Here is a 130,707-nt window from a genome sequence, read left to right as displayed (position 1 = left end):
CATACAAGTTACGTCACCAGACTGCCCTCATAATTATGGCCATGAAAAAACAGAGGCAAGGCAGTAAGCTTTTCCTCTTGGGTTCTAAAATAACATCAAATGCCTATAAAGGCCAGAATTTCCAAAGACCTGAGCTCACTGAAAGCCTCTCTCACTGAAAAGTTAGTAGAATAGGTAAGCCAGCCTTATTATGGAAAAATTATCTTTGTGGATTGTATTAATCTAAAGGAGCCCATTTATAATAAAGGAAAACCAGAAAAACACACTCACTCCTATCAGACAGTGTGCAAGGAGCGCCTAGGAATAGATGTCATGGGAGCCTGGATCAGACAATTTCCCCAGGAAGCATAGCCCTGACTTATGCAGAACCTGAGCCCTGCTGCTCAGTGGCTCTCCAGGATTGATTACATGTCTGTCTTAAGAAGCTTTCAACAAAGGAAACTGCACTGATGTTGAAGTGTAAGGTCAAGCTCTCCTCTTGTGTAGGATGTTGTAAATCAGGAGCTATTCCACTGCCTGCCACAGGGTAACCCCTGATTTACACCTCTCTGGGAGCAGAGCAAGCACCTGGCAAGAAGCTGGTACTTGTCTCATGGTCCTGCCTGGATGTCCCTGCATGGTGGGAGAGGCGCCACAGATGTGCAGGGTGGCCCCAGGGGAGGACTCGCTCCGTGCTGGTACTGCAGGGCAGCAAGGACATGGGGAGGCAGGAGGGCAAGCAGCTCTGCCTCTCCCCTGCTGCCGTCTGCACTGACAGGCAGGTGGCACACCCTCCTGGTGGGGACACTTGGCCCTGGCACATCTGCCCAGACAGTTATTCAGGCTGAGCTCAGATTTTGGTGCTTAACTCCAAATTAATGCCTGTTTCCTTCTATTCTCTGCTATATACATATATATATATAGCGAATTAAAAAAAAAAAAATAATAAAAGAGTCTGGGAAAGAGTGAGGTGCTTTAAATACCACAAAGGGTCTCTCCTGGGCAAGCTAAAACAGAGGTAATGGTCAGCAGCTGCAGGAGTTACTGAGAACTTAAGACTCTGGCTGGTCAAGAGGCCTCCTGTGTACAACCCTGCATGAAACCAGGGACAGGCGCCTTATTAAAGCAGTCAGGCTGAAACCACTGGAGCTGTAGTTAATCACAGCCACAGTTGCTCCCTCCCCACTCACTCAATGGCTTTGTAGCACTGCACAAATACAGAACAAATACACTGTTTTATACACGTCTTGATCCCTTTCCCATTGCATGGCAGGTCTGGGGCTTGGCTTTCATCCTTGCTCTGCCTGAGGCAGAGCCTGGCAAGAGCTTGTGCTGTGTCGGGCTCTGTGTGTTGGTCCTGGGCTGAGTGTTGGTGTTGTGCTGTGTGTGATGGTCCTGGGCTGTGTGTTGGTGCTGGGCTGTGTGTTGGTGCTGAGCTGTGTGTGCTGGCAGTGGGCTGGTGTTGGTGCTGGGCTGTGTGTTGAGCTGTGTGTGATGCTGTTGGGCTCTGTGTGTTGAGCTGTGTGTCATGATGTGCTGTGTGTGTTGGTGCTGGGGCTGAGTGTTGGGCTGTGTGTGATGGTGCTGGGGCTGAGTGTTGGGCTGTGTGTGATGTTGCTGGGCTCTGTGTGTTGGTCCTGGGCTGTGTGTGCTGGTGCTGAGCTGAGTGTTGGGCTGTGTGTGTTGGTGCTGGGCTGCATGGTGGTGCAGGGCTGCGTGCCCCTGTGTAGCGAAGTGCTCATGACTGTGCACGTGGTATGGCCATGGAGCCTGATTTCTTCGCTTTTTTGGAGCTAAGGTTGGATTTTTGTTCATTTTCTCAGGGTTGGCATGACAGTGGTCTGGGTTGCATCATGGCTCCGTGCCGATTAAAACAACCCACAGTTACAGCAGTGATTTGTCCCCAATGCCCAAAGGGCCCTTTGCTGCCTGGCTGAACCCTGCTGCCAGTCTCAACTGTGTCAAAGCCAAAAACCACTGAGAAGCTCCTGAGGTTTGTGCATCACACTGTTTTTGTCCTTATCAAGGTTTTTGATGCTGCAATTTAATGTCTTTAAACAACTTGGCTGGAGAAGAAAAAAGAAATGTCATTTTAAGCTTAAAGTTGGATTTGTATTAAAAAAGGACATTTTAATTGTTCTGATGTTGCCTTAATCCCTTTTCAAGGAGTGAAAAGACATGTGTGGTGACCCTGCTGGGTTCCCTGTCCTGGAGCTGTGCTGTATTTGATGGATGACTGGGACAGACAAGACCTGGGGCAGTGGCAGGGGTGGTGAGACTGGCCTATTTTCACTCGCTGAGGGGAAACCAGCCCAAAGCTATAAAGTTGTGAAATCTCTTTTTTGTTTTGCTAATATAAAGCTGTGCTTGACTCTGTCCAGCTGCAGAAACATGCTTTGTTTCAAGTTTACAGACTGCTCCTTGTCAACCCTGCTGGCTTTGTATGGCAGCCAGGGAAACAGAATTACCTGGCAGCCCCTTGTTCCTTTCCTCAGCCCATAAATTACTATTCTCTCTCACCTATTAGCTGGCTGCACTATTTGCCTAAGCGGTTCCCATTAACCCCCTGTTTGAGCCTTACAATCCTTAATAAATATATATGTTTTGCTGTGCTCTTTCAGGATAGTTGATGATGTCCATTAGCAGTGGGGGACCATGAGGCACAAAAGGCTCAGGACTCGAATCCCAAAGATATTTAGGTGCCTAATGAGGCAGGCAGACACCAGTAGGATTTTTCAAGTGTAGTTAAGCCACGTCTGGGCAGTGGGTTGTGTATTACCAGCAGTAGCTGTGCAGATCTGGGAGGATAAGCTGGTTGTTTCTGTACGGCTTGTTGTGGCCAAAAAGAGACTGTGAGTCAGGACCTTTGGTGTCTTAATTTTCCAACCTTAAGAGCCAGTTGGCTCATTCGGGCAGGGATAGCATGCAGCCCGGCAGGTAGGCAGTGGAGGATGAGCCACCGATTCCACCTCTCCTCTGTGCAAGTTCTTTGCTTCATTCAATACCTTGTTCCCACCTCTGGGATGTGGCACACCTGGCCTTGCCATAGGGCTTGGGGTCACACAGAAAACGTGAGCAGGTTACTCTTCTTGGCCAATATTCCTACCAACAATATCTTCAAAAGTGCCACCTGTCCATCTTAAAGAGCAGGTGGAGTCCTACTCCTGCTTCAAACCTCCAGTTATTTACTCGGCTAAGGTTTTTGGCCTGTGACCTGTGGTACACTATTAATATTAATGCAGCAAGTACCCAGACAGATAGCAGGGGAAAGAAGACCTGTGGAGGGACAGCAGCAGAAAGGGACAAATTTGAGTTTTGATCCACCTACAGAGGAAGCAGGAGGTTGCTGTTCGCAGTGGGAAGGATATGAAACTGCTTCACCATTCTACCCCCTGCTTCATCTTGCAGACATGTCCATGACCGGCTGGTTTAGAAACTCAAACCTGACACCTCTTGAGCTTCTAATGGATGGTTAATGTACCCAAGATGTAGTGAGACACCGTCTGCAACCGTGCTTGTCCTGGCATGAAATCAGGCAGAGAGACTCTTTTCATCTTCTTGCACCTTGAGGTCTGATCCCAGAATAATGTTTCCATTTTAATTGTCTGTCAGTTGGTAATTTTATTCCTGTTGTCAGCATCCATAATAAGCATGAGAAGTTTTGCCTCTGGCTGTAGCAGTATTTATAGGTGTAGTACCTCTTGTCCACATCCTCAAATCATCCTCAAACTTAAACTCTGAGCTAGAGAGCAAATATATTCTTTGTGTATTTTATGCAGTGCCCAAACAATGAGGCCCTGGTCTCTAGATGCTACCATAATACTACTAATAAATAATAGCTCAACACTGAGATTAACACTGCCACACAGAGACCTTCTGATTTGGTACATTAACTTTTTATTCTTTTCATGCTGTGAATGTAAGCTGTAGCTGGAGATAAAAAGTGCTGCGAAGATTACTGTAAGTACTCTGATCTTCTGAACCCTGAATGAGGGTCGCTGTTGTATAATAAATTGCATTAAAATATAAATGAAAAGAAATCATGTACAATTTTTCCAGCAAGAATTATTCACAAGAAGCCTCATGGAAGAAATGACTGCATTAGCTCCAATAAAAGCCATTATTTCTTTCAGGTGGCTGCTTGAATCTTTGCTAATTGTCTGAAGAACCTATATCAGCACCTGATGTGATATTCAGGGCTGCTGAGACCCCACTTTGTCTCAGTGATTTTGCAGAGCTGAGAGAGGGTTTGTTTCCCTCATTAGAGCAACTAAAGCCATTCTGCTTCATAATAAAATTATTTTCTCCTATTCACCAAAGTGTAAAGATCTGCCAGGCCAGATGATCCACAGCAGTATGGCTCTTTCAGTTCCACAGGAATGATCCTTGGTCCCATAGGACTTAAGAGAAAGATCCTCATTGATTGCTGCAGTGGAGGTTCCTGCTAACACCACGAGTGTCAGTTGGTTTTAATCCTGGCCACAAATGGCAATTTTCTCTAACAATGGGAAAGAAAACTGCATTTGTAACCCAGTTTCTCTTCTTCCCACCATGACATATTTAGGCAAACTGACTATGGTGGTGTGTTTTCTTTTCTATTATAAAGATTAACACCTCAGAATAACAAGATTAGATCATTTTTTCCCTACAAAATGGTTAAGGGAAATTTGAATTAAACCAGAATCAATAAAGCATGAACTTTGGCGAACTCAAAGCTCCTCTCAGTTCCTTGAGCTGTGCATTGGCAGCCTCTGCTGACAGAGGCTTGACTCCAACAAGAAGGTCATCACTAACACCTGGTAGTGCAGAATTTCTTCCAAATTATTGGATCAACTGGCCTTTAGAGAAACAGAAATCAGTAAAGCTCTGGTGAGCAGTGGTGCTTGGAACAGCTTGCCAACTCATTGGTTGCCGATTGTGCACAAGCAGTCACTGCTGTAGACAATATGACAGCAATACTAACATGGAAATCAAGCAAAAATATGTTCTGATCTAAATAAATGCACTATTCTAAAGAGGAAAGGCTTTCAAAATGCTGATCTTTCTGCAGGATCTCTAGCTGGTCCTGTGACCTCGAGACTCTTTGCCATTCAGCAACTGCAGTCTGCTGTCTGGAGCTTGTCCAAATTTTGAAGCTACCTCTCCTTTGTTGTGGGATGACAACTGAGAGGGGCTGTGCTGTGTTTTCAAAATTCGCAGTTATTCCACTGTGAGTAGGAAATGCTGGCTTCCTGTCCTGCCCTATCAACTGCTGTGACTCTTGAACTATGGAACAAAGAGTATTTCTGAATGGAGCATGTATTAACTCTGCTGTGACAGCCTGTCTCTGCTGCGCTCATTCGCATACTTAAAATGATGCTTAAAATAATTCTTACATGCTGAATTGTGATTCAGACACTACTGTAGTTAAAGCTCCACATGTGTGGACCTTGACCGTAGAAGCAGGGTGTTTGGGAGTCCACCTTGCACAGCTTTCTTTTTGCTGGTAAAACTGTTTGACGCCAAGATGCTTTTGCCTTTACAAGGTATTTTAACTTTAACCACTTCACTCCTGCAGTCTCAGCTGCCTGAGTTGTGTCACTGGAGCTCTTCCAGGATTTATATGAAACCTCAGCCCTTCACAGAACTTCAAAGCACAGAGCAAAAGCAAAGCACTTAACAGGTATTAGTCTAAAGGGTCCTTCTCTTTTACAAGCTGTATTTATGCATTTAACAGATAATTTTCTATTGCAGTTTGAAATAGGAAGTGTACTGGAAGCTTATGCTTTTGTGTGCTATTTACTTTAAGAGGATTTTCTTCTATTTCTCCTAATTTGTGGCATTGTTCTACTAAAATTAATTCCACTAACAGTTCGGGTAATTCAGTGGATATTACTAATTTCCATTTGTTTGGTTCTTCTAATCCAAATACTCCAGTTCTCTTAAAACCTTTATGTTCTATGCAAATTAAGTATGATACACATGAGAATGAGTTTGCCTTTCTGTGAAATGCAGCTATTTCTCAAATAAAACATACTAACTGCTTCTAATATTTGCACAGAGAAGATAAGGGGGTTTTTTTCCTACCTAAATATAGAATTAGCAAATACCTGATACTGATTTTCTCTGTCTTTGAAGACAAGGAATCAGTATGTGTTTAGTGGTGACAGCAGATGTGTGTATTTATGTACATACACATATACAGGTATATATATGTATGCATCAGTTGCCAAGTGCCAGGTTTTGGTGACAGCAGTGCTGTGTATGCAAACCCAGGTATCCGAAAGGGAGCTATCATCTGCCTGAAATCACAATAACAAGTATTCAGTCAGTGTTTCTGAAAATGCTTCCCAAAATACAATTGCTATTTCCAGCCCTTGGGAGTCGCAGGATCCAGAAATACAAGAAGCCTCTTATATAACTCACCTTATTGCTATTGTGAGCCAAGCAGCAAGGGGCAGATTTTGGGTTTGGGTGCTATATGTGTTTTATTTGGTGACATGTTACTTGATAAAGAAACGATTAGGCTAATTGAGGGAAAAGCTAGACAGAAATAGGTTAAAGAGGTCTTAAAGTACAGCTTAAAAGAATTAAATCTAGCGGTCTTTATTTAGCAGAGACAAAAATAAACATCAGGTTAGCAAACAAAGGACAATGACAGGAAACAAAGGGTGTAAGTGGCACTGTGCTAGAAAAACAAAAGAATCACTGATATACCATATCTTTTCTAATATCTAACTCATAAAAGGAAAATAAATGTACATATGTAAACATACAGACATACCTGTGGATTTTGATGTTTAACACTGCATTGTCCTTTCCATTTTATCTGTCACGATAGCAACTGAAAACAGGAAGAGAAAATTATTGTGTGGTAAATGGGCATAAATCATCTTTGACTTGACCTATGAGCTCGATTTAAAGATGCAGATTCCTCACCTCCACTTATTTTTTTCTCCAGAATAGTAGGAAAACAAGTTAATATTATTATCAGGTGTTGCTATGATCCCAAATTGCACTTTGATATCATCAATCTCATAATACCTTCATTCCCCCCGGCATCTCAGTTCACATATGTATTTATTATTTGTATTACCATAGTGCAGCAAAACCCTGGTGTGTAATCAGGGTCAACAATTGTATACTTTACAAAATATGAAATGAGAGAACTGAGGAATATAGGCAGGACAGGCAGCATAAAGACTGGTGACCCTCTATTGTAGACATTACAGGAAGGAAAAGTTTTAAGGAGAGGTTTCAAGGAAAACTACCAGTAACTTTTGGGCTGTTTATAGGATCCTTGGAAATAAAAGGCAGCCAAAAGAATGCACAAAAGAACCTGTTTAAACGTATTACAAGTGGACTGTGAAAACTGGCACTGTGAGCTGACTGGAGCTGCAGTTAAATGTCAGCAGGGAATGGAAATGGCAAGTACACACGCTGCCAAGGCCTTCCAAAGTAAAGACAGGTAGGTAAGGATCCACATGATAGAGTAGGTTGAGCCAGCACACGGATGAAAAGAGTGGAATAACACAGTGAGAATGCCAGACTAAGAAAAATGGCCACTGTAGCAGTGTTCTCAATAAGTATGAGTAAGACAAGGTTATATTTTTCAAGGCCAAGAGAAAGGATGTTGCAGTAATTGAGATTTGAGAAGATGGGAGTTTTAGCTATATGGACAGATTTAGACATAGTCTGACCATAAAGGGCTAGGGAAAGGTCTGAGTCAAAGATGATTACATACAGGCAGATAATAGCGTCATAGATAAAGTAGAGAGTACTTGTGGGAGAAGATTTGACACTATTTTAACTGTACTGAGCTGAACTGTACTTAGCATTGTCAATTAACCAGTTTTTATCCAGATGGTCCAGGGATTGGAGGCTGGAGTATCTGTGTGCTGTCTGGGCTGATTATAACAAAGGCACCATATCCTGCAATACAACAGGACAAGGACCAGGTTCAGAAATACAGAGAGAGCCTAAACATCCCTGAACCCCACTCATGTCCCACATTATTAGCAAAATATTAATAATTTATGCTCTTGTAGATCCAAAGAGCTATTGGCTGAATCATCAGTCAGGGGACAAAGCACATTTCTTCCACTTCACATCACCTTTGGGCGCCTGACCACACAGGTGTGGGACTCACAGGACATTTGTGACTGCATGCAGCGGAAAGTGAAGTCCCACAGAAGAGTCATAAGAAGGTACTAGAGGCACAAGCTAAAGTTTTTTAGGAAAGCAAGTCAATCTGCAGGAGGAGGAGGAGGCATAGCTGGGAAAAAAAAACTGAGTGGAAAAGGTCATTTGAGCTGTGGTCAAATGTACACATTAGCTGGGGATAAAGCGTGGAGTGGCTAGCGCAGCGACCCAGGGAGAAAGGTCTGGTTAATATTGACTGGAAGCTAGAAGGCATGTAAGAAACAGTCCCTGAAAAATGTGCCAGTAGGTGTCTTAGAAATGTAGGAGGAAAAAAAAAGGACAGGTCAGTCACTGAGCAGAGGTGGAGAGTATTTCACTTGACAGATTCAGGTGGAATAATAGTTGTGATCATTAAAGGTCATATGAGCAAGAGGCTGTTTGAGATTTTGTCTTTTGAAAGAAATGCAAAGGGCATAAGCCAGGTTGGAAAAAATCTAGGACAAAATTGATGGAAATAAATTTATGAGAACATTTGTGGAGAGCACTTTTAGTGATCTGAGTCATGAGGTGTCAGAAATGAGTAAGGAAAAAAATCCTTCTAGTTCTCATGATGACAGAGAAAAACCTTTAAAATGTGATTTGAATGAAACCTTGACAGAATGATCAAATACGAAGGATTCTCTGTGTGTATACAGACATGTATATGTAGACCTGTACATAAATATATATATATATACACATATGAAGCAATACATTATTTATGATTGGAAATACCACACTGGAATACATCAAAGCAAGACTTCAAAACTGCATCAGTGGATGTTTTAGCTAATCTTTGGTGAGAGAATGATGTCAGAGGCAAAGGTGTATCATACCAGAAGACAACAGACAAGACTGCTTGTGTGAGGGGAGGTGAATATTTCATCTCCTTTTGCTCACTGCTTACATCTGCTGCTTATTAATGTAAAACACACAGTTCCATGCTTATTGTAGAAAAATATTTTTCACTCCAAAAACATTTTTTTTCTGTCATAAGAGGCACCAGCCCAGTTCCCCTGTGTTTTTCTGGTTTTGATTTTCTTAAGTTTTTGGAATTCCAGATGTAAATTGTTGATAGTAAAGATGACACCTAAAAATGATGCATAAAATTATTGTCAAAATTACTGTCTTGTGGCTTCCTCTGAAAGTACTTCTTGCCTGGTACAAATGCATGGTTCACCTCAAAGAGCCTTTAGCTCAGAGTCAGCTCTTCAGATGGCATAACTCTTTGTTCATAGAGGACAAATAACTGCCAAAATTAAACTGGAGGAAGACTTTTTTCAAGAAGACATGGAAAAGCAGAGGTGATATGGTATGTTTGATATAGTTGTTGGTATGATGCAGGGGATGATCTTTCCCCAAAGGAGCCGATGCTGGCGCCGCACAGGTGCAAGGGGAGCACTGCTAGGTCTGTGAGATCTGCTTAAATTGAGTACGGAGCTCCTAATTGCTCACAAAGGAACTGAACCCAAGGTTACTTCTTGTGTTATTTTTTTTCTTTGATCAGCTCTCCTGTGGTATCCGGTCATACAAGCAGGGAGGAATTGTCCTTCCACTGATGGGAGATCAAGTTAGTGTTAGCCACATCACTGGAGAAGCTGCACACTGCTGTATTTTAACTCAAAAATATGTTTCATGATATCAAAAAGGCTTGACAATATCACAAATCCTCTTTCCCTGAGAGCAGAGAGCATCAGACCACAAGAAGGTGCCCCGGTCCCCACTTGCCCTCCAGACACGCACAGCTGCTCCCTGTACAGGGCCAATGGGCCATTTTATGGACAATTTAAATTTCATTTTAATTTTACATTAATGATACCCCTGCCATTTACATCACCAATTCTTTTACTTCTTTTAGCATTCTGATCGTTTACTCCTTTTATTATAGTGTTCAGGGGTGTCCAGTGGGCATCCAGAAGGCTTGGGGTGTCTCTCACCACTCCATCAGCGTGATCCGCTTCACACTGGCCGCACGCCCCTTTCTTCCCCTCCCTTTTCCCCGGGTGTTTCCTTCGGGACCGCTCTGCGGGGCGGGGACGGCGGCGGCCCCGGCCCCGAGCGCCTCAGGGCCCCCATGGAGGCTCCACCCGCCCTCACGGCCTGAGGGCGCCGCTCCCGCCCCGCCCCTCGGGGCAGCCCCGCCCACCGCGCTTGGCCCCGCCCCGCCCCAGCCCCGCCCCGCCCCTCGGCCGCAGCTCCCGGCAGCCCCCGCGGCGTGGGGCGGGCGCGGGCTCGTCACGTGAGCGCGGCGCTGGGGCCCGTGGCGGCGGCGGCGCGGTGAGTGTGGGTGAGGGACGGCGCGGAGCCGGGACTGTCGGGGAGAGTCCGTGCGGGGCCCGGGAGAGTCCGTGCCCGGCCGCTGTGCGTCGTTGGGGCCCGGCGGTGTCGGTGCGGCGCCCAGGCGTTGTCGGGTGCGGGGCCCGGTAGTGTCGGTGCGGGGCCCGGGCAGTGTCCGTGGGTCTGGGAGTGTCGGTGAGGCCCAGCGGCTGGCGGGGCTCGGTTGCCCGGGCTGTTCGTGGCCGCTGGGCTCCGGCTTCTCCTGGCTCACGCCCCGGTGTGCAGCATCCATCCGGGAGCGAGGCGTTGCTGAAGTGTCGGGGCTCAGCGAAGACACCTCTGAAGTGTAATTTTTACCTTTCCTGTTAAGTCGTCTCCTGTGATGTGAGAATATCCCGAGTGCTCTTGATTCGCCTTCAGACCTTTAAGCCGCTGTCGCGTTCATTTCTGACTGGCTTGAATTTTGTTCTGAGGCATGTTACTTCTTTCAGTGTTCACGGCTGAAAAGCTGAAACCTTCCATTTCAGAGCAAACTTTTTAGTTGACTTAAAGCATGAAATGATTCTTGAAGATGACGGACTTTTTGCTTGCTGATTTTTGTGTTGCGGCAATCAAAAGGCATGTTTTCTGCTTTGTGTAGTTGGTGGGTTTTGGTCTGTTGGTGTGGGTTTTTTTCAGGTGTACGTGTTTTAAGAGCATAAGAAGACTATTACCTTTTTTCACAGAAAGCCCTATTTTTCCTAGTGCTATAGAAAGCAGCATAGGCAAACTGGGTGTTAGGTGTTCTGTCGTGGGTCAGTAGATTGGCTGCCAGAATAGGCACTGACAAAAACTGAATGTTTAAAAAGTACCTTGGCTCTGTGGCACAGCTCCTTTTCTGGGGCAGGAATTGTGCCCGTTGCTTGCTAGTGGCCATACCTTTGTTCATCATTAGCCAGATTTGAAGGACCAGGTATCTCATGTTACAGGAATAGTATGACGTAAAACCAGAACCTCTTCCCTGCTATAGGTTTCTTTTTAAAGTTAATTTGTGGTTTAGGTGGTTAAAAAAGTTAGGCTGCACAGTTATTAACAGAGTCTTAATACACGGAACTTCTGGCCCTGCAAGTGTCCCAGGAGATGAGCTATAGAGCTGTTTTCAATAAAAAGTAGAATTTTCCCTTTTTGCACTGTTTATCATTCTATGCTTGGTCAGAAGTAAACTCACAGAAAACACACTTGCAAAAGAGATGGGCATGTAGCACCATCAGGGTTGATCAAACCCTAGTGCTATTGTATTCCTGTATGTAGAGTTACAGGGTTAATTACCGATAGTTAATTTAGAGTGCACAACTGATTTAATGAGAAGTGACTAAAACTGTAAATATTGTGTGTGTTGTTTTAAAGGACACAACATACTAATTTTAATTTCTCTAAGAACTTGAATCGGGTAGAAATAAGTTTTTTGTTTCATGGTCTATTCCTTCTGACTTTGCCAAGTTACATGGCAACTTTCATATGAAAGTCATTCCTAAGTGTATTTGGGAAAAGAAACTGACTTAGCAATATTTTAAAACCAGTTCTTAGAATTTTAGAAGAGAAAGTTCTCAATTCCACGTGTTTGATGCCAAACCTCCTGACATAAGGTAAACCATAAAAAGAACTAGTACTGTTTGTTTCCTTTCTCCAGAATGTTTTTAACAGCAACTATTCTGGGATTTTGCTTCCTTTCTGAAGTTTTTAAAAGTAATGGCAATTGATGTTTTCTGGCAGTGCTAATGTCTTCCTACCTGTTCCATTCCTGTTAGGGGCCAACTACAGCACAAAAGTCAAATGTTGTTGGAAAGTTGAAGGAATGAACACAGTTTTCCTGCCATCTGACACTGAAGTGGGCATCTGTATTTTATACAGCTGAAATGACTTGTTAAATCTGGAGACTCCTGAGCAAGCAAGAACAAAAGTAAGTGCCTTTAAGTAGACTGTAGTACACTTTTGTGTAAGATGGGATCTGGTTTTTTCCCAACGATATTGAAGTAACTGGTGCACAACGTTTTTGCTGTGTTGTTGCATGTAGTGTGTGGAAAGGCTGTACAGCAGAGACTGGGATGTGACTGGACCCATCAGTGTGGAAAGGATCCAAGTTTCTGTGCCCAGCGAAGTCCCTGCCTGTTGCTTGAAAGAGAGCACCCCCAGAAGTGTGGTGCTGCCCCGTGAATGACTTAGGCAGGGTAGTGCCAATCTCCCCTTTCTCAGGGATGGAAGCAAACATCAGTTTGTAAATGACTTCATCATAGTCTTTGACGTCATAGTGTACTTAGTCTACTTTTTTAAGCACAGACCAGCTCAGAATGGTACTTTCTCCTTGGCATTATGTAGTGGAAGAGGGAACTAAACAGCAGATGGCAGAGGAGGAGTCTGATGGGTTGTACATGTTCTTAAAGGAAAGTTGGGAGGAAAGTCTGAGTAGGGGATGTAGTTTTAACTGTTACAGTGTCATTTTTAAATATAGTATATCATTGTGTAACAGATACAATTTCCATTTTCCTTGTGGAATCATCAGTTAAATCTTTAGCGATAGAACTACAGTGGCCTAAGGGGATATCTTTCAAGAAGAATGAGCAGGGAGCAACCGAAGGCTTTCTTAATAGAAAACTTGGAAGCTGTGTTTGCTATCCCATAGGCTTTCCTGTCAAGTGCATCAGCTTTTGACAATGTGGGAGGTATGCATTCCCTGCAGGGGATGCAAAGTAGTGAAAATAGACTGGGTGGGTTTAGAAAGCCACAGATCAGCCTTCAGGCACAGGTTTCCTACAGATGTAATGTTGATTCTAGAGGTAATCTGACAAATGGTTCCTTAAGAAACCCACTCACTTCTGTCATGCCACCTAATCTAGCTAGATTTAACTGGTAGAGGGAAAACCACTGCTTCCTTTGATCCACTCACAGGACTGAACTTCCACTTTAGAACTCGGCTACCAGATTGAATATTAAGAAGCAGTCTAGGAAAAAAGATAATCGTGGCAAGGGAAAGGTGATACACATAGAACAAATACAAGATTAGCAATAAGTGGGTAAAACTGGACAGAAATGATTGTTAGCATAAATTGCAAGGAATAGGACTCTTGGCAATTGCTGGTAAACAGGCCTTAGCTAATAATTACACTTCTTGCTACTAAAGAAGGTACTTTTTCCTTTGTAATGGTGATATAAAATACCACCTATCAGGAAAAATACCTAACTATCAGATCCATGATGGCATGTGTTCTACTGTCACCTCTCTTTGTGAGAGGACTTGTAATTTTCTTAAAAGAAAGCTTGCCAGGATAAAAGCTAGGATATCACTCTAAGCTATATTTTCAATGTAATTTGAAAGGAGGAAGCAATTGGGTTAATAATTAGAAAAAGTAATGTTAAAGACCTTTATGTTAGGTCTTGTTGGAAATTGTGATTTATTTTGAATAAAGGGTGGGAGTAAAATTCCTTGAAACATTAAGACACTAAAACAAAAAAGTTCAAATGCTGACAGGAGAAATATCAGTCAAGACAGATCTGAGGATTTTTTTGCTTCCTCCAGCTATTCTTTATTCAATACCTGGCTTCCATGTACAAGCTACAAGAGGCTTTTCTTTTTAGGAACGTTATACATAGAAGTGTTTAGCATCTGGTGGCACTGAGAAATTTTCTGCCAAGCTGTTTCTTTTGCTGCCATTTGTAGATTTCCACTGTCAGGATACCAGTTTTTGTTAGTGCAAGATCTTCCTTCTAATATCCTGAAAATGCCCTTCTACAGTGAGCCTGTAAAATCTGAGTGGGGAGGCAAGTGATGCACTTGTAATTAGTTTGGTGAATTAGCCGTCACTTGACTGTTGTGAATTTTGTTTGTGTTGAATCCTTTGGGGACAATGACTTGTCCTGTCAAATGCAGGGCACGTTAGAGAACAAGACAATGCTTTTTCTGGGAGAGGGAGCGTTTCTGGCTCTTCACAAACAAATTCAGCAGTCCGTGTTGAGTTGTGCAGCTGCTGTACAGTCTAGCAGAGAGTTGGCAACAATTCCGGAGTGCATCTTTCTTAGGGATGGAAAGCCTGGTGGAGAATTGGTGCTGAGCAAACAGCTTCAGATTGAGAGGGGTTTTGTGCTACTTTTTTTATAGGATACAGTTTTTTGATTTAACTGACTTGGAAACTTTGGTGCAGAAGGGCAGATAGATTCTACATGGACAGTATTCCATGGAAGTTTGCACTGCTGGCATGCTTTGTGTATTCTGGTTACAACTTGAATTGGGAAGGCTTTCAAAGAGACTTGAAAACTCATATGATTTCCCTGGAAAAAGTAGATTTAGTAAGTACATGTGAATAGGGAATGTAATTTAGACACAAGGGGAGAAGACCAACTGGTGGCACAGTCCAGTCTCAGATCAGTAGAATCATGAGGATCCACTCAAGCAAAGGTGAGGGCTGTGGCCTCCATTACTAAGAGGTTATGCTTGGAAGAATTTTAGACCCTGTAACTGTGATGGTAAAGAAGAAATAGGAGATTCTGTGGTCTGCCAATTGCGGTAAGAGAGCACGAACAACATTATGGTTAATGATCATGATCTGGAATATCTCTCCTGTGAAGACAGGCTGAGAGTCAGGGATGTTCAGCCTGGAGAAGAGAAGGCTCCAGGGAGACCTTATAGCATTTTCCAGAACCTGAAGAGGGTCTAGAAGAAAGAAGGGCGCAAGCTTTTTATCAGGGCCTGTTTGGATAGGACAAGGGTGATGGTTTAATGTGAAAGAGGGTCAATTTAGACTAGTTAAAGGAAAAAGCTTTCCCCAGTGAGGATGGTGAAACATTGCCACAGGTTGCCCAGACAGGATGCCTCATCCCTGGAAACATTGGAGGTCAGGGCGGACAGGGCTCTGAGCAACCTGATCTACTTAAAGATGCCCCTGCTCATTGCAGGGGGATTGGACCAGATGACTAGAGGTCCCTTCCATCCCCAGGAGTTTTGCTTCTAAATTCCCCCTGCATCGGTATCTTTCACTGTTGCAGGAAATTGTTGTTGGGTTTATATCCTTTGGAAATATGTATCAGCAAGTATTTCTCTGGTGTGGATTATCTGTGGGGTTTTAGTTGTTTGCATATTGTACCTTTTTTGAAACTGGAATGCTCTGCTTTGTGCTAATTTTTTGTAGCATTGTAACTTTGGAGACTTCTGCTACCTTATTTTTGTTTCTGAGTGTAGTTCCTTGTTGTAAAATATAACTGGTTAAATGAGTTTGAAAGAGATGTATTTATTTCTGTGGACTTGATTAGTTGGTTGTTGCTCTGTTGTCTCACTATGTTTCATTTTGTTTGATTGGTGCTGTTTTGTTAGGGACAGCTGATGTCTGGAAAACTGCCTTCATTGCCTTAGATTTTTCTTGTGACTTGTTTTGTACCCCTGTATGTCTTTATATCTTGTCCTAAAATTTTATTAACCTTTAGTAAAATGAATGACTACTCTTGACTTCATTAGATTAAATACCTATTTACTAGTGTTAAAAATGCTGATGCTTATTTTGGTGACCCTGATAACTTAGATGCTGTTGTTGGCTTGACACTTCAGGACTGCTGCTTTTCCATATATATTTTGTGAAGGATTTATGTTGTTTTCTGCTTAATACTTAGGGTGCACTACTTTTTTTTTTCCTTTTTCCTTCATGGTTGTCCTAGCTTAACTTTGATACTGTCTTAGAAATTCCTAGAGTTCTGCTCTAGTCTGAATGTTATTTCTGAAATCCTACATATTTTGTATTATCTCTTCTGTGCAGTGTGGTTCTGACAGACATGCCTTTGGTTTTAGGACTTTGTATTTTATACTTTTAATTTTATTATGGGAAACACAAGGCAGTATATTCATACTGGCTCTGTATGTTGTTACTATAGCAAAGAAAACTCTACCAGCATGCCTTTCAAACACTGCTCTGTGTCTCTCCGTTCCCATGAATCCTAGGAAGCAGAAGTATAAATATCATGTTTAATGAAAATACAGATTCCAAGTAGTTTAATTGTTATTGTAAGATCACTGGAGCCTCCATTTCTTGATAGTGTTACTATATTAAGTTCTGATAACTTTAACAAAGCTTTGTTTATTAGCTCAAGTTAAATCCAGTAAAATTGCTTTGTCTCCTTGCTATTCTCGATTGAGGAATGAATGTTCAGCTATTTGTAACTGCAGAATAACACAAATCACAAATCTGATTTGTTTTAAATTTGCAGAGTAACTCTCTTTTCAGCTGCTGTCACGTGTGAGCTTTGACAGGTTATCAATTTTTGTGCAAGTGTAGAAATACACAAGTGATACTGGGGAATAAAATGTGCTTGCAGTGGAAAACTACTTGAAAGATTTCTCCCTGTGTGGAAGGACTACTGCTGCTCTGCGATAATGAGAAAGTTGTAGCTATTTTAAGACTGTGGTGGAGTAAGTTCTTTGAATTGTTCATGGCAGTATTACTTTGGGAGGCTGCCAGAAGCTGCTTCTACAGTTAGACAGAAAAAGAAATAATATTAAAAAAGGAAATATTTCATGTTTGTTTTAAATGGTTTTGGAAACTTGTTTTCTCTTGATACAGTGAAGTTCACTTCCTTAAGGGTGTGCCCTTGTTTGATGGGTACTTTTAATGAGAACTTAATCTTGTCTGTTGTCTGAAGATCACAGAATCATAGCATAATCCAAGTTGGTAGGGTCTTCAGGAGGCCTCCAGTTCAACCCCTTGCACAAAGCAGGATCAGACCTAGTTGCTCAAAGCTCTATTCAGCTGGGTGTAAGAAACCTCTGAAGAGGAAGACTGCAACCTCCTTGGTCCCTGTTTTCACAGCCTGACTGCCTTACAGTGCAAAAGAAGGGGGTTGTTGTTCTTTTTCCCTGAAATCAAGCTGGAATCTAGTTTGTTTTGATTTCTGTTGTATCTTGTCACTCGCCACTACCCTGGCTCTGCCTTCTCAGCAACTACCTCAGAGATAGCAGTGGGCAGCTGTGAGGTCCCCACCGAAGCTGTCTCTTCTTCAGGCTGAACAGTTCCCAGCTCCTTCAGCCTCTCACTGTAGGGCAGGTGCTCCATGTTCTGTTCCTCTTGGGAAACCTCAGCTGAACTTGTTGCAATTTATCAGTGCCTGCCTTGTACTGGTGTCCAACAGTGGACACTGTTCTAAATGCTGTCTAATGAGTGCTCTATAATTAATTACTAGGACATAGTTTACTTACAGAAATGTGGGTGGTTATAAATACGCTTATCAGTACTTGGGATTTTTAATTATGACTGGATTTCAAAACAAAATTTTTGTAGCATTAGAAGAATTCTTCCACTTGCATATTGATGAAATTAACTGACACTAATTTTAGTGAAAATGTTTGATGGATTTAAAAAATACCATGACAGATAACACCTTATCTTCATTACATATTTATTCAACTTGATTAGCTCTGAATAAGTCTAATTTGCATCATTAAAGTGTTGGAAATGAAACAGAGTAGTTGGTTGTAATTCTAGAGTGTAGTTTTCTATAGAAATTGAAGTCAGATAATGAATTTATTCTCACTGTAAAGTATGTTTAAAGAAGTGGGTCTCATGGAGAGTTGGGGGAATCTTAGGCAAAGTAAATTTGCATGCACAGAGATATAAACAGCTGCTGCAAGACCACACACATCTTGTTTACTTGAAGTGGCCTGGGCAGGTGGCAGCGTGGAGGGGAGGGAAGGGAAGCTGTGTCCTGCTGTATTGTCAGGTTCCTCAAGGAAAATTTTTTCTGAGAACCTGAAAGGATCTCTGCCTGTTTCTTTTAACTTTTCCACATCTCAGTGTGAGTTATATTCAGTGTTCTGGATTATTTCAGAATCTTAACTCACCTCATGTAATGCTCCTATTCAGCCCAAACTTAGTGAATGTGCGGGAAGGGGAGGAAATAATACAGAAGGCACAGGAGCACACGGAAGGCTTTTGAAGCACTTGGTGCTGTTCCCTGTGTGAGCAGCAGGAGCACGCTGCGATTGGAAGGCATAAGGAGTGTCCAAACAAGCTTCTGTTTTTCTGAGCTTTGGCCGTGGGCTGGCTCTGAGGTGAGTGTCCAGGGTCCTGGGTGGGCTCCTGTGGCCTCTGCTGAGCTCTTCCTGTGGCTTTGCTGCTGAAGTAGCTGTGGTTGCAGGATCAACAGCCAGCTTGGGTGTGCTGGTACCTGCTGCAGTCAGAATTTCCATTTTGCAGTGCAGATCTATTCAGGGTTGTCACATCCTTTAAAAGTCATTTTTGTAGGGCTTGTTTGTGCTCTCTTGTCTCTTGTGGTTGGTGCAGCCTTAATTTAAATTTACGTGAGTTCCAGTTAAAATCTCCAGTTACTTAGTCTCTTCTGACATAGGAAAACTGGAGCTGCTGTGCCTTTGTGTCACCTGGCATTTCTCATTTAAAATATGAAAAAAAGCCACTTCATAAAGGAAATTTTTTTAAAACAACATTCTGAGTAAATATGCCTTTTATCTTTATAAAACCTTAAACTTCTATAAATTAAGGAAAGTAATCTGAGCAAATACTGGGTGTTGACAAGTTGGCATAGCAATACAGCAAAAATTGAATCTACCTTAAGTTGATAGTATGTAAGATATTGCAAGGAAGGAAAAGCTGTGCAAATATCTTCTCTTAATACTCTATGGTCAAAATATTAGACTCCAGTATTGCAACAGTATTTTTGTGGAGGGTAGTTGAAAGGACAATGATTTAATTTTGATTGCTAATAGATTTTCATTTAAATTGTTGCTGTTGCGCTAAAATGATTTCAGGGCCCTTGTTTCAGTGTTTGGAGAAAGTTGAGATAGCTGGAGACCTAGAAGGGAAGAAATAACTTCTGTGTGACAGGGTAACACAGGCTCTGTGGCATTCAAAAGCTTTTTTCTTCATTTTTTCAACTGAATGTGTGTTCCTTTTTAATTTTTTAAATTTTTTTTTGTGGAGGGATGTGATTTTTTACTGATAAACTGTATCACTGAATATTACCGTTTTAAACACAATGTCATGTTTCCTGTGTTCTTAATGAGATACAAAAGAGTTGGGTAACAAGCCCATAGAACTTCAGGGTGTGGTTTTCCACTTTATTCCTGCACAGACACACTCCTGTACTGCTAAAGTGGTGTCAGAGCATTTTGCCTCTTGCAGTTTAGTGTGTCACGGTCAGCCCACTGTTACACAGGAGCGTGGGCTGCTTTGTCATGGTGCAGAGATCTGGCCAAACTTCCCAGTGTTGAGAGGGGAGAGGAAGTGCCTTCCAAAGACTACAAATCTGTGCAATAGAAATGACAACTGTTTAGTCTGTAATCGTCCTCCCCCCCCCCCCACTCTCCCAAACAAGCAAACAAACAGAATCTCTTCAAGACTGCTGTGATGTCAGATCAGTTGATGAAGGGAGTGTGAGTAGTGAAAGGGAAGTGTTTTCCCAGTGTTATTTCTAGAATTCACTTGTGCAATGTTGGGAAATTAAGATGATGAATCATCTTGTGATGACACGCGAGATTTTGTCTTTAATTAATACCATTTAAAAAATAAATAAAATCCTTTTCCTTTAAATACATGAATGTTGTTCAGACCAGCAGGCTGGACACTCACTCTTTTGGTGTAGTAACTGAAGCTCCAGTTAGGAAATGGGGGATTGTTTTTAACTGGAGAAGTACTGTGGAAGTCCTGCTTTTTCTTGTTTTGTTTTTTAAACTTGAAACACTTGAGTGTATTGACATGCTTGTGACTTTGAGAGCTGTGCAATAATACTCCCAAGTAGGTTGCATTTCATAATATGTGTATACAGTGACTTAAAATAAGCACTCTAATGTCTGTTTACTGAACTAATACTCGTATTCCAACATCTGAATTCCAATAGAGAGCTTGAGTCAGAATATTCCTTATAATAAGGCCTGATTGCAAAGCTAGTAATGAATTTCTTGTTAGATTTGGATGTTTTTGAATAGTAACCTTCAATTACAAGGCATTGTGTAATTTTTTGAATTACTAGTACCTTGCAAAACATTCTTGTAAGTTCTTGATGTCTACCTGTGGACCTCAAAAGTCTAAAATCTCTCCTGGAAATAGTCTGTAGTTCAGGAGGAAGTTTAAGTCTCCAATTTGTGTTTACTTGTCAGATACCTGGCATGGCCTCATCATCTGCACCTAAATATAATTCAAACTCCTTGGAGAACTCCTCAAGCAAACGGGTGAGTGTAACTTTTTTCATGTTTTTATTTTTTTACATCAGAGTTCCCAGAGATCATTGTCTTGTATATTTGGTTAGAAAAATAAGTATTTAAATGGCTTATTGAATGTCTATACTTATTTTTATTGCTAAAATTCTTATGCCGTTAACTGAGATGATTTAAATATCTTTTGGAGTGGATAGGCAAAGTGTTCTCTATCATAGCTAACGAGACCCTCCTTAAAATCAATTCTAATATACTTAGTCTTATCCTTGCTTTCTACCTTGAAATATTCTGTGGCATGCTTGAAAATTTTTGGCACTTCTTTGCCTTAGAAAGATTCTATATTGCAATTGCTAAGTTATACCTTGTTACATTTGTCTGGCTCAGTTTTAAGATGTTCATCTGCAGTGAAAAATACATGAAACAATCTAAATACCATCCCCCTCTGCTTTCTAATGCTGTGCAGCTGAAGAAAATGTAACCTGGGTGCAAGAAAACAGAAACTACTGAACGTGGGAAAGTCACAAATGAGTAGATTGTGTGTGATAGTTGTGAGTACATTGCTTAAGTAATTTCAGTTGATTTGTTCTTCCAAGCCCAGTGTACTTGGAAAATTAAATGCACAAAACTTCCAGAGTGTTTAGAGTATAGAGGCTTAATTCCAATTTAATACAAATATAACTGACTATTCTTTTAGGAGAAGACTAAAACCTGCTTATGTTTCAGATCTGTTCAACCTTTAAATGTTTCATAGTTGTATTTTAAGATAGTGGTGTGTATTCCTGTTTTGGTTCAGTGTGTGAATTCCTACTTGGGCAAGACCTGTTCTTTCCCATGCAGGAATTACCTTTAAGCTTGGGCTTTTTTATTTTTAATCTGGAACTTGAAATTGTAAATAAACCGTTGTGTGCTCTTGTGCTTCTCTTTAGACTCTAAAAGATGGGACTAACTGGGAACAAAATGAAGAAATACCTCGTCTGCCAGGAGAGACCAGGGTTACAGGTATGAAGCTCCATGGCTGCCTGATGCAGTGATGTTCAGCAGTCTGGCAGACACTTATATCTCACTGAACTGTTTTGTAATTTGGACTGGTTTGGGTGGGGGGCAAAGGTAAGTCATGCTTGAATGTAATGAATTTTTCAAAGAAATTGTGAAAGGGACTTTTTATCATTTATCACAAATAACTTTCTAAGTCTTTAAAATCTTGGTTTTTAATCATGCTCACATGGCAGATCTTCCAATAGAAAGAAATTGCAAGTCATGTCCTAATTGTATCTACAGATTAAGTAGCACATGTTGAGTGATGAGAGATCCTCCAAGCTTTTGGAAGTCAAGAGAATTCTATGTGCCACCCAGTATGCATTGATACGTTGTAGAGCAGCGTGGAATCCAAGTCTAAATGTGAATTCCCAAAGTACCATCTTATGCTTCCTTGACGCAACAGAGCATGAACAGGGCGCCTCTGCTCTTGTTGGCCTTTACATACAAAAGTGTGGTAGCATAAGGGAGATGAATGTATTATTAGTTTTCTTTTCTTGATGGAAGCTCTTCCTGAAATGGAAGTCTTTGCTGGGGTCTGTCTTTTACTTGTGCTGCTTCTCCTCCCCTATGCCCGGCTTTGTTGGGTGGATTTGTAAACAAGATTGGCTCAGTTGAGAGCAAAGTGGTAATTCAGAGGAAGTAGTTTTGTTTTTAATGAAGAAAGTGTAAGGGAGAGGGTGTGGGACTAAGATGGATGTGTGATGTGATCCTTATGAAAACTGGCTGTGCTTTGGGGCACTGCAGTGAAATAGGCACTTTTTGTGCAAGGCTGGTAAATAGATTGGGCTTAAAGAAATGAGTGGACAAGGAAAAATAAATGGAAGTCTTCAATGTCATGGTTGGACTCAATGATCTGAGAGGTCTTTTCCAGCTTGAAGGATTCTGATTCTGATTGCATTGCTTCACTTAAATCTTTTTGAGTGGTATGTGTTAGTATTTGTTCTGTTACTGTCCTTGCTGAAACACTGCTGATGGCCCTACTCTGTTTGATTGCCTCAAATTGAAATGTAATGTTTCTCTGCAGCATGGTGAATTTCCTAAACACTCTACAACTTGAACTCTACTTCAGTAGAGAATTGTTTACAGAATGGTGTAATAGTATCAGCAATGTATTTGTTATGGGATGGTGAATAGGCTACGTTACAGTAATCACAGTACTCCCTGTTCTATGTCCTGCCCTCTCCTGTGTAGTGCTGAGAAAGAAAACACAAATATAACTAGGGAAGGCTACTGAAATCTGTGCACTTAATTTGGACAAGTTTAGTATATGAGTCTTCCGAATTTTTTTAATAATTCAAGGAGATAAAACTCAGATGTATTACTTTCTAAATTCATTCACCTCTGAGTGGCTCTTATGAGTACAGCTCTCATTTTATTTTACTGCTACTTGAGTGATACTGTCCTTAGTTCCCATTTTGTCTTTTCATAATCTTTTACGAAATATGTTTCTTACAGACAAGGATGTTATTTATATGTGTCCATTTAATGGCCCTGTTAAAGGAAGAGTGTACATCACAAACTACAGGCTGTACCTAAGAAGTGTGGAAAATGTGAGTAATATGCCACAATTACTTCATGGGATGAGTTGGCTTTAAACTCTCTTCCGTTCACCCCCACCGCCTTTGATTTATTTTGTGGCCAGTTCATTTATTTCAGTTTTGGCACACATGTGCTTGTAGAATTGCATGGGAGGCTTTTTGCTTGAAATGGTCTATAATGTTTGTAATAACCATATCTTAATTCTGTAATGACTAAATAGTAATTGCCTTTGTGCCACTGAGAAATCTGTATTAAAACAGAAGTCCTTTAAAGTTAAATGTGTTGTAAAAGTGTGATTTTTGCCTGGTAAAATTACAGTTTGATCACTTACAGTGAACAGATACCTTTATCTTTTGTCTGTCAGAGCTTTTTTGATAGCTGTTCCCTTTACACTTAATCTGTGATAGATCAAGAGCAGCAACTAATGATGTGCAACAGTTCTTAAAATAGCTGTCAGTAAACCGAGACTTTGATTGTCCTTACTGTTAGAAAAGAAAAATACTTTGATCAATAGAACCTTTTGTGGGTGCAGGGAGTGGTAATGTGTTTGATAAGCAGTGACATGGAAGAGCATAAAATGTGCTTGTAATCTGTTTCGTAATATGGGTTTTTTTAAAAAATAAGGATTTGGGACTATTGAGCTAAGGTCTTTCTGGTTTTGGCTAACTGTACTAGTAAGGTCTTTTTTTTGTTTAGTTCTACTTTATGCTGTATATCAATAAAGCAATATTAGCAGGCAGGGGCAATCAGTATGTAGCAGAAGGCATCTCTGAGGGTGTTGCCACCTCTTTTCCTGCATATTGAACAAGGCATGAAGTATTTTTGTAGCGTGTTAAACTGGATGATGCTCAAGGCTGTAGAGTGACTGTACAGACTTCCTAACATGTTGGGAGAGGAGACTCCAAGGCAGAAACATGCTTTTGTTTCCTGTATGTATTTCATGTCTGCTTTCTATTCTGGAATGCATAAGAACATTTTGCTTGAGTCTTCTTTTCACATTAATCTTTTCCTTACTCAAAACTTTTCTTGCAGGATCCAGTTGTGATATTGAATGTTCCATTGGGAGTAATTTCAAGGATTGAAAAAATGGGAGGAGCTTCAAGCAGAGGAGAGAACTCTTATGGATTAGATATAACCTGTAAAGTAAGACTTTCCAATAATTCAGTAGGAAATGAAATCTAGAGGTTTTTTTCTCACTGATTACCTATTTGTAGGAAGGAAAAAGTACATGCTTACGTTGAATTTAAAAAGAGCTTCTTGAAACTGGACAGAAAAATACCTTTTGTATAAAGGGCTGTTTAACTGTCCTCTTTGCATTCAAGCACAGGTATTGGTCTTGCTTTCCAGATCACTAATTGACAAGGTTTTGCACAGTAGTTGTATTTTAGGGCCTTATTCCTGCACTGCTTTATTTCATTTGTTCTAAAAGGAATATTTTTAATAATTCTGGTATCTTTCAAGAACACCTCAGATGGGGTCTTTGTAAACTATAAAGCCAGTGAAAAGTTTATGTAAAAAAATCTATAGTCTTACAAAAAATGGGCACCATGACAGTCACGGGGGGAGTTCCCAGTGGATAATTCAGGGTCCTTTGCTGGATTCATTAATCAAGCATGTGCTCATTTGAGTCTTAGCAGTCAATGTGCAGATTGCTTATTTTTGACCCCAGTGATGAGAACATAGGAACAATGTGTTCTACACAGATTATTGGCAAGTGTTTCTTTCGAAAACACGGTAATTCCCATCCTGCAAACTTTCAATAGCTGGTGAGACTTTTAGTGAATCAAATAGAGCCATTTCTGATGGCTTCATGTCGAAGTGGCGTTTGTAGCACAGAGTGTGGTGCTGCTTTATTTTTACAATTCTTACACTCTATTCTATTTTATGGGATAAGAAGTAAAACTGAACAGGACTTGAGCTGTGTTACAAGCAGATTCTAAATCATGTTTAGTGTATAATACAGCACTTGTACAGAGAGAAGCATCTTACAGCTTTGGTTCACCTAACAGATAATGGCTTTGTTTTAGGATATGAGGAATTTACGGTTTGCATTAAAACAAGAAGGGCACAGTAGAAGAGATATATTTGAAGTCCTCACAAAATATGCTTTTCCCCAGTCACATAACTTGGTAAGTTACATCATTTCTACTGCTGAGTTGTATTAATGCAGAGTTCTTGCCAATTAACTTTACCTATTTGACCTAGTAATGGCTACATCATGGCTGCTTAAAAAGTATAGCCACAGAATTTGGTGTTAGCATAAACTACCCAGCAGCTTTTATTTTGTGTATTTACAACACTTAAATCTATGTATTTTGTAAAATCATGGATGTACTCCAGATAAACTGCTGAGTACCTCTGCTCCATACAGGTTTCATTGCTTAGAAACTGCAAGTTATCCTCCCTAATTTGGGAGTATAGGGAATACATGCCTTACTTGATTTCTTGAAAACATTGATCAATCAGGCAGTCTCCAAGGCAATGATAAATATGAATTACCAAGGGTTTTACTTCAGGAGAAGAAGATACGGTAAGACAATACTTGTTTTATTGATGAAACTAATGAAAAGTATAACAGGAATACATTTATGAATTTGCACAGATTTATTTCAGGTTAAAAAAGTGTCGTATGGAAGGAATTGAGCAACAATGATACAAGCTAATCATTATCTTCCGTTTCTTTGAAATCTGTGCACTGTCCTTGGTGTGAATCATTTGACACCTCTTTAGTAAATGCTTTATTTTGTCCATTGTAATATTCAATTTACACTTTATTGGTGTGCTTTAATTTAGGATAATTGTATAAGAGTACTGTTCACAAAGTATTGGGAGGTTCTGCTCTGAATTCAAAGAATTGTTGCGTTTACAAGGCTGTAGGAAGAATCTTATTTCTTTCTATGAATATATGTGTCAGTCAATGGGCTGGACTCTATAAACACTTAATTCTTTAAAACTTTTTTGCAGAAATTTTCATTCTGTATGCAAACTGTGGAGCGAAAGCAGAAGGGAAAATGCTTTTGCTTAGAATATTTCATATTGTTGACAAATAGGCTTTAGAATTTAAATATTCTAAGCTTTTGCTTAGAATATTTCATATTGTTGACAAATAGGCTTTAGAAATTAAACAGATTTCTACCTTTGGGTAGGTGTGAAGAGTTGTAATCACGAAGAAGATGGTTGTTAAAGAAGTGAATATATCTAATTCTACTGTTGACATTTTATCAATTTTGAAATAGAGAATGATTGGAAGTATGACAGGATATGTGGACTTTGAAAGTATGATGGAAAAGAAGAAGCTGTATGTGGAAATATCAAGTTAGGTAGCGGTTCAGGTCAAAAGCAGCTTCTAGACATCATGGGGTCCTGGCTTCTGTTGCAAGAGGGTTGTAGATTGGGTTGTCCCGGGCACAGTCAAGTGTATTGTTGAATATTTCCTGCACTGTAGATTCCATCATGCCCATGCAATCTCATCCACATTCTCATGCTGAAGAATTTTTTTTTTTGAGGATCGTATGTAGTGAATATGGGCAAATCAAGTTGTAACTGACTCAGGAGAATGCCAGGGCGTGAATAACTTGGTGATGAGATGTGGACTTGTATTAGGTTTTGTCCTCCAAAAAGACGCAGAGATCCTGTCTAGTGATGGCAGTGAGTAATGTGTGGAGTTGTCCACTTCCTGCTTTATTTGCTGGACCTGTTGAACATAGTAAAGCTCATAATTATATGGTCTATGTGAAGGCCACTTGCTGACAGAAGTTAAGCTTAATGACAAAAGTCTTGGTTGAGGCAGTAGTAATTTGGCCCTCGGATTCAGTAAAGCACAGAAGTTGGGAAGATAGTGACAATGTGGAGAGAGAGTGGCTGTTCTTTGTGTCATAGCGATGTCTGAAGCAGGGTATACCCATTAGAAATCAGGATTACTTTGGAGGGAAATAAAGTGAGCCTGTGTTACATCTGAAGTTGCAGCTGTTCTTATTTTCTAATGTCACAGTGTGGATGAGCCCTTAACTTTAACGTGAGCTAAGCAAGTGTGTGATTTTTTGGTGTGCTTTCATTGTATTTTCGCAAGCCCTTTAAACTGATCCTGCTAAAGGTGAGTGCTTCTGCCTGGTTTTCCATTCCTGCCTTGCTTTTTCCTGCATGAGTTTGAGGCTGCATGATCAACCATATAGGGAACTGAAAGGAACTGAAGTTAAACAAGGAGATAAAAAAAAAGCTTTACTCTGAATTATTTCCTGTCTTGTTAGTCCAAAGTGAGAGTGGGGTCAAGGTGTCTCTGGGTGGATGTGAATGAGGAGGGGTGATGGCACTGCTCCTTTCAGTGGCTGGTTTAGAACAAAGTTGCACAGTGTGTCTGGACTGTGCATGCCTGCTTTCCCCTTGGAGTGCTCTCTGATGCTCTGGCCATGTACCCAGCTCATTCAGGGAGATGTTCTACAAAGAATGTGCTGTAGTTCCCCATGACAGCTGGGTGGAGATGGAAGCCCTCTGCTACTCAAATCCTGGTCTCCTCTCTGCCTTCCCATCGTGTGGTTCATCATTCTTCTAATGCCAAACGGATAGTTGTATAATCACTAAGTAAGCCAGTGTAACTCACTTACCCAGCACAAAATATTTTGGTTAGTCTTGTGCTGCTTTTAATAATTTGGGGAGACCTGGTTTGAAATCAGTATGCATCAGAACCAGTGCAAGAGTGGACATGTGAGTGGAGCAGGGAGGAGAGAAAAGAGGGAGATGTCCTGATTTTAGCAATATGAAAATTTAGCTCAGACCATCTTGTGGAACTACATCCTTGATGGTTAGCTGGTTCAGCAACACTGATGCTTGTACAGCTCTGCAGTGGAAAGAAGGTATCATCAAGACAATAAAGTTCTAAAGCTTTATTGTCCTGATTTTTATCTGTATTTTTGTATTTTAGATCAGATTTTTATGATTGGTTTTCAGCTGTAGTGGAACTATATACTAAGAACCAATCCTGAACAGGAACTGGTAGAGATGCCTTGCTTCTGTTTTCTTCATGCTGTACCATTCTTGTACAAACAGATGGTAAATAAAACCCAAAAGATGATTTCTGGTGGAGTGTACTTAATGTTTTCAAGATTTGTCTCCATCATCATCCCAACAGAAGTGTTGGAGAGCTTAAAATAAATCAGAGACCTGTTCACAACTGTTCCTCTGTGCCTCAGCATAGTCCTTTGTGCTCATGTGCAGAAGCTAATTCTTGTTTGTCTCCAGTTTGAGCATAGGTTGGGTTCAGATATCCTTGAATCAGTAACATAAAGCAAAATCTGGTAGCTCGCTTGACTGACAGCATAGCTGAGGGGAGCAAACAGCTGCTGTTGGTAATCCTCTGTTGCATTTGTAAACTTGTGCTAATTGAAAGAAAATTGTTGCTGAACGTGGGTTTTTTTGAAGTTTGAAAAAATAAAACCGAAATAGCCAAACCCCCCCAAGTGAGATGTTTTAGTACACCACAAAAGATGAGATATATTTGGTCTCTGTAGTTCAGTTTCTACATAGCAGCTGCTTCACTTCCTGATCTTATCATGAAACTACACATCATCATTTTTATAAGATTGTTCAGCACTGTGATATCTGCACAATCTGTGTTTATTCCTAACCCTGGTAGGTCTGTGGGAATGCCCATTCTGATGAGACCGGTGGCTGTGCTGGCTGACTTGGACTGCCCCTGATGCCACTGCTTATCCTGGTAATTTAAAATGTCTGAGTGTCAGCTCATGCCACTGTTGCTGTTGGATCTACAAAGATGACTTTAGATGGAGTGAGGCTGGTGAAGGAATCTGACAGAGCACCTGAGTTTGCAGAGAACCCCTTGACTTGAGGCTTCATTCTCCATGACAGTCAGAGCCAGGGCAGTAGTGGTGTGAGGTGACAGCATTCACAAATGATCAGAGGGCAGTTTCACCAGCGCTGCAGTGTCTTACCTTAGTTCTTAGATGAACGGGTGAGATGTAACTGGCTAGGTTGTAGTAATGGCATACTAAATGCCATTAATAGTGGCAAGGATAATAATATATTTATTTTTTAATACACTGAGAAACTGTCAGCCTTCACAGTGAGTAAAAACTTAGTGATTTATAATATATAAAAAGCATACACCAGTGAGAAATAGGAAAAGCAGTTGATTTTCTTCACAGTTGTGTGGCATCTTGTTCTAGTTTTGCTGCTTTCTTCTTTTGCAATGCATAAAGATTGGTCAAATATTTAATAAATTGTGTCTACGTTATATATTCGTGTACAAGTATAACATGTATTTATGTGCTGTGATTCCATAAAGAGTAAATATGTAACTATTGTATTTATACTGATATTTATAAATTTACATTATATTTATACTGCTACATAGACTGCTTGCTAAACTGTAATTGTCAGATTGCAGGTGCTTTCTCCTTTATCTCACAGAACTATGTTGTGTTTTGAGCAACCAGTGTATTGCATAGTATTTTTGTGTACGAAAGGAGAGGATAAACTGAATGTTAAAGACAAGCACTCTGTCTGTAGGAGGCTTAAAAAAAGAGACTGTATTGAAATTGTGGGTTAACACCTGCAAGGAAGTAAACAATTATTTGCACAGCAAAGCGTAAAGAGTAGTTTAGCAAAAATGTTACAAGATTTGAAAGATTTTTTTTGAAGTGTATTAGCCTTCTGGTTCAAGTGAAGCAGTAGTCATCTGCTTTTAGACTGTGGATCTGCAATGAAATCCCTACTTCAGTTTTGTGCAGGGGCTTTAATTTGGTTTTGCAAAAATCTTAGCTGATGTATGGCAAGCCTTGCTTGGTTTTGCCAGCTATAGGTATTGAAAAGTCACAAAATTTGCACCCCATAATTGTTCTGAGTGGTGATTTACTATACTTGATTTCTTATTGTTTAATGTTTTCTTTGATTTCTTCTTTCTGTTTCCCATGACAGCTGAAAATAATTTGAAACCGATTTCTAATTAGTTGACAGACTAATTGGAATTGATGGGTTTCCATCAGACATGTAGTATTAATCTCCATCAAACTTAGAATAGATATGATCAGTGCATTGGAAGTGACTGCAGATTATCCTACCTTGGACTTGAGATGTGAGATAAAACAAATAATCAGTATAACTTGAGGTAAATCTGTGTTTTAAGTAGCTTTCAGCTAGCCAGTCTCAGTGCTGAGAGGAGGGATGCCAGCTCAGGCTTGCTGCCTGAAACACTGACGTGTTGAGCAGATAGCCTGCCTGAAACTTGTGCTGCTGTTTGTCCTTTGTATCTAACCAAACTAATGTGGAGTTGTCTCAGGTGCACCTGTACAAACCATAGTTCTGCTTTTTGGTTATATGTTCTTGATTTTGAAAAACCTATCATGATCTCAAAAAACCCACAATGAAAGACTCTTCTATTTTACTGCAATATTCTTCTGAACCTGAATATCTCTTGTATGTAGATTGATTTTTTTTTTTTTTTTTTTTTTTTAATTTCCACTCAAATCTGGACACATCTGATGAAGCTGCAGTTGGTTTAATTCCTGGGAAGATAGACTGTGTGCAGGAGGAGCTGTGGAGAAGAGCGAGAGGCAGGATTAACAATGAGAGAAGGGGATGGCATTTTGTGTGTGGAGCGAAGAAAAAATGAGTGGAGGTCAGAGTGGAGACTCTGAGTACATAAAGTATTTGGGGAGGAGGAGGATCTAGCAGGGATATACCATAGATGTGAAGGGAAGATGTATGAAGAAGACATGGAACTGGCCAACCTTTTATTATTCTGGTATTTGCAAGGCTTTCCTGTATGAATAACGGGGCACTGAGAGAGGCTGGCAGGGCTTTTTTGCCTTGCGGGGCCATGAGATTCCGAGAGCTGCTGGTGTCGTTCTTCTCCGACCTTCCTCTGCCCTCTCCATCTGAAGGATATAAATACACACCCAGCTGGTCTGTACTCAGTGCCTGTGGGCAGTGGAGTGACCTCCCTGCTTTCATGCCCACATGAATGTGTGTGTGTGTGTGTGTGAGGGGCTCTAATGTGAAGGAACTGTATCCACAAAAAGCTAAGCCATGTAATTTCACTAAGATAGCACCTCTCAAATCTTACATCAAGTGATAAAGAGAACCTATGCATATTATACTGTGAATGCCATAATTTCTCCTTCCCATTTATTTCTATTTCATTTGCCTGCTGCACTGTAGAATTGCATTCAGATTTCATGCACTGTGAGGTGAAAGCTTCAGCAGCGTTAAGACATAAATGTCTTAACATATTGCATTTAGTCTGTAATCTTGGGTTATTCAGGACAAAAGTGGAAATATGTGGGTCGTTAGTGCAGATGTGAAGCTAACCTGAGCTATAGCAAAGCCTTCTGGGATCTAAATATCTATTTATCACCGTTACTTGTTCGCTATAATGTGGTTTATCAGTTTGGTTGCATTAGAATAATAAAATGCCCAATTCAAGAAAAAATGTTATTCAGTAGAAATTACTTTTTTTTGCTTGAAACAAAATGGGATAATGAGCAAAATGAAGTAATGTCCAAACATGTGCTAAATGTGGCTTTTACTGATACAGGTCATAAAATGCAGCTGTATCCAAGCGTATATCTTATGTTAAGTATATGATTCTTATATTTAAATGGTTATAAATGTGGTTGCTTCTTACAGTCAAGTTAAACTGTCATTAGAAATTAAATAGAACTATATGAATGGAGTATAAATGTATGTAGAGTATTGCATTTATGTATTTCCTACTCTGTTTTAATGACAACACAGCAATAATTGTGTATTTTGTTGGGAGAAATGGGCCTAAGGTAGGGTGGGCATATTACTGTATTTTAGGCTCCGGCAGTTAGGCTGGACTAAAGCTCAGGCCATATTCACAGAGTGTTTCAAGTCTTATCTGAGAAGCTGTTGGAGGTGGTGAGGATGGAATTCAGGTCTTTAATCTTTTGGTACAGCAAGTAAGAATTTCAGTTGTCACCAGATGAACTGTGCAGCCTGTACACGGCAGTGCACATCCAAACATGTGTGTATAAACCTTTTCCTATAATTTATTCAATGCTTGCAGAAGAAAAATAATTTTTAGTCTTCAGGATTTTAGAGACTGGTCATTTTTAAATACTGTTCTTGAGTAGTATAATGCAGGAGTTTTCTCTGAATTGTTCACATAAAAATCTGAGTCCGAATTTTGCTCCATATGCCTTTGCATTCATTGTAGTGTTCTGTGATTTGTTAGACATCAGGTTTTTGCTGGTTGATCCGTTCTACTAATGAGTTTCTTTTTATTGAGCAACATAGGAAGAATTTGTACTACCTGGAATGTCAACAAAACTGATGAAGCATAATTGCACTTAAATAGTTGTGGGTTGTGTGACTGAAAGCTTTTGTAGCAGATGTGGTAAAGCTGCTGTAGCCAAGCATTTTAAATGAATTATGCTGTACATAGTAGGACATTGTTCTTTCAGAAAGGATTCAGTCCATCCCTTCATGCATAATAAATTCAACCCTGGTTTTTAAAAGGTGAAAACAAAATGCACTTTTCCCTCTGATGTCTTGTGGATTTTTTTTGTGGGTGACATGAGCAGCATATCTGCTATTTATTTTAGTTTGGAACAACACCTTTATGATTTTTGTCAGTAAGTAAAAACCTGTTCTATGTAACAGCTATCACAGTGCACTGTAATAAACCTGTGAGTTCTACTTACTAGGGCTTCAGATGGGTGATTTTTTCATTCTCACGAGGAAACTTGCAGTAAGTAGGAACTTAAATAAAAAAACTTATTCCTGCCTTCAAGACATCTTTTAAGTGACCTGGTAGGATCCCAGTGTTTCTGTTTCCTACTGTTATAAGATTCTGCTTTTGTCTCTGGTTCCTTGGTGAATTTTTAGCATAGTTGCTCTTTGGGATATAGCAAATTCCTTTGGGAGGAGGGGATGGTTCTTGTGTGTAGCTGTTTATTAATAGTTCAGCAAATCAGTTGCATCTACTGCTTCAGATAGTGATATTCCCATTTTGCTGTATTTCTTGTTTCAAATTAACCTTTTGCAGGTTTTTTTGCTTAACTTTTGATACTTTCATCTACTTTTAATGGAATGGGGTTTTTTTCCTGATAGAGTAGATGTCCACCACTTTATCTCTCCCTCTGTACCACTTGATAGCAGTTTACTTAGTCAAAAGAATTTGTAATGTTTACTTGCACTGAAGTTCTACCCCTTTAAAAATGGTAAAGATATTCAGAAAACAAAACCAGGGAATGCACTGTTTACTTCTGCAAACTTGCCAGTGAGTGCACTTGCTCTAAAATAGTGATTTAATTCAAAATTCTGGTTTGTAAATCTAGTGAGATAAAGCATCTTGAGTGAGCAGTAACATCCTTTTAAAATATTTGTTTACTTGAACTATATGAGGAAAGAACTCCTCATTTTGAGGGGGATTCAATTTTGTGTTTTGATATGAGCTGTTCAGTGTTTAAAGCAGTGTAATGGGCTGAGCAGAATTGCCTGGATCCTTCCTAAGATCCAAAGCCTCCTTCACAGGGGTGGTGGTGCAGGTTTGAAGCATCGCCTTTTCTCTGGACCTTTGTAGGCAGAATCACAGCACCTTAGACCACACGTTTTTTTTCTTGCTTGCTGGGTTTTCTGCATTTCTACTCAGTTCCGGTCTGCACCTGTGAAAATGATGCAGATGTGGATGTTCAGTTCAGCATTCAGTTTCTCCTTTTAAGGTTTTTGAATAGCTAGGAGACTTTCAGCTGTTTTGTTACAGATGAGCTATGATGGGCTCTGGAGTGTTTCTGCTCTGGCTGCTGTTGCTCAGTTAGCTCAGGACAATACATTCTCTTCTGTGTTTTCTTTCTTGCTTTTTTTTTTTTTTTTGAAACAACTTTGTTTCATGCTCCTTTTGGCATCTGAAGAATTTGTAGGCCACCAAAATCAATTTTCTCAATGAGAGAGACTGATAAAATAAACATTACTTCTGCTTTTCTCCTAAACTGTAGAAACAAACCAAGGGAGGAGAAGGGGGTTAGTTAGGTAATACAGCCCACTTGGAATTTGTTGGAAGGAGAAGGAAAATAAAAGGTATGAGGAACTTGGTGAAATACTGAGTGAGGCTGCTGTGCTGCTTAAATTAATTGTGAGAACGAGCAACAAAGCAAGTGAAAAGTAAGTAGTGTAAGCAGCTAACTATTTCATTTTCAAAGGCAACTTTTTCACTTTAATGGAGTTTTACAGTAGCTGGGATTTCTCTTAGTAAGGATCAGTTGGGGAGGGGATGCAGAGAGGCAGCTGCTTCCTAATGGCAAGAATAGCAAAACCCTTTTACACTTTGAATTTAGTATCTAATATTGTATGTAGTAATTGAAGCTGTGCCTGTTGGACAAATTTGGTGAGAAGACAGTAGTTTTATTTAGTGATAATGTGAAATATGGAAAATAAACCATTCTAAAACATTTCAACCTCCTGATTATAAAAAAGAAAAAATCCAACTGGTTAAGCTTTATAATTTCTATTCTTTTTGTCACCTCATAACTCTTGTCATATTTTCATTATTTTCATTACCAGATCTGCATTTTTTGTTACATGTTGCTCTTTGCTTTATAGTCTTGCACATATGACATAAAAATGGAGATAGTGGGGCTAGCATGGAGCAGTCAGTCCTATTTGGTGGTGAGCATTAGGGTATAACTGATGATGAGCCCTCATATTTGCCATTTGCAGTCAGAGTTTGGTGTAATAAGTTTCTTTTACATTATACAGCTTTTTTTTGCCTTTGTAAATGAAGAAAAGTTTTCTGAAAATGGATGGATGGTGTACAACCCGATGTCTGAATACAGGAGGCAGGTGAGTTTTTACGGTTGCCATTGCCTGGTGCTTTCACATCTCCTGACTTGCATAGAGGAATTATTGTTTGTACATTTCTCTTATCAGCTGTTGGGAGAGGATGGAAATTCAACTTGAAAAAAGATAAAGAAAAGAAATAAAAGAGTTGACCCTTTAAAAAAACATGGAATGTCACAGGAAGGGAGTCTTTGCTCTTGGAAGGAAATTACTGATGCCTCTTACCATGTGCCACTGCTAATTGGGCACAGGGTGGGGAGAATGTGCCAAATATGTAACTGTAGTGTCCTAAACATAGATTGGATTTGTTCTTCTTCCCAAAATGAAGTGGGAAAAAAAAAATAGCTTGTTTTAGAAAGAGCATTGCTTTACAGAAATTACAGATGTCTCTCAGTATTCTTCCTTGCTCTTTAGTTGATCTTGGAAAAATGTCAATGAAAGAGGATGATATTTCATTTTAATATGTCTGTTAGATAATTTAAGTATGATATTAAAAAAATTAAATAGCAAAAAGTAAGAACTTCCTTAATTTTGTTTCCCTCCATCGTTTTTTGGTTCATGGTTTAGAAGCCTAACGCCCAAAAAAGGTAAAATACAAACACCCACACAAACCCCACTGTGTGCGTGTGTGGACTTATCAGTATTTCTCAGCTTCCTGGAAACGCCTTACTGGGCAGAGTACAACTAGGAGTTGTTCTTTCTCAATAAGAAAGTTACCCTGAATCTTACTTTTAACCTGAAGGTAGTATCAGGCTACAGGGAAGAAAGGTTATAGTGAGACTTTCTCTCCCCCAGTGTCTCTTCACCAGGGAAGGTGGAAAGGCAGAGTTTTAGGGAAGGAAAGAAGGTCATTTTCTTTCCTCTATCCCCCAGTTAAAGAAATACATCTCCTAGTTTCAGTCATTGAAACTTACTCTGAGGCTATAATTGTGTACATAAGAGTATGAGATGGCTCTGCAGCTGTTCAAGGTTGTGAATCCATCTGCAATGAACTGGTTTGTGTGGTCTTGTAATCTTCTTTGCTTCTATTGTTTTGAAACGGTATTTAGTTAAATTGGTAGGTTGTTGCCACCATGTGGCCATAATGTCATGTAAAATTCAAGAGCAGAATTACTTTTGTTCAGCCAAAGATACATTGAATAACTTGGTGTTCTGTTTTAGGGGCTGCCTAATGACCGGTGGCGAGTGACTTTCATTAACGAGCATTATGGGCTGTGTGACACGTACCCATCGCTCCTGGTCGTGCCGTACAATGCAACAGACGATGATCTCAAGAAAGTTGCTGCCTTTAGGTCCCGAAATAGAATCCCAGTGAGTATGAGGTGATGGAACTTGCCTGATGGTGTAGCTAGTTTTAAGCTAGCTTAAGTTGCATCCAAACAACTTTCTGCTGAACATGACACAGAGGATGCTTTTTTTGGAAATGGTTATGGCAAAATAGTTTTGATTGGCTGGTGGTTTTCACTGCTTGAAACTGGTGTCTTGGCCAAGCCACATTTCCGTTTTTCCCCCACAACAATCGCCCATGACAGCTTCACTGGTTTTAATTTGACTTGCCCAGTACCAATGGCCAGCAGTGCAGTTTCCTTTGATGAAGAATGAGCCTTACACTGCCATGTGCACTGGTTGCTATTACTGGATGCCCATAAAAAGTGATCACAAATGTTGTCCTGCAAGCAAACCACATGGCATTTAAACATAGTTCCACTGGTCAGTCCTAAAATAAGACCTCATGCGTAGTCTCTTTAGTGAATTCTTGGGCTTTTTAGTCTGCAGAATTTTAAGATAAACCTGTTTGACTTCTTGAGTGTGTTTCTGTAATGAAAATTTTATGAGGCAAGAGAGTTTTTATGTATCAGCTCTTTATAGCACTATAGAAAATACTGATTTCTAGTCCAATACTTGTTTTAACTGGTATTTCCCTTCAGCAAACTTGGAAGGTGTGCTGGATTCTTAGACAGTATCGGAAAGCTGTCTTGAATCTCAGTTTCAAACAGATGCACAGCTCAATATGATAAATATTTATTAGATGTGGTATTTACTGACAGACTAGGCCTATAATTATAAATTTACTATATACACACACATATAACTGTATAATACATAATGTGTATGAAATACACATGTGTAATGTATAGCCTGTGCATATAGTTCTAATAACCTAGCTGTGTCACCCCTGTCACCTCAAAATTCATGACAGGCCTTTTGGCATGCCTGTAGAGTGAGAGTAATTTCCTTGGTAATAGTAATTTTATTAAAATAGTAATTTTAAATAGTAATTTCATTCTTGTCAGGAAATAGCTACTCATCCTCACCCCCACACACACTGGCAGATCTTGTTTCTGATCTACACCTCAGGTTGTATTTCGGGAATGAACACTTTCTGAAGATTGGATTTTGGGGGTTTTTTGTTTGATGTTCTTCCAATCTGTAACCCACAACTTTCAGAGTGGGTGAGAATTTTATTTCTTAATAATTTTCAACAATGAATTTGCATTTTTTGCCTGCTTCTTGGGTTTCTTGCTTATCTTTAATCTCTGGTACTGCATCTGTTCCCTGGGCAGCTCACTGTCTTTTGTGGCAGGTCCTCTTTGGCTCAGAACAACAAAGACAGCATGTGCTGTGCTCCAATGCCTCCTCTTTGTAAGGAGGACTGAGGAACAAAATGTGCTTTAAAGAGAAGAGAAAGCATTCAAGATACTGCAGAAAGGTTCAGCTTGCCTTCCTTATCCAAAAAAAAGGGAAAAGCTGTTCTTGCAGAATTGGAGCATCTTAGTCACCTTTTCTACAATGAGTTCATTCTCCAGAATTGTTTCTTAGTTTCAGCAGAGATTGCTGTGTTTGTTTCTAGTTTACTTTTCAGCATTATTTGTGTAATCTAAGACTTGTAGAAAAATATTAAAATACATTGGATTATATAGGTAAGTACTATTTCAGTAAGCATTAAATATGTAAGAGAACTCTTTTGAAGAGTTATTAATAAATTTTATGAGACTAAAAGCAGTTGAGATGTCAAGGGATTGCATTTTGAAGAAATAAAACAAAAGTGTTGATTTTCATACTGTGCATGTTAAAGAATATAGCTTTAAGTTATGATTTTTTTACTAAAACGAGTTTCTTCTGCTGTGTGTTTGCCATGTGACCAGGTTCTCTCATGGATTCATCCAGAGACCCAAGCTGTAATCATGCGCTGCAGTCAGCCCCTGGTTGGAATGAGTGGCAAGCGGAATAAAGATGATGAAAGATACCTTGATATCATCAGGGAGGCTAACGGGCAGATCTCCAAACTGACCATCTATGATGCAAGGCCCAATGTCAATGCAGTTGCAAACAAGGTAAACAGATGCTTTTAACAGTCTTATTTTCAAAGGGAATGAGGAGGAGGCTTAGTTGGAAGTTTTCTGTGGGGAGGTTTTGGGGAATAGTAGTAATCTTAATATAAATAAATTTACATAATCAAATACTGAGGCTTAAGGACATGAGTGTCTAAAGTAGGTCCCTAAGCAGTTTCAGGTCCGTATGTAGATTTCCAGACGTGCTTTATGGTGTCTGTTCTCAGCCAAGCACAGATCTTAACATGCGACTGAAGTCAGGCATGATTCCACTCTGCACTGGGAGGTAGCTGTGAGCTGGGCTGTAGAGCATGTCCCCTGTAGGAATGATAGGCCACCTCTGTGCAACCTTCAGATCCTCTGGGAAAATTCCATCCTAGAGAGGATGTGTGCATAAAGGCAAGCCAAATGACAGGCATCCTTTGTTTGGTTCTTCCTAATCATTACAAGGACTAATTCAGACCTATCCTGGCATCCAGCAAATAAAGAGAAGTGATAAATAAGTTAATTTGGGTGCTTCCACTCTAAACAGCAGTATGGGTATGATCTTGGATACCTTGGTACCTGCTGTTCTTCCCCAGGTGCTTGTGGTTGGTAAGTACAGAAAGTGTTCCCATCGGGTAAGGTGACTATTTCTTTGCTATCTGTGATCAAAATCTAAATGGGATCAGAATCATACACCAGCCCAGGCTGGAAGGGATCTTGAAAAATCATCTCCTCTAACCTTTCAAGAAGAAAAGTTGTGCCCGTGGATTGATCTCTCCTCTGCTTCCCCCTCAGCTCTGTGGAGGACTAGATTATTCAGCTAAGGTCAGATAATGCCAGTACACTGTGTCAGAGTTGTATTTGGCATGGAGCACGGTAGACATGGATGTGCTCCATCTTCATATGAAAACACCATGTTAGGGAGTGGTGGTGAAGGAGACAAGTTTAATGCTTTTGTCATACAAGAATGTGCCACGCCTGGGGATTCCCTTAGTCATGGAACTTCAAACACAGATGAAGGGGACGTGCTTTTCAGCGCTTACTACTGAAGGTGTGTGTCTGCACAGCAAAGGGCAAGAGAGCTGAGCTCAAGAGGGTTTGAGGTCCAAGTGAAATGATAAGTGTGCTTATGTGGAGAGAAGGAACTCTAGCTTCTGAATAGTTTTGTGGAACAAAACGGGACACTAGTTTAGTGAAATGAGTCCTCTTCAGTGTTTGTGCTGAAAGGAATATGAAATGGTAAAACTTGTTTGCATAAGAGGTTTATATGTAACAAATGTTGCTTTCAAGAGGAACAGTAATGATTCAAGGGGGACAATAATCCTGGTAGTTTGATCTGTGCAAGTTAGGTGCAGGTATTTGTACCTGTACAGCCTCCTTCTCTATAATACAGAATATAATTTGTTAAGCTTTATTATTATGTTTGTGTGTATAGCACACATTCTTTCTGAGACTCTATCCTAGGGGCTGTTTTAACGTGATGGTTTGTATTTTGAGGGTCTGCTTCAATTGTTTGCATTTGACTGTACAAAGCCCATTATCCTCTGCACACTGAGTTTTTATGGGTGAATAAAACATGTAATCTTTCTGTTTGCCTTGTGGAAAGATTGTCAATTACATCTTTGAAACAAATGGGGTAAAAAAATTGAGTTTGTCCAAGAAGTGAGAAAAAATGTAATGTCTTGTAGACAAACTTGATATGCACATGTTTTAATTAACTCCTCATATATCTATATATAAAATGCTCAATCAGAGCAATAGACACAGTAGGGTACATTTCTGGGTCTGAGGGAGAACGATATAAAAAGTGCAAGTCAATGTTTATCTGCACTGAAAATATTTTTGTGAACAGCTGTGAAGATTTGTCTAAGCAAAATCCTGGGCTGTGCTACTCATGCATTCCTGTGTTCCTTGTACATAGGTCAAGACACACAGCCAGGAGCTGCTGCAGCCCTCATGCTGAAATTACAATCATTCCTCACCAAGACTTCATAATACTCAAAGGAAAGAGAAAAATACACTCATTGCTTTTTTCACTGCAGAGCCTGGCAGCTCTGATAATAACCCCACATCTGAGAAAGGAGATAGAGAGCATAGAATAGAGATACTGTGCTGCTGTACAGCACTATAGGTGGTACTCATGGGGAAAGGCTTACATGGTGCTTTAGGCTCTTGTCTGATGTGTAGTTGGTAAAATTTATTTATCCAAATTTATGGCATTTTTTTGCTGTCAGCAGGAAATACTTGAAATTTTGCAGCTCTGTGAGCTTGGGGGAGCTGGTGATGTTGAGTCTGGAGAAAAGGAGGCTCAGGGGGGACCTTATCACTCTGTACAACTGCCTGAAAGGAGGTTGTAGACAGGTGGGGTTGGTCTCTTCTCCCAGGTAACAAGTGGTGGGGCAAGAAGAAATGGCCTCAAGTTGCACCAGGGGAGGTTTAAATTGGATATCTGGAAAAATTGATTTGTGGAAAGGCTGTCCAGGGAAGTGGTTGAATCACTGTCCCTGGAGGTATTTAAAAGATGTGGCACTTGGGGGAATGGTTTAGTGGTGGGCTTGGCACTGCTGGGTTAATGGTTGGACTCAATGATCTTAAAGGTCTTTTCCAACCCAAACAATTGCGTGTTTCTGTCTTTGGAAAGTCTGATCAGTGACATTGTGCCCTAAAATGTGTGGGTTTTCTGCTTCCTTTTGTAACCAGGCACATCCTGTGGTGTGGTGATGGTGAAATGTTTTAAGAGAGCAGCAGTAGAACAGACTTTTTACTTATGTGGCTCTTTAATATCTTAACAGTCTAAATATATATTTAGTCTTCAGCACTAAAATTTAGTGTTAGAAAAGTTAAAGTAAACTTTAATGTTATTGCTAATTTTCTTCTTAAAGACAGAATCTAAGATTCTTGAACATAATTTTTAAATGAAAGGTAGCTTATTCTTAACTGAACTCTTAAATTTAAATTTATTTGGCCAAATATTTTATCACTTTTGTCTATTTCCATGTCAAATGACATTCATTCCCTTCTTGCTCTGTTGAAAAGGGTGTGTATATTACTAAAGTTAATTTCAGATTTCTTGTTTGTAGGCAACTGGGGGAGGATATGAAGGTGAAGATGCATATCCCAATGCAGAACTTTTCTTCTTGGACATTCATAATATTCACGTCATGCGGGAATCTTTGAAGAAGCTGAAGGACATTGTTTATCCTAATGTGGAAGAATCACACTGGTTGTCAAGTCTGGAATCAACCCACTGGTTAGAACATATAAAGGTAACTTTTCCTTGATTGTTCAAAAACTGTTTGCCCAAATCTGTCACATCAGACTTGCTTTCTGTGCTAAGCTGTGAAGTAGTCCTAGAACACATCAAACTACTTGGACTACAAAAGCAACATCCCTGAGTGTTGGCTTTTTTTGCCAGCTCATCTTAGAGTATGTTATGAGATACCATAACTAAGCAACAGTAGGTGAAATTGAATGTTTACTGCCTGCCTCAAGTTTAGTGTCTTTAGCAGAGGAATGCATTTTTACTCTGATTGGCTTTACATGTGTGAGAACTGATTTATTTCGGTTTCTTGCAGTACAGGCCTGCAGATGACCATCACTGTGAAGTATCAGTAAATACTTCAGTTGTCAGTGTGTATGTGACTTTATTTTGTGAATTGTGGTTTTGTAAATAAATCTTGTAAATTTATTTGTAAATTTTGTAGTTTTCATCTCGCAGCACAAATAAAATACTTAAGCTGGTAATTCACCAGTGTTCTAACTAGTTGACCTTTGAACCTTTTGCCTCAAGTATAGCTGTGCAAAAGCAATTAGAGTATTATGTAATGAATCCTGCTTAATAAAATTTTCATTTTAATTTAATAGCTGGAAAATAAGTATATTAGAAGGGTGCAAGCTCCTTTTTCCAACAACTGAGATAATTCAGTAATTTAGTTCAAAGAAGGGAGTCAAATGAAATAACACAGAATTTTTGGAGAGTATATGCTATGGTAAATCCCCTCTTTCTTTGAAAAAGAAGCTTATGGTCTTTGGTTTATCAAGGTTGCTGTTTTGTGCCCTGTTTTTTAAGAATTTGCTGTGAGATGAATTTGATCTTACTAAGGGATTAGGGAACCAATCTGCTTTTCTATTTTTATACGAGAAATTCACTTGATCTCCTAGAAAATTCCTTTCCAATTAACTACACTGCTTTTTTCAGGTCGTTTAATGGAAACAGTATTAATTCAGATACTGTGTAGATACAAAGAAATCCACTTAGTGTTATCATTTGAGCAGAAATAAGTTGTGTTGTTTGTTTGGTGTGTGTTGCTCCTCACCAGCTCGTGCTGACAGGAGCCATTCAGGTGGCTGACAAGGTGTCATCGGGCCGGAGCTCGGTGCTGGTTCACTGCAGCGACGGCTGGGACCGCACGGCTCAGCTCACCTCCCTGGCCATGCTCATGCTGGACAGCTACTACAGAACCATTGAAGGCTTTGAAGTTCTGGTGCAAAAAGAGTGGATAAGCTTTGGACACAAGTTTGCATCGGTAAGAATTAGAACATAATTGCAAAGACTGTGCACTATTAACTTTCTGAAAAGCTTTCAGTGTTAAACCGCTCACTTTGTGTCAGGGTTTGATAATTCCTTTCATAATTTCTGAATTTGGATTTAAAACATTTCCAGGTAAACTGAGCAGAACTTTTGGGTTTGAACCTGTTTGGTCAGTATTTTTCTTGCTATTCTTTCTCTGAGAACTCATATTTTGTCCTTTGCATCCTTTTAAAAGCATAGAACTGCTAGGGTTACTGTGGTTATTGAGCAAAGAAAATAAGAAGGCAGAAAAATTGTGTCCTCTCAAATTCTTCAGCTGAAGATCAGATAAAGCTGGGATATGAGGTTCTCCATCACTCTTTCTTTGGACTGTCTTGAATGTCACAAGAAGCAGATGAATGAGTCTAGCCAGTGTCTTCTAAGTGAGATTTTGCATGATTTGCTGATTTCTAAATATTCTAAACTAGTCATAATAGCTCCCAAGAGGCTGTCACTGGTAATTTTGGCTCTACTTCTGTTCAGTTGCCTTCTGGGCAGAAGGTTAGAAGCTCAGAAGGTTAAGTAGTTGCTTCCATAGCAAGTCCTTAGTATTTTACAGGTATGTGAATCATTTTCACAGAAAATTCACAGAATATTCTGAGTTGGAAGGGACCCTGTTCATCCTGTTCGTGTTAGAAAACTTTTCAATGTCTTAGTGGAATTTTACTAAATGCCACAGCTAACCATTTAACCAAGAAATCTTTACGAGGAACCTGGAGGAGGAGATTAGGTTGCCAGGGAGACTGTGCTGTTACTTACTGTAAGCATTATAGCAGTGTTGCTTGTTGGTCCTGAACCTTGTAATTCACAGTAAGAAGTTTCTACAACTTCAGTAGAAGTTACTTGAATGGATGTTTTGTCCCTAATGAAATACTCTAAAGATACTACTTAATATAGCTAAAATTTGGAAAATAGGCAATCTGGAAAAAATCAAGAAATGGGAAAATATATCTGTGTGTGTTTCATGCCCATTTTACATTTGCAAGAGTGTTGCAGTCATTTGGAAATCCATGTATAGCTACTCAGCATAAATCACCTCACCATTTACATGTGCTTGTAGGCTGTGGCAGTTTTTGATCTGATATTCTAAAGGCGCTTTGAGGCTTATGAGATTTGTATTTTGGGTGTTGGAAGTGATAGCTGATGTAGTCTGGTTTTTTGTGTACTTACTTGTGGTCTTTCAGTAGTGATATGTTTTATAAACCTTTTAAGTATTCTGTCTTGGTACAGGCACAGGAAGATGTGAAGCCAGTGGCTTGACATTTTATTCTCATATTTTTTATTAAAAAAAAAAGAAGATGTAGATAAAATTAGATGGTATCCCTGGGAGACTTGCAGTCAAACACATGTGTTGTGGTTTAACACAAAGCTTAAAAAGAGAGATCTGTGTGCTCTTCATCATTATTAATAAATTCAAATAATCTATGATTCTTTTTGTTAAGCCATTCAATTTAGTTGAGTAATCAAAGGATTTTGTTCTCCCTCAACAGATGTTTTCCTCCAAATAGTGAGGCAGGACTTGGCATCCCTTCCAGATGACTCGCTCAGTCCATTGGTTCATGTCTGACAATGTAGCAGCAATAATAATGATTTAAGTAGCTGCTTTTGCTTAAACTGCTATTTTCCCAACTTGCTCACTCAAGTAGCAATCTTTGGAAATGGTTGAAGCCACTCTTCAGCCATCTGCTGTAATCTGAGAGTACTGTAAATTTTTATTTGATGGGTTATTTAGCGTACAGTGAAGGTTGGTCTTTTCTAGAGTGTTCTGTAGAAGTGGTGGAGTCACCATCCCTGGAGAGATTTAAAAGACCTGTGATGTGGTGCTTGGGGACATGGGTTAGTGGTGGACCTGTCAGTGCTGGGTTAACAGTTGGACTCCATCACCTTAAAGGTCTTTTCCAACCTTAACTATTCTATGATAAAATTATAATGTAAGCAGAAAATATTTTGATCATTAATACCCTGTTTTAGTTTGGTAATTGTTTGATAGACCTGTGACTTTGAATAGTGAGAACTAGACAGTGCAGTTAGAGCAGTTCCTGACCCTCATCTCTGAAACTGTTGTTGTTTCATTTTCCCTTTAGTAGGGAGTTGAAGAGCAGGGTGTTACTTATATTGTCTGGATTGGAGCAAGCTTCATGTTTTTATGGTACCAGGGTTGCAATTTGGATTACTTAATACCAAATAACCAAATAGTAGACTACTTAATAGTTCCTCTCTGTATTTTATATCAAATGAGGTGAGCAATAAGTTTCCTTGTTGAAAAGACATTCCCTACCCCAACTTTTCTATGTGTGGTGAACTTAGTGCACTCTCCAGATGATAAATTTGCTTGTTATGTGGAATTTAATTCTAATTATGCATTCAAATATGAGACATAATTATAGATGGATGATACTCAGACATCCTGAAACTGCTAACTGTAGTGAAAGTGGACAGACTTCCACTCCTTACTAAACACATGTATGACTCTTAATGGATAACAAGTATCTCAAACCATGAAAACTGAAGAGCAAGGAAGCCAATTTGGTTTTCTTCTTTATAGTCGTTTGTTACTGTTGACTGAGTTCAGCTGCAATCCCTCATCTCCCTCTATTTCCTGCCATTCAATTCTATTATGTTAAACTATCTTGCAAGCCATTGTACAGAGCAGTGTACTGCTTTTATGATTTTTCATGTCCTTGAGGCATTAAGCTTGCCATCTTACAGGCAGATAGACAACATCTTAGGTCAACATAAATGCTCTTCTTTTGTCTGCTCCAGGCAAGTACATTCAAGCAGAATTATGTAGTGAATAGAAACTCCTTTTCCCTGAATCTCTAGCCTGTTCTCAGCTATCAAATGGTAAAAGGAAGTAAACAGCTTTTACCAAATCTACTTTTTGTCTGTGGGGCAAATTCCTTTGATTGTTACTTTGGGCACCTCCAAATAACGGGCTCACCCAAACTTTAAAAATCTGTGTTAATTTTGTGTCAAGAACACGAACATTTTTTGATCTCGTTCATGTTTGCATACTATCTCAGGGTGAATGCTAAGGTTCAAGTGTGGAGGGGGAAGAGAAGATTGTGTGGATAGTTTGATGATCTAGGTCCTGCAGTGGCTTAAAATAAAAAAGAAGACAAAGTATGTAACTTGGCTTTTGACAAACTTACCATGTAAATGTAGTTCAGAATATGTCTTGATTATTTTGTTAAGTAACGGATGCTTCAACAGTTCTGCTTGTCCAATAACCAGCAGGTGTTTATAACAGGACCGATTATCAGTTTGGAATTTTTTTCAGCATCTTTGGAACAGCTTTGCAGTATTTCTCTATCTGAATTTCTCCTCCTTGATGCAGTAACTGATTTTGAAATTATAATACTGGGTTGCTTTATTGCAAAAGAATTAATGCTCTGGTACAAAATAAGAAACCATGTCTATTGCCATAAAATAGCCTGTTTCAGTTAACGGGAGGCTGTATTGCTTCATTTCAGAGAATAGGCCACGGTGATAAAAATCATGCTGACGCAGACAGATCACCCATCTTTCTCCAGTTTATTGATTGTGTGTGGCAAATGTCTAAACAGGTATGTTGTGTTGTTCTTCAGAAGGTAACAGTGTGAAGAGATGACTGAATTGAAACCCTACGTCTTTATGTTTTGCAAAAAGTATTTGAAGAGGACAGCATATGCCTCTGCTCTGACCTGTAGTAAAAAAGAGTGTATTTACTTTTGTGAAAGTGATACACAAGCTGTGGTTATGTTGCTGGGCATGGCACTGGCTGTGCAGGCATGGCTGGTGTTCTTGGATACAGGATTCTCAGACACACACTGAGAGACGTTTCATACCCGGCAGAAGGCTTTTACAGGAATTGCATCCAACTGCCTTAATGGGGTCTGTTGTTCTGTTTGACCATTTTGTGAAGCTGTCCCTTGAACTGCAGGGACACATGTTGTTTTGTCAATGCTTAAAAAGGAAGCAAGGGAGCTTTTGAGTGCTATGATTTAACATTGTATGGTCAGTAAGTAGTGAAACAAAGCAGTGGACTTAGTCTGTTTAGGGCCAAGGATCAGGACCTTTATTTTCCTGTATGGTGCTGCACTGTAACAGTGCACTGAAGATACCTTACTCTGTCTTGCTAGTAAAAGCGTATGTGTAACCATTTTGTATTTTATTCTTTTTATAAATTAAAGGTAGGTAGAACATTTTGAGATTTTTTTCAGTGGCTAGTTGGAGAAAGTTGAACACCTTGTGTCATCTGAACACTTAGTCTGCTATAAAGTGCATGAAAGTATTGCCTTAAAAATTACTTGTAGATGTATCCAGGCTTCTAAATTCTACCTTTAGTCTTTTAACCATGCATGTCCTTCTGCGTTTTCTATGTAAACAATGAATTTGTCTTTCCTGGTTTTAGTTTCCTACGGCCTTTGAGTTCAATGAGCAGTTCCTGATTACAATCCTGGATCACTTGTACAGCTGCCGGTTTGGCACTTTCTTGTATAACAGCGAGTTTCTCAGAGAAAAAGAGGTTAGTCAAACCACCGATTGTGTAATTGCATTGCTGTCTTTACTATAGGTGATTGCAAAAGTTTTGGTTGTATTGTATTTGGTTATAGTCTTTGCAGACAGTGATTTTGAACTGGCTTTTTTCTTATAGAATGGTGCCATGCAGTCACTAAAATATTTGTCAAGCACTGGGTTTGGAATCTTTCTAATACAGTAATGTCTTATGCTTCTAAGTAAACCAGAAGTGTATTAATTTTAGAATGTAACAATGGCTTCTATGATGGGTTTCTCAATTTTATGCAAATGCTTACTGTTCTTATTTCGATTTCATTTTAGAAAGTGACTGAGAAAACATTATCGTTATGGTCTTTGATAAACAGTGAAAAATCTAAATACACCAATCCTTTTTATAGTAAAGAGCTAAATCGAGCACTCTATCCAGTAGCCAGCATGCGGCATTTAGAGCTCTGGGTCAATTACTACATCAGGTGGAACCCAAGGATTCGGCAACAAGTAAGTAAATTCTCGATAGTGTACAAAAAATGCTTTTAGACTTTGGAAATATGGATTTTGTGTCATAACTGTCTTGTAGAGCAGTACTTATCTGTTCAGGTTTTTTAGTGTTACATTTGTAAAGATGGAGGAAAAAAGTGTGATTATTTAGTTCTCTCGTTAGCTCATTGAACTTTTTTTCCTGTTTAGTAGCAAGTCATCCTTGAGCTCTCTCTAGCCCTTTTTCTTGGACACATGTCTAAGGGCATTTGATGCTACTAGATCCTGAATGACAATGCTTAGAAACAGGGCTTGCTGATCCCTGAAGAGTTGGGGCATTAGCAACACAAACACAGTTGCATTTGCTTGGTCTTTCTCCTTTTGCTGAGAGAGCCTATGAAACCATTTACAAATGAAATGACCCACTGAGTCCTTTCTCTTTCAAAGCTATGTGTATTGATGGTAAGATTTAAATTTTTTTGTAACAGCATTGTTTAGACTGTGCATGAAAGCTGTTACCAAAAATTATACAAATGGATCAGATTGGAAGTCCAGGAAAGCTTTTCTTAAATGCCACATAGTTCAGTTCTGTGCTTTTAATGCCTATGGGCATTCTATGTTTGTTACAGTCTTGCTGGAAATCTCAGCCATGTGGCACATAAAGATGGTGTACAGAGATTTTTTTTTTTGTCCTTTTTAACAGCTTGTGGAGGTTTGAGTAGGAGAAGATAGAGGAGCAATTTGTTTGACAGAAGCAGTCTTCACAGTCCAGCCCTTGGAAGGAGTCAGTAGTTTTCAAGCAATATACTTCCTTTTCCATAGCTGATCTCCTGTATTATTTACAGCACTTTAGAGGCTTCAGGAATGCCAGACAGTTTGCTATGGCTTTTTACAAATATGTTGCCAATTTGAAGTTCTGGTTTTAAAGCTTTTGTTGCTTGTTGTAAAGGATGAGGGTGTTTTGCAAAAGGTGAATCCAAAGATTTATTTTAGAAAGTGAAGGATTATAACACATGCAAATGAGCTGTAGATCTACTTAAAAATGCAGTTTGCCATTATTTGCGAGAGCTTTTTGGCTGAAGTTTCTCATTAGAAATGCAAACCCAAGTGACGGTATTCCATGCTGCTACTACTGGTCCCTCATTTTCACCATTTTTGTACGCAAAATGCAACTTTTTTTCCCTGCACATGAAATTTATGCTTCATCTTCACTTAAGCAACTCAATAATGAACATGTGTGGCCCGAACCATTTTTTTTATGATGTTTCTTAGTGCCATTACTTAGAAGCATCTTCTGCTAGCAAAACCATTATCCTACATCACCAGTCATCTGAGTACATACATTCAGCATTGATCCACTTCCGCAAGTGCCTCAGCATTCATCACAATCCTCATATGGGTGCGTGGTGAGTGGTGCACCTCACAGTGCTGGTTGAACTGGTTTTGAACTGGTGAGGTGTTTAACCATTAGCTGCTGAAACTCCACTGCTGATAGCTTTGAATTACAGGCAGTTAACTGTGAAACAGCAACAATTTCCAGACAGGTATATTCAGCTGAAGGTAACTGTAGGCTCTGTCTCTGCCTTGGACATTTGTAATACTTCTTCTCCGTTTGTTTCATTACTCTGAAAAGGAACTTAAGATCAAAGTGGAAACCGTTAAAAGGCTCTTTCTGAGTAACCTCCTGAAATCCAGAGCAGTTGATTTTAAACACATGCAAGTGTGCTTAGAGAATTCACTAATAAAGTTTTTTATTTCACTTGTTTATTTACACTAAGTTGCAAATTTACTATTAAAAACTCAAGTAAATTTCATCAGTGAGAGAAATTGTTTAATCTGAAGGCATGGATCTTAATCTGATCAGTGTAGCTAAAATAATCTGGCTAAACACTTTTTTAGGGAAGATGCTGAGACACTTGGCCTCTGGACTCTTAAAACTTTTTAGTAAGTCAAAAAAAAAGCTTTGGTCAAGGTATATGAGTAACTGTCTTGCACACAATATTAAATAACAAGAAAATAAAACCCATATGCTCCAGGAAATGGTGGCTGATTTTGAGTTACGACAAATGGTTTTGTGCAAAGATTGACTTTGGGGGACACAGCTGGAAGGCAGAGGGCTCTCAGGGTACAAGAGTGAGTATTTCTGTTTAGCTACGACTTGCTACGCCTTCCAGGAAGCCCTGGATACTCAAGCAGCCTGTGTACAAGTAGTTGGAGTGAAGTGCTAAGACTAACATGGATCTCTTTCTAGCAGCCAAACCCCGTGGAGCAGCGTTACATGGAGCTCCTTGCGTTGCGTGATGATTATATCAGGAGACTTGAAGAGCTACAGATCACAAATAATTCTAAGATATCCAATTCATCAGCCTCATCAACATCTCCCTCACAAATGGTGTCCCAAGTACAAACACATTTTTGAAGAAAATGTTGGCTTCTTTCTATACTGTAATAGCAAGTGGTGCTTAACATAGATCTATAGCATAAAGAGGAATATTCTAATGCCTTACATTAGACTGTCCTAACACAAATTATTTTAGACTGTCTTCATTTGAGGAGGACTTCAAAACAAACAAACCCTACTCTTCGATTACGTGCCTTTTAGAACCTGTGGACTGGGAACATTATTAATCAACTCATAGCTATGGAGGGCTTTAAGAGTTATTTTGGTAGGTCTGGTACAATTGAAATGAAATTGATTTATTGTTTTCATAAGAATGCTTTAATTTATTACATTGTAGGTCATGTTCCTGTAAGGAAATTCATGCTCAGTCTTTCGTGTTGTGAATAAACACAATAATGTCAATAGGAATATTCATATTGTATAAAATTAGGCATGTGTGTATTCCTGTTAGGAATACATTCGTGGAATTCATGAGAGAATAATAAATTCTATTGCAAGATGTCAGAGAGAAGTGTTGAAACTTTCAGATTACCTGAGAATTCCAAATTTTTCTTTTTTTAAATAAACAAATACGGAAGGCATTTCACTGATATGCTTCTAAATAAAAAATTCAAATAGCTCAGTAGATATCAAAATAAAAGAAATTTTTTTATTGTAAATTTATTTTTTTTTAAATAACAAATGACAGTTGTACTGGATTCTGAGAAGTTCTGTTTAGGCTAGCTGATCAGCACTAAAGTACAGTACAAATTATCACTGTGGGCAGTATTGGTTCTCTGGATTAATACAGGATTAAATGTTTCTAAAGAAAGTTTATATAATTAGAAACAGAACCACAGAGACATTGCTTTAATATCCAGCAATATCCATAGTATTAAAGCTTCTGTTTGTCTTCTAAAAGTAAATGTGCCTGTTTAAAGGAGCTTTTATACCAAAGTAGGCAAAAATTCTCAGTTATAAATAATTTTTAAAACTTGTACATTTATACTTTACTGTTTAATTTAACTTCTGTTCAGCAAATTTATTCTTAAGTATTTAAGGGGCTTTGGTATCCAAGATTTGCATATAGTGTGTGCACTTACATTGAACATTCAAGTGAGCTCTAGTTTCAAGCCTACCTTTCTGAGGCTTTTTGTAAATCTTTAATTTGTTCCTTTCAGGTGTTTTTTAAATAGTTGCAAGCATTTCTTATGACAGCACAAACTTTGCTCTTGATATTTAATTAAAATTTTGCATATTCTCAGAAGTTTAATTATATTCAGGCAATCCAGGAAATACTGCAATTCAGAATCTGTAAAGGACTCTAATATTGTTATTTTAAAGGAGATATTTTGATGCTTGAGGCTTCTGTCATTGTAAATTATTGTACATGTGGTGAGTTTTGATCTGCAAGATATAATAGGATTATATATAAATTAAGTTTTGTGTAAGTATATATAATATAGTTTATTAGAAATTCTGCAAGTTTATAAAGTGTAAATATTTTGCATATGAAAACTAAATTTAAAGCTATAGTTCCATAAAATAAGTCAAAGTTTAGAGGACATTGAATATTTTTAAAACAGTATTTTTTCAAAGGAGTAAAGGTATCCTGCCTCTGGATTTAATTCAGTATATGCACTGAGTTGCACTATGTTTTCAGGGAAGTTCAGAGCATACAGCATGTGTGTTTTAAATATGCAGAATTATATGACTCTTGTCCTCTAAATTTCATTCTCCCATCTATGCTCTCCAGTATGTGTATCCAGAATAACAATGTTGTCCCCAAATCTTGACTTGTTGAGGTAAATAAGATTCATTACATCAGATAAATGAAGAAGGATACTCAATTGTTCATGATGTACTTTACCTTTTGAAAGCAATGCATAATCTGGTATATTTGCCTTCTACTTACTTGCGGTTTATTAAAAAAAAAAGCTATTTTTATTAGAATATTTAAAGTTTCTGTATTTAACATGTTGGTGACATCTCTGAGTAGTGTGAAAAAGTTCTGAAAATCTAATAGTTTTTACTGTGTAAACACTACATGATAACCTATTGCATTTGGGAAAGTGTAATATAAGGGAAAGGATCTTTTTGCACTTACTTCATTACATATTACTTTGTTCATATTACTCTTCAGCTGAATTTGTCTTTGAAGCTCTCTAACATGGCTCTGTGTGGGCTTGGAATTTTTCAAGTCAGCAGATAAGATAGGTGTTTTAATTGTTTTTACATGAGAGACCAACATAAGGGTGGTTTTAATCCAATATGTTCTGGAAAATACTGCAACTGTAGGCATACAAACTTATCAATGCTAACAGAACATCTCTCTCCTTCCCTCATAACTGGGTGCTCCCGGCTGTCGTTCTGCACAGAGCTCCTGTCCTCTGTGCACACTGTAGCCTGTTCCCTGCCAGGAGCACACCTGGGGAAGCTTCTGAGGTCATGATGAAGAGAGTTCAGGTGTTGAGTGCCTTTACTAGGAGGGGTGAAAAAGCAGAGCTGGGGTGTCAGCATCACCAGCAATGAATGCCCAGTATCCCACAAGAAATGTCAGTCTTGGAATGCTAGTTTAGGTTTTTTGTATTCTTCCTTCCATGGACCTGAGGAGATAAGCTAGTTTTTGTGTTGGGCTTCACTTACTTATTTAGAAAGGTTATTTGTTGAATGCCTTCTTTATTTGCTCATGCCTTACCCTTCCCCCCAGCATCACTTTTACGGCTGTACCCAAGACATGACTTGTGTGCTACCTCCTTCTGATGTATTGTTAACCTCTGCCTTGAGTTCAGGTGTTGTCTCGCAGCGAGCATTCTGTTATGCATGAGAAACATGATCTGTAACAGCGCAGGATCTCCTCAGTACTACCGCTTCCTCACTAACCGTGTCGGCCGCTCTCCTTGGATACCGCGGGACTGCTCTGGAGCCGGGCTCTGTGTGTCAGGCGGCGTTGGGCCGGGGGGAGAGCAGTGAACATCATCCGTCTGCCGTGTACGTGCGGGGAGGGGAAAATAAAGATGTCAGTGCTGAACTCTGCCTCCATCCGCCCTTTTCGTGGCGCGCCGGCCGAGTGCCGCGTCTCCGTGCTGGGGCTGGAGGGGCGGCGGGCGGGGGTTGCCCGGCCCGTCCCTCCCTCAGCCCGGCCCCGCCGCCCGCCCGCCCTCGCGGCGCGCAGGCCTCTGGGGAAAGCGCCGCCGCCAGGTGACAGCGCTCGGCGCTGCCGGAGCCCCAGCGGGCCGGGCTGAGGCGGCGGGGCCGGGCCGGGGCGCCGCGGAGGGGCGGGAGCCCGCCGGCCATCCCGGCGGCGCGGCCGGAACCATGGAGCGGGCGGCGGCGGCGGCAGCGGGGCCGGCGGTGGAGGGCGGTGGCGTGAGCCGGCGAGCCGTGCGGGCAGGGGGGGCCGCGGCGGCGGGCGCGGGGTCGCGGCAGCCCAGCACCGAGACCCTGGACAGGTGAGCGGGGGCGGGGGGCGGGAGAGGGGGCGCCGCGGCCTGCGCGCCCCGCGGGGCCGGGCGGGGGGCCGCGGCGGGGCGCCCCTCGGCCCGAGCCTCGGCCGAGCGCGGCCCCCCGGCCTCGGGACGGCCTCCCCGGACCCCTCCGGCCCGAGAAGCTGCAATCTGGGGGCGGCTGCTGTGCAGCGGCGGATGGTCCGCGGCGGGAACCCGCTGTTGTCAAAGTTTCCTGCTGCGGTTGCCGTATGCCGGCAGTGCCGCCGCCGGCTTGGCCGAGGCTGAGGCGGCCGCGGGGCTTCGGCCCCGTGGTTTGGGGCAGCGTCCTGCAAACTCGGGCTGAGCCAAACTCGGGCTGAGCCCGTCCGTGGGTTTTGAGATTGTTGCCGATTGGGGTTTTTTTCGTGCATGTATTTAATGTGCAGAGGTATGACTGTCCCCAGACTGTCCCCCGGTGTGCGGTGTGTCCCGGAGTTCTGTCCGTGTGTCCCTGTGTGTGTGCGGTGTGTTCCCGGTGCGTGTCTGTCGGTGTCTGCGGTGTGTCCCGGTGTCCCGTCTGTCCGTAGGGGGGTGTGGTGCCTCTTCGGTTCCCGGCTGGCCGTGAGTCCGCAGGGTCTCACCAGAGCGGTGCCAGGCCCTGGGTGCCAGGTGGGACCACACCTCCTCCAGCAGCCGCTGGCAGAGACATTCCTTCACTCAGAAGTTTCCAGCTGAAGGCAGACTTCAGAACTGAGTTTAAAAATCCTTAAAGAAGGAGTAGAAATGAACGGAAATCTCACCCTGATGAAAACGAAATAAAAAAGAATATTTAAAATCAGCGCTAGATTCTAGTCTCTGTATTCTCTCATTTTTTCTGTTAGGAAAAACCTGGGGTTTTACATCATTCTAGTGAGGATGGAAGTCAATTGTCCATTTTCTATCATCAGAACATACACCTTTGTATTCCTTATTAATGCACTTTCTTATCCTAATTTTCATCTTCCATTCTTCTGATCTTGCTCTATCCTGGGCCAGTTATAATGTCCATTTGTCATATACTTTATTTGTTTGCTGGTACGATTGTACCAGGCCAGGCTGTGTGTGACTGCAGATGAGACAGAGTGCAAGGGCAGTCAGTGCTGGTGTGTGCCCCACTGGTGCGTGGGGAGAAGGCGTATTGGTGTGACCAGTGTTCTGTGGAGCACTGACACATCCCCCACACTGGTCTCAGGGGATGGTCCTGCATTCATATTCGTTTTCCTGCTGCTATGAGCTCTGTTGATATAGTGATTCCTGGTGAAGATAAGACATAGAAAAATAAATCCTTTTCTTAATTAGCAAGTGAGTGCTTATTTGAAAACAAACTTAGGCAAGCCCTGAAGAGATACACTGGAAATTAAGAGATGTGAGAGAATGAGAAATAAACGAGGTAAGAAAAGAATTACTGTAGGTTTTAGCCCTTGGATTCTTTTGCAAAACTTAAGTGAAGAGTTCTCTAAGTGAATCTGGGTTCGAGTTCAGCACTAACCTGAAAGTTATCTTTGTTGTTCAAGCAGGACTATCATAGATGTGTTTTAGTTGCAAAACAACATTGTGAGATCTAGTCCTGTGTAGATTGTGCAGGTGGGGTGAAAGCTATTAAAATTTATCAGAAAAGTTTTGAAAGATCTTCCATTTCAGGTATGTTGTTGTTGCATGGATCTCTGCCTTATACCTAGTTATACTGGCAGAGTTAATGTAAGGAAGGAGCTCTTGTCCATAGTAATTGGTTATCTAAGGGTGTTACCCCGCCCTCTTAATGTCTGAGGTGTGGTGCACCTGCTGGGTGCTGGCTATGTGTAAGTGTATTCACTTCAGTGTCATGGGACGTTCACAGAATCCAAAGCTAGTTTATGAATTAACTAAAAAAAAAAAAAATCAACATTTTCTTTCTGTACTTTACTTCTGAATAAGCATTCAATCTGTAGAAGAGCCCAGCTGAATGGTTTGAAGAAAAGTGGCAGTTATCGAAAATATCAGCTGAGGCTATGGTAACACTCAGGGCACCAGTTCCCTCTGGCATTCCCAGTTTTTACTTGGATACCTGTGTGTTTTGAAGCAGACCTAGTGCACTTCAGACTGTCATTGCTTCTACCTCTCAGTACTGCAGTACTTGTGAGCAGCACTAGTTTAGGGGACTGTTCTCAAACTGCATTACCTGCAATTTAGTGTGGTTCAGATGCTTTAGGGTTCTTGTAAATAGCCTACACCGAACATCATCACTGTGGCATGGGAGAGCCCACATGAAGATTATCCAAGATTTATTTCATGAATTGGAAAAAAATGCAGTTAACTAGAAGTTATCCTTTAGAAAGCATGTATTTTCAACATTTAATATAGAATACAACGTTAGCATCGTTTAATTTTTTTAATACTAGCATGAAGTACTGAGGATTTACAGAATAATCAGGACATATTGATAAGGACAGTATAAGGAGTTTCCTATTACTTGGCCAAACTCATTCCACGGGTGGCTTTAAGAAAAAAGCGTGTGAGTGATAAAAATTACACTGGATAAGGAACATAACATTTTTTAAGTTCCTGGGACCCTAACCTCGCTTTTAACCTCCTGACAGCTCTGTGTCTCTGACATGAACTAGTAAAATTCTTTTTCCTAATTTGATCAGTAAAATAGTTGCATTCTGCCCACAAAGCAACCCAAGTTTTATGATGTTAGTGATCAGTTACAGTGTTGCTTTCTGGACTTCTCAGTTGCTATGCTGTTCAAAATACACATTTTGAATTACTGCTAAATAACTTGAAATTTCTGATTTTGTAGCCCGACTGGATCCCACGTGGAATGGTGTAAACAGCTGATAGCTGCAACCATTTCGAGTCAGATTTCAGGGTCTGTCCCATCAGAGGGTGTGTCCAGAGACTATAGGGTAAGTGACTTTTGAGGAATGCATTGATTTGTTTTAAGATAAAAGAGTGGGAGATCGGAAAGGTCCTTGCTATGTTGATTAGCAGGTGGTAAGTACTTGAGTGATTGCTGAATGTTTCAGAAGTAAAAACATCTCATTATGTGTAGGAGTCTCTTGAATCTGCTTTGTGTTTTCCTCCGTATTTAGAATAGTGCTGTTGAAGTCTACAGAATAAAAATTAACAGAAAGGTAAAAGGAAAATTTAGAAGTCAGTGTTTTTGAATAAAATGTCAGAAGTGAGTTGTCTTTTTTTGGGTTACTATATAAAATAATTGGTAAAGTAGATTATAGTTACAGGTTGAAATGGTTTCTAGTGTGTGTTATTCAGAGTGCAGAACTGAGTGCCTCAGATTTCACAAAGAATAAATGAATGACTTTGTTACTGTGCAGAGAACATAACTGAGTATCATGTTTCATGGTGTTTCACTGGAGACACTGAATTTAAAATCAAACAAACAAGTCACCTTTTTCATTCCCTCCCAGCAAAATTTTTGTCACTAAGGTAATGAGTGCACAGCATGGTTTACCTGACAGTTCCACTGTGCATTTGTGCCCCTGTTCTTTCACGCTCACTGGCTGTTCGCTCCATGCAGCCACTCAACTCAGCTGTCAAGAATGGAGCATGGGCAGTTTTTCTCCTCTCACAACGTGATAGAAGTTACCCATGTTTCAATTCCCTTTAGAAGCCCAACTTCCTGCTGTCTAGATTCCTTTTTCTTCCTAGATATGTAACAGTTTTATTGTCTTCATACAGAATGGCCAAAGGAAGGTTTTTATCTCTTTTGTTTGTTTTGTTTTAACTAGATTTTAATTCACATATGCTCTGTGATTACAAAGTTTGTTATCTGGAAGTAGCGTATTTTAGATTCAGTGACAACAGGTCAGATTCAGCTTGAGTCTGAGATGAGTCCATAAAATATTTTTGACTGTAGTGTATTTAAAAGTTCAACCTCAACAGAGTTTCACACTATTGGTACAGTCAGCAGCTTGTAAAGAGTAGCTCTCCCATACTACAGCAGCTGAATTGCAAATGCTTGCTCCAGGTCAAGGCCAACATTTTTGGTAAAACGCTGTGGGAAACCTTGCATTACAGCTGTTGGTGTTGTATTTGCCAAGGATTTCATCTTAAAATCCAAGTGTGTAAGCTTGGTGTTCAGTTTATCTCTGAGTTAGAATGCATTCCTCTGGAATAAAGAGCACTGTTTAATTTTGAGTTACTTCCATCTCTATACCAGACTCATCTCAGATATTATTTAACAGGAATAAATCTTTTAAGGCCTAATTAAAATTCTGCTTCAGTCTCTCTCTGAGAAATGAGAGAAAAGGATTTAAGCCTGATGGTTTAAATTAAGAATTTTTGTGGTTAAATTGTATTCGACATCATTGCATTGCTGTGGTTTGAAATCCCATATTTGTATATAACTTGATGGAATTTTTTATGGTTGTTTACTCAGTACCACTAACAGGTTGGGGTTTCTCATTATTACTGTGGAATTCATACATGAAAAGACAATGCCCGTATATAGCTCAGTTTTCCTTTGAGACATCTTTCTCTTTTGATGCACTTTCCTGGGTCTTCATTACCTTTGGTTACCTTGAATTGCTGCATTTAGAGACTATCTTACAACTCAGAACCTTCAGGTCGGGTCAGATGTGCGTGTTTGCTTCTGGAACTGGTCAGGTAGTTCTGTTAGTTTGTGCTGGATTTACCAGGAACTCACTGCTTTATTCTTTCTTTCATCCTTTTTTTACTGTTAAAATTAATATGTTTGCAAAACTAGGTAAATATATCGATTCTTTTATCTAACGGTGTTACTCATGTTACTCTTACATGACTTACCTTACCAGAATGTGATTTAAGGGAAGGGGAGTCAAAGGGGGAAGCAAAGGGGCAGCTAATGGGCTGGTCAGAACTGGAGAGCACTGGGGAAGCTCTAAACCCTGCAGCAACATGATCTCAGTCTGAGTTGAGCTGTGCTCTGTGTGTCTTCTCTGACACATGCTCTGCCTGCAGAGTGTTCTTGAATGAGGGGCTCATATAAATGAAAATTGCTTAGATTGTAGTTGCTGACTACAAACACCTTCAGAAGCTGGGAAGAGTTGTCTTTCTCTGAAAGATCAGGTGGCTCGCCTTCATGGCTGTTAGTGCAGGTTTATTGTCTTCCACCTAGAAGGATTACCAGGCTCTTTCTTCTCTTACAACAATAGCACATTGTAGCAGGATAAAAGGGTGATTACGAATGAATCTATCCAAAGACCTTGGTGTTTGTTACATCGCTAAAATGAAGTGGCTGAGATTTTTTTTTAGACCAAAACAATCCTGCAAATGAAAGTTACTAGTTCTGCATAGTTTCGTTTTGTTCTTTCAAAATCCAGCTATAATTAAAATGTTTGGGAGTAGAGTTCTTTTGAAAATCTGGTGAAATAAGATATAGTGTCTTTAACGAATCAAATCTGTGTGTTTCATTGGATAACATTTTATATTTTAACTAACAGGTGTACAGGAGGCCAGTTATACGGGTAAGATTACCTTTGGCTAGCAGTGAACGGCCTCCTACCTGTGTGTCTCTTGTGCTGTGTGAGATCTTGGTGTGTCAAGCGTTCTTCTTTACCTCATTAATGGGTTTTATGAACCAGTCAGACCATTTTGCTATGCAGTGCAACAGCTTCTTTGCCATAGAAATGCTTTATATACATTACAATGTTTTTGTGAGCAATAAAAGTCAATGTGTAAGAGAGCAATATTTTAAAATTATGTTATGAATGTGCAATACTAACTTCAGTTTTATTACATTAATTTTGACAAAATGGATGCTTGCAATTCAGGTTTACATGCTTCAGAGTGCAGAGTACTGTGTTAGCAGCTCTAACATGTCTATGCTAAAGAATACCAGTGGTGAAAGCATTAAGTCTGTGTCTGTCCTATTTAAATAAGTTCCAAATTCATGCTTGCCTTTGTACTTGTTTTACATTAGTTGTTACCAAGCTGTAACAGGATTGAAGGTTATGTTTGAAGTTAGGCACTAGTGCAATGACCTACATCTTTTTAATGATAATTTTGATACTAGAGCTTGCCCATTGTTCATTGAAGATTAAGAAGGGCCTTGTTTTCTTGCCCCTCTCTCTTAGTAACATTTATGGAGTGAGAAGTGATCTGGATAGTGTTTTGACATTGTTCATGAAATGCGTCCAACACTTTTATTCAAACAAAGACCTCTTGTTCAGTCTGAAGCCAAGAGATGAAGTCTGAATGATTTCTTTTTCTCATCCATTGTTTACATATTTTAAAATGATGTGTTTAGTCCAATCATCCAAACCCACAAGTTGATCTTTTTTTTTCTTTTAAATAGCTAACGCTTCAAATAATTGGTCTGAGTTGAGTAACAAAAACTGGTTTTGTTCAGTTTTTCCCAGTTCTGTGTAAAGGCTTTGATATTTGAATGGTCTGCTCTGCTTCTTTGTCTTTCATATATTTAAAATTCTTTGGTGTATTTGCTCATTGTCCTGCTGGTTTTCTTCCAGAGATCACAATGTCTATTTTTCTTTGATTTCAGAAACAACATAATTATAATCTGAAATTTAAGTAATTTCTGTATAACAGAATTCTAGCCATACCTAAATGTTAGTAGTCCTTTATAACTTGAAAGGGTTTTTTAAGTGCTTACAATTTTTTTAACTCATGTAAAGTTCAAATTATCTGAAGGTATCTGAAGTCCTTCTTCTAAGTTGTTTCTTGAGGGTTCTGTAGAAATCCTGTAAAAAGAGAAATTGACTTTTAACAAACATTTGTAAATTTCGACTGAGGCTGATTTTACAGTCTGACCAAGTGAGAAGTTCTTTGCATTTAAACTGGGAGTAATAGACTGTCATGAGCACAACTTCTCTCCAGTTGTTAAAGAAAGAAGACGGAAGAACATTTTTGGCTGAACATACTAAAACAATTCCTTCAGCTGACCTGATGACATTTGTGCTTCTTTCTGGTGTGCATAAGGACCTTATGTTTATTAAAGAAGTTTAATTAATGTTCAGGATTTGCTGCCAATTGATGCAAAAATCAATTAATGTGAAAATGTGAATTGTTTGCCTATTTTGCTGTGAGTAGTGATTTTAGGTTCTGTGAAGTTACTGGCTGAGTTTCAAGCCACAACATAGAAGTTGCTGGAAAGATACGTTAAACTATAAAGTTGAGAGCTCAGTTACAACATGTTTTACACAGTAAAGCATTTTTAAAGTCTCTAGATACTTCTATTTGGTGTCGACCTGGTTTTTTCTGTGAAAGATTGCATGAGTTTTCCCATAATGCTGCCTTTGCGAGCTGTACTCAATTTCTTCTAGTGATAAGCATGTGGCGTTTTTGAAATTAATTTTCTTCACTGTAAGGTTATTTGTCTTAAAAAGACAGTACATACTTTTATGTTCTTATCTACAGAGCACTGATTCTTTTGTGAAAAAGGGAGTAAATTTTTCGTTTTGTGTTGTGCCAAATAACATTCAAAGGATGGTGCTAATAGCTTGGATTCCTTTCTGTGGAAAGTAGTGTGTGCCAGGAGTGGAAGATTTTGGAAAGCTAAACTGGAGTCGAAGTATATGCTGTCTTTTTAAGGAAATTTTTAAAAAGGGAAACAAAAACTGAGAAGATTCTGTCCTTTCACCTGTTGTTTGCATTTTTTTTGCTGTTACTTCTCTCTTGCTCTACTGCTGCCTCATGCAAAGCAGGAGATTCAGGATGGACACAATGGCTATCATTCTGAAGCAGAACCTGATCAGGTGGCAAGTTTTACTCATCTTTCATTCATTAACTGTGTAGCAAGGTACTATATATTAGTACTCATACAGTGCATACAAATCTTACATTTCTTATTCAAGAGAAGCCCTAGAAAGCATTTAGTGTGTAACTGGTTATGTGATAGGCAGACTTTTCTTGTAAGGTCATGTAGTCTAAAATGTAATACTGAACATAAGCCCCACATAACAGAGCACATCCATCCTCAGTTTGTAAGCACTGGCTATTTCTCTACACATTGTTTTTTGTGATTGGGTGCTGCATGTAAAATTTCAATAGTTTTCAAGGAAATCTGAAGCCAGAGATCAGCTGAAATATTTTTAGAAATTATTTATTAGTGAGGGCTTGTGGTAGTCTATTTGGAAGCAGACAGATCCTCCCAATTACGTATATGTGGGTCAGAGCTGCAATACAAGGGAAAGGTTCCTTGTTTGCTTTAACAAGTTAGCCCATTGTATTTATTCAGGATGTAAAAAATTGAAACCCTAATATCTCATCATTTTGACCTGAGATCACTTTCACTCGTGGTCCTTAACAGACCCACAAACTGTTTTATGCTGTATTACAATCTTCAGTACATTGTAAATCTTAGCTGCCAGCAAAGGACCCAAAGAATCCATCATGTATCATTCAGCAATGAAGCCATTTACCTCAATGAAAAGTTATGAAACTAACCAGTATTTTGAAATTGCTAATAGTTCTTCTGTTTTTGTTGTTACTTCATTCTTAATCCGACCTTCTGGATCCAAAATTCCTATAGTGAACCTATTACATAACCTGTGGCACTCTCAGTAAGGTATTGATTGAAATAAAGCATTGTGGGGTGCTTCTTGCTATCAAAACCACAAAGTTAAAATGTTAAATAAAGTTTCTGCCATATAATTTTCTCAGATGAAAACAATCAAATATTAAATAAGCAGCATTAGAATTAAAAAAATAATAAGAGCTTGAAAATGTTCTCAAATAGATAAAATACCCCAAATAATACCTGCATTCAGCAAAACACTAACAAAATGTTAATTACTAATTTGGGCTGATCTTATTGTTCATATTTTTGTATGCTATATGTAGCTAGCATGTGAAACTAATTGTTGCATAAATGCTTTGTTACTAATATGTTACTAATGTGTATGTCTGTGTTACATTTTAATACAAAAATTTGTGTTTGGTTGTTTTTTGTTCCTTTCTTTTACTGTGGTACTGTTAGTACAGTTGTGTGATTTAAAAAAGGACACACTTCTTGTGTTTCAGTAATCTGGTAGTAAAAGCACTTTGCATCAAAATATATCGATGTGGTACAGATGGAGACTGAGATTTACTCACGATTTTGGATTTCTGCCAGGCACTGCGGGATGGAAACAAACTAGCACAGATGGAAGAGGCTCCACTTTTTCCTGGAGAATCAATCAAAGTTATCGGTAAGTGTACTACTGAGTGCTGCATTGAATACTATTAAATTGCTAGTTTATTTAAAAACATAATATTATTTCCTTTTGACTTTTGTTATTTAATTTAATGCCACTTTAGATTAACTGATTAGATGTGGATTTCTTTTCTTTGTCTTTTAAATCCAAGTATTGGCAGGAGAAACCAGATCCAGAGGATGACTTGCTCCATATAGATAATTTCTTTTTTTCCTAAGGATTTTTTGTTCCATAGAGGTGTATGTATTGTACTTCTGCTTCGGGGTGCCAAGAATGTGTCATAGCTTCAAAATTGTAGTATCAAAAAACATGAGGTTGCAGTAAACTTAGTTTCCAGTTCTTAGGGGGATTTATTTCGCTTTGGCTTGTGACAGTGAGCTCTGTGTTAGCAGTGCAGTACTTCACTAGGAAAGAATACCCACAAATAGAAGTGAAAATGAATGTGTGGGCATAGAACTGAATTACTTGGAGGTTGGGTGCATGTGGATCAGTAATTGCCCCTTTGGATGCTCTGTCTTTCGGGTGAGTGTGGGTGCTCTGCACCTCAGGGCAGGGACCAGAGCTGCCTGCAGCTGGGGGTACCTGCAGGGTGTTGGGGACCTGCCTGCCCTTGCTGCAGCCCTGCCCCAGGTGCTGAGGAGCTGCTGAGCAGCAGTGGGGCTAAGGAATTTGATTGCTTTCATTGCTGAGATAAAGACAACTCCGCAAGAATAAGCTTTCCTAAAGAGGTCAAGCATCAAAATCTTGTGAGTTTCAAATGAAAATAGATTGTTATGGAGTAAATGTCTATAACAGTAAAACAAAGCTTTAATTGATCTGTTTTCCAGCTAAGGATGTTATGTATATCTGTCCATTTATGGGAGCAGTCAGTGGTACGCTCACAGTGACGGACTTCAGAATGTTTATCAAAAGTGTTGAGAGGGTAAGACTTCACTATCTATCTGCCTATTGTTTCAGGTAGGAATGTTGCTGAAGTAGATTTCAGAAAGTGACAAATTCAGTGAAGTGTGATGTTTCACAGCAGTCTACTAAACAGGAATTATTGTTGGCTCTAATGAAACACATATGAATAATATTAATTTGTATTTCTTCTAATGTAATAAAATTGTTTTATATACAAATTTCAGGATCCACCTTTTGTTGTTGATGTTCCCCTTGGAGTTATAAGTAGGGTTGAAAAAATTGGAGTACAGAGCCATGGAGACAATTCATGTGGTATAGAAATAGTTTGCAAGGTAAGGCATGGTAGAGATTTTTTAATATTAAAATATTTTCATTTCATTTTTCTATAAGAGGAATCTGCCAGCCCATGTGCTGTTTTTCTGTCTGATCAGTTCCCTGTATTTGAATTGTGCTTCATTTATTTCAATTCCTCTATGATACTTGCAGTCTTAAACACTTCTGCATTTTGTCTCAAGGGTGAATTCAAAGAAAAAGTGGCTATTTTTATATCAAGCATCTCTAATGACACTCCTAGTTACCTCATATGAATGCTTACAGAACTCTGTTCTCTTGGGGGTTAGATGATGTCAGTGACTTTGTGTTCCATATATGCCTTCCTTCAAATGTCTTATATTTGCTTTTTCTTTTTTTTAATTTATCATAGAGTAAAACTGTAACTTATTTTTGACAGGATATGAGAAATTTGCGGCTGGCCTATAAACAGGAAGAGCAGAACAGATTGGAGATCTTTGAAAACCTTGTAACACGTGCATTTCCTGTTTCTAATGGACTGGTAAGTCTTAAGATGGAGAGGAGGCTGTCACTGGCTCTCCTCTTTTGGGAAAGTGTAGGGGAGGAAATACAAGGGCTTTATAACAAACTTTGAAGTGTTGATTCATAAAATCTGTTGCAGAGCAGGCAGGCCATTCTGACCCTGGGTGCTTTTTGTATTAATTCATCAAACACTGCTGTGTCCTGCTATTGAAGTTAATTTATAAATAACCCTTGAGATCTAGATTTGCCTAATGTTGCTGATTAAAAATATGTATGTATTGACTCTTACTTTCTGCAGTAGGTAATTTAATATAGAAGTTCTGTCTAGTACAACAAATAGGTACAATTAATCTTGTTATTAGTTAGCTGCAGAATTCTGTTTCCATTTGCCTGGGTGGGTAAGGAACTGGTCAGGAGTAGGAAACCAATTTTCTCATCTTGGCATTGCCATTGGTGTGTTGTGTGATCAGAGGCAAGTAACTTGAACTTTCTGTTTCCTGTCTTGGTTTTGTTAATTTTAAACTCATACTTAATGGAGAAAACTATTTTTAATCCTCTTTCTAGCTCAGTGTTTTCCAGTCTTGACTGACGGTGTTATGTCTGCTGTTCCAAGAGTTTTATAAGTGTTAGATTTGAAATACTGGAGTGTTCACTGTTTGGAGCTTGTTGTGCATACAACCTGTCAGGCAGTAATTTATGATTTTGTTTTGTTGTCTTTAGCCTCTTTTTGCATTCAGCTATAAAGAAAAGTTTGCAGTTAATGGCTGGAAAGTGTATGATCCAATGGCAGAATATAAGAGGCAGGTAAGTTATAGAAGTACTTGGTGTGGTTTTTTTTCTCCATCTCTCCCAGAGCCATTTAAACAAGGAAAAAATGTTACAGAAAACTCATCATTTTCAGCTCTTGCTACATGGACTAACTGCCTGCATCTCATGTTTGGGTAATAAAATGCAAGTGGCCTGAGTTTGAGTGCATTGAGCACCTGCTAAAGTTGATGGAGGTACAGGTGCTGAGTACTTGAGCAAATTGGTCTAACTTAACATGGTTCTGAAATCCACATTTTTCAAGTGCTGTTTCTACAAAATACAGGCTTTATAAAAAATTGAATTTGAGTAAGCAGCATTAAACAGAAGACTGACTGTTGTTTGTAATTTTAAATCTACATTTTCCATATGGTTATTTTCCATATCAGTTTAGTAGGAAAGACTTCCATTGGTTTATGATTCAGCATGAATACCTAAGTTTTTAACTTATTTAAAAGAAAACGTGGGCATGCCTTTTTTTAAAAAGGATGCAGGACATAAAATTTTTCATTGCCCGAAACTCAGATATGTAAAGGCCTAACCTGAAAAATGCTAAACTGTTTTTACTTTCATACAGGGCTTGCCCAATGAGAGCTGGAAAATATCAAAAATTAACAGCACCTATGAGCTTTGTGATACGTACCCTGCTGTTCTTGTTGTGCCAACCAGTGTAAAGGACGATGACCTCTCAAAAGTGGCAGCATTTAGAGCAAAAGGGAGAGTTCCTGTAAGTGAAACTTGTACAAGAGGATATAAGTGCTTCTGAAATTTGTAGCTTACAAGAAATTATTAGTGTTGTTTTAGGCTTTATTTTTTAAATAACAGTGGGATGGCTTCCTTCCTGAGATGGGGTGGGGGGCAAAGAAAGAAGAATTAGGCTCAATGGGTTTAGAACTGAAGAGAGCAGCTCAAGTGTGAGTTTAATTGCACAATTATTGTGTCATGTAGTAAGTTTTTTGTTTAGAGTTAGCACTTCTAGGCCACAGTGGTGTCTGATGCTCTGGCATGTATTAGCTTGATTTGGAGTAGAATGTGTCATAGCCATAGTGCTTTGCTTGAGATTAGACAAGGTAGCATTAGAACCCCTGTAAATATGGTAGATGGTGTTGGTTATCATGCTTAGCAAGGTAGTGTACAGGTCCATAGCCTTCCACATGGAAGCAGTTTCTCTTCTTCCACTGCCCTTCTTTTTCCAGTTTGAAAGATACAGGCTAAGTTGCTATTAGAAATAAAAGCTGAGATGTTTAGAATCACTCTGTACTCCAGCCTCAGATTTGGGATGGGCAGTCAGTGCTAGTGTGCTGTCAATATGCTTTTGCATCGGCCTGTCCTTAAACTTGCATTTGTTGATTTGCCAGGAAATAATGCCAAATAGGCATGTGATTGTCTAGTTGTTCTCTGGCCTGCTGCTTTTATAGTAGTATAGTAAATTAAATAGTATTCTCTTATTCCAGGTGTTATCCTGGATTCATCCTGAGAGCCAAGCAACAATAACACGATGCAGCCAGCCATCAGTCGGCCCAAATGATAAGCGTTGCAAAGAAGATGAAAAATATTTGCAGACAATAATGGATGCCAATGCTCAGTCACATAAACTTATCATCTTTGATGCCAGGCAGAATAGTGTTGCAGATACAAACAAGGTAGGTTGGTATCATAACTAGCATTAGTTCATCAGCCTTATTACAAGGCTGAAGCTTGAGCCAGATACCAGGATATGGAGAACCTGATGTTGAAAAGAGATAAGAAAGGGTCCCTAAAGAGGGCAGGGGAAGGAAGGTAAGTTGCTTGTAGCATTTTGGAAAGGCTGGCAGGAATCAAAGGCAGCATGAAGATATAGCTGAGAAATCATGCAGTAAAGCTCACAGAAGATCAAAGCTTTCATCAGTAATAAGGGGAAGGTGTATGGATGGATTATCAAATGTAGCCTGTTCAATTAGAATTTCTTTCACCTAAAAAAACACCCTCTAGTTTTTTTAGAAAAACAAAAGCCAAAAATATGTTTTTATTAGGGCTAAAATAATCCATTCTCTCAGAAAATGCTGAAGCTTGAGCAAAATAATTCTCTCTGTCCCTGAAGTCCTATACGTGTTCTTCTCATTGTCTGTTTTTTGCCTTTTGAATGACAGGCTAAAGGTGGAGGATATGAAAGTGAAAGTGCCTACCCAAATGCAGAGCTGGTCTTTCTGGAGATTCACAATATACATGTAATGAGAGAATCCCTGCGGAAACTTAAAGAAATAGTTTATCCTACTATTGATGAGACTCGGTGGCTGTCAAACGTGGACTCCACACATTGGCTGGAATATATAAGGGTAAAATGTTTTTGATGTGAAAAATCAGTTACTTTTTTAAACCATATTTTTAACTTGCACTTCAGAAAATATTGCCAAAAAAATGTTGAAACTCAAGCATGTTGCTTTAATCAGGATAATCTTGTGAAAAAGTTTTATTTTTAAATAGTCACTTAGAACACAGCATTTTAAGCATTCCATAATAACTTTGTATGTCCAGTTTTAGGTACTGGCAGACAGTGAGTTAATTCCCAATAGCACAGTATCGTATTTACTGCTGGACACTGTTTTATTTTCTTGGGAAGGAATGTTAGTGAGCAGTCCAGGGTTATCCCTCTTGTTTGGAAGAATGCCCTGGGAACTTCAGATTATATTTGAGCCACTGCCAAAAGGGCTTGACTGTGAATTCTGCAGTCCTTCTCATCCTTCCCTCCTTCAGTGCAATGTTACTGTTCTTGTGATGGGCACCTACATTTTCATGGGCTGTTTGTAGTCAGTGATCTATCAGGTTATCATCTGCCCTATTTAACGTAATATTAAAATAAGTCACTACCACACTCAGTTTTACAGTCAGTTTCACTAACCTTTGAAATTATTTTAGAGTAGATTATTTCATTACCACATTCAATCCGCTGTTTATGATTAATGTGGATGGAGTGTAATTTGTTTTATTAGCAGCTGGCTCAAATGTCATGCAAAACATGTTTGGGGTCGTTGATTAGTTTGACTGTCTGTTCAGCAGTGCCAGCTGACAACTGCAGCAGAGCCAGTAGAGGGAGCAAACATGAAATTAAGAGTCATATTTAATGATATTTTGGGAACAGTTTAATTTTCTTCTTTTCTTGAATTTGAACTATTTGAAACAGCTTTGGGAATCTTAGTATCTGGAAACTTTTCTTACCACCCTGGCATTAAATACAGTAGTCTATTGTGTGCCCATGGTCACCTTTCATTGCTGCTGACTCTGGTGAGGTTATTGGATTAGGCAGTGTCAGGAGTGAACTTTGATACCACTGTCAGACAGGCAACAATAGCACAGCAATTGGAAATTTCATTTAAATTATTTTAAAGAGTTGACACATGTGTGACATTATTCATTAATCTGTCCCTTACATGCTGCTTCACATTAATGGTACTGACAGCAGAAACTGCAGGCTGATTTCTTAAAAGCTGCCATTATTGTGTTACTGTGTTGATAGTAACTTTCTGAGATTTTTTCCAAGAATTCCTTGCCTTTTGACTTGGCTTGTAATAGCATTAACAATCTACAGCTTTACTCTTAACACATCTGCTGATTTCTGGGCTCAGACCAGTGTGGCTGTGTCCCAGTTTAATGCAATGCATTACTGGAAACTCGCCTTCCAACCCCTGGCACCCACAGCGCTTCAGAGATGGTCCAGGAGTCTGTGAAGGCACCAGTAACTCTCTGTGTATGAAGGTAGGAGTAGCAACGTGGGTCACTTGGTGCTTATTGCACACCCAGGATATCTTCTGTCTGAGCGTAGAACTTGCACTATTAACTGTTTTTCAGTTCTTGTTTTTTAAGCCAATCCAAAGCCAGTTATTCATGAAGAGCCCTAACTGAAATACTGTGATGGTTACTAAGTTTTGGAACATCTGTAAAGAGTAATAAATTTGTAGAGGAAGCTGTTTTCTAAAGGCTGTTGTCCAAAGTGGAATAAAGTGCTTCACATACTCCACAGATACTTGCTGAATTAATAGTAAATGTGTTTTCTGTCTCCCATTCTCTGCTCATTTCCTGTACCTGTTCTGTTATTCCCAGCCGTTTTCCTTCAGAGGCATCTGTGTTCTCTTTAGAGCAAGCTATTGCGTACCTGTATGTTAAATAATAAATAAATTCGTTTTCTGCTTTTATTGAAGACCAAACTGTTTTTCTATTTAGTGCAGTAGAGATTTCTAACTGAAATAATTGGCAATTAACTAGTTCAGACCACGAACTCGGCTCTCTCATAGGCACTTTTGTATTATTTCTTGATATTTCCACCCTGGCATCCTTCAATTCTACCATAAAAGATATGCTCAATGAAAGATAGAATCAATGGAAATTGTCTCTAAAACATGGTTCTTGGAAGAGGTTTGAAGACTGGTCTTGTGCACAGCTTCTCCAGCAGATGCTCGCTTTCCTACTTCCCAGAAGATGTTTTTACATGCCTGGGAAGTGAAAAGTGCAAATATTTTGCAAGATTACATTTTCTGATGTTGGAATGCAGAATAGGAATTCTTCTGTGGTCCCATTTCTAGTGGTTGTTTTTTTCCCCCACATATTTTTCAGTGCCATGAGAGGTCATGTTAGAGACAAGTCTTCACAGGAGAGAGTTTATTTAAGTTTCTAAAAAGCTAGAGGGTGGCATTAGGGAACAAAATAGGTGTGGTTTTGAGTGGGGACAAGAGTAGCAAGTTCACACAGGTGATCTCAGTCCTGTGCCATCTCTGTCCTGTCCTCTCCTGCATTGCTCCCAAATCCAGGCTATTGATGGTCAGCTCAGAAGCTGAATGCAGTGTATACTGCATGCACCAACAAATCAGAACAGGCTCCCAGCCAGGGTTTTCTGGGTTTGTTTGGGTTGTGTTTTGATATAGATTAACTGGATGATTTGTCCCTTTCTCTGAACTCGGTAGTTTCAGTTGAACTGAAAATGGAGCAAGAAAGAGTGATTGATTAATGTGAAATGAGCTTTGAAAACCTCAAACTTTCAGCCTTTGGAATAGATTACAGTATTTGTGTCTTTTCATCATAATACATCAGAATATCAATTAATTTAGAGAAGGGATTCCCAGGTTCATTTGTTATGTGCTGCTGATAATGGAGAGCTGGTAAGAACTCCGTCCTGGACAACAGAGTGCATGCAGTTTTTGTACCTCTAGGAATATACAGACCACCATTTGGAAACCTCTCATTTAAAGCATTCTCATCAGGATGATTATGTAATTAATCTGAAATTTTAGAACGTAATGACTTCAAGAGTATAAAATTATAACTTTTTTTTTTTTGTAGAGTTTTGGATAGTATTTAATACTCTTGTTTCTTCATTTTTGTTTAAGATGCTTCTTGCTGGAGCAGTACGAATTGCAGATAAAATTGAATCTGGTAAAACCTCTGTAGTGGTGCACTGCAGTGATGGCTGGGATCGAACTGCACAGCTCACTGCACTGGCCATGCTTATGCTGGACAGCTATTACAGAACCATCAAGGGCTTTGAAGTTCTTGTAGAGAAAGAATGGATAAGTTTTGGACATCGATTTGCAATGGTAAGCTGGAAAATTTAGTGTGCAGTTTGTCACCTTCAGGGCTTTTACTTTGAATAGGACATTTTCTCACAGTACTCTGCTGCATTTTAGTTATTGTCTCTGGTGTGCTTTTAATGGTCTGAGTGTGTCAGAGAATTGTGACCTGTTCATTTTTAACAGGAAACCTCTATGTGGCATATAATATAAAGTAAATAAAAATGAAGTGGTTTGAATGCAGTGGAGAGAAAAAGTCATGTGGCTTTTTTATGAGAATGAGGGATTGTAACTTATGTTATGGAGCTTATGAATGGAGAACCAAGAAAAACAATTAAGGTACTAAAGTGTAAAATGGCTGGAATTATTACTCTGATTTAAGGTTGAAGTGTTTATTTAACACATGGGCTAATGGGGAATTAGAATAAATTGTTATGACATTCTGTGGGCTCTGACTCTTAAGATGGTTTAGTAGAAATGGCATGTAGTTATGACAGGTGGAGATGGAATAACCATTTTTCCAGTTCAGTCTTAAATAAATTCCTACCAGTTTCACTCACTGGTAGAAATCAGTGGCTGTGCAGTAGAAGATGGGGAAACAACTGGAAGAGCTTTCCAGCTCTGCTCAAAAGTGAAGGCATGTCCATAAGTGAATATTGGGATGCATTTTTAGTAGTTGAAAAGTGCAAGTTAACATTATGGAAGACTTGCTTGTCTTGTTCACTACTGGAACATATTTAAGAGTTCCTGAGCTTCGCAGTGTTGGGATGGTACTGCAGACACACCAGACTGAAATGCAGTGTGCTCTGACTTCCAGCGAGTGGGACATGGAGATGATGATCATGCGGATGCTGACAGATCTCCCATTTTCCTTCAGTTCATTGATTGTGTTTGGCAAATGACAAAGCAGGTAAGATGCTGAAGAGTGTATTTCTATGAGGTATCAGTCTTTGACTTGGAAACATAATTTGTGTAGGAGAACACATTCCTTTACAGAGCAGTAGCTTGTTTACCTGGAGTTAGTTGCTCTGTGGCTGCACTGTGCACACAGAGGGAAACTTCGACTCAAAGTGAGGTACAAGGAGCTAGAGATTTTGTCTTGAAACCAAAATACCTGCAGTTTTTTATTTGTTTAAAATAGGCTTACAAAGGGTTTGCTGTTTACATAAATAAGAGTTATTGATGAGATAAATGATTTGTGTTGCATGTTCACTGGTGGAGTAGATGTTCATGTGGATTTATATTGTCCTTAAGAAACAGCAAAAATCTGGGCTGATTGTGAGCTGAGGTTAGTAGAAAGTTCTTTTATATATGTCTCAGATGTTAACATTTTTATCTTTATGTATACAGGACAGCATTTATACCAAACAAGCCTATTCTCTGATAAGTTTTCTTACTTCCATCACTGCTCTTAGCTCTAGCTCAGGGGAGATCTTTAAAATTAGTGATCCATAAGTACCAAAATATTCATCTTCTCATTTTTGTTCTGAAATGTTAAATTATTGAATGGAGTTAGTCTTCATTTTCCTTATTTGTGCCTCCATGAGCAAAACCTCAAGGTTTTTCTGAGCTTTTATATTGCAATTCTTTAATGGGGTAATTGAAATAGGTTGTCCACATGAAGGCTTTATTTCCAAGTGATTTAGCAGTTCTTGGTGCTTGACTCCTTTTTTTTTTTTTTTTCTTCTTTCCCCTCTCTCTTTTCTTTTTTCTTCTTTCCTTTTTTTTCCTCCTTGATCTGTGCTTTTATGGTAAAAGCTGTTAAACTGAAGTCTGTCTAGTATGTGATTTGTTTTGAAGGGAGGAGGATAACAGTTTGGTTCCATATGATCCTAGCACTCCCAGATCTCTTACCTTGTTCTGAGCATGGTTCTTAAAAACTTACATCATAGTTGCCAAAACTTGTATTCAAAACAGTCATCTTTGGTGCTTTACGAAAGTTCCCTGCTGTTGTACTGGGCCCTTGTCCAGGGGGTCTTGTAGACTTTCTCTTTCTGTGTATCTATATTTCAACATTAACATGCTATTTAGTATGGCTGGAGAAAATAAATGAAAAAATCTGTCCCTCTTTCAGAGGAAAGCTAATAACAATAGCAAAGAGAAACAGTTCTAAACACCTGGTAGGAACAAAAGTCCTCTGGGGAGATCCTTAACTGAGAGCAGCCTCTTCTATTTTTGTGATCTCCCTTGCTGCCTCCTATTTCTTGCTATAAACAGTTTAGTTCCCTCTAGTTTAAAAAACAGAAAGGGATGAGGGCAGAGGGGGAATCTATGAAACATTTTGCCAATACCACATTCAAAACCTGGATCCAGAAATTGTTCTGAAATTCGTGAACAGCACTGATACTGAAAAATCATTAATGTTGCACAGGAAAAAAAATAGAAAAAGTTGTTCTTGAACAGTTCTTGCCCACTTATTTCTATTTTTCAGTTGACTTGAACGCTTAGAGAATAGATGTGGAGACTGTGATTATATTGACACAGACCTTTGAAAAACAGGATTCCCTTTTACCGTTGCGCAGATCACTTGCTCATAAAACACTGATAGTTCTGTGCCTTACAGTTCATGGTAAACATATGTGAAATGTTCCAAAGCTCAAATGAGTGTTAATGACCTCAGGAGGGTGTAAGGGCTCTGGTTTGGACATGGGCTAAAAGCAAGCAAATAGGCTCTTTTGGGGTCTTAAGAGTTATATTCTTAAAATAGTCACCTTAAAACAGTGAGAGAATCTCTAACTTCCCACTAAGATACAAATTTCCAGATAGCTTCAGGCAATGAAATTTAGTCCTTCACAGCCTAATATTTTCCCTTGGGTTTATGGTCTTCATGACACACAAATATAATAACAGAGAACTTGAGAGAAGTACATTGACATCAGATTTTAATAAAAAACATACGGTGAACTGATTTCCCTCCTCTTTTAGTAAATTCTGGTGATACTGAGTAGCAGATGTCAAATTGGAAAGACCACATGTGAGCTGATGAAATACTGATGCCTGGTGAAAATGAAACAAAACTAAAATTTGCATGTAGCACTGCAGTTTAACTTCCTACCTTTCATGCACAGAACCCTCACAGGAGGAAGGTCTGTTTAAAGTCAGCTGAAAGTTTCATCCTGTTTGTTACTTGGTGTCAGCTGTTGCTGGAGGTGCATTTTTCACTGCATTCAGCAGTGCACTGTTCCTCTGTCTAGGGTTCAGTAAACCATTATTGTCCATTGCACAGTTGTTTGTGCCAAGTGCTTCAATGTTAAATGTTACTGTAGTACAGAACGAGTTCATTGATTAAAAAGCAAGTGTATTTTGAATGTCTCTGAATCACATGCCACTTGTCATCATCAGACTTAAACAAGATAATTTCTTTTTTTAAATGCTGCTTTAAAAAACCCCCAACAACTCCAGCAGCAACAAGTGGGAGATTTTAATGACCCATGTGTTTTCTCACAATTAGTGGATTTGACAAGAAGTATATTTTCATTTGGGGAATTTTTCCACCTGAATTTTCAAGCAGACGCTAATAGGCTGGGAACTACAGAGGAAGGCATTTTTAGGTCAGTGATTTTTCAGCAGCAGTAATAGAAGCTTTACAGTCTTGATACATCCGCTCCAACAGTACAACTGTTGTATCCAAAGACAGGGTTTCAATGAAGTGCTATCACTTATTAATAAACTAGTTGGAGTGCAACCACTGATGTATGGAATTTTGAATATGCTTCACTAGATTAGAATAGTGGCCATGTCAGCATCCTTCTGATTAGTATGGACCTGTCACAACACACAACCCTGATGTGACAAGGCTCATTAAATGCTTTCAGTTAAAGAGAGTCCCTTTAGGAGATGCTTTGTCTTCAAAGTTTTTTCCAAATATCATTTTGATGCTTTGCAAATTATTTTTGCTCTCTGTATCTGGTTGCTGCTTTGAGCTGGACACAGCAGGCTGAGGTCAGAGACCCACTGAATTTTCTCCTGACTTGGTTCAGCATACCTGCTTGTCAAGTTCTGTTCATACTTCCTTAAAGTAATAGCTGTGTTTTTAACATCATTGTTTTGTAATTAAGTTTTGGCACGATTTCCTAGAGAGAAGGAAGTTCAAAAGTACTAACTTAGGAACATGACAGAAAAAGAGATTTTGATAATCTTAATTTCCTCTATGCCTTATGAAAAGAAATGGTGAGAAGGCTGAAAACAGCCCTTGATTTGTGAGAGAAGCCCCAGTGTGAGCACACTGTGCTGGTGAACAGTGCACAGTCTGTAGCAGAGTAATAAGAAGGTTCCCATTCATTTTCTGTTTCATGATGCTGATAATCTCCTTACTCAAAATTTTCAGTCAAAAGTTGGTATGTATTAACTTGAGAAGTCTTGGAAAGAGAATGTTTTTACAATGTTTGACTTAGCTCAATATTCTTTTTATAGAACATTGTTTAAAACTTAGATCTTTCTGGATTTAATACAAGCACACCCATTGTGTGTTATTCAGCTCTTTACTTTCAACATGAATAAACATTTGCCCTTCATAAATCACAGCTGACACTGAAGAGGAATTTCTGGATCAGCTAGTTCACCCACAGTCCCAATTGCTGTGTTACTCCTCCTAACTGTAGGAGTCATCTTTATTTTAAGTAGCTCTTGAATACGCCAAAGTATTCAGTGTTCTTTAGTGGCACAAAGCAGAAGCCAGTCCTCCGCCTTCTACATATGTGAAATACTCACTTAAGATTTCTCCACATAACAGGAAATTCTGCCTTATAAATCTAAAACTTTGCAGTTTAGACTCCTGTGAATATGTATGCTTTCAGAGGGAGTGCACAAAGTTTGTTTCATTTGTCCTGAATATTATTCTCTTATAACATGCTCTTTATTGTTAATGAGAGAAATGCTTCCTTAAGTCTTCTCAATTTTTTATTCTTCTAAATGTCTATCATTCCATGTCTGTATTTGCTACCCTTGTCATACTGAACACAAAGTTATTTTGACACATCAAGCAGTTGCCATATGTAGTTCTACTGTGGTATTTGACTGAAGAAGGACTTTTTCCATCTGAATGGGCAGCAGCCCTTGGAGTTTGCAGTACTTCTTCCTTTATGGATTTTTAGAGCACTACAGATTAGGAGAAACATTTTCAGATTTCTGACTGATTTTCTTAGAATATATCAGGTAACCTCTGCTTGTGAACAAAATACCTAATGGTCCTCAGGGGAATAACAGTTCTTTCATTTCAGATGTACAGGATTGACTTTCCCATACAGAAGAAGAGGGATTAAAGGCTTATTGTATATAGCTGATGGTAAACTCAGGGGGTGTAATGGAGAAAAGTAACTTCATTGAGTAGAAAGTGAAAGAAAAATTTTTTTATATATGTTAAGCACAATGTATGTGCAGGAGTCTTTATTATTGAATTCCTTGCATGTTGAAATAGGAAATAAAACTCTTAAATGCCATTATCTTATTTTTTCTTTTTTTTTTCCCCCAAATGTTTTCTTGTCCCGTAATAAGATATAAAGCGTATGTTTAAGAGGGTTCAGGGTAGAGCAAAATACTGTTAGAGCTTCTTAAAATGGATTGCTTTGTATCACCAGTTTCACATCAGCTAATGTTTGTATTCTGGTATACTTGGATAATGAATGCAAAGTATAGCTCTGAGAAGTATTGGTAAAGAAGTACGTAGGTGAAATGCATTATTGAAGTGGGAGTTACTGAAATTGCTGAGTTTTCCTGAAAATAATCCCTAAATAGGAAAAAAAATCTTACCTGAATTATTTGGTTATTTCCTATGTCTGACTTTCTTCCTTTCTACTCTGCTTAAAACAAAATTCACAGTAATTTTACAATTTTTTTTTAATATCAGTTTCCTGCAGCCTTTGAATTCAACGAGCTATTTCTGATCACCATTCTGGATCACCTTTACAGCTGTCTCTTTGGGACTTTCTTATGCAACTGTGAAAAAGAGAGATTAAAAGAGGTAAATAATTTGTATAATGCAGATTCTTGGTTTTCTGATTTTATATGAAAATGCTTAGAAAATGACCTAAGAACACTTGAGCTGTGTTTTTGGATACTTTTGTCACATAGTCTTAAAAAACAATGCAGACATTACATTTCATGGTATGAGAAATATATACTGAGTGCCCTGCTGTTATGTGAGGTGGTACTTAGGTGTCTTTAGTTGTCATCTGTTTGGGGGGTTGGGGGTTTTAGTAAGTCCTCTTGTATATGTTTTTAGCCAAAATACAAAATTTTAAATAATACTAATTATCAAATTATATTAGCATTTCTATTACTATTTCCAGAGGAGCGCCTATGGATGACTTGGCAGGTTACTATGGGATATAACTGGATGGAACTTGTGGTTGAGGACTACAGAAATTTAAATTAACTAAATGAATGAAGTTAGGACTCAATGAAATATGTGTTTGTGAAAAAAAAAAAAATTAAAGTTCGTTAATATTCCAAGTACACTTTTGCTTACTTTTGGCTTTGTTGTTTTTACTACCTCATATTTTTAGAGCAAGTTACAATTCCTTGTGATATTTAGTTTTGCTTTTTTTTTTTTTTTTTTTTTTTTTTTGGTTTGTCTCTACTACTTCTGTAGGGGAAAAGTTGCATGTAAATACCACAAGATGGAGCTGAATAACATGTTCTCAGCAAATGCAGGGTTTCCAGACAGCTTTCTTTCATAAATAAATAGTCAGATGCAATTCTCAATAAAGAAATGCAATTTAAGACACAGCGGTAGTAGAAATACATGCTTTACAAGACTGAAGGAGTTTAAAATTGCAAGATGAATCTGATGTAAGTTCAGATTTCCAGTCTTTGATCTAATCATTATTATGCTGATTAAATTTAGAGTAATGCAACTTTCAGAAGTGCAAGTAAAGGTACAAATAGTCAATTCAAAGCATAATATCAATTATTTGTTAGGAGCAAATAGTGTGAGTGGGAAAATTGAATAATTATTTTTCACAGACGCTATTTTGGATCTTCCAAACTCCCTATCTCTTTACTGATATTCTTGTTAAAGCTAATTTTTTTAGTTTAGTTGGTCAGTGTGTAACCACGTATTTAAGTAGCTGTATATATTGCTGTAAATTATGAGCAGTACAAGTTGCTTTTGCTCAACTAGACCTTAGTGTCTCTGAAAATAATATGCCTAAATCTCCTTTTTCCATTAGCCTTGGACCAAAACAAGTGTTCAGATGTTTTGCTAAATTTTTAAGGCTGTTTAATGATCAGCTATCAGAAGTGTTCTCAGACTGCATGTAATTTTCTAGCAGATAAGGTAAATTTCACAGACAGAATTAGTGACACGTAGATACTAACATCATAGATTAAGATTTTGCAGTCCATGTCATTAATTATTTTAACTTTTTTTTTTCAATCAGGAGGTGAGCACAAAGACTGTATCTCTGTGGTCCTACATAAACAGCCAGTTAGAGGAGTTCACAAATCCCTTCTATGTAAACTATGAAAACCATGTGCTGTATCCTGTTGCCAGTCTGAACCATTTGGAACTCTGGGTGAACTACTACGTCAGGTGGAACCCGAGGATGCGGCCTCAGGTAAGAGCTTTCACATGTCTTCAGTGCTTTGGTGAAGGTCACAGAGATTAAGAGAAATTACTATTTTTCCTAGTGTCAAATGCAGCCTTTAATTCAAAAGTGCTCATCTGTTGCACGTATTTCAGCTGTCAGGGGAAAGGGTGTTTGTCTTGAAGATGATGCAGGATGTGTTCAAACTTGGAAAAAGGATGTTTTCCTTAAAGTCACCCGCAGACTAGGGAGTTATAGTATCACTGTATTGGTTTGTAAAGATTCACGGTCTTTTTTTGTCAGAAGATTACTTTAATAACACTTCTATAATACTTCGTAACACTTTTTAATACTTTTATTGCCTTAACCTTCTCGTAGTTTTGTGTACCTTTGTTTTTGATCATGTTTTGCCCTTTACCAACACTGACGTAAAATATAGCAGCAGTTTCTGAAAGAACTGGACTATACCAACTCATTTTGCAGGCTCTCCAAATGAAGCATCGCGTGGATGCTTGTTATCAATTGACTTTTATAGTTTTAAGCTGGCATACTAAAGATTAAACACTCCCCATACATGCTCCTTGATTCATCCAGTATTTGTTCTTATAAGTAATGTCTGCTATTCAGATAAATCTCTAAATCTCATCAGACAAATGTTCCATATGCTCTCATGCTTAGAAGTCTGAAGAAAGAACATTCAGATTGTGTCACAGCCGTAATATATCTGAGTGTGCTACACCATCTCTTTATTAAGGTAACATTCCAAGGTACCCCTAAGCATATTATGATAAATTACCTGTATTAAGTGATTGCTCAAAAGCTGCTTTCATCTTCTAGCAGTTAGAATGAGATGCAGGTTTCAGATTTATTAGACATCCACAAGTCAGAGGCTGTAGTAAAAGATGGTGTTCCAAGGTAAGTTTCAAGGACACTACACTGGTGGAAGTCCAGGTATCTGAAAAATATCTTCTAAGGTCCTGGGAAAGTCTGGATTGCTTGTTTCTCTCACTGAGGTGTTTCCTCTGAGCTGCTTTGTTTCTCTTGTACTTTGAAAGATGGTGTATTTTAAGTTATATACTTTTCAAGTGAAATTGTCAGCTGCTTTTTAGCAAAATAAAATCTTTCCTTTAGCCTGTTTGGTGAATATCATTTGGGTGGGTTTTGCACTGCCTGCAGTAGTGTCGGTTTATGACTTTATTTGATTGAGATCTCCAGGCCCTGAGAACAGGCTTTGTGAACCACATGAAAGCCAGTCCTGGTCTAAACGAGGGGAGGGTGGGGAAGAGATGATATAATGAGGAAATACCAGAGCTGTCATCAGTGAAAGCTCTGCTCACTGCCTCTCTGTCGCAGAGTGCTCTGCCTGCTTCTCTGGGAGATGCTCCTCAGTCACTCTGACACGTGACTCATTCACTGTCTGAGAGCAGGTCCCTCCATCAGCAGCTGAAGGCATCAAAATGTGATGGTCCTGGTAACTGCCTTGACTTTACTGCCACCTGCTTTTCTCAAGGGACTTTAAAGTGTTTCAACTTTTAGTTCTACCACGTAAGTTTTGTCACGTGGAGATACATCATCCCTTTCCTCTTGTCTCTGGCCTGAATTTATGTGATATTTATGACCAACATTTGGGAGTGTTTCACATCTACTTGGATAAATTAGCAGCAGAAATTACAATTTTTTGTTGCAGAATTGCATTCGCCAGTCTACTTATGAAAGCGCAAGCTTGTACAAGCACATAAATAAATAGTTTCTGCAGTCACAATATACTAGGTTTGCTTTCCTCTCTGTTTGCATTGTCTGTTGTCACACCCTGTTAACCAATTCAGTAACATTCAGACCCATTCAGTGACAGAAAAAAAGACAATGACCCTTGTGATACCCAGCAGGTCTTCACTTATCTTCAGTGAAAAAAATTCTTAATCAGTGGATTTATTAAAATAATGGGCATCCCTGCCTAATGATAAAAGGTGGTTTTGTTTAATATCTTTTAATGTGTACTCTCATTTTCAACTAAATGTAAGAGAAAATTAAATATTTAACGTAAGTTCTCTGATGATTAGTTCAAGGCAACCTTTTGCTGTTTTATCAGCCGCAAAAACATCTTCAGACAACTAGAACATGTTTATTGTTTTCGAGGAGCTCACCAAAAAGGAGAAAAAGCCCAATAGGTGAATTTAAGGGAGGATGAATAATAGTACTTTTAATATAATCAGAAGGGCTCTTTGGTACCTGTTTCCAACCAATTTTGTGTTATGGGAGAGAAGTCTCAAGAGCAGAAGGGCAGGTTTTGGTTGGAGGCAATATTTTAGGTTTTCGCATTTCAGCTTGATTAGTGAGCTTGATTTTTAAATGGACTGAGAGAAGTTGATCACTGCACTTCATTGCCTTTTCTATTGGACATGAGCATATATGACCTATAAATTTTTTTTCATTTGAAAATTACTGAATGTTAACTTGATATAACCATGTGTTTTTGTATTATTGTATGCTGTCTTAAAATACCTGTCTCAAACTTCTATTGGTGTGGTACGGTCTGAGCATGTTCTTCATTGCTCTAGGACATACAGAGTTCAGTACTATTCTTATGTTCTGTAAAGATTGCTTAGAATGATACATCTTCAGTTCTGCCTAAGCTTTGTGGAAGCCTGAGGTGGTGGTTTTGATAGTGTTTATTTGCCTCAAGAGCCCCATTTATTTTGTATTGCAATAGGTCCTGTGCACTTCAGGACGCGCAGCCTCTTTCCGTAGGGTTCAAAGCTCAGGAGTCTGAGAAGTGACCACTCTGCAAAATTCTAGGTTAAATGTGGACATCTCTTGTTGCTAAATTGTGCTTCAACAAGGTCATTCTAATTCTTAAGTGAAATAAAACATTCTTTGGTTTGAGTTTGGAGGTGTTACATCATTATTGACTTCTTGTCCCAAGAAAATTAGATAGATTTAAATTCTATCTTATTTGAGTTCATTGACTGAGAAGACCTTTTTCAGATTTGCCCTTTCTTTGAGTTGGAGAAATGTGTATTTGTATGTGGCATGTGGAAGAGAAGCTCCTCCATTCTCTCCTGCAGAGGTGTGGGCTCTGTGGGTATGTGCTCCTGGCCTTACAGATGACCCTACTAGTCTGGAGTACATTAGATAATACGATGCTTTTGAATTTTTTCAGCTGATATATATTTTTCCCTTTTCTAGATAGTCATTTTGTCCTCTTCTTGATACTGGTTTGAGTTCTGGCTGCCAGATGTCATTAGTATCTCTTTGGACAACTCTGGAAGGTGGGGAGAACACAACAATCATGTTCTTGAATATGATCTCTGCAGGGACAGTATTTTTGAACCAACATACCCTATCATTCATATGTGCAGACCATGAGTAAAAGTTCTGGTCCTTTCAATCCAAGCTGTGAGAGGCAAGGCAAGGAAAATAATGCATTTTAGTCACCAAATTTTGCACAGTCTATTAGGATATATTTAGTTCTTTTTATGCTTTCTTGGAAATGATGTTTTAACCCTTGGAGGACAGGGCTTAGTTTAATTTTCATTATATGTGGGGGTTTTTTTATTTTTCTATGCCTGGTAATTTTTCTTCAAGCTCTGTTCTGTAAATTTGGCCACAGTGTTAGTGTTAATACCATAGAAATCCCTGTAATTTTTCAAATTCATTCTTTCCTTCGTGTGTGGACTGTCATCCAGAGTAAAAGGCTAGCATCATCTATAACCTAGAAATTCAATTCAGCTACTGGAATGGGATCATGTGCTAAAGGCAATCCCAAAACTTCTGTGGAAGAGCCAGGGAATTTCTGTTGGCAGGTTAGCAGCTCACTTAAAGATGTGAAAGGGAAAGGTAGGAATAAGTAAAGCTGTTTGTTCAGTATATACAGAAATAACTGTAAAGTATGTAAATAAAAGCAGCTTACAGTTGCTGCTTTTATTTGCTGCTATTGCAGAAGGATTTGATGTGTTGAACAATTGAGCAATCAGATGTTAGCTGAGCTTCAGTGTCAATAAACACAAAATATCGTATAGCGAAAACAACAAATAAGATCCTGAGTGTCACTGGGAAAATTGCTGACAATAAACTGGAAAACGTAATTACTGAAAGGGTTTATCCTGCATGTAACAGGATAATGTGTAACTTCCTGCATATAACTTGCTGCCTGGCATGTGGAGTGTTCATGTATTTATCTCTACCTTCAGTCTCACTGCCTAGTGTGTTCCTCTCTGAGCAAGTTGACATTGGTTATGATATTTTTGAAAGTCCACACATTTGATTTACCACCATTTTGTGGCAGGACAGAGCTATCATATGGCTCTGGAACTGCTTGGCATTGCTGATTCTGAGTCCCTCTGTTTGAATGAAAGAGCAAGGCAGGAGATGTCAGGAGAAGGAACTGCCTTGTGGGTTGGACGGCTGAATGTTAACCTTAGCAAAGGAGATTCCATCCCTGCAGTTAATAAAGGGTTTCTTGTGAGATGAGGCAGGTTTTGGCCAGTACCTGTGTACCGGTTTGGCCAAATTTAGAAATATATCCTCTGAGAGGAGGCAGGTCACAGACCACCCCCTCCCCCACCAGGTTCGGGAAAAAATAAATTTTCCTCAAAGGAAAGTGAAAGAGAAAAAAAACTATTTATTTAACAAACACACGAGAAAAGGAAAATAATGCTAATTAATAAAAATCTCTGGCTGTGGAGAAAAAAACTGGGGAAGTGTCAGAGTCCTCCCTTTGGTCTCATCAGAGCTGGGGCTTGGCCCAGGGCCAGGCCCTCTGTGCTCGGTGGAAAGTCCTCCCGATGTGCTCTGATATTGAAGCAGTCCAGTAGAAAAGGGAGCAAATCTGAAATTCCAGGGAAGGAAAAGCAAAGTTCAACTCTCAGTCTCTCTCCAGAGAAAAATAAGCTGAACAACTGGCCAAAAGCTGACTGGAAAGCAGCAAACTGGGTGCCTCCTCCCTCCCCTGCCACAGCTGGAAAAAAAACCTGCTATCTGTGTGTGACCTTGAACAAGCTGCAAACTGCTTTGAGAAAGTTTTGCTCAGTTTTTCCTTCCCCCTCTCAGGCTCAGTTTAAAGGCATAAAAAGGCACAAAAATTAATTTCTGGGCATAGGGCAGTGATATGGGATACACATCCTAAAGTCACCCCAAGACAACCTGGTAGCTTCTCTCTAGTTGAGTGTCAAGATTTCCAGAGTCTGATTTATCACAGATAACTTTCATCTACAGATAAAAGTCTCAGTATTCAATCAGTATGGAATAAAATAGAGACTAACTGCTTATCCTGGATGCTAAAAGAAACTGTGGTTACCTGAGAAAAATAAATTGTTATCCTGTAATGAGCATCAGAACATGCACAGAATGGGAGAAGCTAGTACTGTGCAAATAATCTTCATTTTTGAGAGTTTCTAACACATTTGGAAGGACAAGCACTCAATATCTGTCATGTCTCAGCTGTCTAAATCTAAATGGGCTGTAGGTTTTAACAAGCAATGGCTGTAGGTTTTAACGATCAGCTTGTAGCATGTGCAGTTTCCTGAGTCTGGAAATCTATCAGTTGTTCCAGTTCCCACCTGGTAGGATTCATAATTTCTGTTTGCTAGTCCTTGCTTTTCTGGAAGGCCAGGGGTTTTTGCTTAGTTTCTCAGGAGCACACCTCTACAAGAAGTGTGGAAGTATTGACTATTATTGAAAACTGCTGTCTTAGTCATTTGAGATTGCCTTTTGCTACAAGTATCCTGTTAACTACACTGTCAGAGTTCCAGTTCTTCACAGAGAGAAACAAAAAGCTCAAGTGAAAGATACTGTTGTCTTTCCAATGCACAGAGTAGGTTTTTGGAAAACTGACAGTCTTACGTCAAGCAATGAATTTAAAATAACCATTTTCTTCTGCAGCCTTTCTTCCCTGTTGCTAAAATAGATAAAGTGTGCTCACTGAACAAGACAAAATGCATTCACTGTTGAACAATTTTCATGTGAATGACTGTCCTTGAGCTCGTACAGTAACACACAGTAGATATCCATCCAATTAAGACTTGGCGGTACTGTAAGTGAGTAGCTATTATAATTTCTCTTGTATCTATCCTTGTGTTGACAAATTTTGCTATCCAAAAGCACTTCAGGATCCTGAAGGATTCCTTGGGAATGAAAATTTGAAAATCAATACTGAAAGTGAACTGTAATAATTCTGTGAAGAGGAAGGCTTGAATTTTTGAGGAAATGAAACTGCCTTATGCCTAGATGGTTTTTATATGGGATGTAGTATGTCTATGGTATAGCATAATTATAGTTTCTCTGTGGGCATAGTTTAAAAAAAACCAGTATTTTTCCTCAAATCCTTCCCCAGCAGGAATAATTCATCATAACTGTGAAGTCGTGTGTGCTCAGCATTACACTACACCAGGTTCTGCTTTTGATGTATGTGAATAATTCAGTTTAAAAAATGGTTTCATATCAATGGTATTTTAAGCAATAAAGAATGTTTTTAGCAGTGTTCTAAGTATTTTTCTGCTCAGTATAGGCAGTAGCTACCCTATCGATAAGGTGGAGGAAAAGCACCTGCTTTTGAATGAAATAGGCAGCAAAGGAAGCTAAATCAGGAAAATAACCCCCCACCCATTTTAACTGGTCAATTTGCAGGAACCTACAATCAGTTCTTCCTGAGTGAAGAATGTTACTTGGCTCACTCAATTTTTGCAGCATTTTACTGCTTTTTACTGTTTGGGAATGGGATTTCAGATATTGCAGGTGTCATTAGTAGTGTAAGAATCATGTCAAGGCTTACAGGGAAAGAGACTGCATGTACCAGAGAGGAGAAACTCTTTGGGGAGACAGGGCAGCTGGCAATATCCTGGATAAGGAAGGGAAGGGAGAAGAAGCAAGTAACAGGGAAGAAGTGCAAAAGTTGAAGGTAGCTACAGGTGAATAAATAGGTTGTATGAGGACGGGATCAGGTCCTATGTTGAATCATGGCTTGATGAAGAAAAGTTGAACTAGAAACTTAGAGGAATGTTGAAATGGGAAAAAACAGGAAAAACTGTTAATCTCCCTAAATAAAGTCTTCCTGATTAATTGAATATTCTTTTTATTTTTTTTGTTTACAGAGCAAAAAATTAGTTCCTTAAGATAATTAAGTGAAATAGAGGGAGTGGAATAAAGCTAGGGATTTGAATGTGATGATACAAAATTTGGTTAGAGTTTAAAGCCAAACAGAAGGATGCCAGAATTGTCAACAACAGGGAGAAGTCTGTAAAGCTTATATTCAGTGCTCAGGGTGTTGCTCAGGATGGATACAAGGACTTGGGGCACAGGGTTTGGATAAGAGGCTGGAAAAAATTGGTTATGAGGTAGGGGAGCAGCATGTAGTCTGACTTCCTGAGTCAATATTACAGTAACAATTGGAAAAAAAAAAAAAAGGCAAGGAAAGAAAAAAAAACCACACAAGGGAAAAAGAAAACCTCTGAAAAGTCTTCCTGAAGCATTGCAGGTAGATTCTTCCAGCTTTTTGGTTAATGCCTGGAGTGAGGCCAGAGGATCCAGGCCCTTTCCCCACTGCTTAGTGCTGCTGGCAAACTCCAAATTCTTGTTGCTGTTTGGTTCTGTTGCTAGCTATATTAGATGTAAGTGCCAATTTTGTTTTGGAGTGATCAGCTTCTAACTGTTTGTAGTAAATTTTATGTGTCTAGAGAAATCTATTTTTATTTCTTATAAATAGTACATGGCAGAATTTTTTGATGAGGTTAACCCTCCAAAATCCATTAAAAGGCATGTAGTACATTCACTTTTATGTTTCTACTTCATTTTTACTGGATTATTTTGTTAAATCACAGAAGTGAAATTTACTGTTTTTCAGCACATTGAGGTAATAGTTTAAATAAATAGCACATCCTGAAGAGCAATGGCCCAGGCAGTTTTCCAGCCCAGCCAAACTGTAGATGCACTGCTGGGTTAGGTTTCATCTATGTAGGCTCCTCTCGTGCAGCAGAAATAGGTCTGTGCTTTTAGCTGGGTTATGGACAGAAATGATGGACCCGGCTGTAGAAGCTGAGTGTTGCCTGGCAGCATCACTCTGGGGACACTGGTGTGACAAAGGAAAGGATGCACACTCTGCTGAAAATCTGTGGACTAGAGCAGCAAAAATAACTTGAATGCAGCTGGGTGATAGGTCCAGAGTCATCTTTTGAGCTTCCACTCCTAATTTGAGAGGCAGAATGAGAGAGTAGAAAACAGTACAGTTGCTGTCAGCCTCCCAACAAATTCATCTTAGACAAACCAATTACATGATTTCTTAACAAGACAGTAATAAAAGCTTACCTTGGAGACACTACTTGTGCTGTGCAAGTAACACTTGCAGGGTTAAGGTGGTAACAAGATCTTTTAATAAATGATCTTCAAACTTCTTGTTCCTTACAGACTTTGTCGCTCTTCCATTTCCTTTTATTCTAAACAGTGGCAAAGTGAAGAAGAGCCTCGTTCACAGCAAGCCATTACAGGTGTTATTGTGAAGGTTGTTGGCCCCATTTCCTTCTGAAGAAGGCTTTGTTTGAGAGAGGAATCTCATGATGAAATAGAACAGGGTGAAGTGACAAAAATGGAGATGGTTATCTGTAAAAATTTGTACAGGATGGTTTGAGGCTACACTGACAGCAACAGGTCTGCCTGGGAATAAGTGTTTAGGAAGTGTAGAAGCTAACTGAGTTTAATTTTAATGTTTCTCATGACAGAATTTAATTCGTGATGCTTCATCTTTTTACTCTTCTCCTCCATCTAAGATGGAAAGAGGCTTCCAGGAAACTGCGTAATTCCATGTTTTTCTTAATGATTTTGTTAAAAAAAAAAGACCCTGAAACACATAGCTTGAGGTCGAGGCTTTGTTTTGGGCATTTCCCCCCCCCCGCCTTCACTCTGTATTTTCATTCTTTCACATTTCAATTTGCTGCTTTTTTTCCAAAAAAGGGCAGTTACAGTAACAGAATTGAAGACATCTGGAGGAAAACATGGCTCCTCATGCCAGGCTGCTTTTCAGGTCTTTTTGTAGGAACTTCTGTGATACTTCAGCTGCCTATACCACCTTTTACTTGCCCCATGATTATGTAATTTTAACATGAACTTTTATTACTAAAAAATCAGCTATTGTCAGGTGCTTGAAAATTGAGCCGCTTGAGATTTTTCTAGACTGAATTTGGTGTGTTATTTCATGAAATTAAAGTGTGTATTGGAAGTTTAATGTGTGAATCCTATTTCTGGAATTTTATTGTTTAATATCATGTGCATCTACATGATGCTGTGTTAAAGGCAGTTGAAAAGAATCTTTTCCTGGGAAAGGCATCCTATCAGAAAATCCTTTGTGTTTACACTACTAGATGAAATGGCATGATGATATTTATGTGGAACTGTCTTCCAGTGTTTAAATCTAACATGCCCTTATTGAAAGATGGCCAATATTTTGAAGGTGACCCTTTTTTTCCCCACTATAAGATCCTACTCTGACTTGCTTACAGCTTAGCTGGGCTCTAATGGTTTGTATCCTGTGTCCCCAGGTATGTGTGTCTAACTGAATTGTTTTGTAAAACTTCATCCAAGAAGGCTCAGTTTCTCATGAGAGTGTGACTAAGAAAAATGTTTTCCCATATGAAAATGCTGGTCTTGTGGACTTCTGTTGGGGCAAGTGGCTGTTTTTCTATAAATGTTCCATCTCTAGGGCAAACATAAGGTTTTAGTAAGAGAGATTATATTTCAGAAATGGTCCTGCTCATATCCTGGAAGAAATTCATCCAATTTGGAGGTCTGAGGCTGCAGCAATCTCAATGGATTCTCAAGAACTGAGAATAAATAAAAGGACTGAGAGATGGATTTTATACCGAGTCTGTGAGAGAGTTGTGACTAGTTGGGAATAGGAGCTGGGAGTGAATAATGCCCCAGGTGTTTGCTTTTTGTTCAACCCATGGAAGAGAGCCTGGGAAAGTAGGCTGGAGGGGACATGGCTGCAGGCAGAGGAAGAGTTGTCTCCTGGGAGAAACGAGGTTTCTCCCCACCTTTGCCACAGGATTCCTCTGTTGTAAGGGAGCTCACTGGGAGCAGAATGGTCACTCTGTGTGTCCTCCTTATTTAGTGCATGTCCTGCTTGATACCCACATGCCCCAACAGCAGAATTCCCAAGGTCTCTGTTAAACCAGTTTGAGATCCAAGGTATGCAAAATTAGGAGGTGTTGGCTTCAGATCCTTGTTTGTAAAAGTAGAGTGTTAATACTCCCATATCTCATGAGGGTGCCGCAGAAATAAATTTGTTTCTTGACATGAGATGAAAGTACAAAAAAGGAAACTTTAGCATTTTAAATTCAGAAGAATAAATAAAAGATGGGGTCAGACACTGCAAAGAAAACTAAATATTGAATAACTTCTCATTAATTAAGTAGCATCAGCCTGTGCACTGAGTAAATGAGGAATACAAGGGGGAAGCTAGTATTTTAATATTTATTTGACCAATGATTTTATACAGGTGTACAGGAAGGCTGAATTGAGTTTGGAGAAGTAATCTTCATTCTGACACCTCCTAATTCTTTGAGAGCATAATTTTGCAATCTTAATGTTGAAGAGTTTTGTGTGTGACTTGAATGTACACAGGCTTTTTAAACGTCATTGTTGTTATTTAGTTAATTTATTTAAAGGCAGCTCTGCTCTTCAGGATGGATCTGTGGGGAGAACAGCACTTGCGTCAAAGTTGGAGCATGTGCCTGGTGAATTGGGCTCTGGGCATGCAGAGGGACTGAGAGGTGCAGCCACACTTTTCCTCCATAAAGCACTTTACAGAGCATGCCAAGTCCTGCAGTGGCTTTTGTGTGGTGTATCCTGGAGGGATTTGTGGTGGGCTCCCCAAAAGCCGGCTGTATGGAGCTGCTTTTTGAGAGTGTCTGAGCTCTGTGCAGTGGAACCCAGCAGCTGATGCCCGTGTGAAATCTGGCTGAGAGAAATGGGTCTGGTTTGCTGAGTCGTGGTTCAGCTGTGCAGAAATCAGGTGTACAGACCTCCCATGACACAGGGCTTGTGTGACTGATGATTCCAATGGTAAATCACTCTGTTAGGGACCTAAATGTTTCAGGAAAATGTCTTCCTAAAGTAGGAGTCTGTGGGAAAGGGATCTTTTATTGAGGGGGAAAAAATAAATACAGGGGGTGCCAGTTCCAGAAAATCTCAATATTTACTGAAATTCAAATTTTCCACAGTGTGTATTTACAGCATCTTGGACAATATTCATCAGCAGGCTCAGTTTTGCCTTGTTTCTAGGTGTATACACTTTCTGTAGTGTACCTCAGAAAAATGAGATTGGCTTTCTGGAGGGTGTGCTTTGTGTTTGATTAGTGAAGGAGATCTGTAGATTTGTGGCCTCACTTCCTCACTTTTGCTGAAGAGTTTGTATAGTGGATGCAGGGTAAAACTGCAAGAGAGGGAATTCATTGCACAGTGAGGGCAGGGCTCCAGGGTGGTTGGGAGCTGGTGGTGTGCAGAGACTGTTCTGCTGAAGACTCCAGAAGTTATGCTTTTAAAATTGCTGTAGATGACATGCGGGATGAATTGATGACTCCCAGGGTACCAGGAGCAGTACTTTCTGAATACACTGAAGTTTCTGTTCATGGGCTAATCATCAAACAAGAAAAAATATATGGGTAAAAAATTGTAGACCTAAAAAGACTGCTGGTACTATTTTCCTGTTTTAAGTTAGAACAAAAGTTAAAAATTCAATGGTATTTTTCTGTGTTAGGTTTTGAAAATATCAAGTGCATGGATTTTGGATGCATGTTCTTTAAAAAGCCAGAATTGACAAAAATTTAAGTTGTGACTCAGTTGTGCATTGATAGCAAGTAAAACCCTTTCTGGTTTTTGCTGTTTCCTTCACACAGCACCATGTGCAAATGGCAAACTCAGGTGTGGATCCCAGCCTTAACAATCACTGCTAAGCAGTAGGAAGTGATAGTGGGTGAGTGCAATTCCCTGGAGCCTGGCATTCCAGAAGCCCAGGGTGTAAATCACTCATCTAGCAATCCATAGCTCTCCCACTGCTGCATTTCCCCATGATTGTTGCATCAGTGCAATTAAATTCTTTTCCCATCTTGCTCTTTCCAAAAGCTATAAACAATTAGAGTTTGTACAGGATAAAATAAATTAAAAGCAACTTACAGTAAAACTGTTTTGGCCTTGTGGAATTTGGAAGAGGGGGAGGGTTCTCTCTGCTTGTCTGAGATAACAAATCCAGCTGCAAAACCCAGTGTGGCTTGAATCTTCCTTTGGCCATGATATAGTTGAATGTTTGAGATGAATATGAAAGGGCTGAGAACTCTGATGCAGAGTGGTGCATCTCTGGTGTTCGTTGGGTACTGTCAGAAGCAGAAACCGGTACAATGCACTTCTGTGAAAGGTTTATTGGAGTGTGACTCTGGGAGGTCCAAGCACCATTCACTTGGCTGCTGCACTTTTCTCACTGGAAGGGGTCAGACTCCTGGAAAGATGCCTGGTTACAAGAGTAACAAGATGCTCCATATGGAGGCAGCTTTGTGAATTCTACTCTGTTTATAAAGTAAGTCCTGTCCCAAGAGGCCAGAGAAATCATTCCCAGGAAAGGCATTTTACATCCAGCTGACAGTGGGATACAGGTACATTTATTGGAGTATGTTTGGAATCCCATGAAAACCATTTGCAAACACTTTTGAATAGGTTCCCTGCCAGCTGTGGTATTGGAAAGGGACAGTTTCCTGCGATGTTTCATTTCAAATGACTAAAGAAACACTTTCCGTAAATATTGATGTACTGAAATTCACAAGTGTCGAATCCCTTGTTACTGAAGGCAACAGCAGAAGCACTGTGGGAAAAGATAATTCACTATGAGAGTCAAAGTAAGCCTTTTCTTTCTTTACCTGGCAGGTTCCAATCCACCAAAATCTTAAAGAGCTCCTGGCCATCCGGACAGAGCTTCAGAAGAAGGTTGAGGATTTGCAGCGGGAAGCTGCCACGCGTTCCATTTCCTCCTCCTCTGACAGAGGTTCATCTCCTTCCCATTCTGCTACGCCAGTGCACACCTCTGTGTGATGTGGAACAAAAGCCATGTGAAAAAATCAGTGTCAGGTAACACAGAGGAGGGTGAAATGCTTTTCCCATCACAAAAGGATTGTGAGTGACTTGTAATTGCTATGATCTACATGCCTTACTCTGTGTCTGATATTATCACGATGAGGCCAAAAAGAGCTTCAATAGATGTGATGTATTTTCTTGTTGGCAGTTCCCACATGTGTTTTGACACTCTAGCTAAATCACCAATTGTGAAATTAAACTTTGTTTTGAGCAACCAACAATTTAACCATCCTAAAAAGGAATCCATCTGCCAAGCAGACAGAAAAATGCCTCTCACATTGTCTAGAGTACGATGCCTGGTTGAAAGAATCAGATGAAATGCCACATGATGCTTACACAGAACACAAAATGTTTTTCTGAATGGGAGCTCCTTATTTCACTCAGTAATATATATATATTTTTTTTTTGCTAGAGCAATTTATTTTTTTTAGGTAATGCACTTGGAAATTGATTTTAAAATAAATGTTTTCCAGTGTAGTCAGTTTTACATTTCAAACTAAATATGCCATTAAAAGTGGATGAAGTTGAGCTGGATTTATCAAGTACACCACACTGACTTGTATGATGTAATATATTTGGTAAAGCATGTATTTTAGGTTTTTTAATGCCTTTTGTACAAGTTGAAATAAAGTCTTTTGACTGTTTAGCTTATTGTTCAGTTTCAGCCTCCTGAGCGAGGGGGAAACTTGCTCATGTCGAGGTCTTGTACAAAGTAAAAGTTTGTTTTCTAGCAAATGGTAATATTTGGGGTTGGAATGACACCCAGCTGTGTAAATTGTATAGTCTGTATAGCTCCACATTGTGAAGTGTGTTTTGTTTCTAAGTGTACACACAAAATGCAAAGCTGTGTGCGTTTATGCCCATGTGTATGTGATGTTAAACCTATGCATCCTCCCGTGGGTTTAAGCTGCACCTTCAGAAAACAGATCCTGCCTGTCCAAACCCTTTTGAGGACCTTAACTTGCAATGACATTGTTTGACAAAGTTTTTGAATAATATGGTATTAATTGGTTTTCTTGAAATAAAGCCTCTTGGCTTTTTGTTTTTTAGATTCCTACTAGCATTTTTTCTGTAAATGAATAATTTAACTGTGTTGTCATGTTAAATACACATTCCCAACTTTCTCGCATCTCCCCCTAAAAACACTCATATTGGAAAGATTTGATTACTATAATATTCCTCCTTTTAGAAAATTATTCACTGGCATTCTTGGAAGGCCTAGAAATGGTGCATGCAGCAAATTTTCCCTGGATTGTTTTCCTTGCTGTGTTTCATGAAAATCTGGTTCTTCTCCTTAGGAAACTTAAATATCGCAGCTCTGCTTTTTGACTCGTGCTTGTATTGCTCTGGGTTCTGCTGGTGGGAGTTAAGCCCCATTCTTAAGAGCCTATTGATTCTATATGGTGATTGTGGGTTTTACTGACTGTGAGTATTCATTTGTTGCTGCACATTTGTTCCCAATACACGACGGTGCTTTTCTGTGTCTCGTTCTCTGCATTAACTCTACCCAGCACGTAGTTAATGAGTCCAGTGAGCTGCTGAGCACCTTCCTGACTTCAGCTGAAGAGGCTGAAGTGCTGTATCCAGTCTTACACGTTGACTGTGCAGTGCAGGATATTTCAACGTGTCCTTTTTACTGTAGTGAATGCTTTTTATAATAAATACTCACCTACACAAGCACAGTTTAGGAAGGCTTGCAATGTTGCATCTGTTAATCAACCTCAGGCTTTTTATAAATAGATGAAAGATGTCTCCCTGTAAAAATGGTTCTGCAGAACAGTGTGCCAGCAGTGAATTTTACATTGCCAAAATATGTTGAGCTGGTATTGAATTAAACTCTTCCGTACTTCAGATTTCCTTGACGTTTCAACTGTATATTAAAGTAAAGCACATTATCTCCAAAATGCAGTGCTAAAGAAAATCTTTTGAAGTTTTTCTCTATATTTGTGCTAATAATCACAACATTTTCTCTATAATTATTGCAAAAGCGATGACTGGATTAGCTCGGGCATTCTGAGCTTTTTAAAGCTTGGATCTCTAGAGCTAAACTCTCAGAATTTGGTTTTGCATAGAAGAACACCAGTTATTTCAGCTGACTGGCTGCATATCCACCAGTTTCAACAGAGCTCAGCGAGTCTCTGATGTGCCAGGAGAGCTCTGGGGGAGGGTCCTGCTGTTCCATGTGTCAGCACAATGGATGGGTTTGTACATACTTAGCATGGAAATATTCAGACATTCTATAGCTCATGTGCTAGTTAGAGCACAGCTTTACACTGAAGAGATGATTGTTGTACTCCGTCTGCTTCCTGATAATCAGATTTTTTCCTATTGATTTAACAACTAATTCTGTCATCATTTTCTATTTTTCAATAAGGCAGTATTGAACTAGTTAAAGGAAGAGCAGAACCCTGTTCCCTGTCTGATGCACCTTGGACAGAGCTATTAACTTCTGGTTCAAAAGCTGCATCTTCTGCTTTGGTTTTTGGTTTTGACTCTGCTCAGTATAAAGGGAATGTGCAAAGACAGCAAGCAGTTAACATTTGGCTTGTAGGATTTTCCTATTGTCAGTGACGTGTGAGAGGGCCACAGCCTGAATCCAGTGTCCCAGAAGGGGATGAAGCCTTGGTAACCAGCTGACACATTTTTTGGTTTTAAGTAAGTTAAGTGAATCATCAGCATCAGAGACTTTGTCATTTTAGTCCTGTTTCAGAGCTGAATTTACACTTCTTTCCCCTTTGTAGATAAAAGTAATTTTTTTGTTTTTTCATTAAAATGGAAGAAGGCTTTTAAAGCTGGTAAACACTCCTATCTGTCTGGTTCTGTTCCCTGCAGAGCAGCCTTCTCAAGGAGTTAAAGCTTTAAACAAAAAGTGTTTCACTGCTTTCATTTTCCAAGGGAAGCCGTACTAATTCATGTGCTGTGTGTAGTAACACCAAGAACAGCTGGTTCTCTAAAAGCTGAAAACAAGGAATCAAGAGCTCTCATTGGTGTGCACTAAGCCCCACAACAGAGGACACAGTAAAATGGGCAATTCAGACTATTCCCCAGGTGAAACATTTATGGTAAAAAGTAAAAAAGAATGTCCGTTTGCTGAGACCACGTCTGCTGAACTAAGACGGTATCGACAGCTTTTAACTGCAGAGCTTGTTGCAGTTGGGAAGAAAGAGTTTATTTCTACAAGAAACATGAGTCAGAAGTAGTTTGAAATATAAACCACCTTTCTTGACTGTGAGACTGAGCATTCCATCATTATACAAAGCTTAGTTTGCACTGCATGGGAGATTTATCTACTGGGTGTGAAAACGTAAAGAAAACTGCAGGAACCCGAGGGTGCTGCCTCAAGTTTAGCTGCTGGGTGACCTGAGGAGTGTGTGTGTGTATACAAATACTTCATTTTTACCATTAAAGTTTTCATAATGGTATTCATCTTCACACAAAGTCCAGTTTGGATTGGTTTTTTAAATAAAGTCTTCAGTGTAGTTACAGAAGAGGTGATGTACCGTAACGATACAGCCAAACGCTTGCAGCTTACTTCCAACATACCAAAAAAACCACAAAAAAATTAAGTCTTTCTAGTCAACTTGGTTTATTTGGTGTTTTCCAAAGGCAGTTAAATTCTGTTTTTTACCCCCATGACCCTTAACATGCACATTAACAAAATGTATTTTCTTGCAGTATAACATTCAACCTTCATTTGGTACAGGTCACTTGTTCAGCAGCAAGGAATCTGTCTTGCTTCTAAGTTAGAACATCACTCAAAAGAAAGGGTTCTCTAATTTCACAACCCCATTGTTTCTGAACTTTGTTTGTTCCTGAACCTCATCTGTTAGAGAAGCAATTTTTAAAACCTCAGCCTGCCGACTCATCCTTCTTTCTCAGAGTCTGAAATGGTATTATGGACTAATTCCACTTTTATCACAACAAATGAGTAGTTAAGGATGACAATGGAGCACTTGTAAGGGTTCGTTAGTGGGGTTGCATGAAAATGACTGAGTTTGTAGTGCCAAAAAGATCTGAAATTCATGTCAGAGTATTCTCAGCTGAGGAATCTGAAACATACTGCCAAAGGAAAATGCAAGTAATTGAAAGAATAAACAGGAAAAGAGCCAGCTGAATTCTTTCAATTCTCCCTTTTCTCTGTCAAACCTTTGACAAACCTTTGCTGAATCGTTTTATTGCCCTTTAAATTAGCTTTAGAAGTGAGGTGTCATAAGAAAAAGAGCTCGCAGCGCACACAGTACAGAAACTCTCAGGACATCTGTATATATAGGTTTTAGACTCATGAAAAAAAACCAACAATTTTCTAGTGGTTTATTGCCTTTTTTTATAAAGGACAAGAAAGTTCATGCCATGTATAGAGAGCTTAAATGCAGGATTTTTTAAAAATCCATATCCAGATGTAAAGTGAATATATAGTAATTAAATGAAAGTAGAGGTCAGTGCTGGGTCAGCTGTTGCAGAACTCAGATCACTACTAAAAAATACACAGGAAACCTCTCAGTTGCTATAATGCCTGAAATATAGATGATGTGTAAACTCCCTGTTTCTCAGAGACTGGTCTGGCAGTTCAGATGGAAGGGGACAAACAGCAATAAAAAATCATTTGAGCCTTTGCTGACATTTGCCACTAAGATTCTGACTTTTGTTGAGTTTTGAAGAGAAGGCCAAGCCTAATTTCTCTACTGCAGGATTTGCAAGTGTTTTCCTATTTGAAATCCTAGAGAAAGAAATCTTGAATTCTGTCACTTTGGAAGTGTTCTCTTTCACTTGTATTTGTGGATTTCCACGTACCTACACATTACACTAAGCTGTAAGTAGGCACCAAAGTCAGAGAAGAGCCTTCAATAAAAGCTGCGGCTTCTGAGTCCCAAAACCTGCAGTGGATTTTCCAGTGAAACATTTCCTGCCTTGTTTTTTACATTTGTGACCTGCAGTATTTTGAACTAGACTTGTGTTTCCTCTGTGCCCTAGTGTAAGAGTTCCCCAAAGGAGGGGTGGGTGCTGTACCCTTAAACCACACCGACTACTGCACTCTCCTCTGGTCAAACAGGGCAGGGTAAAACCCATGATCTGCATCTGCAGGAACACAGTCACTGGCAAAGGGAAAGGTGGAATTTCAGGCACTGGATCTAAGCCGGGAAAACGGCTTCTGGTGATCATCAGTGCCATGTTGTAACACTTCATCTACAGTAACTTAGAGAAAATATTTCATGCTACAGCTTTCAAATGTTTGGGTAAGAACAAAGAACAAGTGCTGGTGCATGGGACTGGAGATACACAAACTCAGCTGCGTGGCTTAGCCAGCACCTGAGCTCCTCATGCAAATTGCGCAGACCACACTTCCTTCGTGAAGACCCTTCTCTGGGAGTAAACAAAGTGCATCCCATCTCCTTCCTATGCTTCCATTATCTGCGCCAATAATTAACCTTTCCTATTCCAAACACATTCATAAAACAAAGCAGCAGTAGTTCAGAGTAGTATTGTTGCAGCCTAAGTGTTCTGAATAGTTGTGAGGCACCTTATAAACCACTGTAGCTGTTCTGCCAGAGCTAGTATAAGGCTTTAAAAATGCAAGTGTTAAAAAGAGCATAAAGAATTGTGGAGCTATTGCAAAATACTTAACCAAGTTACTAGGCAATTTCCTTCCAAATGGAGCTGTTACTGGGCTCATTCACCTCCTGGCAAGGCCTTCTGGAAGTCATGTCTGCCTGAAAGCTGTGAATTTGTACATCACACTGAAAGGCTTGGTTTTCTTAATACGCGTTCATATAATACGGAATTTGCAAACCCATACAAAATGCTCACATTTCAGGTTTATTTATAAATAGTGAGTACCTCTTACACCACATAAAGTGAAATTTCCTTCACTGGAGAGCATGCTTTTTAAGCAATCATTGATTTGGACAAATGTATTGGAAAGTGGCAGTTATCCACATTTTAGGAGCAGTCAAAAAGGCTGGGGAGGAATTAGGAATCTAAACAGAAATTCTTGCAAAAAAGTGAAGGTTGGGTCTGGGCAGCGGTTTGGCAGCGTGGCAGGGGCTGCGTGTGCACTGTCCTGGTGCAGCCCAGTGTCCTGCTGAGCACCACTCACAGCCCAGTGCTTCCCAGGCAGCTGCAGGAACCCCATGCAGGACAGTGACGGAGGATTCAGCCTCTCAGGAGATACTGCCTTTTTTAAAGGTTGGTGGCGACACAAGGAGTGAAGCTTAAATGCTTTTTCTGCCTCTGGGTGCCTGGGAGCGCTCCCGATAGTTGCTGATAAAAGAAGAAGGAGGGGACTGCATCTTGTTAAGCTTGACTTCTGTTGTGGTAGTGAGCATTACAGGTCTTAACAGATACCTGCTTTGTTTATTTTCTTTTGGGTTAAATGTGTCACTTGTTCTAGTGTTACAGATCTGAACCCATCTGAACCCATCCTTGAAAGCATCCAAACACACACAGCTTTAATTGTGGTGACAACATAGGTATCTCAAGTCACAGAGACAGAATCACAGAAAGAACTAGGTTGGAAAAGACCTTTGAGATCATCAAGTCCAACCCATGACCTAACACCTCCTCATCAACTAAACCATGGCACTGAGTGCCACATCCAGTCGTTTTTTGAACACGTCCAGGAACAGTGACTTCACCACCTCCCTGGGCAGACGATTCCAGTGCCCAATCACTCTTTGAGTGAAGAATTTTTTCCTGATGTCTAACCTAAACTTCCCCTGGCGCAGCTTAAGGCAGACTGTATCACTTCAGCTCCATTCTGATCTCCAGCACAGTGGAGCATTCAAATGGTATTTCCTAAAAGTGAACACTGCACACACTGCTATCAGCTGTATTTGTGACTTGGTTTGAAAGTCAGGTCCTTTGGTTAGAAGCCCAGCGCTGGGTGGTGGTAGTGACGCCATCCTCAACTCGTGGCTTGGGAGCAGGGAGTCACCTGCCTCAGCCCAAGGCCCCACACAAGGACCCACCATAGGCACTTCATTTTCAGGTGTAGCTACACTAAGGACTGCAATCCACCCTCAGGAAACGTGCAGCTTTGTCCTTGCCACTGGAAGTGACAGTGCCCAATGGCAGAAGGTGGCTGGAGGCGCTTTGCAGAGGGCTTTGCAGGGTTTGGCTTTGGATTGCTATTTACAGGCACTTCACTGTCCTCATACCTGTAAGCTCTTGAAAACTGACCACTGCTGAAGCACCTTCTGTGGATTTCCATACAACTGCACACCAATCCTATAATACTTAAATGTAAACATAAACCTTTTCACAAAAAATAAACACATGCTACCAGTCTAACCCTAAAGCCTAGAGCAATGAAAAGCCAGTTCAAGCCTAAATACACATTAAATAGCTTTCGAGTCAAATTAAATTAAAAGCTAAATTACAAGCATGTAAGATCTCTGTTGCTGCTGACTGATAATTTTCTAGCCCTGGGTCACGCTTTGTATCTTCGCACTGTCTTGTTTTGGTGGTTCTGCTGACTGTGTTTCCAGGACTGAGTATTTAACTGGGGAGAAAGAAAAAAAAACATGAGTACAATAGCACACGATGGAACCAGGGCACAAGCAAGGGGTGCCCAGCACTGGCTGATTGTATGTGACACTGGAAAAGCCTTTGCAGCAGCCTTGATTGTCTGTCACTGAAAAGAAAGATCATGCTTCTCTTGTGCAAGACTCTCGATGGCTGGATACATGAAAGCTAAATGTTAACTGCCATCGTTTGCAGCATGAGCTCCTTGGGCTCTTACCAGGCTTTCCTTTGTGTGCAGTAAAGGGGTAAAAGCACTGTGGTGCATGTTTCACAAAAGCTGCGGCATCTCCTAAGCGGTGCCTTCATCAAAGGGACACAGAAGCTCCGTGCAGCACCGGGGACTTTAAGGAAGTCCCTGGGTAAAGCTGTTTTTGTGGAGGGATGCAGGCAGGGGTAAGGGATACAAGGCTCTCACCCTGGGGTTCCTCGCTTACGACGGCTTCCATGTTTTCTCCTTTCACATACTCCGCGTTCAGTCCCTCTGAGAAGTACAATAAACAGAGTGAGATGGGAAGGGTAGAAAGTAGAATTACTTGCTTTGATGCTTTAAAAACTCTGGTAATGGGCCTCAGAGCTGTAACAGCCGAGATGCTTTTTTGCAACTTCCTCTGCAGTGACAGCAGCACAGAAGCCTCGATAACCCACAGCCAGTGCTGAGACTCACTGGGTTTCAAAGTGCCCATGGAGCTCCTGGCAGGCACAGCTCCAGCAGCAGCTCTTTTGTCTGAGGCTCCTGCTTCATCTTTATCACGCGAGGCAGCCCAGCTAATTCCTGTCTAAGGCGCTCAGCTCTGAGCAGTGCGGGAGGAGGAAGGGAGGAAGGCTTCCCGGACAGGACTGCTGTGCAGCGGGGGCTGAGCCTCAGCAGAGATGTGCCACAGCCTCATTAAAAGCTAAGTTATGCAGAGCTTCAAGAAGCAGTTCAGAGCAGGGCTGTGGTGATGAAGCAGGATCCCAGTGGGGTGTCAAATCCCGAATAAGTCCCTTATTTAAATGCAAAGAAGTTCCCAACGTTATCAACAAGTGGAGCCGAGGCCAAGGAGCAAGGCTGGGCACTGCTGGGCAGGGGTGGCTGCAGGAAGGTGGACAGTAGAAAGGGAGTGGTCCAGCTGAGAGCTGGAGGCGAATTAAGACTGACCGGGGTGTACCATGGACTTCAGGCATCCTCAGCAGCTCCTCTGCTGGGGAGAGGCAGAGGTGGGAGTGCTGTGCCGTTGCATCCATTAGAGACAGACCAGGAAAGGGGATTAGAGTGCTGGCCTGCAAAGGAAGCCTGAGGCAATCGGGCCATGCAGCACACACCTTTCAGGCATCTCTAACTTGTTTGCACATCTAAATGTGGCTCAGGGTGTGGCAAGTACTGGCTGTGCCTCATCACCAGGTTTGGATGGGGCTCACTGGTATCTCCCAGTGAAGGACGAAGGCAGGGAATGGTGCCTAGGCCAAGCCAAAGGAGTGTGATGGGAGCCTCAGGTAGCAATGGGGCAGCTGCTGCCTCCGAGGCATAGGAGAAAAAGGGTTCTAGCAACTGGCTAGAAAACCCCCATGAAGTCCCCAAGCCAGCAGAGGCACTGCAGCCAGCAGCTGGCCAAGCTGTGGAGGCAGGAGAGGTGCAGCTCCCACCCTTCCTGGGCACAGCGAGAGCTCAGGGACGCCTGAGGCTGAGCCACAGCCCAGGGCACGGCTGGTGAGTGCGAGGTGAGGTGTTAAGAAAAGAAAGTGGGATGCAGAGTCCGTGGCAGCATAGTGCACGTCCTTTAGAGGAATCATCAGCAAATGCTCCTCGGGAGAGACTCAAAGCTGAAGGACAGCTGGACAGAGAGAGCGCCGAGCCTGTTCCTCCACGCATCAAGCGAGTGGTCACTGCCTCCACCCAGACGTGTGTTTTGCTGGGATAACACCAAATGCAATTTATGTTTTTCAATAAAAAGCCACTTTTGCAGCGGCTGACAGCTCTTAGATTTCTGTCATGCATTGCAATGCATCTAAGGCCTGACATTAGCCCAGCATGCCATGTCTGATGGCTTAAATTAATCCTCCTTTATAATTAACTTTAATTTCCTGCTGCCTTTCTGGGGCTTTGTGTCTCTCAGCTTCCCCCTCATCAAAGCCTTTACTCCTTTTTTTTTTATTATTTATTCTTGCCAAAATATCATTTAAGTGAGGGGAATATACAAGGGTGTTTCATTCCATCACATTCATTTGATTTTCCTGCTGATCTAATTTACCAAAATGCTGTTTGTTTCAGGCACAACTGGGAAAATAGCACGATTCCAGCAGAAATTTCCAACCCCAAACACCCTTTCCCTAGAGCAAACAAGATTCACAGGAGATTTCAATAGATTAATTTAAAAAAAGAGCTTTTCCCAGCTGCTTGCAGCCTCCCTCCCATGAAGAACTACAGGAGCCCACCATGGCCAGGTGAGTGCTGTGGGCTGAGGCTGAGGATCCTCCTGCAGTGCTTGCACCAAGCAGCTTTAAGGGGCAGCTCATGCAAAAGGTGTTTTATAGGAATACTAAGTTCTGCTGCTTAATTTGCAGTTTGCTGCAATGATTGTCACACACCTGCTGAGGGTGCAGTGGGCTGAAGCCCCAGATGCCGACACTGCCCCTGCTTCCTTCCTGCTGCCTGGTGAGTTTTTATGGCTTGCTGAGATTGTTGGGGGTTTGGTTTGTTTATTTTGGGGTGGGATGTTTTTTTTCATACTGACTGTGTTTGGTATTGGTGGTTTGGTCTTGGGCTGTGTTTGTGGGGGGTGTGAGGGATGTGGGGGGTGTGAGGGGCAGCGTAAGCCCTGGGGATGGCAGTGGGTCCTGGGGCTGTCACTGCTGGTGGGCTCCTGTCTGTTGAAAGCCTGAGATGGGGGGACCCAATGACCCATGGCTGGGGCTTTGTTCTGCCAGCTGGGGGGCACTGGGTGGACAATGGCAGTGGGGTTCAGGGTGGAACAGCTGTGTGCTTGCTGCGTGCCTCGAGGTGCCTGGGGAAGGACTTACGCTGGATGCTGAAGCAGAACTTCTTCTGCTGGTAGGAGATGTAGCTGGAGACAGCCCCGATGAGCGCCATGGCCAGGCCGCTGGCAGTGCCGGCGATTGTCCCTGTCTCTATCCCTGTCCCTGTGGGGCACAGAGAGAGCTTTGTGATGGGCACACGCACCACCCCTTCCATCCCACCAGCCATGGTGGCACCTACCTCTGTTGTTGTTGTTGGTGTTGCCGCTGGCACCTGCAGAGACACAATCCCGTCAGTGCCCCTGCACCCCTCTGCTGCCCCCACTGCTGTGCTGGGAGGGAGGGGACACAGGAGAGGGGTGGCAGTGCAGCCCTGGGCTGGGGGTGGGCAGATGCCCCCCATGGGATGCAGCATTTGCTGCCCCACACTCCGCTGGGCTGCTTGTTTTTGTTTCAGAGGGCTTTGAAGCTGCTCCTCTCCCTCTGTGTGTGCATGGGGGCAGTTTTGGGGGATCCTCTGCATGGGACATCTCTGCCTGTCTGACAGCTGCCCTCACCCCCATGTTTTACACCTCCACTCCTCAGCATTAAGGGAACACCTGAAGGGCTGTCAGAGTGTTACAGAGCACACTGGTGGCAGTCACAGGAGGTGACTGGCTGAGTTCCATCATGTTAGGGAACCCTCAATTGGCTTGAAGTCTATTTTGACATCGCCTTCCCCGGAGAAACTGGGCTGGGAGGAGAAGCTGCTCGCACTGGAAACTGCAGCCCTTGCCGAGTCACATCCGGAATTTATGGAAGCAGGTCAGCATTGTATTAATGCCTCTGATGTGTCTTGTCCTTGGCACAGGGATTTATTAAATGTTGATTTGGCTCGTGGTGTTCAGCTCTTTATGCGACTGCTTTTAATATTTAATACTGTGGATCCTTGTGAACGCCCAGGCTTATCTGATTGTTGCTGGATTTCCCCCTTGTTCCAAACACTGGTGGAAGGCAAACGAAAGCATTTACCTGCTCATGGCACCAGGATGCCCTCGAGGTGACAGGGGAGGCACAGGTCCTGTCTGCCCTGGTGGCAGCTGGAGCTGCAGAGCCCCCATGGAATCAAAACTACACACCTCCAACTGCTGGCACCAGGCATGACCAGGGAGGCCAAAAGCTTTTCCCTTGTCTCCATGGCTGAGACCCCTTTTGCCATGGAGCTGAGCACTGCTCTGCACAGGGCTCTTTCTAAAAGCTGGGGGTAACCCTGAGCCATGACTGCTAAAGAAAACCACCATACGTAGGTCACCACTTACCCTTCTTCTTGTCTGGGCTGTAGCCCCCGTCCACAATGCTGGCCAGGTCATCATCTGAAAATCCTTTAAAAGGAACAGGAACAAACAGTGGTTGGCACCTGAGGGAGCCACAGCTGTGCTGGAGGTTGGGATCATGGGCTGCTCCATCCCCAGTGGGGAACTGGGACTGGTCAAAAAATAATTCTGTTTCTCTCGCAATTACCAGATGTTAACCCTGAATTACTTTAAGGTCACAGAAAAGGTAATAACTGACTAGTTTAAATGCTACTGTATTTTTTAAACTGAAATGACTGATGTATTTAAGAGTTCATGAAATGTTTTGGTGCTCAGCCTTGGCTGGCAGGGGAGGAGGCAGGAAGAAGTGTTTTGTGTGTACTGTGGCCATGCTGCTGGGGACCAGTGAGCCCCTGGCAGCACCAGCTGGGCCTGGGGTCCTGCAGGCAGGAGCTGACCCTTATCCTTCCCAGAGGGACAGAGCAGTCCAGGGGAAAAATTGAGCACCAGCATGTTTTGGTACAGGTGAAAAAGTTATCTTGTAGTGGGCAAGTCTAATTAATGCAGGATAAGTACAGAGAAACAAGGTCTGTGAATCTGCAGCTGAATGAGTGGTGCTGTTGCACATCTCAGCTCCAGTCCCAGAGGGAGCGCTGGGGTGCAGCAAGGTGTGTGATGGGAGCAGAGATCCAAGGCCAAGACAGCAAAAGGTTCTTCCTCTGATGCTGTGTCTTGGGAAGAGTTTCCTTTGCCTTAACAGCCTGGAAGAGACTGCCTTATTCATCAGCTTACCACAAAACACAGATTTATGGGCTCAGTAATGAGTGTGAAAAGAATGAAAGCCCTGACTATGCCAGAGCCTGGAGAGGTCCCAGGCAGTCCAGGGAGCAGCGATGCCGGGGGAACGCGTGTGCTGGTTTGTGGCCAGCGCCACGTTCCAGCAGCTCAACGCCTCAACCTTTCCTGCAGGAGCCTGAAACCTCAGCAAGCCCAGAATACCAAAGTGCAGACAAGTCACCTAGTTAATACAATGTAATAAAATACCTGCCTGTTAATTACGCGTGCGAGCAGGGTATACGGCCATCCTGACATCAATAAACCAGCCGTGCAAAGTCTGTTTCCCAGCTCAAGTGCTCAGGGGAACAATCCTCACAGACAAATGATTCATTCACTGGAGTATTTCAGAGAAGGAAAAAAAACCCTCCCAGCCCAGAGTGGAGCCGGGACCTGAGCCTGCTCTAGATTTACACCCTGGCAGTGACTGTGAACCCCAGCAGCACATGCCCTCGGTTAAAGAGCTGTCAGCTACGGGGATGGAGGAACTCAACACAACCACCACAACTTAATGGATCAGAAGAGACCCTGGGAAAAAAAACCTGCACACAGACAGGGTGCAAGTCATTAGGAAGAGTCCCCTTCTGCCTTGAACCAGTGAGGAAGAGGCTCCTTCCCTCCCCAGGACCAAGCTGCCTGTGGAAACATCCCCACTCTGGGTGGGCAGGACAGGGGCGGTGGATGCTGGCAGTGGGCAGGACATTGGACCAGGCAGTGCCTGTTTCTCTTTATCCCATCACTTGGTGGGAATGGTGTCTGACAGTGAAGAGCTGGGAAGGATCTCCTGCAGGTCCCAGGGAACAGCGGGGCTGGTAGCAAGCAGGACAGAGAGGAGAGGTCAGCCTACCTTCGCCTGGCCTTACATCCGGCCTCCCACCATCTTTCCTATCGTTCTTATCATCAAGGGCATCAGCCAAGTCAAAATCCATAGGATCCTTTTCTAGAAAACAAGACCAGGGTTAGCAGTGTGGTGACAGGCTGAGGAACTCTGCAATTAATTCATTAATCAGGGAAAAGCACTGTTGAAAGAGATCTCCAATTCTGCTATGCAGCCTCCTGGCAGATCTTCCAAACCTACCCTGTTCCATGCCCCCACGCTGCTGTGGTGGGAAACATCATGTCCTTCCTGCAGAAACAGTGTCCCCATGGCTGGAGTGCCAGGTAATCAGATAAATGAGGCCACTAGGAAAAGTCAGAGCCAAACTGGTGCCCCAAGGGCGCAGTCAGTGGAAGGAAGGGAGGTGGCTGCACCATGCTCACGTGCTGGCTGGAACAGCCTGTGACTTGATTCCTTGGAGTTCTTTTCCTCTGTGAATGTTCAGCTGGTCCCCTGAGCAGCCTGGCTCTGACAGAGGAGATTGTCTCTGCTAAACAGCAGCTAAAACCACGGCACAGAGCCAACTGAGCTCCCCAGCCCTCCCACCAGTGCACTCCTGAGTTTATTCTGGTCCAAATTTTTTTTTTCTTTTTTTTTAAGCCTGGGAGCACTTTTTGCCAAAACCCTGCCTGGGCAGGCAGCAGAACACCCAGCTGACAGGGTGCCCTGAGCCTGTGGGTGTGTGCCAGTGGAGCCCAACACAGCTGTACCATGATGGGGGAACAGGCAGCTCACAGCCTTCCAGCAGGCATGGGAATGAAACATGGGCCAGGAATCACCGAGGTCCCCCAGGAAGCACAGGGTAATGCCCAGATGCCCTGTCTTCTCTGTGGTTTCTGATATTTGTTTTTTTCTTGAGGTGTCTCAGGTTAGCAAACAGACCAGAGGTGGGAAATACTGGGATGAGGGCAGTGGCACCATCATGGCACATCTCAAATCCTCCCCCCATGCCAGCAGCAGAGCTGGGGTGAAGCAGCAGGGGCTCTGGAGATGATGCTCACCTGGGTTACGCTTAGGAGGTGCTCTTGTTGTTTTTGGCTGCTTGGTTGTGGTGGTGCGAATGCCATCCCAAAAGCTGTTGTCTGAAGGGAGGAAAAAAAAAGACCAAAATGACACTACCCTCTGAAATGTGGGCTCAGATGAGTGCTGGGAGGGAATCCCCCCCCCTGCCGGGAGACTGGGGCTGCACTGGACCAGTTCAGTGCTCTGGTCTTTACACAGCTTCAGCTGACACTGGGAGCACCACTCACTCCCCCTGGGTGTCCTGGGGATGCTCGAGCCTGCGGGGAGCTCTGTGTTACCTGGCTTCCCTGGCCTGGGGAAGGGCTTGGGAGTCGGCTTGGCTGGTTTGGTGGTAGTCTCCACAGGCGTGTCAAAGTAATCAGCCAAATCGAAGTCTGCAGGAGAGAAGGGATTGTTAAACTCCTGTTTGTGGGGACAGCACAAGGCTGTTGGCACACACCCCACTCTGTGGGTGTTGTGCACGTCATGCTGCACCATTGCCAGGGGCTCCCATGTCAGGCTAGAGCTGGAAAGGGCATCCAGCCACTCTGCTGCTCAATCGCGACCTATCACAAAAGCTTCAGAAAAGCATGGCCACCATTTCACTCTCCCCATCCAAGCTGTGGCTGCTGCCCAGCCCCAGCAACCCCAAAATAATTCACTTTTGGGGGAGTCCTGCTGGTACCTGCAGCATCTCCTGAGAGCTGGTGCAGATGAGAAGGGACTGTGGGACTGAGCCAGTGGCTGGCACGCTGCTCCCTGCGCAGCCACCCATGAGTGACCTTGAGCTGAGCAGGGCATGCACAGAGAGGGGCCAGGGCACGGGAGTCCACTGCAGGAGCCTCTCAGTGCCATCACTCATCCAGAAAACACTCCCTGGGGAAGAAGCAACTAGCTGAGACAAAGCCTCAGCCTCTGCATGTGTCCATTTCCAAGGGAGAGTTTACTGGATCGAACAACCGCTCATTCGGGCTCTGATCCAAACACTGACCCTGCATGTGCCTCTGGCACTTGGCTTTTCTTGTCCCTAGCAAAGACCATGGTGGCCAAGGAGCCAGACAGCTGAAATGGGTTAAATCTGTGCCAAGATCCTCATGCGGGGGTGAGTGGATTCACTTCTGAGTGCTCCCCTGATGCAGTTTATTGCAAGCTCCTCCAGCGGGGTTGGAGGAGCAAACTTCGGCTCCTGTGACTGTGCTGTATTTAACAGGGACTCTCTGGCCAGAACTGAGCCAGAGGAGCAGCTGGCAACAAAACTCCTGTGAATTTCAGGGAGCTTCCTCAGCTGTAGCACTGCTGGGAGCTGGCCAGCCAGCACATTTGATGTGCACAAACAGCCAGAGACCCACTCTTCCCTGGATGGGGAAGTGTTACCAAGATGGGACTTTACGTGGAGGTTGGGGGTATCTTGGAATTAAAAAAAAAAGGAAAATATCCTCTGGACTTCCTCCTGGAAGGAAAACTAGCAGGTGCCCTATCTGCTGGGCTTCATTTCCAGCAGATAGGAACAAAAGTGCTTGTGTAGCTGAGCAGTGATTTGTGTCTTCTCCATTAGGATACTGCAAAGTGTGCGAAATTCTGCCTTGGCTGTAAATGCTCCACTGCCACTCACCTTCAGCATGGACAGAAATATCAATATTGCATTTCTCTGGCCACACAGGAGCAGTGCATGTGCACACACCAGCTCCAGCTTCCCTAAGGCAAGAGAAGGGGTCCCAAAGCAGCTGCTGAGGCAGCAGCACCCAGCCACACACGGGCAGCCCACAGGGACTCACACAGTTCAATCCCACGGGAAGTGCACCCCACACTGGGCTGCGATGATGTGCATGCAAGAAGGTCTCACCTGTCCCACCTGCCGGCTTTCTGGGGCCCTTGGGAGTGGCTGTGACAAAACAGATGGGGAAGAAAAGTGTTAGTCATAGGCATCACCAAAAATGTCACCTGTGGATTCAGAATAAATGGCAAAGGTTTCACCACAACTTTCTGACATCTGCATTTGTAAACTCAGGGCACAGAACCATGAACACCCTGCATGCAATGTCCCACAGGACTGCCCACAGATGAGAATGGAATCCAGTGCTCCATAGCACACTGCTGCCTTGGGCCGAGCCAACATCCCATCCCAGGTGGAGAGCAGGCAGCTGCAACAATCTGCTCTAAGGCTCCTGGATACAGCGGCAGACAGGCAAGGACAGATGCTGTACAGAACAGCATGGAAACCAGCAGTGAGTTGCCAATGTTTTATTGTCCCTGGCCTGGTCAGTCAGTCCCATGACAGATAATTTCCTGTGCTGTGTTACGCACAGGAGGTTCCCTGTCAGCTGGAGGGCTGTCAGTGACACCCTGATACTCAGCCCCCCTGGCTGCTCCTGGGCTAAAACAAGATACAGCCAGCCTTTGAGGGGGGAGGGAGGGAGCAATATGGAAACCACTGCCTATTAATAGTGGCTGGCATTACCAAGTATATGAATAAATCATGAGCAAGAGCTGTGGCTGCTCCATTCCCATTAATTTCCATTACACTGGAGTGGTGCTGCTGGGCTTCATTTCCAGCATGCTGGTATAGTTTGATGTGACCCAACTCCAGACCCTTGGTTTGCTTTTTTCTGGGGCTGACACCATGAATCCAAAGTGGGATGCAGCAGCTCGAGACGCCATGGGGACAGTGCTGCCTCTTCCCTTCACCCACTGATGGGACTCCAGCCTGGGGAACACCACTTTCTCTCCACATGAGGTGGCCATTAGTCATTTCTAACCATGTCTCCTCACATGCTACATTAAAGGGCTTGCAAAATCCTAGATGAGCTGCATCAGCCCTGTGACCAAGTCTGATATCCCGTGGCCTATCCTGGCACACTGCAGGAGAGCTGCAGAGAGATCCCGTATTCCACATAAACTCCAAAGTAACACAGCACAAGTGTCCGTGTGTTGTTAGACTACAGCACAAGAGGTTTCAAACACTGGTACAGCTTTCCCTTCAATACATGTGGGTTTATTCTGCATGATCCCAGAATCCAGCATTGCTCATGGAGCAATCCCTGCTGCTGCCCCGCCAGGTGCTGGGTCTGGGGACAGTCACCATGAACTGCGTTGCGAGGGCTGGGCAGCAAGGGGTCCTGGGTGCTGGAGTGTGCATCTCTGCCACAGCATCTCCGTGGCTGGGTAGCAAAGGGAGTCAGAGGTGTGTGAGGGTGCACAGTGATCTTGGGCTCAGCCTTGGCACTGGGGGTAGGTGTGTGACCTTTCCCAGGGAGGGAGATGAGCCTCTCCCATCCCTCAGCTGCTGTGCTGGCAGTTAGGTTTGGTCCTTGGGGTGTAAAACACCAAATACTGAATGCTGAATGCCAGCAGCAAGGCCCCCCACAAGGAAATGAGCTTCCTTTAACTGATGGGCTACACTGGAACTGCAGCAAAGCAGAGCAGCGCCCTAACTTTGCTTTCCCAGGCACCACACTGCCATGGGAGCAGGGAAGGACCCGGCGCTGCCCCTCCCTGGCTGGGCACAGCGAGCTGTTCCCCCCAGCTGGGGAAGGGAGTGGATGATGCACTGCTTCCAGGCCAACGGGGCCAGGCCTGCTGGTAGGTGTTACTGAGGAATGCAAGGAAGCAAAAAGGGCAAGTTCAGTGCCATTGCTACCTCAGAGCACAGGTGTGCTCTGTCTCTGTGGTTCCTCACAGGAGTCAGTAAGCAAAGGGCACCTGGTCAGCAGCCAGCTCCTCCAGGACTGTCCCCAGCTACACCTGTCTGCAAACCCAGACCCTGTTATCTCCCAGGCAGAGATGATGAGGCAGTTGTATCCTCTACCACCCTCCCACCAGCACCAGATCCCAAAGAACAAATCGCATCCATTAACATCTATTTGTTTTCTCCTCTTTAAAACAATGTGTAAATGTGACTTACGTCGCTTGGTGACGAGGGCATCTTCTAGGTTGAAGTCATCTGCGTCATCCCCATGACCTGAAGAAAAACAATCAGCACTGGCTGTACTCACTCCACACTGAGCAAACCACCTTTAAATAAGGCATGGCTAGACTTGTTTGCTCAAATTGCTTTAGTTTTTTGCTGTTTTTTTCCAAGCCTGACCCAACACTGGTAATGAGGAACGCATCAGCCCTCTCCAAATGCTGTGACTGTTAAATTGCAGAGCAGTCATCTCTGGACTTTCCATTTGTCTGCCCTAATGGATGCAGTATAAAGACACATGTTATGCTTAAATTTGTCAAGGAGAGCCTACCAATTCATCTCTCGAGCTGCCACTCACCTCTGGCTGTGCTCACAATTATATGTTTGCTAAACACCATGAAAACATTGGGACAGTGCAGACAAATTCAGTGACAAACAAAAAAGCCCTATGCCCCTTTTCTTCTCAAGTACCTTCCAACATCAAAGGCTTTGCATGAAAAAGCTGTTGCTGGCTGCCAAGCACGACTTAGCATTTCAGAGGCTGCCTGCATCATTCTGCCTTGGAAATGTGAACAGGACCAAACCCCCCATCCCAGGGCCATATCTGACAGGTGCATGCCAATTTTTTTGTTAGAGATGCCTCACCACAACTCTAGTCCCATATCCCAGGAATAACTCAGGGCTTCATCATGTTCTCCTGCAACAGGGCCAGCTAATCCTTCCTTTCTCTGTCTCTTTTTTGCATGGCATTAATTACTGTTGACTTACCCCAGTTCTGAATGTATTTGTCTTGATAAATTCATGCTTTTACATCTCGGAGCATGCTGAGTAATTAATATCCTTTGGGTTTGCTAAGTACTGCAGCACTGCAAGAGAACATTAAAATGGCTTTCCTCTTATTCCTACTGCTAAATGGATTTAGCTATTGCCACCTGAGCTCCAGTGTGCTTCATGAATAAATTTAAAGCTTTACTGACAAGGACAACAACAATGGGAAGGCACCAGTCCATCAGAAAGCAGGTATCCGCATTTCAGTGAAAAACTTCTACTGAGAGTGGTCACTAAGTACTGCAACAGCTGCAGCTCCAGTTCCACTTACTCACACATCACCTCTCATCTCATCTGCTGTCTGTTAAACGTACACTCAGCAGCCCTGTGGGTGATGTACGTGCAGGGGCTGGGGCTGGGAAGTTGCTGTGGGCTTCTCCCCCCTGGCAAAGGCTCGGCATTAGGCACTGCTGGAGGGGGTGTGTAAGGAATGAGTGTCCCAGCCCACGCTGTGTTTCTCATCGAGCTGAGCGATGCCAACGCTTCCCTGCGAGCCTGGAGGAACGGCCGGCAGCGGGCGATGCAGGGAAAATCCGTGTGAAATCCACAGGGAGAGGCATGCGGAAGAGCCTCTTGCTCAGCACAGCAGGGTGTGTCTGCCACCCTCAGCCTCCCTCCATGCTTCTCTGTTCCCTTCCCAAAATCTTTCCCTCTTCGGCCTTATTGCTGGTGAAATATTGGCACTGTGAGACAGGTGATGCTCTCCTGCTCTGACAGCCTGGGTGAAGCTGCAGGGTTAACAAGTGGTCAGTGCAAAGGAGCAGAGTCAGGAATGTGCAAGGCCATCCACAGTGCTCAGAAACACCTGCCCAGCTCCAGGACTTGCACAGGGGGCTGCCAAACCACCAACATCCCTGCTGAGACTCAACACACTCATCACTGTGCTGGCCAACACTGTGTCCCAGCCTTGTCAGTCTGACAATTTTGTGCAGTCTTCCTTTCCCAGAATGGCTTTTTCCCCAGTCTTTACTGATTTTCAGGAACCAACAGGGCTCCGTCATTTTTGTCTTTCTATTTTAAAGCATGCTTAAAAATAGGCAGAAGGGGAAACCCACGTCGCGTCTCTGGCGGGATGAGAAGCGTTACCAACCCGACTGGGGGAAATGTTCCATCACTATGTGAGCTGGCAGGAGGGATGTGGTGGCAGCACCAACTCGCATCACTATGCCAGGAGCCCTCCCTTCCCTCTCCCTCGCTCCCTCTGCTCTCCATGATTAAGTCAATATTAAGGCACTGACTTGCTGCACACTGAGCCCTGTGTCAGCGGATCCTCCCTGTGCTGGTGTAGGAGCCCAAACACCAAGTGGGGGAGTGCACAGCTGGGGGGTGTGTGCAGCTCACACGTTCCAATGAAGGGCTGTGGGGGTTGTGGGGCTGCACAGAGATGTCCCCCCTGGTGGGGACATGGGCCCTGCAGGAAACACAGTGTCCCAAAAAATGGGCTCGCTCCGCCTGGCTTTGGGGGGCTCACTGGACCCACTGGCTGAGATGCACTTACACCTCCCTGGGTTTGATGACAGCTCTTCTTGGCACCTCTCCCTGCAGTAAAGTGTCCTGGGCTGGAGCTACATCCTGGGTGCTTTCCCCACACTGGTGGGAGAGGTGGGAATGTTGCCCAAGTGAGGGTTGGGAAAACTGCAAATGCACCTAATTTCCCACTAAAACTTTCCCAAGGAGCTGCAGTGCTTGGCACAGCCCCCTACCCAGGGCTTTCCCAATGCTGTCCATGGCAAACTGACATCCTTTTCCAGGACTCTCCTAGGCATTGGCAAGGATTAATAATAGATTGCCAGTTAATGGAAGCTGACAACATCTCTATTTCATGCAAAGGGTGTTATAGAGACATATTATACCTTTTATGGATCAATAACCGAGCGTTGCCGTCACAGGCACACAAACTCCCCTGCTCACTCCGACAGATAAGACTGGAATGCCCCCCTTGTTGTTTTACTCACTTACTAAGTGGCAACAAATCTGGAATTTCATGGCCAGACACTGAAAACCCCACCAGCTCTTGGTACGCATGTTTACCGTGCACATGCAGTTTTTCTGGAGGCAGCACAGCTGCTCTCTGCACTGTCCTCTGCAATCCCTTTGCTTCTGGGGCCCTGCCACTGCTCCACAAGCAGTGGAGGAGTGGAGCTTCCAAAGCCCATCCTCTGATGGGAACCCACGCACAGCACGGAGTATCTTTACATTAAGGATTTATACTTTTCGGGAGAGGCTGGGGCCCATGCCTGCACATCAGCACTCACAAGCTGCTGAGCTGCAGCACAGGTTGTCTGCAATGCCCATGAAGCAGAGTCAGGGTCGTGCCTGACACGTCACCTTCCCCGTAGGACATCCCACCTACAACCCGTTACAGGGCCACAATAGCAGTTATATGCAAAACCCCTCCTGCAGGTTGCTCAGTGCTGGGGAGCAGTATGGGATCCTTGTCAGGGCTGATGACTAGGCTAGTTCGGGTTATTTTTTTCGCTACCCTTGCACTGGGTCTTTGAAAGAACTCTGCGCTTTGGCTGCTGGGAGAAAATGCGCATCCCCAGGGGCAACTGGGGGCAATTCCAGCCCTGTGTGCCACCAGCCAAGGGCACTGGAGCATCCATGGCACTGCAGCTCCGTGGCAAGGGGGGAATAGGCAAATTAGATACATTTTCCGTGTTTTTATTTAATCTGACAATCCAAAGAGACCAAGCTGGGACATCACATGGCACCCAATATGAATCCCCCAATGCCAGAGTGGGGAGGTGGGGGGACCCCAAGGCTGCAGCTGTGTCCGGCAGAAGCTGTAGAACAGGGGTGAGAGTTATGGCCGAGCCAGCATGGCAGACTCCCCCATGTCTTGCTGAGTCCCCTCGCCTTGCCGGGGGTATTTTTAATCAGAGCTAGCTGCTCTTTGAAGGTAGAAGGGTTTTGTGCCTTAATGTATTCTCTCCTCATTATTTTCTGTAGCAGGCAGCTCAAACACACAATTGTACTCGTCAGCTTTTTAGTTTTTACAATTATATATATATTCTAATTAAGCCCCACTGTTTGACAAAGCTTGAATTACAGTATCATAATTCACACCCAGTATATTGCCAGGCCGTCTGCAGCAGTCAGAGCGAGGTGTATTCCATTTTTAGCGCCAGCCCACGGATCTCTTTGTGCAATATATATGTGTTTAGCTTCCCTGGGAATAGAGAGCCTGAGATGGTACAAGATTGACAGCCCGGGAGATTACGGGAGAATGCAAAGCAGGTACAAGGGCAGCAGAAAGTAATTCCAACTGCCTGACTTTTATGCATCCACCTTAGGAGCGACACAGCAGGCAGGGGAGCAGGAGGAAAGCAGGAAAGCAAGTGCTGAGGTAGCCAAAAGGGTGTCCCCAGTGACCAACCTCATCTTTTTGGTTCCAAGTTATGACGTCGGCACACACAGGCAGTTCCCTGAGGCTGGGCACCCACAGCTGTGCTGGGACCTCTGGGCAGGGCACTGGGGGAGGAGGAGTTTGGGAGAAGAGCCCTGTTGCTGGACCTCTGGGCTGCATCCTTGCAGTGGGGTTTCTGCCATCTCAGCAGAGACACAGCCCCAGAAGTCTGTGGGGAGTAAATGGCTGCTCTTCCATGGGCACGGGTCTGCCCTGCAGCAGCTGGGGTACCTGGGGCACCACCGAGGGTCCCTGGGGACCTCTCCTGGCACAAGCAATGGCACAACACCACCAGCCAGAGCAGGGATCCCAGTCAGGATAGAGCAGAGCTTTGGACTTGCTGATGCCTCCACCACTGCTGTCCGGCCACTGGCCCCAGGTACTGCCAAACATGTGGGATATTTACTTGTGAATCCCAAATTCTTGCTGACTGCTAAGGCCAAAGCACAGTTGTGTGTGTGTAGGGAGAGCAGTGCTCCTCAGAGCTGGGGTGTCACACACAGTCTCTGGGAGCAGTGCTGGTGGGGCAGGTGGCTAAGGACAGCTTCTGTGCAGCTGCACTGCTCCCTGCAGACAGGCCAGGCTGCCTCCTCAGCTCAGACATCCTCCTCAAGGCAGCTCTGCCTTAAAAAGCAGACTTTGAACTTCCAATCTATCTCCTCGGCTGCTGCCAGGGAAGACTGGCTGCCCTGAACAAACAAGCTGTCAGCAGCCTGCCAGGGCAAGGGGTGGAAGGGCTCTAAGTGTGAGAGAAAACAGTCCCCTGCATCCACCCCAGCAGTGGGACCAACAGCTGATGCTGGGGGTACATCACTCCAGCCCAGGGCATGACCAGTCAAGAGCAGTGGGACACATTCCCCCAGCTGGGATGACCCCTGCTCCTCGTGGGGGATGAGGGAATGCTGCTGTCCTTGCTCTCTATTCTCAGTGAAACATTTTGATTTTCAGAAGTACTAATCAAAAATCACTCTTGATTATGGCAAAAACAACCTTTGCTGAATTTTTTTTAATGCAATTAACAAGGGTATATGGTAATTCCAAGCAATCTCGCTCTTGAGATTAAAGGAAAGCCTGCCAGGAAGCACATGAATAAAGCTTTAAGATGAGAATTTGCATAATGAAGACTTTCTCTTTGTGGAGGGACTGATGGTGGTTGTGTTTGAAACCTATTAAGGGAAATGCCTACAAGCCTCCACTACAGCCAGGGCACTGCTGTCCTGACCCCGTGCAGGCTCTAACGCCTACGCTACCCTCGGGTCCCTGCTGGGAACCTCAGCTCCACGACAACTCCAGCTCTGCCCCATCCTCCAGCCGGTGCCCCGGGATAGGGCAGGAGAGGCAGCACAGCCCCAGTGCAAGCTCTGGAGTCTGCAGCTCAGGGCAACACCCCTCACTTGGGCTCTAAGCCACAGGATAACACTGCGGTTCTGTGCGCTGGGGCAGCCGCGCGAGAAACAGGTGTCTGTTGCAATTTGATTTCCAGACTTACTAGGAATCACATAAATTATTTGGCAGCGGTACCTGATAAGCTCTACACTCAGCAGGGATGATGGAGCTGGTGAGGAAAACATGACCAGCAAAACCAGCCTGCACCAGGCTCCTTCCCAGCAGACATCACTGGCACCATGATGTGGGGCCAAAAGGGTGAGTTTTGGTGAGTAAAGGTGAGCCCTCACTGGGACCTGCCTGGCCAGACACTGGATGCTCAAGGGATGCAATGCCATCCACCCTCCATCATGCTGAGGGCTGCACAAAGGTCCAAAAGCATCTTCTCCCCATCTGGTGTGGAAGGACAGATCTCCAGGTTGCTTCCAAAGCACCTAAAAAAGGAGCACCACCCTGCACTCCCTGCCGTGTCCCACAGCCCCAGGGGAGCAGCCAGGGGCTCAGCCTCTGCTGCCATAGCCACACTGAGAGCTGCCAGTAGGTCCCTCTGCAGATACCAGACAAAAAACACAGCAGGGAGGAGTTTCTCATCTGCTGCCCTCTTGCACAGCCTTTCCCACTCCTCCACAGCACGATTTAAAACCACAGAGGGAAGAGCCCTTGACTTCTCTTTGCCAACAGCTGCATCTGGTAACTGGCTCGCCCAGAGCCCACCCTATTTACCAGGGGCCGGCATGGAGGCTGCAAGGAACCCTTGAAAGCTGAGAGCCCCTATCACAGACAGACAAACACCTCTGGGTGCCAGCAGCAACCCTGAACAGCTCCGAGGGAAAACAAATCTCCATCAAGGTCAGCAGGACCACAGCCAGGAAAGACTTTGTGTGGGGGTTTCCCATGAAATGCCTTGGGCCGGCAGCTGATGGTCAGGGCTGCCCCATTTCTGGCTCCACAGCAGCGCCCTCCCTCTGACTCCACAACAAACAAATATTTCAGCAGCTCTTCCATCCCAGCACGGTCCGAGACCAGGTAGCCCTGCTCTGGCAACACACGATGCCAATCCAAACAGTTTTCTTCAGTATCAGCACTCAAAGCTTTCCAGGTTTCCAGGGCTCTCTGCCATCTCTGCGCATGGAGTAAGTGATGTTCTCTAAGCAACTTCAATATGATAGCTGTTCTTTGAGGTTTGTGTCAAAGAGAGCTCTGCCGCACCACTGCCAAAAACGGCTTTCAATTAGTCCACAATCAATTGCACCCGGAGCAAAAAGCTGAAAGGTTTAGAGCACGAATATTTAAGGTTCCCCCCCTTCTGGGGTGTGCCTGAGCCCAGCTCTGTACTTGTGATGAGGATGGGGTGATGCCCAGCTTTCCGTGCCTGGAGTGGGTACCAGGACATGGTGGCCAAGGACTAAGGAGGGCAGGGGGAGCTCAGCCTGTCCTGGCCCTCACAGGAGCTCTGCAAACCTCTGACCCTCCCTGGGACTGTGGGAAAATGCCCCAGCTGTAAACCTCAATAACTTAAAGGTGTATCTGGTAAGAAAGGGAGCTGGTTTTCCTTTCCACTTTCTTGCTGTTTGTTTGGGATTTTTTTAAGGAAGAACAATTTATATACCTAAAGGGGAAAGGATGTGGAGAGCATCATTATTTTATTCCCACACCCCAGTCACTTTGCAAGAGGCTGAGGGGAAATTAGCACTGACCCAACTGCACAGGATAGAGCATGGTTTAAGATGACTTTTCAGTGATGGAAAAAACAACAGTGTCACCCTGGGCTCGGGTTTGTCCCCAGTAGGTGCTGCGTGCAGGCCTCTGCTGGTGAACTGGATTACTGCCCTGGCAGCAAGGGAAGGGGAGACGTGGGGGTACCATGATCCCACCACCCAGCAGGCAACAGCCTGGTTTCTCCAGACAGCCACAGTCTGGTGCAGCACTGCTGAGAGCCAGCCCTGTCAGGGACAGGCAGGCTGGGAGCAGGAGCAGGATTTGAGCTGAAACCCCTCAAGGGCACTTGGTACTCCCTGTGCCCAAGTGCCCTGCCCCCAGACTTCACTCAGCCTTACCAGGCAGAGAGTGGGAGACATGGACCCCAGCTCATCTGGTTTGAGATTCCTAGTGAAGGTCAAAAAACACAGCAAGCTCCTTTTCCTCCTATAACTGGGGGTGCAGGGCTGAAAATTGGGGGACATGCTGGTTTTGGCTGGGGTAGAGTTTGTTATCTTCATAGCAGCTGGAATGGGGCTGTGGTTTGGATTTGTGCTGAAAATGATGTTGATAATACAGAGATGTTTTTGTTGTTGCTGAGCAGTTCTTACCCAGAGCCAAGGCCTTTCCTGCTCCTCACCCACCCCACCAGAGAGAGGCTGGGGGGCACAAGGAGCTGGGAGGGGACACAGCCAGGACAGCCGACCCCAACTGACCCAGGGGATATCCCAGACCATATGGCACCACGCTCAGCATATAAAGCTGGGGAGGAGGAGCAAGGGGGGACATTTGGAGTGATGGTGCTTGTCTTCCCAAGTCACCATTACAGGTGATGGAGCCCTGCTGTCCTGGGGATGCTGAACACCTGCCTGCCCTGGGAAGTGGGGAATGAATCCCTTGGTTTGCTTTACCTGTTAAACTGCCTTTATCCCAATCCATGAGTTTTCTCACTTTTACCCTTCCAGTTCTCTCCCCCATCCCGACGCAGGGAATGTGAGCAAATGGCTGTGTGGGGCTGAGTTGCCAGTTGGGATTACACCACAACAGCTGCTTCTGTGTTTTCCTGCCTGCTGTCCACCCAGAAAGATTACAATGTACATTCACATTAGCCATTTGATTTCTGCTAACACATTAAGTAATGACTACGAATTTGCCTACGGCCAAAGATGCCTGTTTGTCAACCAGACAACAAATTGTGGCATGAAAGCATTTTGTTCATAATCCAGTGAAGAACAACTGATGACAAAGTCAGTGATGCACAAGCCCAAAGAAAACTGAAGCAGGAGATTAAATGCTTATCACCTGATTCCCGGTGGAAAAAGATTATTCTCACCAGATAAAGATCAAGAGAAGATGCTGTAGTTAAAAGTAGGTAAATAGGGAATTACACGGTAAAAATGCTGATTCATCACTTGGGATGTGATGCTCCTGTCGCACTGTGCTATTTAAAATCAGAAGCAGAGCAGTGGTGGGAATGAAGACTTGGGCAATGCTGACAGATGGAGCGGGGCTCTAGGAAGGCATGGGGGGGCTCAGCCTTCTCTGGCTGAGGGGATCTGTCTGCCCTGTCACCGCAGCTGCACTGCAGGGCTCCCTCCTGGCCACTGCTGTCCCTGCCTTCCCACAGCACCTCCCCGCGCAAACATGGGGTATTCGGGTCAGGTGGGGAGCGGTTGAGACTCCACCCCGTGCTGCTCACTGCCTGCACCCTCCTCGCCCACCCACACTCCCACTGTGCTCTGGGTGATGCGGCTCTGCGGCTCCTGGAGCATCCCAGATCCAGGTGGTGCTGCCGAGGGAAGGAGCCAGCATGGAGAGACGGCAGGGTGGGGAGCTGCACCCTCCAAGTAGGAAGCAGCACCAAAGACCTGCTGGAGATAATTTTGAGCAGGCGGTGCAGGAACTGGTGGTGATTTTTTAACCACCCAGACAGCAGCTGTGAGCCCACCCCTCCTGGCTCGCCCACATCGAGGGAAGCTGTGCCACATCCCTCGGCCTTTTACAACAGCTTGTTTTCAATAAGGTGAGTTTGGCTCCTCACTTTCATAGAGGAGCACTCTGTGCTACTGATGTAGCATGAAATAATTTAAACATAGAACTTAAGAGCTCACTGAGTTCAAAGAGAAATCCCGCAACAGGTCGCTTGCTCTCTCTGACCCTACTTGGAGAGGAAATAGCACCAACACTTACAAACCCAACTGTTTGCAAACTGTTGTGGCTCTGAGATTTTCTCTGTGAAAGTATCTACATAATTCACTCAGTTAAGACCATCACTACAAAATAGAAAGAAGAAATACACTTTCTTTTCAAACATATGTTTAACCTCACTTAAAAATGCTCTATTTTCTGCATGAAGTGAAAGACATGTTTGGGAACTGTGAGTGTTTTTAAAAGCATACATGAGCTCAAAGCTTAGTGCTGTCCGGGGGGGGGGGGGGTGAGGGGGAGGGGTGGGGGGCAGGGGCCTGAAATAACTAATTCCAGTTTCTTGGCAAATAATTACACAGAACTGAATGGAATGGGCTCAGTGTCACTTGACAGTGCAAGAGACAGTCTGTCACCAGCAGCAGTAGCTGGGGCCCAGCGAGTGGGGCCAGGCTGAACACTCACCCCAGAGGAAGCACCTGGGGCAGAACCCAGCCTGTGGCTGGGTCATGAAGCAGGGCTTTGTGTGGGGCTGAGCAGGGGCTCAGAGCAGGTTGCACCAGCTGGAAACACCACCCAGGATGGGATGGTTTGATTTTCGGGGGATGCAACCTCTTGTGCCTAGCGTTGCCTCTTCTGCATAAGGTTACATGGTGATTTGAGGTTGGACGCTAGGAGGAATTTCTTCACAGAAAGGGTGATTAAACATTGGAATGGACTGCCCAAGGAGATGGTGGAGGCACTGTCCCTGGAGATGTTTAAGAGACTAGATGTGGCACTCAGTGCCATTGTGTGGTTGAGGTGGTCATCTTTGGTCACAGGTTGGACTCAATGACCTCAAGAGGTCTTTTCCAACCTAACTGATACTGTGATTCTCTGGCCAGAACTTCTAGGGTAAGAAACTGCGCCAGGTGAAGTTGCACCAATTCTGGGTCTTTCTACCCCTTCAGGCTCTGTAGTGGAAACCCAGCAAAAAGGCTGTGTACCAGATGGCAGGATGGGACCTGGGGAGGTTTTTACTCCAAATGAGGTAGAAAGAGTCTACATTAGTCTGGCATTATTTTCACTCAGATTTTACTGTCTGGAAAGATGATCCAAGTCCTGCAGTAGCAGGAACACCTGACTGGAGGTGTCTGGTCACCACAGAGATGTGTCCCACCAAGCTGCTCACGTTCACCCCATAGAGAGATCATACGGAGATCGGACATTACGATAGAGACATTCCCCAAGCTCCTACTCCTGAAAGAACACTTTCATCAGCAGACAATGCTTTATGGACACAAGACTAATGTGCTGTTCAAAATCTTACCAGCTATCTAACATCTGTTCTGCAGCACAAGCACCTCTTTTGCCATCCACAGCTGGGGCTGGAAACCTCTTCTGCTTGTTTAGCTTCTGCCTTCTGTTGCTGGGCTACTGAAATGCTGGATTGCCCATGCTCCCTCTCTAGGCTGCCCGAGGCTTTCTAAAGCATTGAACTACGAGCCTAGCTGGTAAAAAGCTGTAAGTAGATCTCCACACCTTCTACCCTCCCAGAGCCAGAGCTGCAGTTACCCCTAAACACCCAACTCCAAGCGTGTCCTTCTGAAGCAGGATTTCAGTAAGATTATTCCAACTTTGACGAGTTCTTTTTACCCAGATTTCTTTGTGCATAGGCAAAGAGAGCATTTCAATGGGCATACAAAATGCTGAGCAGCTCTCTTTTCCCAGCACCTTGTTTGCTGGAGACAACCCCGTACCAGCCCGCAGAGCATTCCAAGAGCAGAATGATGCAGTTCCCAGCATCTCTCCTCCCTGTCTGAGCCACCACCTCCAAAATGTTGCCAATGCCTCTGGTTTTACTCACTTTGGTTTTTTTATGCATGTATGTGGTGACAGCACCAGATCCCTACAGCAACCTGGCCCTCTCCTTCCCTGAAGATGCTGCTCATGTGATCAGGTAACTCAGGGAAGCAGAGCTCACACTCAGCATCAGCTTTCTGCCTGTGGTCCCCGTTCTCCTCCCACAATAAGTTTCTGTGTTTCCTAGACAAGGTTGAAAAGCAAAGGAAAAGGATTTTGGAGTGACTGCAAGGCAATTTTGTAAATATGTATTAGCATTAACTTCGCCCTCATCGCACCAGCAGGCTCAGCTCTCAGAAGATCAAACCCAAAGCTGACCCTGAGCAGCTCCACTGAAATCCCTGTGAGTGCAGAGGCAGCGCTCACCTCTCTCTTTGCCATGGCTACCGGGCTTGTATTTCCTTCTCAAAAGTGTTGTTCCCTCAGCAGTCACATTCCCGTGCTCACATCCTAAATCACAGCTAGTGACTCCAGCATCTGGATCCCCAACTTTGAAGTTTCCCTTTCAAAGTCCTTTCATGTTCTACATTTTGATGTGCCATGTTCATCTTCTCCCGTTTTCCTCTATTTGAGCACTTCCACTGATTGTGAATTATATCAATCAGCTTACAAAGGAATTATTGCAAAGGTTTTCTCTTTGCCATCAGTGTTATGTAGTTTATTAAACATATGTTTTGTTATTAGAGTGGCTTCAGAAGCACTGTCTAATAAAACCCCAGTTTTTCCTTTAGTTAATTGTAAAGTCAATGCCTTAAACCTTCAGGAGATATTCTTCCAAGAAGAAAACAAATTTGGGTTTAAACCAAGCAGTTTTAAAAGTTTATTCTAGTCAACTCAGGAGATCAATACGCACTTCTGTTTTATGTGCTTTAAGGGCTGAAATGTTTGCAACAGATGGAAGGAAAAAATCGCATTTTTTTAGAGCGGGGAAAAGACCCCAAGAGCTAAACAGCCATTTCCAAGTACATTTATCACTAGGCTGGTAGAAGAAAAAGTTTCAAAATACAAGTAGAACTATGGAAATTAATTATTTCCACATCTATGTACATAAATATCTGAGCATGGCACATTTAATTAATGCATATTTGTTCAAAGATCAGAGATAATTTGTAAGAAAACCAATTTGGCTTCTCCTGCTTTGTCATACACACTAAAGACACTATCTAAGTAAAAATTATTCTTTAAATGTATTACTTTGACTCGCCGCTGATACCTGGTAATTATAACTTTAATAACACAATAATGTAGTATAACAAAGATTTTTAGCAGCTATCTCCTTCAGTTTCGACAACAATGCCAAACCAAGCCTTTCTCTTCTGCTCCTAATTAATTCCTCCCCGCAACTCTTGCAGCACATCTGTGTCAAGTGACCCTGGCAAGTGACGGGGCACAAAGACACGGGATTACCTGGCGCTGGCACCCCCTTTTCTGCCAGCTGTATCCATGTCTGCCCAGTGCAAAGTGGAGTCCAGACACTTGAAAAAACATCTGGAAAAGAGATGGCTCCGGTCTGCTTTCTCCGTGCTCTCCGTTGGGCACTGTCATGCGGAGCTGGTGCAGGGGAGCCGCCCGCAGCGACTGCAGCCAGCGGTGCAACAGTTATTATATACAGCTCATCATACTGCCTAGTACTGCTTTCACATTTAAGTAGTTATTCTAATTGCTGGTGGGACACTGTAGTCACACTCGAGAGGAAAGGTGATCTGTGAGACTGCCTGTGAAGACACGTGTAACAACACAGAGAGTCGCTTGTCAGTGCTGAGACGGCAACTGTGGAGGACACGCCCAACTACCCATCGCCGTTTGTAGAGTGAAGGTTTTCTTCAACCTTTTCTTACACAACGTAAAGCACAAAAACCGCACGTGCCCTTTCTGCCTGGCCTGCGAGGGGAAACCTTGCGCTCCCTTCAAAAAGCCCTCAGATGTCAAATGTGCCAGCTTTCCATGAAAACACATCCATGCATTTCTGTACTGGCTTATGAAAGTGAGGAGAGGAGAGGGGAAAACAATAAGGGTGGAGAGTTTCTTGTTTGACCATCTTACTGTTTTCCACAAGCACGTGGCTATCCCTGGATGACTCATAAACATGAACCATAACTACGTTCTGGAAAAGCCACAGATCTGTGAATTTAAAACACCGTGCAATGTGCTGGCATAGGGAATGCTTGCCTCTGGCTGCAGCCAAGCGGCTTTGCAGAGTGTTTGGTTTTCTCCACTGTCTCAAAATACTTTAATGCTTCTGCCCTCCCAACACACTGGGAATATGCCAGAGTTTAGCAGCACTGGAAAATGGGTTGGTGCCCTGCAAGCAATGCCTGTTTCCAGCACTGCAGCCACAGACAGACGGGCTGTGGGCAGAAGGAGCTCAGAGGCACAGACAGATGCAGCACGGCTGTGTCCGAGAGCCCACGGGTAGGGCACTGAAGCACACAGTCATGAATGAAGGGAAATGCACTAGAATTTGATCAAAGAGAAACCCAAAGCCGGTTTTTTTCAACTAAAAAGTGAAGTTTGCTCCTGCTTTACTGGACAGTCACAGACAAGACACACATCACTCTTGTGTCACTGGTGGATCTGGACGTCAGTTGCAGGAATCATGCTAAGTACTGATGATGTTGTTTGTTATCCTAAGTTCTTGATAATTTGTAAATCTCCGAGCTTCCAAGAGACGGGGCTGCCCTCAGGCCACCTTCGACACTGCTGGAGCAACTGTTTCAGAACAAGAAGGCAAAAAACAAGCTGGGAAATAGAGGCAATGAAGAAGTGTGATTTCTATTGCTGCTGTTCTGAAGAAATGGCATTGGAGCGCCCTGCCTGGGAAACCCACTGCCTTCCAATCACCTGTTACTTTCCCACGGGTACAGGATGATGGCAGGAAGGTTGTGCTGGTATCCAAAAGGCCAGTTCAGTGCTCAGGTGGGGAAGGATTCCCAAGGCTCTCTCAGGGTACTGCAAAACTGCTCCAACACATTTGGGGGGGGGGGGGGAGGAGCAGGTACCCACGACGGGTTGCGAGAGCCACTGCTGGAATACCCCGGGGGAGGAACCAGAGGCCACGTGGAAAGGCTGTGTCACACTCCAGCCCCTCGGTTCGGTGTGTCCCATGTCGGCAAGGCTCTGCACGGGAGAGGTCGCAAGTGCAGAGCCCGCTTCCCCTTACACAGTGATTGCCATGGAGAGGCAATTTAAAGCAGTTCGGAGAGGAGACAAACTTAATGTTGTTCAATTACCTGTGAAGTCTCATGCTGGCAAGAATGATTTATGAATGTTCCAGTAAAATTCATTTTGATACAAACACAGCCAATGATATTTAAGAGCTGGACCCTGCAGCCCAAGAGCTCCAAAATGAAACAAAACAGCATTTTTGTTTGCCCATATTGCGAAAAACACAGAATGCAAATAGCTTTAGTACTGACTAATCAGATTTTTTTTTATTTTAACCTAAAATCAGGACTTTATGCACCATTTCAGCTCAGCCTGTCAAGCAGATATCCACCAATTAAAAATGCAGCCGCTAACCTGGTCAGCATAAGCAACTCTGTACCATGCTGTTACCATTCCAGGTGCACAAACAGCTAAGTACCAAATGCAAACAAACTAATTCCAGCTGACCCATGGAAAACCTGATCTATTTCAACAGCAAAACCTACTTGGGGTTTGGTTCACTATCTGCTTTGATGCTATCATCTAACCAGTCTACACTTGCTGGGTGCCTCCTAGCTAACAGCAGATTTTGTTTAGAAAAACTTTCCTGGGCCCTTTTACATAATTGCTGTCTATTTTCTCTGTATAACCTTTAGAAGGACCCTTCTTTTCAATTCAAACAAACATCTTTTTAAGAGTACTGTTGCGTTTTTTTAAGGAAACAAAGAGTTGTTTCCTTAAAAGAGTTTGCATTGATCTTAATGTCTCCCTCCCTGCCCTCCTGAAAAAAAGGTAATTTTTTTCCTTCCTAGTTGTTGTTCAGCTGGGACCGATTTCTGGGTTAGACTATTCTGATCTGCAGAAATAACAGTGGGACCAAAAAAGAGTGAGAATGCAACCAGCAGCTCGACAAATTTGGGTCACACAGAGAATCCGCTAATCCAACAGCCCAGCGAGCAGAGAGATAAACCCAAACTCCTTTCGCGGTGACTCCATGACTACCTCTGTTTAGGATTAGCTGAGCCCCGGGCTGCTCCAGAGCTTTATACCTGCAGCATCGCACATCTTAAGCATCGCTGTGACACTGTCACCCGGAGGCAGACGCTGCGCTCCGACATGCGTCCGGCACCAGCACTGTCACCTAGCGCCGGGCTCGAGCGGCCCGACCTGCGGGTACCGGTGCGGGACCGGCCCCATCGCGAGCGGGGGGAGCAGGAGCAGGGGGGCCGGAGGCGGACAGAGCCCAGGGTGGGGTCCGGGAGAAGAAGGGGGGACAAGGATCGTCTGCGGCCCGGCCCTGATGCACAAGCTGGCACCCCGCCATCCGCTGCGGAGTCGGGGTGCTCTGCGCAGGGTGGAGCCCGAAGGACGCAGCCCCCTCCCCGAGGCGATCCCCGGGGGTGCATCCTCCCAGGTGGGGCCCCTCCTCGGGCCGCATCTCTCCGGCCCCGTGAGCCCTCCCGGGGCAGGCTCCGTGCAGCCGGGGGAGGATCCAGCCCGAGAAGCCCCCACGGTGGCGGGGCCGCAACCCCTGCATCCCTCGGGAGCAGCATCCCGCGGGGTGCCCCTGACCGGGGGGGGGGTCCGCCGTTCCTGGGCCGGGCCCGGCGCCGCGATCATGCGCACACCACACCGCGCCCCCCGGGCCCCGCTCTCCCCCCGGGCCGCTCCCTCCCGCCGCCGCCCCGCCGTGCCCGGCCCAGGCCGCCCTACCTGCGCCCAGCAGCGCGGCGAAGGCCAGCAGCAGCCCCAGGAGGCGGCGGCCGGCCATGGCGCGGCGGGGCTGCGTCTGCCGCGGGCTCGGCTCCCGTCTCCGCCGGGGCGGGACGCGGCCGTGAGGGGCGGGCGCTCCGCGCCACCGCCCCCCGCCCTCCGCGCCGGGCCGCGCCCCCGCCCCGGCCCCACACAGGGGAGAGGGCGGCTGAGGGGAGACCCCGCGGCCCCCGGGGGATGGCCGAGCCCCGGTACCTGCCGGCCTCTTCCTCTCGGCGAAAATGCGGCCCCGGCGCGCATCCTTCCGCCGGGCGGGAGCGGGGCTGTCTCCGGCGGCAGCCGCACATCTGCTCACCCGAGCGGGGAGATCCGGGCGGCAAACAGCGATGGGGAGACGCGCAGGGAAGCGGGGAAGGGTTGGGACTGCTGCTGCCGGACCCCACCGTCCATCACCCCCCGGGAGCAGCACCTCGCGTCTGGGGGAGCCCGGAGGCAGCAGCCGGGGGGCAGGGACAGCCCCGCGTGGCCGCGGGCACGACCTCCGGCGCTGGGACAGCCGCGTATTCCAGCTGGGAGGCCGCAGAGGTGCTGGCGTGGGGCGGTGGTGCGGGCCTGGGGGCTCTGCCCTGCTCCAGGGAAAGTACAGAAGTACAAAGGAAGGAGCTGCTGCAGTTTCACCCTTTAATGCCAAGTATTTAACGTGGAGGTTATGGAGCTATGAATTGTTGGCTGGAAGCGACCTCTGGAGGTCTCCAGCCCAAAGGCCCCCTCGGAGCGGAACCCATGGACACCAGGTTACACGAGCCACAGCCACATCTGAAAACCTCCAGGGCTGAAAGCTCTCCCACCTCCCTTAAGATGACCAGTGGCCGTGCTATCCCTCTACCTTGGGAAGAAGGTTCTCCTGGGTTCAGTCTGCCCCTCCCACTGACCCTTTAGCCATCACCCCCAGCTGTGTTGGCCCTGTCGTCTTAATAACAGCCCTTGAGTAGCTGTAAACCGCTGTCAGAGCTGCCCTCAGCCGCCTCCTCGGCAAGGCAAACAAGCTACCCCTTTGTGCACCGGGTGCTGGACCCTCTTCTCTCTGGCTCTTTTGAAGGGGGGTAGGGAATTGTTAATAACACGGTAACCATCTTCTTTGGGATATTTATATGTTGTTTTGCTACAGAAAAGGGGATGAGGATGCAGCCTATTTTTAGGAGGTATTTCTGAAGCTTTAATGGGGACTGAGAGCCTGAAGAAGTGTCTGGGACATCGTAGTCCCGTGTCACCTCACAGCAGCTGGTACACGCTGCTGTTCGCGGCTGCTCCAGCCGAGTGTCAGGACTGCCTTGGGTCCAGAAAGCCCTTTTTTGTCCTTGGTGAAAACATTACCTGAAAAGACAGTAGGCAAGCAGACCTCTGTAGAAGCGCCTGGGTTGAAGGATGCGGTGGGATAACAGGGGCAGGGATGCTGTACTTCTGACTTTCATCTATGGCCACATAGCAAACTGCAGGCTCCAAAGTGCCTTTCCTTGCGGGGGCAAGGTCCCTCAAACCCACACTGGGTGCGTTTCTGTGAGTTAGTGTAGTTGGGCACGCTCGTGTCATCGGAGCTACAGACGCTTCTGTGCTGTGCAATTCTCTGCTACTACAGCAACTGAGGGGAGTGACGGGGGTCCCAGATACAGAGAGGCGGTGCTGGGGAAGATGCACTTCAGCTGCTACATACGGCCGTCTGTACATTGACAATATTGCCTCTCTCCCTGTTTATACAAAGAGAAATTCAGAATTACAGTCCCGTTCGTGTCAAACTAAAGGAAACTAGCAGGACAGCATTTGTACCTTCCCCGTCTGGTTCCCCAATAACCTCTCCGTGTGCTATTTGCATTTCAATGGCTTTCCAAGCCTCCGGTAATTGTTGGGGGAGGAGGCGGGTAAAAAGGCTATTATAATATTAGCGTTGGATCAGCTTTAGCGAGCCTGAAGGCATGAGAGAGCATCGTGCAGCTGATGCAACCCGTGACAGTATATTGTTTGCCGTTCTGTGTGAGCCTGGGGTGCGCACCGATGCCTGGGAGTTGATTCATAATTACAAAGAGATGTATGAATGTAGCTTTGAATGGGCAGGAAGGCAGCAGCAGTGCTGCGCTCCGAAGCTGGAGGGAAACAGGGCGGTACGAACCAGGAATTCATATTGGAATCATGCATCTGGCTAAACTCCCTGGCATCCGAGGGTGCCATCCCGGTCTGGTCATGCCCAGCTGAAGCTGGAGCTGTGTGTGTCTTTAAGGAGGCCGAGCCCAAGGCAGCTGAAAAGCCTGGGGCCCGGCCAGCAAGTGACTCAGCATCGCCTGACCTGTGCCCGGGAGCCGAAGCTATTCTTGGTTCGGGCTGTGTTTAAGGCAGCTGAGCTTAAATGCTTCCAAATTGTACCACAGAGGATGCGTTGTGAGGCTGGAGCATAGCATGTTGTCCAGGGTTGCAGTGCCGTCTGCCCGTCGGATCGCTTTCCTCCGAGCTCGACGGAGCTGTGACCTTTCCCTTTTCTTCTCTTGAGCTAGATTAAAGCTGTAATCTTTAAATAGCGGGATAAACAGTCATCAGAAAAACTTTCAGTGGAAAAATGTACTCACTTTCCATTATATTTTAACAGGTGTCAAGCTCAACTCTTCTTGCTGCCATTGAAAATCTGCTCCCTGGGCTTAGCAAGCTTTTTCGAACTGAGCAAAAATATGGAAAGGGGAAATGCTGATTGGGAAAGGGAATACTGGATCACACAAAAATCTGATTTAGAATATTTTTCTTCCTAAGTCTCTTCAAATAATTTAGCAGGCTCAGAACATGTAATGCATTAGATCTCAGAGCCCCTCACAGGCACCGATCAATTACCCTCGGTAAGTGATGGACACATAAAAAGCATCAATTTAGCTGCTACTGAAGTGCTGGTGTTTTAAAAGCAGAACGGGCTGTCATGTAGCAATGCACAGCCTTGCCACACAGTTATCTGGGATGGAAAATGAAAATACACAATTTAAAGCGAGTCATTTCAGAGGCTGAACTATGTGTCTACCTTAGTCTGTCTCCTGCCTGAGGTATTGTTTTATGGCACTATTTTCAAATACAACAATTCTTTTTTTAAGTAAAAGATTTGCTAATTTGGGGAGAGATTTTAAATTCTTTAATGAAGCTAGAATGCATCTGGCCAAATTTTCTAGATACCTTGTTTTCTAAAGTCCTTATTAAAGTTATGATCCATGTAGTTCCTTAAAAAAAAAACAAAAAACAAACAAAAAAAATACCCAAAAAGGCAAGCAGTAGTATGAGATGAGAGCTACGAGCAGCGCTCAGCCTGCACCACCCAGCAGCCCGCGGCTCCGGGACTCGGGGTACTCCCGGGCTCTTCAGTCACAGCTGCATCCCCGTGCAGAAGGAAGGAGTGGGTTTTGCTGGGCAATGGGCTGGCGGGTCGCCACGCTGCCGGCTCTGGTCCTGCGCCAGAGCTGACATCCAGCAGACTTTTCTCCTCCAGTGCCAGCAGCTGAGCGGAGGGAAGCGGCTCGGGGGCTTCGGGACCCGGTTCGCCCAGCCTGCGGCGTTCTGTGCTGGCTCCAGGGACTTGTCTGTTGGAAGTCACGGCTGAGTAGAGCTCCCTGTAAACAGCCTTACCTGCTCCTCTGCCTGCCAAGTGTCGAGTACTACTCGCTATAACCCTCTTCCCAGAGAGCCTCCAGTCTGTTTCCTTGCAGATCCGATGCATTGGGGAATATTTGTACAGGCTAATTTTAAAGTCTGTCAGTTCTCTGCCAACACTAGCTGTCTAGACTCCTGCTATAATCAAAGGTGAGAGGTAGGTTCCTAATTACAGTGAATCACACCCTAAAAGATCCCTTGTCTGTATGGAGAGCGCGGGCACCTTACATAGGTGATTAAAATGGGTCTGAATGTTCCCTGTTGTGTGCTGGCTCTGCCAGGCGACTGCAAACAAATGCCTCACCTTGTGTAAATCAAATGCTTCAGCCGCACTCTTAAAGGAGAAACGTTAGTAGTACTCAGATGGAAATTAACTGGAGAGTGCATTTATTTTTGGCCAGTCCCCTGGGAACACCTGCCAAGCATTTCCTCTCATTTCAAACCTGGCTGTTCCTGCTGAGAAAGTCTGATGGAGATTCAAGTCTGGGTCAAGGTGAGTGCCTGGCTCTTCATCAGCTGTCTGTGCCATTTAAAAGGGAAAGAGGAAAGGAAGCTAAGCAGCAGACTGGGTGTGAGGAGTGGTGTGCTCCTGCAGAAGCATGCAGGAATAAGAACTGGACTGCTTGGGTATGGTTTATGTACTGATGAAATGCACCTGCTGGTTCCCAAGCATCCGTGTACAGTTGTAGAATAAAAATGCTGAAGCATAAATTAAATGGAGAAAATTAATTCTGGCCTCATTCACTGCAGGATGACAGCCAATTGCTTAAACCAAGGGGTTTGTGCACCTGCTTGAAACCAGAGTGAGCAGCACAAGCCGTGGTCCCTGTGTGAAAGGTTTCTGAGAGTCATTAAAGCTGTTGTGTGGACAGGCTCAAGCATTGGTGATGGGGACCTCAGCATCAGGTGGACCAGGCTCTCCCCTTCTGTGGGAGCACAGCTGGAGTGGGCACAGGGATGTGGCTCACT

The 130,707-nt window shown here is 42.4% G+C and overlaps 3 protein-coding genes across 11 annotated transcripts; 2 read left to right on the top strand and 1 right to left on the bottom strand.

The window, feature by feature from the left end:
• The first annotated feature begins 10,362 nt into the window (after positions 1 to 10,362).
• Positions 10,363 to 52,186, top strand: MTM1 (myotubularin 1). 3 transcript variants are annotated; one of them, XM_039571887.1, is made up of 16 exons: positions 10,363 to 10,416; positions 12,204 to 12,355; positions 20,540 to 20,611; positions 21,523 to 21,595; positions 23,090 to 23,184; positions 24,206 to 24,316; positions 25,201 to 25,302; positions 34,907 to 34,990; positions 36,149 to 36,298; positions 38,134 to 38,322; positions 41,385 to 41,570; positions 42,624 to 42,830; positions 46,348 to 46,440; positions 47,268 to 47,381; positions 47,696 to 47,872; positions 50,106 to 52,186. In XM_039571887.1, exons 3-16 carry the CDS (start codon positions 20,549 to 20,551, stop codon positions 50,268 to 50,270), a joined length of 1,809 nt encoding a protein of 602 aa, XP_039427821.1. In that variant the 5' UTR covers positions 10,363 to 10,416; positions 12,204 to 12,355; positions 20,540 to 20,548; the 3' UTR covers positions 50,271 to 52,186. The 3 variants fall into 3 exon arrangements, with proteins under 3 accessions (XP_039427821.1, XP_039427819.1, XP_039427820.1); XM_039571885.1 differs by having other exon boundaries at positions 50,103 to 52,186; XM_039571886.1 differs by lacking the exons at positions 10,363 to 10,416; positions 12,204 to 12,355 and adding an exon at positions 18,365 to 18,478 and having other exon boundaries at positions 50,103 to 52,186.
• Positions 52,187 to 53,600: 1,414 nt separating this feature from the next.
• On the top strand, positions 53,601 to 93,370 carry MTMR1 (myotubularin related protein 1). Of its 6 annotated transcripts, none has more exons than XM_039571888.1 (16): positions 53,601 to 53,683; positions 56,478 to 56,583; positions 61,339 to 61,389; positions 62,748 to 62,823; positions 63,657 to 63,751; positions 63,957 to 64,064; positions 64,463 to 64,564; positions 65,266 to 65,349; positions 65,927 to 66,076; positions 66,804 to 66,992; positions 67,479 to 67,664; positions 70,707 to 70,913; positions 71,704 to 71,796; positions 76,732 to 76,845; positions 78,266 to 78,442; positions 91,313 to 93,370. In XM_039571888.1, the coding sequence occupies exons 4-16, from the start codon at positions 62,778 to 62,780 to the stop codon at positions 91,475 to 91,477; spliced, it is 1,716 nt and encodes a 571-aa protein (XP_039427822.1). In that variant the 5' UTR covers positions 53,601 to 53,683; positions 56,478 to 56,583; positions 61,339 to 61,389; positions 62,748 to 62,777; the 3' UTR covers positions 91,478 to 93,370. The 6 variants fall into 6 exon arrangements, 5 of the variants coding, with proteins under 5 accessions (XP_039427822.1, XP_039427824.1, XP_039427825.1 ...); XM_039571890.1 differs by lacking the exon at positions 61,339 to 61,389 and adding an exon at positions 59,119 to 59,142; XM_010403304.4 differs by lacking the exon at positions 53,601 to 53,683 and adding an exon at positions 59,119 to 59,142.
• A 1,711-nt stretch (positions 93,371 to 95,081) lies between these two features.
• On the bottom strand, positions 95,082 to 126,173 carry CD99L2 (CD99 molecule like 2). 2 transcript variants are annotated; one of them, XM_039571892.1, is made up of 11 exons: positions 126,067 to 126,173; positions 109,899 to 109,955; positions 107,841 to 107,879; positions 106,297 to 106,392; positions 105,997 to 106,077; positions 104,966 to 105,058; positions 103,291 to 103,353; positions 102,234 to 102,266; positions 102,038 to 102,157; positions 99,456 to 99,521; positions 95,082 to 99,017 (listed from the first exon to the last, which is right to left on the bottom strand). In XM_039571892.1, exons 1-11 carry the CDS (start codon positions 126,122 to 126,124, stop codon positions 98,935 to 98,937), a joined length of 789 nt encoding a protein of 262 aa, XP_039427826.1. In that variant the 5' UTR covers positions 126,125 to 126,173; the 3' UTR covers positions 95,082 to 98,934. The 2 variants fall into 2 exon arrangements, with proteins under 2 accessions (XP_039427826.1, XP_039427827.1); XM_039571893.1 differs by lacking the exon at positions 105,997 to 106,077.
• Positions 126,174 to 130,707: the final 4,534 nt, after the last annotated feature.

This window comes from Corvus cornix, chromosome 4A, assembly GCF_000738735.6.
Source record: "Corvus cornix cornix isolate S_Up_H32 chromosome 4A, ASM73873v5, whole genome shotgun sequence".
In the NCBI taxonomy this organism is placed as follows: domain Eukaryota; kingdom Metazoa; phylum Chordata; class Aves; order Passeriformes; family Corvidae; genus Corvus; species Corvus cornix.
The sequence above is the reverse complement of the archived record's forward strand: the minus strand, read 5'-3'. Positions and strand labels throughout refer to the sequence as shown.

What these genes read in the sequence shown, in the direction of transcription:
- MTM1 (XM_039571885.1), top strand. Translation starts at nt 20,549, where the DNA reads ATGGCCTCATCATCTGCACCTAAATATAATTCAAACTCCTTGGAGAAC. An exon ending in AGAACTCCTCAAGCAAACGG is followed by an intron (nt 20,612 to 21,522) that starts GTGAGTGTAACT and finishes GCTTCTCTTTAG; the next exon opens with ACTCTAAAAGATGGGACTAA. An exon ending in ACTGGTTAGAACATATAAAG is followed by an intron (nt 41,571 to 42,623) that starts GTAACTTTTCCT and finishes GCTCCTCACCAG; the next exon opens with CTCGTGCTGACAGGAGCCAT.
- MTMR1 (XM_039571891.1), top strand. Translation starts at nt 62,778, where the DNA reads ATGGAAGAGGCTCCACTTTTTCCTGGAGAATCAATCAAAGTTATCG. An exon ending in GAGCAAAAGGGAGAGTTCCT is followed by an intron (nt 66,077 to 66,803) that starts GTAAGTGAAACT and finishes CTCTTATTCCAG; the next exon opens with GTGTTATCCTGGATTCATCC. An exon ending in AAAAAGAGAGATTAAAAGAG is followed by an intron (nt 76,846 to 78,265) that starts GTAAATAATTTG and finishes TTTTTCAATCAG; the next exon opens with GAGGTGAGCACAAAGACTGT.
- CD99L2 (XM_039571892.1), bottom strand. Translation starts at nt 126,124, where the DNA reads ATGGCCGGCCGCCGCCTCCTGGGGCTGCTGCTGGCCTTCGCCGCGCTG. An exon ending in AAAGCCGGCAGGTGGGACAG is followed by an intron (nt 106,393 to 107,840) that starts GTGAGACCTTCT and finishes TCTCTCCTGCAG; the next exon opens with ACTTCGATTTGGCTGATTAC. An exon ending in CCCCAGGCCAGGGAAGCCAG is followed by an intron (nt 106,078 to 106,296) that starts GTAACACAGAGC and finishes TCCTCCCTTCAG; the next exon opens with ACAACAGCTTTTGGGATGGC.